The following is a 137,118-nucleotide window of genomic DNA, read 5'->3' as shown; positions in this document are numbered from 1 at the left end:
GCAGAAGCCCTGAGACACTTAGTCAGACATGATGCCCTTTATTGTCATTTTCATTTTTAAGAGTAGCAGAAGGAGTCTTGTTATTGGAAAATTATTTTCTCTGAATCTTGGGAAGGATGGCTGGCTTCAAAACAGTTTCTAAAGCACAAATTGGGGAACGATCTCATAATGCTCTTCTTTTTTCAGTTACAGCTGAGAATAGCATCTGTAGTAGTTAAATGAACATGAGTATTAATCAATTCAAATGATGTAACTTACCCAGACTATGTAACAATTACTATTTGAATTATGTTTTGCAAGTAGTGATATAGTTGGACTTCATCCCGAAATCCTGGCTGAAACCTGTATCTAATCCCAAGTGAAGTAATTTTGTATTCTCAGTTCGGCATGCAGCAGAACGGTAATCAGAGTTGTGGTAGCATCACTGAACTGCTTATAAGGCACTGGAATTTAATGAGTGTTAAATAAAAACAAAATAAATCCTTGTAGTCTTCTCCAAGGAGAAATTGCTCTATTTAATGAGACAGAAGGTAACACTTCAAAACCCAGGGCACCACCCAACTTTGCATGTTTGAGAGGGGGCAAGTGGGTTCTCTAGACAGTCACAGCCTCTCTCACACACAAGCAGTGTACTCGTGAGAAGAGGGAAGGCCAAGTGCTTGCTGAAATACTGGCAGGAAGGGTCTGCTCAGGGGCTTTTCTCATCTTTAACTTCATGATGCTACTGTATGTTTCTTCAAAGGAGCAAATAAGCAGCCTTGCCACACAAACATGAAGGTAAAGCATAGCAGAGTTACCAGTTCGAAATAGTTTACGACCTCACAATAATACAACAAAAGTCTAGTCAACAGCCCTCAAAACAGGATGAAGATATTCATCAAATTTGATGAGGCTCCTATTAATTAGTGTCGTCAAGTGGTAGTTACACTTTTGTTACTATTACCATTTTGAGATTTAACTAACAAACCTAATGGGGCTACTTCTGCAAGATGTTAATTAGATATGGCAATTCCACTTACCCATACGGCCTCGGCACACAACCATCACACATCAATATTTAATTTAATTACTGATGTTGTGGTGCAAGTCACATCTGATTTAAGAGATAAATATGCTTAATTAATAATGAGATAAAACACATACAGTATGTCACCTATTGTCATTTGAGCTTTATTAGGTATAGTTAAAAAAGACACACATGAACATCGGAGAGGCCATGACGTGGTGCTCTGTGTCTCTGCATGATCTTTGTCCTTCAAGTTACCTGAGCTCACACTGCTTTGTAAATATGATGAAGAAAGCTGCAAGTGTCCAGGGCACCAGTCTCCATAAAGACACACTTGTGTCTTGAGTAATTCATCATTTACTTCATTTTTTTTTGCATAATTAAAAAGCAAACATCCATCCTGGATTATATGGAGCATCTATAGAAATTCATTTTATCAGGTTTGATCACAGTAGTCATTTGTGTTGATATGTCATGGTACAGAGGTCAGGTGTGCAAGAATTCATTCTGCAGCAGCATGCTTTGGAAGTCAGCCTTCTTCCCATTGGCACTGGACATCCTCTATTCAGAGCTTCCTACAAGAGGCTGATGAGAACAGTGTACGTGATTGTTGTTACACAAGGTAGAGTTCTAGAAAGGTGTATGCAGAAAGATTGCTTACCACTTTGTAAAGCCTGGGGGGAGAAAAGGACAGACAGCCAGGCCTTGCAGCTGGTTATGATGATTGACCATATTAAAGCAGCTTCCAGGTGGGACAGATTCCTACTTCATAAGGGGCTTTATAACCTGGACTGTCAGACTTAGCCCCAAAGACTTACAGTTAAATTCGAGACAAATGAATAAACAAGTACCACACAACCAACCCACCAGATTTGCTGAAATAAAGGAAACTACTCCTGTTAATTTTTTTATGGAAGATCAAAGCCTTAGAGGGTCCTTCTCTCTTTGCAGTGTCCTTTGTAAGCCTGTGTTTCCAGGGGTTCACAAGCTAGCGTTAGAAGTCTGTGTGGGTTGAAACTTGCTACGCAAGATCTTTGGCTGGGGGCCATTTGGTTTGATGTGTTTGACAAAATTTTAAGAGCTCCTAAGTTAACTGTGCCAAACAAATACTTTCCTAGAGGCTGAGAAGGTTTTTGAAACTTCCTTCAGGGAAAATTCCCAGTTGGCAGAAAACCTATGAAAGCAAAAGCAACTCACAACATTTTAGCCTACTGAAACACATATTGCTCTCAGATCCATCTGAGGTCCTTTTTTCTATGTTGTATATAACTATTCTCATATTAATATGGAGAGTAATAGTACAGTGGGAACCTGTTGGGCCATCAGGAATGATTAGTGAAGGAGACCATCTCAGGATGGCCTGAGAACTCCTCTCAGAAACACAAAGAGCCAACCCACTCATCCAGAAGAAAACACATGGAAGAATGAGAGGGGAAGACTAATGCACAGATCATCAGCATGTTACTGCTAATAGGCAGAGAGAGTTGGAAGTGCCAGTGCTTGCAATTGAGGGAGACTCTTCTTCAAGGATTATAAAATAGGACTGCTGTTTTTCTCAGCTCCATAACCCAGTATTGTAGGTGGTCACCATGGCTGGCACTGTGATCTATTGGTATGATGGATGTATTGCAGAGTTTCCAAAGGGTGTGACTGAGATGTGGAATTCAGCCATGCTGAGCTCACACCTTCTGTCAGCTGCCAGAAGTGGGAGAGGCATCCTGGGACCTGTTCCCTTTAATTACACTCCCTGGTCTTGACAAGTAAATGCATCCAGAATCAGAGAATGGGGGATGGAGGAATTTGTGGAACCCATAGTTCCAGCAGCCAAGCCTAACACTGAGAAGTGTTCTGTTAGGAACACTTTCCTCATGAGACCAGCAGCCTGGGTGAGTAGCCAAGAAATGTATGGGAGATGAGAACTAATCCTCTTTGAGAAGAACCTGTAATTTTCCCCCAGGAGAGAATAGTGCTACAGCTGGAAGGACAGGTAAGAGCAGCACTGCCTCCAGCTCTGTCTGAGCATACTGCAAATCTACAGCTTGCACGGGAATGCTGGGGCCAACATCCCCATAATGTACAGGGCAGTGTGTGCTCACCTGGAGAGAGAGTGGAGGGATAACAGCATAACTCAAGGGATCGGCTTTCAGAGAATATGCAACACAGGTTATCCCAATACCATGGGTATGCCCTGGGCAGAGACAGGCTGTGGCAGTTGTTACCAGGATCAGCATAAAATTAAGCTCTCTTAATGGAGTTGCACAGGTTGAGGCTTTAGCAGTTATATTGATATGTGCTTAGCAGTTATATTGATATGTGAAACACAAGAGTCCTGCTCTACCTTCCTTACAGGGCTGCTTTGGCAAACATTAATTTCTTCCAGTTTTATATTGTCCTAAGGAAGTTTTCTTGGTTCTCCTGTGGCTGTGCAGGCTGTATGTGCCATGAAGTATACCCATGAGTTGAGTGGATTAGAAAACTGGCTGCCCCTTCATTGAGCCAAAGGTATGCAGGAAAGTATTAATATTCTTTGTCTCTTCTTTCCTCTTCTTCCTTCCAAATCCATACCTGTCCTCACTGGGGAACAGCTGAGCACTGTCTGGCCCAGACTGATGATTCCAGTGAGCACCTTTAATGCCTGTAGCACTCACATGTGTGAAATCCTCTGTCCCTTTCTGTAGAACATCCTCCTGTGCAGGGCCCGTGGCTGTCCCTTATGGCACAGCAGCAGCAGCTACTTAGCACAGGCAGCTGAAGTACTTCTCACCTGCCCATCCTGCCTGATTCTCCCAGGCTGGCTGTTGCCTGTGGGAGATGAACTCAGTCCTCCAGCTCTTCTTGCCATTCGTATGCTTCCTAGAGGCTTGCTTTTGTATTAAAGTGACTGAATCCAGTCTCAGGATTCAGAAAGGCAGCATGTCACTGGTGGTTACTAGTAGCAATTACTGCAAATTAAGATATACACCCAGATGACATCCAGCAAAATAGGCTGAAGCAGATTAAAGATTAAAACAGTCATTTGACAAGGAAATAATAGTCACCCTGTCCTTTCAGTACATAACTGTTTTTGTCTGCTGCACTTTAGAGTACCACCTGATATTCTCCCTGTTCTGGTCATTTATACTTGGATGTGTTTTTGAGAAGCCACGACTTATTTAGTCCCCCTTTCCTGTGAATGAGTAGTTTAAAAATGTTTCCTCCAATGTTCGTTATTTTGCACTTGTCTATACTAGTTAGGTAATGGAGTTGTGTTGCAGAAGACTCACAGCTGGATATGACAATCTGAACCAGATGTTCACACCCTAGGCCAGACACAGCTGTTTCTCTGTAGCTGACAAGGGATGTAGAACAAGTAAATGCAGAGGCAGCAAGCCTGAAAAAAATCTAAGGTAATCAGGCTGAATATGCCTGGAGTTTTAGGCCATCTGGAAGATTGCCAGAAGGCTATTTATTTTGATGTCTACACCTGCTGAATGGGAATGCTTTGTGTGAACTGAAAGCTTGAAGTAATACTGTCTCTCTCCCTTTTTCAGCACTCCACTCCCTCTAGGCAGTGTTGCTTGCTTGATAAATTGTGCTCTACAACTTAGGTTTGATTTAAAAGAAAACACGAAAATAAAAACAAAGAAAAAACAAAACAAAAAACCCTCCACCAAATCAAACCAAACCAAAACAACAAACAAAAAACCCCAAACCAGACAAAAACAAACCTAAAACTTATTTCCTGGCTACTGATGAGGGTAGAAGGAAAGCTCTGCAGCACTGGAGAATAGAAAGGGAACACAGTGTTTCAGACTGCCCCTTGGAGAGTTGTAGGCAGTGTAATGTGCTAGATGTGTTGTGAACCACTGGAATGATTTTCTTTGTCCCATTTATAGTGAATTGGGAGAGAAATTCCCACAAGCTTTTTTCCCTACTGTTGTGTGCACACTTGCCTTTCTGTGCTCGATGTAACAGATTGATCCCACAATGCCCCATCTGGCTCAGCCCTGCTGGCTGCAATCCTCTCCTCACCTGCCTTGCTGTCAACATGAAAGCTCCTGGGGCCTCCATTCTACAAAAAGTTTTGGTGTTGATGGTGGTAGCACGTTCCTACAGTTATGAATATTTGATTATGATAATTTCTCACGGTCAAGGGAGGATTTTTGGACAAACAAACCCAAGAGGATCAGAGATAGAAGGACCACTGTCTTAAAGTTGCTGACAGGGTAGAGATCTTTCAGAAGATGCTGGCTTCCCCAAGCCTCTGTGCTGCTGTAAGGAAATGAGAACATCTCACAGGTGAGAAAGCAGTTACCTTAAGGAGTGATGTCTAGTGCTGCAATAGTAAGGTTCTAAACACACAAAAATCTATCTTCTCTTGTGTTTGGTTTTTACCAATACTTTCCTGGTAATTGTACTGATACATTCAGTGTAATTTTCTGAGAAACCCTGTACTCTCACACTCTCCACAGCCATTAGCAGCATAGATTTTGCCACCTCCCCAGTGTGTGCTGAGCAGCAACCCTGCTGCTGTAGCTGACATGCAGCATATGCAGCTGCACTGGTGATGATTGTGCTCACTGCTGTCAGTGCAGCAAACAAGCATTTCCTTTTTTGCTCATGCATGTGGCAGTTCTTCAAATGTTATTACTGATCTATACTAGTTTTGGTGGGGATAGAGTTAATTTTCTTCACAGTAGCTCATATGGTACTGCCTTTTGCACTGAGATGAAAATAGTGCTGATAACACACTGATGTTTTAGTTATTGCCAAACATTGCTTACACAGCAGCAAGGCCTTTTCTGCCTCTCTGACTGCTCCTTCCCCATGAGGAGGATGGGGGTGAGGGTGGATAAGAAGCTGAGGGAGGACAAAGATGACCCCAGCTGACTAAAGAGATATTCCACAGCATATGACATCATATGGGGAAGAAGGAAGAAGGGGGGACATTCAAGGCAATGGTGCTTGTGTTCTCAAGTCACTGTTGGGTGTGCCAGAGCCCTGCTGTCCTGGGGATCACAAACACCTGCCTCACCCATGGGAAGTCAGGAATTAATTCCTTGGCTTGTTTTGTTTGCACACAGAGCTTTTGCTTTACCTCTTAAACTGTCTTTATCTCAACATATGAGTTTCCACACTTTTACTCTTCTGATTGTCTCCCCTGTCTCGCTGTGGGGAAGTGAGTGAGGGGCTGTGTGGTGCTGAGCTGCCTGCCAAGGCTGGGCCACAGCTTGTCCCAAAGCCAATGAGCAATTCAGTGAGCTGGCTGTAAATGCACCATAGTTCTCCCTCAATTTCCCCTTTGCAGAAGGATACAGTGGACATCCTAAAATTGTTTTAGAATACTTACTTCTTAACCTGACCCGGATAACTCTTATCACAGAATATTCTGAGTTAGAAGGGACCCAGAATGTGTGATGCTATGATGCTTTGCCAGAGGAAGAAGTTAAAGTTTTTCTTTGATTATTTGTTTGGTTTCCATTACCAGAGACATGAACCTACAGAGAGCACTCGAGCTGATACCTTTGAAGGACACGATATTTTAAAACAAATAAAAGATCTACTGTGTGTTATAAGCAATAATCAATAATTAAAAGCCTTGTTAAAACATTGCTGAAGAGTACTTCAGAAGAAAAGTAGTTATACTGCATTTCATGCTTAATTCAATGTCAATTAGCTGATTGTTAACTTCCCTCCAGCTAAATCTTGTTCAGCACAGAGAAGAGAAATCAAAAGCATTCTGGCTTTAACAAGCCTAGTGTTTCAATCATTCATCTCTGCCCGCAGGCTCAAAATCAATGTCAACAGACGTTTCATTGCAATTTTATCAGCCATTTCTGCATGTCACTGTTTTCTTGGCTGCCCTGATTGTCCCTGAAAACCATCTGTGGGAATCAGAATTCATCTTGAGCAGAAAACCAAACAGACCGCCTTTGCTCTTCCCTAGCTCCTGGTAGGTTCCCTTTCACCGAGATAACACGAGGGCTGCTGCCCGCCCCAGCTTCCCAAACGGCTCAGAGCGCTCCTGTGCCCTGGGAGAGCGGCGGGGGTCGGGGCGGCCCTTCAGCACCGCAGACAGCGCCGGGAGCAGCTCTACCCTGCCCTGCCCTGCCCTGCCCTGCCCTGCCCTGCCACGCCCTGCCCTGCCACGCCCTGCCACGCCCTGCCACGCCCTGCCCCTCATGGGGCTGGCACTGCAAAGCAGTTCCCCTCCTCAGCCTTCCTCCTCCTCCTCAACCCTCCTCTGCCTCAGCCAGCAGCCCAGTAGCCAACTTTGCACGCGCCGGAGTAGCTTTAAGGGTGTCCATGTCCCTTGAAACACGAAGGGATTGAGGGGCTCTCAGACACGAAAGATTTTCTACTTACATATGCTTGAATTGCCTCTAGACAATTGTGTCAAAAAATAACAGGTCAACACCTGAAATTTATGAGGTATCACAGACATTCCCATTTGCTTCGCAGTGACGTCACTAATTGTGAGATTCACTTCTGTGAAAAGTGTCAAGAACAAGAGCTGGGATAGTCTGCATTTGAATGCTAGTGGTGTTTGGGTCTTGTCTAGCTCCTACAGAACTTGTATTGATAACAGACTGCTTTCTACCTGAAACCAGGGTGTCTGATTGCTGCACTTACCCTGCAAGCAATGTACGATGGCATGTTACCCTCAGAAATTACACAGGAGTGGTGTTTCAGACTTCTTTGCTGTTTCCAGACCTGGTCCATGGTGCTTCAGGTTCAGCTCATGCTTTTGAAAGAACTGATTCACTTTTGGGGTCTGTGGCTTTCTGCCTACTTGCTTCAGGAACAGAGTGCACAAGTGCAGTGCCTGGTGAGAAAAGCGGACTCACCATCATTACCCTTAACAGACAAATTTGTTCTTCAGCTTGGACAAATGACTTTGTTAAATGATGTGATCTAAATGTCCTCACTAAGATTAAGAGAAATTTGGCGTCTGTCCAGGCAGCATATTGGCCACTGTTGTTACTGAGGTAAATGGGAGCCAAGCTAACAAAATTAAGGTTATTTTCCCAGCTCAGAGATATTTGCAAACACTGCCACAATGTCCACAGATCATATAAAAGTTGTGGAAGTTCAATAATTTTAATAATGATCAGGAGGCCCACTCTGTCATGTTGTTGTGGAGGTATCTACAGACATGCAAAATAAAAAACAGGTTTAGACAAGCTCACACTGTTTACCACTTGTGTCTGAAGAGCTGATCTTCTAACGGGTTCAAGCATAGTTGCTTCAATGGCTAACACTGAATTTCTGATCCCATTTTCACAATTTTGCTGCAGGTTTTATGACTACTTTTGTGATACTTCTGTTTCAACAGAAGTGGTTTTTCTCTTCATGAAACAATGATATTCACTAGATCATTTTACAAACATTCCTTCACTGGAATGGTGTTACACTTGATAGTTTTTCTCATATTTGTTTTCCAGTGTAGCATCTCAGTTCAAATTGTGACTGCATGTTCTTTGTCAGGAGCTGCTTCTGGCATTAATAGAATTTTGCAGAGCCAAGCACAATTCCAGAAACAGCTAAAAATCAAGGTTTTTTTCAAGAACTTATGGTAAGAAAAAGCTTGAAGTACAACAGTGCAATAAAAATTAACATCAAACTAGTCTAAAATTTAAAAATGTCTTGCTGTCATCAGTGCAGCCACCAGTTTGCTCTGAACCTGGTACTGCATGGGCACACATCTGTGGGCACACATCTCTGCCTTCATGTAGAGATATCAAAATGAGTATTTGTTTTTCTAGTATTAAAAAGACAGAACCAGTCCCTTGTGGAGAGGCATTCATGTGGCACTGACAAGAGCCATCCTCTCTTTTCAGGTTCTAAGAAGTGGTGCCTTCACAATGCAGGAAGGCAAGCCTTGTCTCCTAGGATCTTTTTGTCCTTTTTAGCCTAAATTAGCTGAGAATAAAGAAAAAAAAAACACTTCGGGAAAAATTCTGAGGGAAACAAAAAGAGGAGAGAAAAAAATCTTCATCTGAAAAAAACCAAACTTTTTAAAATAAAATAATATTCTCCTATTTAGATTTTTCAATTTTGGAGACTTTTAGGCTACAAAAAAGTGTCTTTTCCTATTAAGAAAATTGCCTTCACTTTCCTGCAATGAAGAAAGTTCTGTTTCTAATGATGGGAGAAGTTGAGTGTAGCTGCTGAGTAGCTGGAGTGGGGATCTGGCTATCAATGCATCACCAGCTAAATGTGATTTGAGATGCAGTTTGCTTTTCTATATCTCAGATCTCAGGGCTAAACCACAAACTGTACATGACACAACTAAATTAATATTTAAAAATAATTACTTGCAGCCTGAAGGTAAACAGAAAAAGGGTAAATAATTGATAGCACTGGGACTGCCACACTGTAACTCTGCTGAGCATTTATGATGTGCTGTGAAGGTTCAAAGGGATTGCTCGTCTACTGCCTCTGAAGGAGGGTTTTTGCTAATCATTCCAGGACTTGTTTTGTCAGCCAGCAATGTTTTCAGAGTTTGAAGCACCAGAATAGAATGCCAGCTTAATTTAGGTGAATCTGTAGTTTAATTTACTAACTTTCATTGCAAGATTTGCATTGTAAATGATAAGGTGATTTTCATACTTTTTTTTTTTTTTTAATCCCATCAACATCTAAAGGGAAATTTCATGTGGTCTGCTGCCAAGAACGTAGAATAACTTGCATTTAAGGAGTTCTTACATAACATGCCACCCTATGACGGTACCTGTCTGCAGAGCCTGGTGATGCCTGGATAGTTGGTAGCTCTTCACTTTTCAGTTGTAAATATCCCTCCTTTTACAGCCCAACATGAGAATAACCAGTGTTCAAAGTGACAGATGCCCATAAATAAAGGTCAATGATTTCAAATTGATTAATTTTCCAAAACTTCTTGCACTGATTATTATTATATGTGCTGCCTCCACACAGGACTTCACCGTTTTCTGGTGTTAAAGCAAAGGATGAGCAAATACCCAGGCAATATGTGTGGGGAGTCAATTGCTGCAGGTCTGCTGTGTAGTTAAATATGGTGCCACACACCTCTGTGGGGAAGGGATCAAAACTTCAAAAAGAGAACAAAACTGTCTGTCAGCAATGCCAGCTGGGCCGGCTGAGCCAACGACTCCCAAAGTGTTATTTGCAGCAGATATCTTAGTGTTGGGAATGAAATGTGGTTTCTTATCTTTGTGCCCACTCAGAGCTTCAGCAATGGCAACTCCTTTAACACTTTGTACTTCCTCACACTTTACTTTCATGGCTTGAAAATACAATCTAACCTTTTGTTTAGATTTTGAAAAAAAAAAAAAAAATCCATACTAAGGTGTCCAAGCATGAGGGTCATTTAAAGGCACGCAGTAATTCTTACACTCTGCTGAACAGTAGTGAGGCTTTCAGTGAAATCTGGGAGACTTTTTCCAGCTGATAGGCATCTGGAAGTGAACAGTAAGAATGACTAAATAGAAAACATGAAAACACGTGGAATCTTTGTCTCTGAAGATATGTAAAAAGAATATTGTCTATAGTTCAAGAGTACCTCAGTCCTGTCTCTCTTCCAGCCCTGTTAGTCCAGGTCTAAACAGTTGAGGCACAAAGAAGCTGAGCACTGAGTCTCGAGCAGAACATGCAGGTCTGTGTATATTGGATCCAAGCTCAGTGTTTATAGTAGGAAAGTGAGGTTGCCAGTTTTCATATTTTAAAACTGCTATGGCAGCATTTGGATAGTCCTGTATGTCCCAGCTCCACAGGTCCTCACTTACCTGAGAATCCCCATTGTCATTGATAAAAATAATACTATTTCTAGTCCTCATGGTTTCAGAAGGCGGCCTAGAATTAGATGACATATCACTGATATGCTTTCATTCCACCACTGCGGGGACAGGGAACTCCTGCTTTTTCATCCTTGGGGTTCCCAATGGAGGGAAAGGCAAAACAAAAAATAATAATAATAAAATCCTACTCTGAACTCCATTCCAACATTCAGGTCACCACCCTTCTCCTTTCTTCTCCACACCCAAGACCACACACTTGCACTTGCACCTCCAGGCACCATGTCTGCCTGCCAATGCAGGAGGTTACAATCTCATTTTAGTTCTGGTTATCTTTCAAAGAAAAATGTCCTAAAAGAAACCCCGAGAGCTCGGTGGTGCAGCCCCACCCCTGCCATGGAACATGGCCACACTGGCTGCTCACAGGCTGTGGAGAGAAGGGCTCTCTTGTCCTTGGGAAAGTAGCCAATGGCTTTTATAGGAAGAAGCAGTTGAAGGCAAAGTCATTGCTGTTAAAGCCTTTGCTGCTCTAAGGGAATGGGAGGCACTGAGACAGACTGGGGCATCTCTGGCCAGTACAAAATCACTGGGGAATTTCAATTCTTTTTTTCTCTGAAGTTATGTTAGCTACAGGAGTGTTTCAGAAGACCCAGGCCTTTGCTGTATTACCAGCTTGAGGAATAGGAAAATGGGTATTCTTTCTGGAACACTGATGTCTTCACTCCATTTTGCAGGATCAGTAACATTATTTTAGTTTAAAAATCCCTGGGAATATCTACTTGGCTGAACACTGCATTAGTTTATAAACTGGCATTTCTACAAACAGTGGATGGTTTTGCTAATGCGAATTTTGTTTGACTACGAAATTTCTGCCAGGGTAGTAACTTGGTGTATTATGAGGTTAGACCTATGGAAAGGACAGTAGAGAAAATAACTACTGAGTACTGATTGAATCAAAAACTAAAAGCCATCACATTAAAGGGAACTTGCCTTGGAAACATTTGGTCTTTCAGAGATGTGTGCCAGAAGCCCCAGTGAAGCTTCCCAGAGAATGCAGTAATACATGCAAAAAAGAGATTTTGCTAGTGAAATACCCCACTTGTGAACTGTTCATGGGTATAAAAAAAATGGATCTGAGGTCTTGCCACCTGAGTTCCCTTCCTCTCCCTCAGCAGGTTATCAGCACGAAAACAGGAAATGAATTGGACACCATTAATAAAACATGAAGCTTTCGTGTTCAGGTTCTGTGCTCTGTCGTTCAAGTGTAGAAGACACTGTGTGAGAAGGAAACAGAGGAGTCACATCCACAAGTTCATTTACTCTTTTTAACTACACAGCAAACTTTGGCTTAGACTTGGAACTAAACCATTCTTTTCTCCCCCTGAATTTATCTAAAAGCTTTTAAACCCTCATATAGAAATCCTGAGGAACTGTGAGTAGTCTTTCAGAACATAAACATTTTCCTAATAGATTTCAGCAATAATGACATATTGCCAACACTGTTTTTTTAACTCAGAAGTGTCTGTCACTGTGATGTAACATTTTAAACCTTGTTTTCCTGCATTTGCTTTTGGAGCTGTTTGTATAGCACAGATTTTTTTCACTGTAATGGATGTCCTTTTTTCACTACTCTCTTATGTTTGTGATTTTAGCAACATCCCAACCCTTGCTTTCTTTTGGGGGTTCATTTGCTAGAGGAGAATTTATGAGTCAACCGTCTCATCAAACTGTTGTTTTTCACCAAAAACAAATTATCAGCCTCAAAGAATAGAGGTCTATATGATGTAGACTGAAAGACACCCCCACCCCTCCACTGCCAGCACCGCCACCTTTTCTGTCTGTACTTTAAAATCACCTCATGAAAGCTTATGGTCCCAGCAGCAGTCCAAGGAAAAGAGCTTGCAAACTTGTTAGGAAAAAGTCATGGGAACAAAAGTAGAAGACCCGGTTCAGCCAGACAAAGAGGCCTTCTGCAGCTGTAATAAAGGCTTGGTTTGCTCTATGGGGGAGTTTAATTGCAAAATATTTAGCATAGGTGAATCATAAGGAGCCTAACTATAGGAAGAGGTTAACCACAGTTGTAGGAAAGATTCATCTGAGGCTACAATAAACAAGTTTTTGGTGGGAAGGAACAGAAGACTCTCCTCAGCTGTGGACTCCCGAAACTCAAAGGTCGAGTTGTGAGTCCAAAGCAGGAATTCTGCTCCTGACATTAGATAGTTCTTTTAGGAGGTAACTAAGTATGAGGTCAGGTGGAAAGATAAGATGTTTATTGCTAGTGGGAATTTTTATCAGGCTGCTGTGGCTGGGACCACCAGGTCATCTCCCATGGGAGACAATGCTTCACAGTAGGGCTTACCACAACCCTAAGTGTAACCTAGAGATTATTAGAACCTCCATATTTTTGAACAAACTACTATTTTCTCATTGTTAAATAAATATGGAAGCACTGCTTCCTAAATCCTGTCAGGAACAAGAGGCTCTGGCCTCAGAGATTTTAGGCCAGGTCCAAATTCCTTCATTTATTTCCGTGTAGTCTTCTAAATAACCTGTTTACCAGATGTGCCTCTTGCTTAATTACTGAAATGCAAAAGTAAGACCTCAAACTAGGGGGAGAAATCTGGACAGTGAGACAATCCACAATCAGCAAACTTACAAATTCAGTGTTATAGTTCAACTAAACATTCAATTAAACATTTTTCTTGGCTGCCATCTACAAGTTTGATGATAGGAAATTGGACTTGACTCATTACAATACAAAGGGGCAGTTTGGTAAATGCACATTCTCAGCCAAAATCATTAGTCCACAACCAGAGTAGAATTAGATTTTCGTTGAAGTTTTTGTTGCCACTTGGTTTACTTGTTTTTGTTGTCTGGCTCCATCCATAACAAGTGCAGCCAAGCTCTAATTCTCAACTGTTTGAAGTTATCCAGTCTCAGGAGAGATAGGCCAGACAGTTCATTGAAAAACATTCAAAGTATTAGTGAGATGGCTTCTAATTGTGCAGAAGGTTCTTTATTAACATTTCTATTTCAACACATATTTTGTTACTTGGGGTTTAGGTCATACAATTTGTTTTTCTACATTATTTCATTCATCCTATCCAGGAACTACCTTCTGATTGAAGTTGAGGTTACTGGAAATAGACATTATAAACATCTGTGATCAGTGGAGAATAATGCAGCTGAAGGCTGGCTGTTTGGGATCAGCTGAGTGGAAGTCTGAGTGATCATGATCAATTGAGTGGAAGTCTAACTGGATGTGTTCATGGAGAGATGTCTTGTATGATTGAGGGAATGTGAGACAGAGCATGATTTATGGAGAGTAATCAGTACTGGAGCTGGAACAGGAGTCACTTAGCTTAGATTAAAATACAACAGCACCTGGTGCTTGCTGCAAATGCATTTTTTCCTGGAAAAAGACAGTCGCCCATCTAGAATATTTTATAAATAACACATCTCTGCTCTTTTTTAAATATTAGTATGTTAAATGTCCAAACAATTCTTGCTGAAAATGATGCCTTGATTACATGAGAGGAGCCCCCTCATTTTCCCGGTCGAGGCACTGAGTCCCCAGGGCTATTTGGACATTAACTAGGGAGGGCTGGGATGGACCACTGGGTCCTGCCAGAGCCTCCGAGCCAGGCTCTTTGCTGCAGTCTTTCATGGCAACTTGCCTGCTAAAACTGCATCTGACTTCCAAGTATTTCCTGTGACTCTGTTTTTAGCCCTCTCCCATAAGAGTCTCTTATGCCAGTCATTTTTGATAGCTTTTCTTTCCTTACATCTAGCCTAAACTTTCCCTTCCCTAGCTCCAGGTCAGTGCTTCTCATGCTGGTGTTGTGTCTCCTGCCCCTCTCTCTCCTCATCCTGCTGCACATTCACATTAACTGCAAGGTAACTGGGGACCGATCCTGTCCCCCAAGTCTTTTTTTCTCCAGACTGTAGCTTAAATTCTACCCTCCTGCAGCAAAAGCCACTGAGATCTTCAGGTTTGGTCCTTTTGGGTCTGCACTTGCTGTTGTACCTAGTTCTCAGCACAAAGTTCTTTGATATTATAATGTTGTAATGGCAGGAGATCCTGGTTAAGCAAAACCGGAACCGGCCTTCCCTCCCTCCCTCAGGGGTTTCAGGTTATTAACAGGGCTTTGCTCAGCTGAGCAACAGGGTTCCATCAGGTCTCTGCCCACATTCCTGTCTTACAGCTTCACAATTCTCATACTCTTTTTAAAAAGCAGGAACAAGTCAGCTCATATGATCCCAGCAGATCCTCAGCCTGTCATGGCCACTGATCTTTTGAAGTTAGAGGCTCACAAAATCCTGCTGTCCATCTCTGCCCCCCAGGAGGAATGTGTCTGTGAACTAGATCCTCTGTGGGGTCACTTGGCACCCCACTAGTGGCATGGCACTGCCACCGTGAGCCTGGACCCTGCCTACCAGCCCCCCCGCCGTCTGTCTCTGGGAATTCTTTGCTCAGAGTTACCTGCTTTAAGCTCAGTATGCACCATTATATCAACTGTTTTATTGCAATAAAAATGAATTCTATCATCTGCAAAGGCAGCGTCTCAAGTGAAGGAGTCTTTTGGACTTGCATGGCACAACCTACTTTTAATAAGCCTGTTACACAGTAGATGTGAGACCTTATTCCCAGGTGTTTCACACTGTTTACTCCACTGTGTCATGTGGAATTGATACCGGGATTTGCAATCTCTTGTTTCTCCCTTTCCTGGTCATTCTCACAAGGAGCAAAGTTGCTTTATGTGCTCATTGCAAACCTTCCAAAACTCGTGCTGGAGTGTTCCCTGTGCTGGGAATCCTGCCAGAGCTTCATCCCCATCCTGTGCTCTTCTTCTTGGTATGTGCACTGCTCAAGTACATCAACAAAAGGCACCAGATCTGTGGCACTTCTCAGCCCTGTAGCAGGGACGGGAAGTGGCATTAGAACCAGACAAAGAGTTTGGTGCTTTAGAATCAGGTCTTGGTTTAAGATCTTTTTATTTGAAGGCCTCTGGCACTTTACAAGCCCTCCCCTGAGTTTTTCATCCTCTTTCAAGGTGCTGTAATAAACCTCCTTTTCAGCTGGCTCAGCTTGTAGTCTGTGGTGGGTCTCTTGCACTGAGCACAGGTGTGCCCTGAGACCTGGACTGAGCATCACCTGGCTTACCTGGTTCCCCTGGCAGAGGGGCTGCTGGCCTGTGCTGAGTGGATCTGGCAGCAGTGTCTGAAGGACTGAAAGTTTCATGTCCCAGATGCCACCTGCCACATGCCCTGCTCTGCTGGAGTTGTGCAGCACCAAGCCCTTGTGCCCAGTAAGCAAACTGGGTGGTGAGGCTCTGGAGTGCATAGGCTGGGTGCAGTCCAAGACTTCCACATCTGCAGCTGCAGCTGCAGCATAACCAAGAGAGGAAATCCAGGAGGCTGCACCTCCCTGCTCCACTTACAGCCTGGCCTCAGATGCCATCCTGGGGCCAGAGCCACGGGGTAACAGTCTGCCAGCACCAGGGAGAGGGCTGGGATCTGCTTTTTCTCTGTGCCTCAGGATTAGTTCACCACAGCCAAGTATGTCCAGATCCTACTCAGTGGCATCTGAGCCCAGCACCAGTCTGTGCTGAGGATGGTCTCTGCTGGGTGGCTCTTCCTACCAGGGGTGCCAGGGGCTCAGCAGGGCCCCCAGTCCCTGGGAGAATCTGTGAAGTAGAGCAATGATCAGAGCTCCTTAAAAATGTCTCCTTGGAGAGCTTCTACCTGCTGCAATAAAGAAGGTGCCCAACCACAGGAGAAAATGTTATTTCTTGTGTCTTGGTTTACCATATCTAGGACAGTGGCCTGCCAGGTAGTTACTTAGGCATAATTTCTGACACGAACTTGAGATATCTGGAACTGAAGGTCAGACTTCAGCATCTTCCACACAATCCCAGTGGCAGAAAGCATCTGAGGAATCCCACAGACTCACACCCAATTTTCAAGGCTAGCATTTCTCCCAGCATACACAGCCCTGCCCAGGAGGCTAGCAGGGCTATATTATCTGGAGTTTGAATCTGGACATGAGGAGGCAGGTGCTGGGGAAAACAGGTAGGCACATGAGCAGTCAAAGGCAAGAGCAAGCGTTTCAGGTCTGCACACTCAGCACACAGCACCCCATCCAAGCTGGGCTGGAGATGTTGAAGAAGGGAAACAGGGAACACCAAGGATGTGTTGCAGGGCTTCTGCCAGACTGAGCACAAGGCAACACCAGTGCCCATATGGGAGACAGGCATATGAGAGGTGGGGAAGAGAACTTCCAACAGTGAGATTCAAGGATCGAGAGGAAAAATACAGGGAAAAAACAAAGCATATTGGGCTGCAATTCCTGAAGCTGTGATGAGAGACCCTCTGCCCCCATAGTGGCAGACAAGGGAGCAGCAGCCCACCCCAGACAGGATGTCCCTGTGGGTGCCTGGCTGCAGCCGATGCCTGGAAAGCTGGACTGGGACTGGCACCCCCTGGGGCCTCTGCTTGTGTGTAAGTGTTCCTCTTCCAGATGGAGACTCAGCAAGGAGAAAGTTGATAGAATTTAAGTGGAAGATCTAAGGGCTGACCTGTGCTGGGAAGGGGCTTGGGCCATGGCCAGGAAATGTGAGGTGCACAGCAGGGGAGGTGATTCCTGTGCTGGGAGATACTGCCAGCACAAATCTCTTAATAGTCTTTCAGTCTCAGCAAGGCCTTAAAATCAATCAGAGGATTAACTAAGCAAAGCTGGTTTTGTGATACATGATCCAGCTTTGTGCAATTGGATCTAACGTTGCTCAGGCTCTCCCTGGTGATGGGGCTCACTCCTGTGCCACCCACAGCTGTGGGTCCGTGGAGGAGTGGCAGCAGCTGTGGGGAGCAGGGGAGACCTGGCCAGGGCAGCTGAAGGAGTGGGGTCCCACGACCATGGCACAACCTGCTCAGGAGCAGGGATGCCAGAGCATAGCAGTGCAGCAGGGCTTGTGCCAGTCCGTCCCTTCCCTCCCACCAGTGTCTCCTCTTAACTCAGCATTCTCCCTGCAGAAGCTCTCTGGAGACACCATGAGCCACCAATCCCTTCCCATGAGCTACCTTCTTGGTATGGCTTCTGTGACACTTTTTCCCAGGAACAGCTGTACATTGTGCTGCTGTCCCTTTTCTCTTACAGTGGTGGCTCCCTGACTCCAGGGCTGACCCTTCTCCTGCAATGTGCACTGGTAAGCCTCATCCACGGAGGACTGGTTTTAAGCTGCCACCAGTGAGGGAAATGACAAACTCCAAAACACAAACTCCAGCTCCTGGCAGATCAATACTTTAATTCATTTGATGAAAACAGCAGCAATCCACCCAGCTGACACCTGGGAGCCTCTGTTCTCAGCCAGGTGTAGGGCTGTTTGTGTAGCTTCTGACAAAGCAGTTTGCTTTCTCTCAGGCTGAAAGTTCCTGCTAGTAACAATGTGTGCATGAGAGTTCAGCCAGGCCCTGACAGGGCCTGCATCCCCCAAACATGCCGTGGATGCACAGCACTGGCTGATCTGGATGTTGCCACTGCAACATGAGTGCTAAGCACTCATAATGCCAAAGTGATGTGAGGAATCATGAAATATCCCCTCCAGAACACAGCAGTCTCGGTCTTCTGGCAAAATTTTCCTCTGTCCTTTTTTTGCAGACACTTCTGCAGTCTGTGGACAGGTTGGGTCGGTCCTGGTTCAATGTAACGTGAAGTGATCCCTGGCTGCCGGGTTCTCCTGCTCCCATAACCAGGCTGACTGCAGAGCCTCACAGCTGCTCACAGCCTGTCAGCCACAGGGAGCTCAGCTATGCAAATCTGCTGCAAGAAAATGAGATCTATAAATAATGGACACCTTGGGCCAGCACGTCGGTGGAGGTAATCCATTGCCTTGTTTGAAATGTATCCGGCTGTATTTCATGTTTCCATGTGAAAGTTACAAGGAATGAAAAGTACCCAGGACAAAGCCCAACCTGTACTCACCTTCTGACCTAAAAAAAAAGAGTGGAGGCAAAATGTTCCTTACCTGAAACTGGAACTAGTGTGCCAGGAAGCCATCCCTTGGACTCTGTGCTGAGGGGTGCTGCAAGAAACACTTCTGCTGCTTCTGCCTCCTTTGCAGTGCCTGCCCACCTCCCCACTTGGTTGTTCAGAAGAATGTGAGAAAGCTTATTGACACCATTTGCCCAGCAAAGGGCTAGTTTAGATCTTAACAAAACCCAAACTGTTCCTCAGTTTTGCTCCTTTAAATCTTTCCAAATGGAATTTATTTGCCCCACAGCAGTCTCAGCTCTTGGAAGGCACTTCCTTCCTGACTGCTGCTTTGGGTGGCCCAGTAGTCTTGTGAACACAGGCCACAGAAGTCCAGTTAAATTATTCAATTTTTTTTTTTCTCTTCTAGTTGATGAAGAATTTATATACCTGGAAAATATTCAGAAATGTGAATCAAGACTGATCTGGGGTATCAAAGAGCATCTATAGGAGGCACAGCTCCATGGACTGTAATTCCTCAGTGTGGGAAGATGTGACTGTGGGACAAAATGTGAGCAGTCTCTGGAATCATGAATAGCATGAAGTCACCCAGAGGTGACTTGTTCACTGGCTCTGGTTCTTCAAACAGAAGAAGGTGGCTCTTTGGACAATGTGCCATTTATCTGCAGAAATCTTCGCTGCAGAATGTTGTGCATGCTGAAGGTTTACATTAAAAAGAAAAAAAATGAAAGAACCTGGACAAAGTTGTAAAAGGGGAAAAATAAGCTAGAGGCTATTGAATAACAAACCTCACTTCTGTCATGGGAGATATCTCTCTGCAAGCTGTCAGGCCCTGGGAAAGTGTTCTGTAGAGGCATCGGTGCGAGCTTTGTGCTGTCCTGACAGTCCTCCCTGTGCCTCTGCTGCTGGACAGGGTATCTTTGCTCTCACCTCCTATGGGCATTTGATGTTATGTTCCTGTGCCTCTCCTCCTCCAAGATTTCCACCCCCATCACCTTTTTCTAAAACTCACAGATTTAGTGTTACAATTAAATTCTGCACTGAATATATTTTTGCTTTGAAAAGTGTCCAGACAATTCTTTCTGAAAGTGCCTTCTGGTTACCCATAGAGCATTCTAAGAAGGATGAGCCTTTAGATAGGCTGACAAGTCATATAAATAGTAAATACATGGTTCTGAGAATCGAAGTTTCCCTAGGAAGCCTGAATCTCTATTTTTGTGGTGGCTTGGTTATCAAAATAGATGATTTACATCTTATTAGGTATTTCCATCTGTCGATAGAAAAATGTTCTATTGCATAATGTTCCTTTTGCTCCTGCTTCAGTTCTCACCATTGCCAGAAATACTTTTGGGGCCCTAGACCAGCCTGTTTAAATAATCAGCTCAGAGCCAGTGGCACTTTGGGGTGCTCAGTGTGGTGGGTGAGCTTTGGTGGGTGCCTTGGCAGGAGCCTCTGCCCACGGGCCACTGTCAGCAGCGCTGGCTGTGCACCTCAAGGACATCCTCTGTCCTAGAGCTCCTGCCTCTTCTGAGAATTGCTTATTCCAAGCTTGGATGCAAATCTCAGCTGCTTCTTTTTCAGTATATGTAGGTTTGTTCACTTTTGGTCAAGCTTGACCAAAGGACAGAATCTGGATTTCCTGCGGTTTCCTGGAGTTGCTTTGCAGTGCAGTTGCCTGCAGATGTTTGACCTTGCAGACACCAGAGGAAAAGGATGGTGTCTGCAAACCCAAGTGCACTCCCACCTTGCTCTCCCCATGTTCCACTTGGCCATCTACATGTGGGCTGCTCTGCTTCTGGAGGGTGAACTGGAAAACAGCAGTGCCAATAGTAATCATTTGTTGATAGAAATTCACATTGCTAAAGAGCTCTGAGAACTTTAATTACTCACAAGTACCCCAGGGTGCACTGCTTCTAGCAGTCACTGGGAATAGATTATCCTTACATCTACAACAAAGAACCTGGAAACTGTATTCACAGGCAAGTAAAACAGAGAATATTTTAATGTATAAAACGAGGGGAGAGTGTTGACGTGAGTGAAGAGAGGAGGGAAATATTGGGCTCACTGCCTGATTCTTAATCCTTAAACTGCCTTACTATAGTATTGTGAAAGCAAGGAGGAATAAACCTAATACCACAGCTTCTTACCATCAAGAAACTATGTATTAATACAGTACTGCTAAGGTAATTAACCAAATCAGGCTTAGTCCAGTGCTGAAAGGGATGTCTTCCCCCAGGGATAAGCAGATGTCTCAATCTAATTATACAAGTTATTTAATCAGAACCAGAGGTCGGGTATCTAATGAAAATAGTACCTAGCATTGAGGGAAGCAGTTGCAGCTCTTGAAGCAATGCAAGCAGAGGGGATATACAAGCTTCCACACCAGGGCAGTTTTTGATGTTCTGCCTTATTACTGTATGTAACCTTAGGATCTCAGGATAGGAATTTGAAAGAAAAAAATTACTTGTGAAAAAAACACATTCTAGCAAAAGTCTGTTTCACTGCCTAGTATGGAAAGGAAATTTTCCTATAAATGTCATCAGTGCACCACCCACCCACAGTGCTGACACAGGAACAAACAGCTGTTTTGTCTGAGGCAGCTGATGGCTCTGTGTTACCATTCTGTGAGCCTTGCCTCACCCACGTAAGAGTTGTGACAGGTGCCTAAACCTGCCCGTAGTCCGATCTAGCTGACAGTGAGGGTGCAGTTGTGAACAGGGCAGGCTTGCAGGAAGGTGCTCACGGTGTTCTCACAAACAGGCAGAGCCCCTGAGCCAATGATTCTTGGGATATATAGGTGTCTGAAAAGGAAGGGGAGCATCATTCCCACTGGTGCTATCACCAGCACCGATGGAAAACAAGTCTTCTCTGTTGCTGTAAAGAATTTTGTTGATAAGGTTGTAAGAAATATTGACCCAAAAAAAGTGGGACTGGGAAAGAAAGTATTCAGAACAGTAGTCAGAGTGAAGAGATGACACATCGTTGCACCATGATTGGAGAGAAAGACCAGATCCTGAGGGCCTGTTGACTGCAGTGGGAGTTTGATGGCCTACAGTGCAGCTAAACAAAATACAAGAAATACAAGTTGTGGCACAGATCAGAGCTCAGATGAAACAGTCCTGTAACCAGTCTGAGAAGTGCTGGGCCCTCGCCAATGAGCTACTTGCAACACACGGCAACAAAGCAAAATTTGACTTTGAACTCTGCTATCCTAAATCCAGAGGACCAGTTGCATTTTCATATGCTGTATAAATAATATCACTTCTTTTATCACCTTGTACATATTCCACACCAAATACGCCAGCAATCTGCCTGTGAATAAAAAACTGCCTCTTGTGCAGAGTACGGGGAATTGTGACCTCGGAACCCATGCAAAGACATGTCTTTAGTGTTACACCAGGTGATGGCATTTAACTTGTTCTTATAACAAAGCAGGACCCACTCCTGCCTTGTCAACTGTGCAGAATAGTGGGACACAGACAACCTGCATTCAGTCCTCTGACTTCTTTGAAACACAAGTAGTTTATGTAAAGGAGATTGAGGAACAGTTCTTTTCTGAGATTTGCCCACTTGCCAGCCTTGTGGAGCTGTGACAGTCTCTGCTTGTGAAGATTTCTCTTCTATAAGAAAAACTGTAAGTGTGATACCTGTCATTTCAGATGTGATAATCTCTCTTTGAAAATTCAATTAACGAAAGTCCATTCAGCTTGAGAAGTGAATGGCTCAGGGTCTGTCTTTACAGGGAGCAGCAGAATGAAAGTTTGAGATCAGACAGGGGAGCGAGGTTTTGATAGTAACTGCAGAGTATGGCCACTGGGTCCATTGTTTCTGGGACCATCAGAAATCATTCTCTGCTGACTTTCTCTCCCTAAGGCAGGCGCTGATGGGGAAGATGGGCTGTGTTTGGAGGCACAGCCCTCCTGGCAGTGGCACTGAGTGTCGCCATGCTCCAGGCTGAAAGCAGACATGGAATTAATGTCTCTTCCCATCCAAGTCTGTGGAGAGCTTTTTACAGGCGTCAGTGGCAACAGGATCAGAGTAGAGTCTTAAGGCTCTTCCCCTGAAGCTTAGAGGAGTTTAATGGGAAAAAAAGCTAGAGTTGTAATTAATTGGCTTCTGCATCTCCTGCAGGAAAGAGTTAATGAAGGCAAAGCTTGTCTGGCCGAGAGGCTGGTACGGCTCCAGTAGAGCTGTGACTCACAGATGGAACATCCTGCCAAAGCACCAAACAGGCTCCTCGTCCTCAGCTCCTCCTGTCCCAACAGCAGTAGCATGAATTGGTTCAGCTGGTCCACGTCTGGAAAGGTTTGTCCCTTACAGCATCTGCTCTTCCCACTCAGTTCAATGCTGTTTGTTGGCACGAGGAAACATTGTCTGCCAGGTACGACCTTACACATCCTTCTGTGCTACGGGATTTCAATGGTGTGGACCCCTCATAAGTGCTCTTTATGGGACTGAAGGAAGTACAGGTTAATAGAACTATTTAAATTATTAAGGAAATTGCCAAAGGGAGGGCAGAAACCCAAAGGTTGCTGGGAAGCAACACACAAGGAGAAGTTACTGGGTGAGTTGGTCAAAGATGAGCCTTGGAACTGACCAGGTTTGATATTTTCATCATTGAGCTTGGCTCAAAAAGAGATGAAGAAATGAAAATTTTTGGTGGCATCATCATTACAAAGCAGGACACGCTTAGTGAGATGCTGTCCCAGGCATAATTCTCTACACCAGTTGCTCACCACTTCCCTTTCTCTCCAGAGAAAGGGATCAGCAGCATCACCTCTCTGCAGCTGAGTTCCAGGTCCCTGTTCCCAGTGTGAGAAGAGCCAGGCACGTGGGGTACTCGGTGTGCTGGAGCACAGGCAGGGAGAAGCAGAGTAGTCTAAAAGCTGGTGCCTGATTTCTGTTCTCCAGAAGCACATAATCACCTGAGAAGTGAATTTCATTAAAATGGATTTTTTTCCTCCCTTCTGAACTCGCCCTATGCCTCAGTTAACACAAAAGGACTGATGACATGTCACCAAAAGTGTAAGAACTATGACACAGTGACAGTGCAGGCAGAAGATAGGAAGGACTCTTGGTTTTGATATTGAGCCGAATTATGCCACTTTGAATCCATACTAGCAAAGCATAAATATATGGATTAGCACTAGTATAGCAGATCAAAGCCTGAGGTGGAGAATTTAAACAAAGTATAATTTGTAGTAACAACAAAATTACAGGAATTCATCCCTTCATCTCCCAGTCCTTGCACCTCAGCCTTGCCACAAAGAAAATTTCTCCCTATTCTTCTATATCTGTACATTTCTCAAAACATCCCAGTTTGGGAAGCCAACCTGGGAAGCATGACCTGTCAATATGGGAAGACCAGCTCTGTAACTGTGCATCATTAGAGTAATCAGTGTGCAGTGGGGTGAATAAAGGAACACACATGTCCTACACCAAATATGATTGGAAAATGTAAAAATGTAAAAATTAACCATTCTTTGTGCAATTCCCCTTTCTCAGTAGAAATCTGCTCTCTGCAGATTGCTCTGCTGGCTGCAGTCACTGCTCCCCAGCAGAGACTGGGAGGGACAAGCACGGGAGAGTTCCTGAGTCTGACCAGCTGTGGGTGTGGTGATTCCTGAGATCCCATTACTGCACTCCAGTAAAATAACGGCTGTTTCCTTCTCCGTGTTTGAATTGATATTACATTGACAAGATCAAGTGACACCACAGCCATAGAAACCTTTATCTGCCAAATGCATAATATTTCTTGCTGAACCCCAGCCAAACTCACCCCCAGGTCTTATCAGTTCTAAACTGGGTATTTATTCATGTGGTTGTTCTATGTAAAATGTAAAGATCCTCATGAAATGGAAACCTTAACCCAAAAGTTTCATCATTAAGGTGGAACTGAACTGGGAACACACAGAATGAAATTCCTGATCTTCTGTGTAATTTTGGGAAGAAATGCTCAATGCCTCGGGCAGCTGCTCAGTCCAGGGCTGAGCCCTCCTGTTATCCCTGACCTCACTCGGGGAATGAGTCTGGGTTTAAGGTGAAGAGTTTTTCTGCAGAGAGAGGAGAGAGTTCCCTGGGCTGAGGAGTCCAAAGCTCTTTGGAGGGAGGCGGGCAGGGATTGCCTCAGCCACCCCTGGCAGAGGGAGAAGGGGACACTGGACCCTGCCCGACCCCGGCAATCCAGAGAAATCCCATTTCTGCGCAGCGCCCGCAGCGCCCCCACAGCTGGACGGCAACACGGAACCTTTGGGATAGCATGAGCTTTGTGCACACGAATCTCCACAGAACTTCAATGCTGCCATTCACTGAGGGTAAACTCCATTTCTGTGCTTTTGTGTTCTCATTTATATTAGAAATGCTAATCAAAAAGTTTGAAGCAAAAGACACATACAGAGAATTCAGAATGTACAGGCAGCAAAGGCATTTCTCTGAGGTTGGAAATGAATTCTTCGGTATTTTCCCTTTCTTACTTTGAATCCAATATATATTTTACCCAACCACTAGAATTGCAAAACTGGGACTTCATGAGACAAGACCTGTAGCATTTTCATGGAATCACAGAATCATAGAATCAAACAGTTTGGAAAAGACCTCTGAGATCATCAAGTCCAACCCTTTTGTTCCTAAACAAGGCGCAGCTGCAAATACAGGGTAAAATTAAAGAAGGTAAGAAATCAGAACCCAAAATTTGCACTTCTGGATAATCAGCTTTTCAGAGATAGCTTATTTTCCACAGTGAAGAACAGCTTTTTTTAATTCAAACCCTTCAGCAACATTACCATGCTTGTTGCAGATCCATACCATGTCGTACTTCGACAGCAAAATGCCGCATCCATCACATGAGAATATCAGCAACTGTCCAGTCATCTTGAGTATGAATAAAATGCACAATCCACCGGTTCTGTGTCAGTTCAGCTGCTTTCTAAAGCTACTATGCACACCTCAAAACATGAGTACAGACTGCTTGTTTCATTATGGTACTTACTGGACATACAGGATGAACCAATATTGCACTTGTGAAAAAAGGCCAGGAGAGCCGGGAGGGACACGATGCAGAGAGACCCTGCGGTACCACGCACGTGCTCAGAATCATGTGGAGCCACTTGTAGAGATGGGCACGTGCATGTGTTCATGCCTGTGCACTTGCACAAACCCTGCTGGAGGTGGAGGAGGGTGAGGGGAGCTGGTGGGTTATCCCTGCTTCCTCCTGCGTGTGTTAATCCTGAAGGCTGTAGTGCGTGTTGGTGGATGTGTGTGTACATTTTACTTCCCTTTGTTTTGTTTGGTACTGTTAATCCCCTGGGGCGTATCTCTGAGCTGAAGAACTTTAGAGCTGATATAGCTTTTTAAAGTGGGGATTATGTAAATGCATATTATGGGGCTTTCATAAATAGGGATTATTTGTCAAATACATTTGAGGGCTTCCTTTGGAGCCATTAAGGTCTGTTGTGTAAACAGGAATTTAGTAACTGCCTAATCTAAATTTCATTGATTCAATAAAAGATCAGAACAGCATTTTTTGATTCATTTTGTTCTTGTGAGAGGATATTTCTGCACAATTTTCAAATAATTACAGGACTGTATATGACTAAAGCTAATCATAGTTAGCATACCTTGCACATCTGTATTAACTGTTCTCCATGATTCATTCTCTAGTTCTCTTCTCTAGTTTTATGGTTAAATTCACTGCTGTCCCAGCCATTAACTTGTTAACTGTCACTCACTAAATTAAGAATTCTGCAAGTTTAGATGAGCAAAGCAGAAATAAGATTTTACCAAAAGGTATAGCCATCCAAAAAGTTGTAAAAATTTATTATCTCTGCTCTAGTCCTAGATGAAGGACATTTAGACAAAATGCTAAAAATTCTGGAAAGTGCTGCCTCTCCTCAGGGCAGTTTCACACTTACAGGTAGAGTCTACTCTGAGAAGAATTGATTCTTGGCCTCCTTTCAGCTGATAGGTAATGCTGGTGTCTTTCCTTGCTGCAGAAATGGTGCAGACCTCCTGATCCAATGTTTGATCCCGTTGTTTCAACTGGTGTCTGGGACAGGCCTGGACACGAGCAGGAGCCGGTTCACTCAGTGTAGGAGACCCAGGTGTGATGCAGTTTCTCCGTGACTGGATGTCCTGACATGGCACAGTCCAGAGTCACAGACCATCCCCAAGGAGCAGCAACTCCTGTTCCCTGTTCCCTGCTCAGGGGAACAGCAGCAGCACAGCACTGCATTGCCAGCAGCCCCCTCACAGTGGCTCAGGCTCCGCTCCCCCCCATGCCAAGCCTCCTCCTTATTCCAGTCCTCCTGCCAGCCTCAGATCCAGCTGCATTAGGCAGGTTTTGATGCTGTCACAGTCACACAGAGAATGAATCATATTGAACATTGCCCATGGGGTTGTTTATTCCTTGAAGAGGGAATGGACTGCATGCCAATATCCCCGGTAAGGCATAATGAAGGAACCAGCTTTTGCTAGGAAACCGGGATGCCCTCCCACAGGGATTTGCTGGATGACACAGCTCTGAAAAAGCTATGTAAAAATAAGAATACATATAATAAAAAAAAAGGAAAGACACATTCAATATACTGTAATCCTGGCAGGGTGTTTCAAGCTGCACAACTCTTCAGTTCCAGACCTCAGTGGAGACAGGGACACCAGGAACACAAATATGCATGTCCAGCTTGTCAAGTTAGTGCTTATACAGGCATCTTAATCCTTCCTGTCCTCTTCACTTAGGGTCAGCCCCCTCCTTTGCTTTTACCTCCTTCATGTTGTTTAATAAAAGAGAGAACTTTGCCACCCAGCTCTCACTTCTGGAGTTGGGAGTTGCTGAGGAAGGTGTTGAATAGGAATGTCTCATCTTCCTCTGCTGTTTGCTGTTCCCAGTCTTTAAATTCTACTTTTATTAAGCAGAACAAGCCCAGAGCACAATCTATACAAAATGCCTTGGTTTACAAAGATCATTTGATCAAGTATAAACCACACTACTGTGTAAATGGTCTGTGATGGGGAGCTCAGTTATCACACACAATGTGTTTTCTCCATCGGTGACTTCTAAAATACATAAAACAGATGAAAGCTTGAAACACAATCCAGTCTTCAGTCTTTGCAAATTATTCATTCTATTAATGATTTACTGATTTACACATAGCTTATTTTGCATAAAGTTTGAGCTGGACACATTTATTCATTGTGACTCCCTTAAAATGGATATAAATATCAAAAGCAATTGGCTACCAAATATTTGAATATTATAGCACTGCATCATGGAGAGTTGACATGAATGACTCTAGGTCGGAAAAAATATACAGAAAATGCTTAACCAAGTATGATATTTTACAGCATGTCACTGAATCATCTGAAAGGGTTATATTCATTACAAACACATGCAGTGTGTGCAAAGGATTGCTCAGGAAAAAAATAAAGATAACATTATTCTCCTAATGAAATATGCTCCATGATCTATGGAACCCACCTCTCCTGCAAAGTCCACCCGCTTTCTAGGGCTGTATACCTGAAAAGAGACACTGGGTTCAGTGAAAGGAACCAATTACACATCTTTCCACAGCCAAAAATGCACATGTTCAATCCTAAACTTGTCCCCAAGGACAGTGCAAAGTCCAGCGCAAAGTCCAGCCTGCCAGCAGCAAGGTATATGGCTCTTGTGACTGGTCTTTCTGTGATTCAGCAACACAAGGCCCAGCAGCTCCCCAGGCCCCTGATGGGACGCCGAGCCCTCGCCGTGGACCAGCACTGATCCTGCAGCTGATCCGGTTTGGTCCTTGGCTGCTGAAGGGCAGGAGTGGTTCCTGCTGGGCTGGGTGTTGCCACCCACCCACTGCAAGCCTGGAGGAGGAGATGGAGTTTTCCAGCCCTGTGTGATCCCACCCGACCAGCCGCTCCAGGAGCTGGGTGAACCAGGAGAGGGGTCGGTGTGCACCAAATCAGTGATCACGGGGTGGGTGTAGGCAGGGCCTTCGCCCCACAGCACCAGGGGCACCACAGCCCACAGGGCCGTGGCTGCACCGGCACCAGGTGGGTAGTGCAGGCAGAGGTAGGCCCTGTGCTGCACACAAGCTAGTGTGGGGTGCTGCAGCATCCTGCTTGGTCCCCCCAAGCCCAGAAGCCAACACTGGCTCTTCTGTCTGCTCTCCCCATGGTCCCAGAGTGCAGGGCTGGAGTCTCCTGACTCCAAACTAGTGCTTTGGCACACCGAAAGGACAAAGTGCCTCCAGCATGGAGGGAAGGGATGTGGCACACCTTCTCACAAAACACCTTTCAGGAGGCTGCTGTTACTGTCCTTAACACTGCTGAGCCACCCTGCCCAGGCGGCGAGAGCGGAGGGCATCTGCATGTTGCCATTGACATGTTAGACTCGTACACATATTGATCTGATGGTTCATTGTTCACCCAAGCCCTTGGCAAAGGTCACCGTCTCTGCTCCCATTTTACAAATGGAGCACAGAGAGGAAGATTAATTTTTAGAAGTGATTAATGTTCCTGGTGCCCACCCTGATTCACTTTGGGCTTCAAGACCCAGACGAAGTCTGGAGCTGGCTTAATTAAGGCATCCCTTGCCTCTCTCCCAGCACTGCCAGACACGTCTGTTGCTTGTTGTCATTGTCTTTTCCCATTAATTCCTCCACCCTTTATCCTATGCCAACTCCCAAACCGGCTCAGAGACTTGTCTCTGAGGCAGCATCCAAGACCCACATTCCCGTGATGCCCAAACACTCTCAAACCCTCATTTCTTGGCCCTTGGTGCTCTATCCTAAGAAGCGTTTGAAGGAGCTTCCACATTCCCAGGGTCTAAGTTTACCAGAAGACTCAATCAGGGCTTTTAATGTCCCAAGTTGTTCCTGATTACTACTGCGTCGAGTGGCTAAGCGCCAGCGGCCGCCCCGCACGTCGGCTGCGGAAGGGCCACGTCCCGCCCTCCCCGCACCGCCCGGAGCCCCCGGGCCGAGGGTCCCGCGATCCCCCCGGGGCGAGGCGCTCGCGCGCGGCCCACGCGGCCGCTCGGCATGAATGAACCGCCCTCAGCCAATCGGCGGCCGCTGCGCCGCGGGGCTGCCCCGCCGAGCGCCCCCGCCGGCCGATGCCGCCGGCCAATGGCGGCGCGGAGCGCGGGGCGGTGCCCAATGGCGACGCGGCGCGGGCCACCCGCGGCGGCAGGCGGGCCAATGGGGCGGCGGGGGCGGGGCCGGCGCGCGGCGGCCCCGCGCCCCGGCGCGCGGCTCTAAAGCGCGGCGGTAAAGCCGGCGGGCGCACTCGCTATGGCCGCCGCCGCGCAGTACCTGCCGCGCTCCGCCGCGCTCATGCACCCCGACAGCGACCGCCTGCACCAGGGCACCACGTACCGCGAGGTGCAGAAGATGATGCACCACGAGTACCTGCAGGGGCTGGCCCCCGCCGCCGGGCACGCCGTCGGGCTGGCGCACCACCAGTGGCTGCCCAGCGCCGGCACGGACTGGGGCAGCGGCGGGGGCGGCGGGGGCGCGCACCTCCCGCCCGCCGAGCACGCCAAGGGCGGCCCGCCAGGGCCCCGCGAAGAGCTGTCCGCCGCCGCCTTCCACCACCGCCCGCATCTGGTGCCGCAGCCGGCGGCGGGCGGCGCGGCGGGCGGGTGGGCGCAGGGCGGCGCGCACCACCTGCCGCCCATGTCCCCGCCGTCGGGGCAGCCGCTGCTCTACGCGCAGCCCTACGCGGGCCTCAACGGGATGCTGGGCCCGCCGGCTCCCGCGCTGCACCACGGGCTGCGCGACCCGCTGGGCGCCGAGGAGGCGGGCGGGCACGAACTGGCGGCATCGCCGCCGCCGCTGGGTCCGCCCGAGCCGTCGGACGAGGACGCGCCCAGCTCCGACGACCTGGAGCAGTTCGCCAAGCAGTTCAAGCAGCGGCGGATCAAGCTGGGCTTCACGCAGGCCGACGTGGGGCTGGCGCTGGGCACCCTGTACGGGAACGTCTTCTCGCAGACCACGATCTGCCGGTTCGAGGCGCTGCAGCTGAGCTTCAAGAACATGTGCAAGCTGAAGCCGCTGCTCAACAAGTGGCTGGAGGAGACGGACTCCAGCACGGGCAGCCCCACCAACCTGGACAAGATCGCGGCGCAGGGTCGGAAGCGCAAGAAGCGGACGTCCATCGAGGTGGGCGTCAAGGGCGCCCTGGAGAACCACTTCCTCAAGTGCCCCAAGCCCTCGGCGCACGAGATCACCTCCCTGGCGGACTCCCTCCAGCTGGAGAAAGAGGTGGTGCGGGTCTGGTTCTGCAACCGGCGGCAGAAGGAGAAGCGGATGACGCCGGCCGGGGTCCCGCATCCCCCGATGGAGGACGTTTACGCACAGGCGGACACGTCGCCGCTACACCACGCGCTGCCCGGCGCCGTGCAGTGACTGCCCGGGCCCCCGCGGCCCCGACGGCGGCTCGGCGGGCGGCGGGGGACGCGCTTTAATTTATTCTCAGACTGGCCCGGCCGCCCGGTCCGCGCCCCGCGCTCTATTTATTCTCCCGCCGGAGCCGCCGCGGCCGCCGCAGCAGTAGCCAAAGGTTTGCGATCTCTAATTTATTCCCCTCCTCGCGCGGCCGGGGGGACGCTTCGACACCATTTCCCGGCCCGTCTCTATTTATTTCTAACCGTGCGCGGAGCTCGCACCCTCCCGTTGGTGGGTTCGGTCCGGTCCCATCCCCTTGGGTTTCGGTTTTTGTTTGTATCTCTATTGCAAAACCAATGTAGACTGCGAGGGTACGTTTCTATTTATGTTATAGTAAATATTTTATTACTTACATAAACCATTTACCCAGGAACCGGTCTCGTGTCGTCTTTGCAGGCTGCGCGCCCGGCCGGGAGCGGGGCGGCCGTCGGGGCCGGGGCCGGTGGCGTTGCCTTCGCGGGGCCCCGCCGAGCCCCCCGTGCCGCCCGCGGAGCCCCGTTCCCGAGGCCCCCGGTGTCCCCGGTGCCCCGGTTCGCACCAGCGGCGCTCGGCGGGGTTTGCCCGCCCGGTAACGCGCTTTGCGGAGCCGCTGCCTTGCGGGGATGCGCTCGTGCCCTGCACTGTCCGCGCACGTCCCGCGGTGTTTTAATGATCCGAAGGGAACTCTCCGCTGTTTGAGCGGAAAAGAGCCCGCACGTAACTTTCCTCCTGCGTGTCGCAGAGGTAATACATGCACACCGGTGTTGCTAAGTAGATTCCACTCAAACCGCACTCTCCGGTTGTCTGATGTCACCAACTTTCCCTTTCGTGTTTTCATGCCCGAATATTTTGCAGTTATGCCAAGGAAGGCTGAAAATTTAGTTTTTACATTATGAGTTCCTCGAAGAATGATCCTGCATCTCTACTTTAAACTTTCTCTTGCAGCATCAAGAAAAGTCGCATGTGGGGATTGTGTTTGCCTTTGCAGGTTCCTGGATTCCTGCGGCGTTTTGTCTGTTGGGAGAACTTTTGAAATATGGGCCCATACAGAGCTCTTGCACTGATGAAATACTTCATCGAAATCTGGTAGTAAAGGACCTAGTTCTTTCTTTTAGTTGGCAGAGAATTTTCCAATGTTCTCAGACACCTGGCACTTGATAGTTTCCCCCCTTAAATCAGTACAAAATATGTGCTGTGAAAACAGCAGCTTTAAAAGGGATTTTCTAGCAAAAGCAGTGCATCCTGAATAGCAATTCGTGTATACTTTTTTAATAGATATAAAAATTTATAACATTTCAAATGTAACTTACGCTTAAAAATTTATACTTAAAAATTCTTGTCTTCAATGTGGTTTGATTTTGTTGCATTTTGTGCCTTGGGTGAGGGGTGAATATTACTTGTCTAAGCAATGATGCATTTGCCATTGATAATGTTAAAACTTACTGCATTCTCAATGTCTCTTAAAATGTAGGTATTCTACATCAGCAAATATAGGACTATCAAATTCTTATTCAAAATTACAGTAAACTGATTTTTGAGATTTTAAAATAAAGTCACTTTGAGCGGTTATTTCATCAAGTACTCTGTAAAGAAATGTTTCACTTTATGGTACAAACAAGCTAGCAAACGCTGCAGGTTAGGATATTAATAACTTCCCGTGGCATGCAGAGCATAATAAGAAATCTCACTTAGAGGATTCAGTGTGTAGTGTGTGTTTTGTTAGCTTTTGTTACAGACTTAGCTTCCTTTTTTGTAATGAGACTGGTTTTTATAGAGGAGCACAGAATTTTGGGGCTGTTGTAGAGATCCTGAATTCAAAAAGTTTTGCTGTTTTTACTGAATATTTACTAATTTCCAAATAGCTGAGCAGATGTAGTAGCTTAGATGATACATTCCAGTCAAAAGGTAAAGGAGGAGGATGATTCAAGGGTTTGAGACAATGTATCATGATGGCATTTAAATTAATTTCCAACTCTGAAAATCTGTCTTTAGCTGTTCTCTTGTGTGTTCCCCACACATGTACTATTGTGTTTAGTGTTTGGTCATGCTGTAACTGCAGCCTTTGCTTAAGAATTTCTGTATAACAGCCAGGCTTTAAGGGAAGAAGAAACAAAATCATAAATTAACAACAGAGGGTTTTTTTGTTTGCTTGTTTCTTAAAGAAAACAAACTCTTGTTTGCACTGAATGGTTAATTGTGCTGCTTTTCTATACTAGGAGTCATTTCAGTAGCCTCTTCATTCTGAACTAACCTGAATGGCAAACAGGATTTATATCGATACTCAGAAGGGAAGGGTCAGTTTTCACATTGTGTTCTCCTAATGGATGAGATGTGCTGTGAGTGCTGGGGAGGACGAGCACCCTTGGGTTGTTCGGTGTGTCAGATTGTATAAGGCACTGGCAGCCCCACTGCATTAGCTCTTTCGTGCTGTTGAGCAGCAAAAATAAAATACTCTGTATATCTCATTTTTGCAGTGCCGCAGTGCTCAGCTGTTCTAAAAATCAAATGCCCCAAAGGTTTGCCTCTCTTAGAATAACTTGTTCGTTTTCCTGGTCAGGGATTAAATAGCAATTACTGGAGGGAGACTTTTTTTTTTCCCGCTGGTTGTTTCTCACTAAGGTGAAAGCGTGAGCTTATACTACTATTTCAGTACTAAAGCACAGGGAAGGTAGGACCGTGGTGTTGGTACATTAAAGACAAGCAGATGTACAAATGCTTACTTAACAATGCTCAAACAAAGTGAATAGTTAATATATAAAATAGGAAGTGTAGATAGGGAACAGGAGTTAAGCACATTGCCATTGTGAGAGGGGTTTAGGTCTGTGCTGATGGGAAATCCTTGCACTAATCCAGGAGCGCTCTGCTGCTGAGCAGTGCCTGGCCCCAGCAGATGCTCTTCAGAGCAGCTTTTGCTCTTGCATTCAGGTTGTGCTTAGTCCCATGGTGGCACTGAGCTCTACCCATTGCGGGGGGCAGGTGCTCCATCAGCAGGGGCTGGGGTGACCTGCTTGCCTTGCCCACAGTCCAGAGGAGCTGGTGCCTGGCTGCTGACCCAGAGCCCACATCTCAGGCTGGTGAAGAGAGCTGAGGTGATGAGCAAAAGGTCTCTGGCCAGGTGGGGCAGTTGGCACCAGGCAAACACATCCCTGGTATGGGCTTAGCCCTTCTGGGCTCACAGAAGGGCATAAGCCATGTTGTGCTACCCTTGCCTGGGCAGAGAGCCTGCCCATGTGCTCCAGGTGTGTGGGAGGGCAGCTGTGCTTCCCAAATACTGTCATCTTATAAATTGGTTATCAACAATTTTAAGACACTGCTGTTTTCTGTACAGCAGACAATATTCAGCAGGGTACCACTTTTTCCCTTTTATTTTTAAAAATGTGGACGGTTGCTGCTCAGCTTTCTTACGTGCTTAGGAAAAGATTGTGGTGTTCCAGTATCCAACTTCTTTCCAGATTTCTTCTCTTAGACTATTATTGCTGCCACTTGCAAGGGTGAGGAGTGCTTGCTGAGGTGACTACAGCACAGGACTTTGCCTGATGAGGCACAGTCACTCGTAATTATTGATGCTGTGTTCATCTTACACTTTCCACTGAATTTGGTCTCTTCTGCCTGCTGCCCAGCCAGAGCCTGATCCCATCACAGTGCCATGATGTGACTGTCCCCTAATGAGCTAAAGCAGCAGCTGAAATGCTGTGATCTCTTTACGTGAAAATTCGGAGCATCAGTATTAACACCGTGGACTCTTGTTCCCAATTCTTCCCACCCCTGCATGCTCTGTCTCCCAGAAGGAGAGATTTCAGCGCTGTCTGGTTAAGCAAATCTTTTAATTCTGTGCTAATGTTTCATATATTTTACTTTTATGCTGATTCTACCATTGGTCCCTTGGAGCTGGATCAGCTGCAAGACAGCTCAGAGCTGCCATTTCACAGGTACTAGAAGCAGGTTTGGATCCTGCCCCAGGGCAGAAGTCCACAACTCTGGAAGTGCTTCTCCTTAGCTGCCTCGTATTTTTCTTGCAGTTGAGTTGTTTGAAATGAGCACGTCCTGGCTGGTGACTCGGAGCTGGTGCTTGTGTGTGCTGAGGACGGGCACGTGGCTCCCATGGGCTCCTGCCCTGCCCTGTGTCTGCTGGGAGCAGACCAGCCCCAGGCAGGGGCAGGAGCAAGCTGAGGTGGGGTGGGAGGTGTTCTGGTTTTAAAATGCTATTAAATATCCATAGATGACAGTGTCTGGTCTCACTAAGATTGATATTGCTGCTCTGGGAGACCTGGCCCAACGTACTTTCCTGGAATGGGAAGCTCCAAAGAACAGATTTTCTTCAGGTGTACACTGGCAAGATGTCAGCTCTGAGCAGCGTCATCCCTGTTTTATGTGCATGTGCCTATAGAGGAAATGCACAGAGAAGTAGCCTGTTAAAGTCTCTCCTGTGAACCCCCACTGTGCATTGCTGAGCTGATTTATGTGTGTTCAGCTTCGCTCCCACTTGTGATTTGTTGTGAGTGTAGGTGTGCATGTGTGCACACACAGCTCTTGCATGGGCACAGCACTAGAGATATGGCCAACTGCACTGCCTTAGTGTTCTCCCGTGTTCTTCAAGGAAGCTCTGCCCCTGGAAGTTCCCCTGTTTTCAGTTTGAACTAACAAGACCCGGTGTCCATGCTGTGCGCGGGGATTACAAGGTTGCAGAGGCAGCAGTGTTAAAGCCTATGATGCTATACACAAGATCTAATGTGCATGTTAAATCCGACCTCGTGAATATTTCGTGTTCCTTGATATCACATTATTTTTGGTGTTGGGCAGATCAAGTGTTATTTCTTGTAAGCCTTGCAAAGATGTTCTGGTTACAAGGGTACCCTGGCTCATACACTGCTGAGAGTACTTGCTGCAAAGAAGAATGCTGTTCATGCCAAACTTCAAAAACATTTCTTTATTTTTCTCTTTCCCACCTTTCTTCTGGAGCATTCTACCTGATCGAGGCATCTGTGCAGCACCACCAGCACCTAGGCCCTGTTTCCTCCTGGACATTGGCTTCTCTCTGCAGGGGCAATCTGCTTTTTATCACTCTGCCAGATTCTCTAGGGCCAAAATGCTCAGCAGTCACTGCAGCCACAGAACAGTATTTCCTCCAGAATGTCTCCAAACTGGCTTTTCTGTCAGCGTGTTTAAGGAAGGGGGATGGCTCACTGAAGCCGTTCGGCTCTCTCTCAGGAGCTGCACTCCAAACAGCTGCGTCCTTCAAAGTAAATGAATGAACAAGTGCACAAAAATCTTCTTGCAAATGTCACATATATGTACAAGAGTTGCCAGGTCCTCCATGGAAATGCCTGCTCTGCACTGGGGGATCAGTAGAAGGTATGAGAGAGCCAATGGACAAATAGGCATCTTTTCATTTCACTGTCGTTTGTTGGGTTTGTTTGGGATTTTCAATTCTGTGGAAATTTGTCTTGTGTCTTTCATTACCAGGAGCTCACTGTGTAGTAGTACCTCTCACTCACACTAAAGGCTGTGCAACTTTGAGATTATACTGAATCATAAATTTGTAGCCAGACAAAATGCTGGGAAACTAATTTACACATTTGCAGGACTGGTTCTAAAGAGTCAGGCCATTACATCAGATATTTACATCATATCTTTATGTTTCAGGGTTCTTTTTAAATTGGAGAAGTTTTTTTCAGTCATGTTTGAAGCTAACCTGGTGACAGACAAATCAACAGAAGGGTGGGCAGTGAGGGAGCTACAGTACATGAGGGCAATTATCAGATGTGCTACAATGGAGACATTCCTCTAAAATGCTGTTGGAGCTTCTGGATTTTACTCCCAGGTCCCCTGTTCATTTTCTTGAGGTCTGTGAGAACTGTTTTGGATTTTTCCCCCAGTGTTTTTACTTCTCTTAAAGTGACGTCATAAATCTTTCCTTGAGTTGCAAGGGTTAATTTATGTGGATTGCTGAGGGACCTCAGCAAAAAGAGCTGCAGCAGTGTGAGATGCTGCTTGTGCACACAGTGAGGAATGCAGAGGGATTTCTCAATGTCTCTGGTGGAAAGAGCATTCCCTTGTGCTGAGCTCAGTGGTGTGGTGCAGGCAGAGCTGTGCTGCAGGAACTGAGAGCTGCTCCCCTGCTCCCCCCTCTCACTGCTCTATGTATGGGTATGTTCCTGGTCTGGGAAAAGTGCTCCTGACCCTGCTGCCCAGGGATGTGAAGAGCAGGACAGGCTGCTCTGTGTGTTGAGGATAAGTGCTGTGGAAGGCATCACCCACTGCTGGAGCTCTCTCTGGGAGCCGTGGATCTCCGCCGAGCGCAGCCGAGCCGTCCCTGCAGCTCCCGGCACTCGCAGCAGCACGGGGTTATTTTTACTGACGTGGCCTGTGGTGCAGATCTGGCAGAGCTGTCTGGAGGAGCACTGATGTGCTGAGATGGCTGGATATTGTCCCCTGCCCTCATCCCCGCCATGTGGGGGTCAGGGTGCAACTCTGAATTTCTCCTCTTCAGGTCCAAGGTCCATGTCCCTTATACCTTTGTGTCCGCTGCAGAGCTGGGAGTGCCAGGAGCTCATGAACACTCAGTGTTCAGGACAGTTTTCATCACGTCTTCTCCACGTGATATCCCTTGATATGGGCTCAGGTGTCAGAGCATTTGGGAGCAAAGGGATGAAAACTGCTGCCAAACCTGACCTCACTCTTGCATCCCTTGCCATCCCCCCCCCCAGTGCTCCCCTTGATGAGTCCAGGCCCGTGCTGTAGGGTCACAGAATGAGACCCTGAGCAGTTGGGCTCAGGGAGTGACTTTGATGTGACAGCTAAAAGCTGCCTGTCCCAGAGCACCGTGCAGTTCTCCACCTTCTGCCTGGGGTAGGGGCTGGCTTTGCTTCCAGGAGGGCTCTCTCCTTCCCCAACCCTGGCTTGAGGAGCAACCTCGCAGGCTAGCCCAGGCTTGCAGGTGTTGAGGACAGGAGCAGGTCAGTGTCATTAAGAGGGAGAGGATTGAATCGATACCTGGAGTGTTTGATATTCTGCCTAGTGGAACACTTGTTATGTCTTTAATTAGTATTTCTAAAAGCACTATGGAATGGAAAGCAAAAGGCAGAAATAAATAGCAAGGGGTGATCAATTGGGCATGAAACCCTTGTTATTGATCACCTTTAACCTCTGCTTAAACTAATGACAGAGCTACCATTTAACTGTCCCTAGGCACAAAGTGCATCAATTGTAAAAGTGCCACATAAATCATGATGGGCTGCGGCGCATCGCGAATGGCCCCTGGGGACAGCCTGCCTATGGGGAGGGCAGGGTCCTCCTGGGGCTGGGGGGGGGCACCACCAGGGCTGGGCTGGGCTGTGCTGCTGGGGCACCCTCTGAAGGTGTGCTCAGGTGAGCTGCTGCTCCCAGAACTGGTGTTTCACACAAAAAGTCTCTCAAGGGCAAAGCTGCATCACAGCTCTGAGGGCAGCACGGGGTGGTACAAATGACAATATTTCCCCTCCATGTCTCTTTCCCCATGGAGCTCAGAGAGGATTTATGCTATTAAATTGATGCCTGCTCCTGAACTCTGAGTACCCTGGCTGGGGCAGTGCCACTGACACTGGGTGAGTTTGCACAGACAGGACTGAGGTGAAACAATGAACCTGTCTCAGCAAGTGTTTGAAGCAGGAGGGATTGGGGAAGGAGTGACACAGGCACAGAAATGATCACCTTTTCCAATATGCCTTCAACTGGCTTCCTGACTCATCAGTTGTGCTGGAATTGCCCATTCTGGTTGTTATAGAGGTAAAAAACCCATAAAAATCAAGATGTACAATGGGCAACAGAGTGGAGTCAGCACAGCCTTTTGAGATAACAGCAATAATATTCATTAACATTCAATCTACAAATTATCCCTTGAAACCCCAGTCTGGAGATTTGCCAGTTTTCGACACACGACGATGTTGTCTGGTGTGTTTCCAGCACGGCAGCATTTCCAAGGCTGTGCTGGACATATGGCATCACAGAGCCATCAGCTGTACGTCCTACCATGCGCAGGGCAAGGGCTGTGCCTGCCTTTTCAGGGGAATGTTTATTTATCTTTAGGATGCTGCTTCTGCAAATGCAGTTCCCCAAAGAATTGGGAGGTAATCTTTTTCTTGATGTTCCCTACTCTTCATTTTGGTGAAAGCAGAGGGCTTTGGGGAAGCTTTCAAAAAGCTGTTTGTTTCCAGAGCTGTTAAGGAAATATTCTCACTGAGCCCTGGGGAGGGAAGTATAGGGAAAACCTCGGCATTTTGGAGGAGTCCCATTGAGCAGTGTGTCTGTCTGTTTACCCCTCTTGGAGTGCTCTCAGGGTCACTCCTGTGTCTGCGGGAACAAGGGAAAGGTCCCGTCTCGTCTGCTGGTGACCGGGCTGAGTGATGCTGAGCACATACTTGGCCTGTGCCTGGTATGGCTGTGCACATCCCTGGAGGATTTTCTCAGGAGCCCCTGGATTAATACACACTTTGCTTTTGTGCTGCCATTTGGAGGGTTTCTACCGAAATCTTCAAAATCATTTGGGTGTCTTCATCCATCAGCTGTTGGAAACATTATTGATAATACAATCATTCCTCCTCTGGTCACTCTGTTTCACTTTTTTTTTCTGCTGCCCATCCTGTAATTTGTCACTGCTGCTCCCCTGAAATGTTTAGAGATGATTGGAATCTCTCCAGGTGCAGCACGGGAGCATTGCAAAGGCAGCCCAGAGAGGGGAGTCCTCTGCATCCCTCACCACCCACACCTGCAGCTGTGGCATATGGCCACAGCTGAGGGACAGTCTGAAACAGCCCTGGGGAGACTGGGCAGGCTCGATGTCTCCTTAAGTTCTGGTCAGGACTGGGGCTCTGGTCTGTTCCAGGGGGCCCCCACTCTGGAGCGTCACCATTTTGGGTCTCTGAAGCACCTTGTCCCCTCAGCTCTGGGTACTTCATGGAGGCCTGGACAATATGTGGTTCCCCAGGCATGTCTGCTGACCCTGGCGACTGGGCTGCTGTGGGAGGAACTCCAGCTGTCATTGCCCCCATGGTCTCCAGGGATGAGGACTCCATCTCTGCCCTGGGCAGCCTGTGCCAAGGCTTGTATTGATACAGGCAGTGCTGCTGCTCCTTCATCAATGGAATAAGCCATTAGCTTTAGGGTGGTAGTTTGCTTCCACTCTCTAGGGGGTCCTAAGACCTGGGAATCTCAGAGCAGAGGGACGGTGAGTGCTGTCCCTCAGAACCCTCACTGGGCCCTGCTCTTGCCACGAAAGATTCACCCGGATGCTGGTGGTGGCCGCAGAGGACACCAGCGGCTGCTGGTCTGGCAGAGGGAGCATCTCAGTGTACAATAAAATCTTCTTTCATATCAGTCCAGAGGGGCAGAGCTCCCCACTGACAGCAGCTGCACTGAGAGCTTGGCATGGATTTGCATAGATGAAATGATTTCTCCTGCCATTCATTCAGTCTTTCTGTCTGCCAGCTTCCCTGCTCCTCTCTGGAATCTGGGGTCCACACAGGGAGCATTCAGCCGACCACAGCTCTTTACTGAGCATTGCTTTGCACAGATGTCCCCAAGCAATTCCATGAATTGTTGCTCTATAGACACCAAGCTGTTTGGGAAAACATTTCAGATAACTGTCCTACGCATTGGGGCGACTGAATTAATGGCATTTGAATGGTCAAAAAGATAGTGTGAATTGGAAACAATGCTGTCCCTGTCACAGTCGGCAGGAGAATTCCAGCTGGTATTTTCATTGTTAATGAGCAAGCACAGGGTGCTGTGTGGCCTCAGTACCTTGGAAGGGGCTGGAGAAATGCACAAACAAGCCTGTCACTTCCCCTTCTGGACTTTCCAAATGCCAGGGAAGGAATGCTTTTCAAACTGTCTTTCAGAGCTCCACAAGTGAGACACTGTACCTCGGCTGTGGGGAGGGAAGGAAAGGGACAGTGGTGATAGTTGCCCAGGTGTGTGTTGCCAGAGAACCATGATGTTCACCAAGTTCAGGAGCTCCCCCACTCTTGGGCACCAAGGTAACACCTCTGCCTGAGAATGCCCCCAAAGGTGGGAGCGAGCGGCTGGGGAGTCCCATGCAGTGGCAGGCACTGCTTCAAGAGGTGCTTGGCAGTCAGGAGAGCTTTGCTGCATTTGGGCTTGGCAGAGCACAGCCATCCCAACCATACATCATCCAGAGGAATGGGCACTTGGGTAACACATTAGAATAATACATCATTAGAGCACCGTTGCTATGGTAATATATTAGGGCAATACATCATTAGATACCTTCCATTGATGATGTATTACTCCAAACATGGCTCCTGCCAACACCAGCACAAGGGCCACAGGGGAAGTCTTGTCTTTTTGCAGAAATTCTACCCTTTCTCTAAAGAAAAAAATCCCAGCATAATGGCTTCATCGAGAAGACATTGGGCAGGGGCTGGCCCCTCTCTCCTGAGGCCCTTTACTGTGACTTGCTCCATGCTGAGCCTCGTGCTGTTTTCTGGGGACCCGTACCTGCATTTTAGTGCACGTGGGCAAAGGGACCTGCCAGTGCCTGCCAGGCAGAGGGACAGGATTGTCCCAGCCCTGCTGAGCTACAGGGGCTGAGGCATTCATGGGTGTCTCCTGCATGGAGGGCAAGACCCTCCGGCGAGGGGGCTGCTCTGGGTCTGTGCTGTGCATGCCCATCACACTGTGCTCTCACGCAGGGGCTGGGTCTGCATGGGGCTGAACCACACACCAAGGAAACTCGTCCTTTCCTGGTACCCAGGCAGCCAAACATGCTGGTGTCATGTGCTGGTGCCCAGGCTCATGGCAGAGGAGACAGATGGACCCAAAATGGAGCCCAGGGCAAGGGTGACTGCTGCTGCTCACCTTCCCATGAGCCGCATTGTGTGCTGTCAGCTGGGCTCAATTCCCTTGGAACACTTTTCCCATGCTCTTCCCCCCAGCCCTGAGGGACCCTAGCCCCAGCCTGGAATGACACCAAAAAATTGAGCCCAGGAGAGGTTCCAGCCAGCTGGGTCCTCAGCACCCCTGGGGTCTTTGCAGGGCTGCACTCTTTTCAGCTCAGCTAAATAAATTGCTTCAGAGAGCAGTTTGGGAAAGCAGGTTGCTTTCACTGCAAAGCATGCAGTGTGCATCAGATATAATTTGATTTTAATTAGTGGACAAGAAAGTAGCATAGTTAATAAAGTATGCACTGCCTTTTGCAGGGATGCCAGTGCTGAATGCCTGGAAGATGCAACTAAATCAGAAAGACCAGCACAAGGTGAGCTAAGGCTGACTGTGCCTGGGTGGTGGCATTGTAAACAGAGTACCAGGAGAGATCCCCAACTCCTGTGATGTCCCCTGGTCAGGATCACAGCAGAAAAGCAGTTTGTGGGCTCATGCTGTTATTTGGCGTGGAGATGCCCCAGAAACCTCAGTCAGTGTTGTGTGCCATCTGCATCCAGGGGCTTTTCAGCTGGCTGCTGAGGAAGCACTGGCTCCCCTGCCTGCTCTGAGCTCGAGCACTGGGAAAGGTGCAGGTGCCCATTGCTTCCCTCCCTGTCTTTTTCTTGTGCCTTAAGGGCTCTCAGTGCCTGCACCCTTTCCTTCATAGGGCACAGCTGTGACAGGCTTGCTCCTGGATCTTCCCATCTCCAGCACTGCTTAGGGGATGCAGGTTCACAAGCAGCCTTGGATGCAGCTGCTCATACACAGAAGCTTGTGTTTGGGTAGCAGGTCTTCTGGGCTCCATTCCCAGCAGTGTGGGCTCGTGGTTAGACCACTTAAGAGCCAGGCTGCCCCCACATCACCCTGCAGATACACACTTCCTTCCCCTGAAATCTCTGTGGGAGCAGAGTCTGCCCACTGAGGGCAGAGGGGCAAGAATAAGAGGTTGGTTGTGCAGACTTGAAGTATGATAAATAACATCCCCTGGAACTGCCCTGCTGCTGGTTCCCAGTCATCGTGACAGTCTGTGAGACAGTTTAGGAAAGCAAGCCTGTGTCTGCCCTTGATGCCAATGCTTTTAAGGGTTCAACGTGCTGCCCTGCTCCCAGGCACCATCTGCAGTGCTCTAAGCCAGGGCCGCTTTTAGCTTCTCAATCAATTGGATTCAATTAAGTAATAACATGAGCCTATGGGTAGAGCAGTGATTGCTTATCCCTTAATCAGCAAATTCTCCCCAGGTAGGGCAGAAGGGTTTGTGTCCCCTGGACGGAAGTTGGGGTGCAAGCCCCTGTGAGCCCTCTGCCACTGGGGCTCCCAGGAGAGGGGATGAGCTGAGGTGGGGCTGCCCAGCACTGCTGGCTCTGGCAGGAGCAGCCACCCTGGGAGGCTGAGGGACTGTTATTTAAAGCACTGTTTTCACTCTGTCGTCAGTGCCACATTCCCACCCTGACACATCTGGGAGCAAGTGTTTCAGGGAGGCTGTGGGCATCTTAGAGAAGCAGAACTGTCTCTGCCACTGTCCCCCTGCTCCATGGCCACAGGATGCACGGGGCACCTCGGCTCTCTGAGGCCAGACCTGGCTGTGAGGGATTTCAGACATCAATAAACATCACTGTCAAAAAGGACAGGAAAAGGTTATTTATCAGAAAACAGGCCAAAAAGTAGGATTGCAGCAGGGGTGACATGTGCTGCGGCCATGCTGCCAGGGCAGCATGTGGTGGCTCAGAGGAGTCAGAGCCAGCGCTGCATCCCCACACCACTGATCACCATGGCTCGTCTTGGCAGCCCCACGCTGTGCCTGGGGCCAGGCTGGTGCCACCAGCCATGGCAGCGGCCCGATGTTTCTCTCGCTTTCCCCGATGCAATTAGGACTCTGTAGGAGTGACAGTCTCCTCGGAGCAAGCCAGTCTTGGAGGGAGCTGAGGTTGCAGAGCGAGCGCAGCTGCCCTGTAGTGTTCCCCGATCGCTGGGCTCCCAGGCTCAGGGAGCTGTTGTCTCTGTGCAGAGACCAGGGGCTCTTTGTCTGCTGGGACTGCAGGAAACTCTCCGTGTGTGTGAGCGTGCATGTGTGTGACATGGGGGGGATTTGAGAACAGTGTTTTACAAAACAAGAACAGCTGAGATTATTAATTTTCAAGATAACACCAGCAAGAACACTGAGTAGCTGTTGAATTGTTGACCATTCTCTGGTGACTGTAGTAAAGATGTTCATGTGCCGTGTTCACCTGTGGCCTCGTGCTCTGCTGCCACGGGTGATGCACAGGCAGTCTTGGGGCTGTGTGTGGGACTGGCTGCAGCCTCGCTGCCCTCAGCTGGGCTGAGCCCGGCAGGCGGGGGGGGCAGGGTGCCCCGGTGCCACAGACCTGGGCTCAGGAGCGGCACAGGGGACAGGCACAGGACATCTGGTGGTACTCCTGGTGCCGGGGTTGTTCCTGGAGGAGCACATAACCCACTAAGGCCTCAGGGATGCCCTCAGCACATTCCTGGCACAGCTGGGAGGTTTTGCATCCTTCAGACCTGTCCTGACGCTACAGTTCAAGGTACAGCCCCAGTGCTCTACCCTCCCTCTCCCATCGCCTACCTCTGATTAGAGCCCTCAGAACAAACCTGCTAATGCCTTTCCCAAGCTCTCGCCCCCACACTTTTGCCATATAAATCACTATAATTAAAGCGTTTGGAAAATGCTTTGGGAGCCCAGACAAGCATCCCCACATGCTACACACCCAGCTCGGCAAGCCCGACTTCCTGCTGCACCCACCCTGCTGCCCCGGGCACTGCATCCCTTCCCTCCCAAAACACCCAGCAGGACAGGAGAGAGGACCGTTCCCAGGCTGTGCTCGCCCCGGGCTGCCTTCGGCTCAGCACCTGGCTGAGGCAGAGCACCGAGCAGAGAAGGGCCAGAGAGATGGGACGGGGCCCTTGCTGGCCCCTGGCACCACGAGGCAAGGCCTTCTGTGAGGGGAGACAAGGGTGCTGGGACTCCTGGGGGAATCACTGCTGTTCACACCTCTCTGTCACCAGCTCAGAGAACCAGTGCTCTCCCCTGGCTGCTGACACCTGGATGTAGAGAAACCCAGGGAGAAAGCCCCGTTGAGAGGGCATGGAGGGCACGGCACGCTCCACCTGCCACCGGCCCTTCTGCTAATCACAGGGGAATGATCCCCCAGACCAATCCACAGCCCCCTTCTCTCCAATGCAGAGGAGGCAGCGGAGGTGGGCCCTGGTGGAGCAGGCATGGCTGGTGGAGCCTGGGCAGGAGGGCAGGGCTGCTCCAGGGACTGGCAAAGCCTGCCAGGATGGTCACAGCTTTCCCCCCAAGCACAGCTCCAAGGGGTAGGAGCAGGTCGCATCCTGCCCTGAACCGAGGCATGAGGAGCCCAAGAGGTTTTGGGCCATCTGTTTAACTTGGAGCAGAACAGTCCTTCAGGAGCTGGTGCAAGCCACCACCTGGGGAAGAAAAGCCATATTTCAGGCCATGGGCAGCAGCATCCATCAGTGAGCCCCTGGAGTGAAGGTCAAAGCAATTATATGAGGAGACAAAGGCAAAAGCAAAGGGAAGGAGTGGAGCAGCAGGCAAGGAGACCAGAGCTGCCTGTGTGGGAGCAGTGCGGACAGGGAGTGGCTCTCAGGAGCCCCAGGGATATGGCCAACCAGACACAGTGGCCCAAGCAGGGCAGTTCCTGGCAAAGGGTAAGCTTCTCAGGACACTGGTGTCCGTGCACAGTGTGGCTCCTGATCTCACATCCCTGGATCCACCATCACCTGGTGGCCTGGCCCCCTCCTGGTCTTCCTCCAGTGACCCCCCCATGACCACTTTTGACAGCATTCCCAGGCCCCTCATCCCCAGTCTTAAGATCCACGGCTCTCTGCCTAATCTCCTCCAGCTGGTCCTCTGCCCATTTGTCTCCCTCTCTCCCACTGTGCTCAACTGGCACCAGCTGTGCCTTGTGCCAGGAATATTTGAGTCACCTGGACTTTCCTGTTCTGTTCCCAAGAGCCCCGCTGCTCCCCAGTGGCAGCGCTGCTGTCCCTGCCATGGCAGCCCACAGTGAGGGCACCTCCTGCCCAGCGCCACGGCCACTGCAGCTGGTCCAGGCTGGGGAGCCAAACACCGTGGCCTGTCCCCAGCGTTCAGCTCCAGAGAAAAGTGCCGGTTCCCCTCCACCTCTGTGCTGACTGGCAGTAGCTGGTGGCTGAGCTGCAGGCAGCACCTTCTGCCAAGTGGTTGCTGTCCCAGCTGTGCCAGATGATCACCCCAGTCCCTGCCCACCTGCACCAGGATGGCCATGCAGGGGCACTGCCACATCCCCTGCACCTTGGCGCTCTCCCTTTCCTTTCCCAGGCACCCAACAAGATCGAGACCCACACATGAGGGTCTGTGACTGTCCTTGAACAGTAGCCATTGGGGGCATTTCACAGGCTGACAAAGCCTGTTGCCATGGGAAGGCCTGTGGTTTGCTGCCACTTTTCGTTCCCCAGCAGGGATGGTTCAGCAGCCCTGCTCTCTGCGCAGAGCTCAGCCCCTCTCCCAGATCCTGTTCAGCATGTATTTTTCACCTTTTAATGAAAGCAGCTGAACTGTCTGAAGTTGCCTCTCAACTCTTCTCCGGGGGTTGGATTGCCAAGAAATGATTGACGCATTTAATAGAGGCAGTGGGTGCAGAGGAATTTGGCAGGAGCCCAGGCTCATGATACACTGCCGTTCCTGCTCAGGTTTTCTGAGCTCCTGCTCTCTCAGAACACGCTGTCCTATGCGAGAGTACTGCACTCTGGCTGGGCAGCTGTGAGCTCAGGAGTCCTGGGAACAGGGCAGGGTCTGAGCCGTGGGGATGGGGGGGGAAAGCTTGGGGCAGGGACTGACTGTGCAGGGGCTGTGCCACATAGCCCTGAGCACAAGCCAGGGAAGCTGAGCCTCTCTCAGTGCCTTTTTGGGCTTTCTACTGTTTTGAGCTGTAAGGGGTTTGTCCCCCCACTAGGGGTGAATATGTACAGCAGATACTTGCCTGGTTTTGCATATACACGCTCATGTGTGAATCTGCATATGAGGGTTTTTTTCTTACATTTCCTGGAGAGAAACCCCCTTGCCATGCATGGACTAGTTTGGGACCAGCCCACACAGATTGCATTCAGCACACATACCTGTGCTCCTAAACACACTTGCGTGCACACGTATGTGCTCACACACACCTGCAGGTGCTCACCCTGCTCCGTGTCCCACACCTTGAGTGCTGGCACGGACCCTGTGACACCCACATGCAATGCAGGTGTCAGTTGGAATGAACCCATCACTTGGCAGTAAGTAACAGTTGCTACAGCCTTTCCTTTGCACAAGAACACTGTGTCAGCCAACTCCAAGGTTTAGGCCAGCACAAACTGAAGGTTTTCCTCTCTGCAGCCTTCTGGGAGGTATCGGAGCGTGACCCTTGGCCATTTCCTAAGCTCACAGGAGTAGGGTTAGGAACAAAGGAACAAAGCTGCCTGTCAGTGCCTGACCACGGAGTCTGACCTCAGTTTAGCTTTGTCCCATTGAAAGACACCATGAAGGCAGTGCTAATATTACTAATATCTCTCCCTTGGGTATTTTCAGAGGGACACCCATTCCAGATATCCCTAGAGTGATTTCCAGGAGCATGCTAGATAATGGGTTTCTTGTGCATTCAGTGTGTACATTGCTCATCCCCTGGAGCTTCCCTTCTCCTGCGGATATAAAGGGCAATTTGTAGAGCTTACAAAGGCTTATGAAAATATTGTGAAAGGGTGACATAAGCACCTGAACAGAAAAGAATAGAAAATATTTGTCTCATTAAGCAGAGTCTTGTTTCCTCTTCCGTGTGTCTTCTTCCCATAGGAGGATAAGTCATTTATTATCATGTGTGGAAAGAAAAGCCTCACTCCTCGGAGGATGTGCTGGTTTCTGCGAAGCCGGCTCTGCTCTGAGGCGGGCGGGCTGGGAGCGAGCATGCCTGGTGCTCAGAGGCCTGGCACATTCCTTCAAATAACACCAAAAGAGCAGCATTATCTGAAAGCAGCACAGCCTGAGCCCCATTTGTGTGGCCACAGCCCGTGTGGGCTGGAACACAGCGCGGGCTATTAGCATGTAATGAACACAACAATTACTCTGTAAGGGGGAGAAAGGGTTAGGGCCAGGCAGAGTTTTAAGAATAAAGGCTTGTTTGGGAGAATTATTCACTAGGTCCCTGCTGTAGGTGGACGGCAGCAGATTAGAAGGAAACATTATCTCTCAGGGCAAGTTCAGAAGGACAAATGAAGCCAAACTGGCACGGGATGAGAGTCTCAATACATTATTCTCTTTGCTCTACAAATCTGTGAGAACAAAGTGCCCAGTGTAAATGCTTACCAGGGCCTTTTCTACCCCTGTAGGACCACAAAAGTTCAACATGAGACGGAGGGCCACGTGTTGGCTATTAGTCCACTACAAAGAGCGTTTGAGTTTAGAATTTAGAGTCTCATAAAAACATTATTGTCTGCATCCTGGACATTTGTTTGTTAGGGCAATACGGACTGAAAAAATGTGCCCATCTGCACAGCTGTGTGCCTCATCAGCTTTACCATGGCTGGCCCACCTCAGCGGCTACCTCAGGCCAGCCAACCCCCAGCCTGGCCTCACCCGAGGACAGTCCCTGAGCCTCAGCATCAGCACCAGTCCTGTCATGTCTGAAGGTGAAGAAGGATTGTTGCCCTAAAGAACATTTGGCCTGATGTGTTTTGTTGTGGCAGGAGGTTGCACCTTGCCCAGGGGCCTCTCACCCAACACAGAGTGAGGCACAGGTGCCCTGAAACCTCCATTGACATTTCTGGCTCTGCTCTATTCACATGTGTCTGTAGTTTATATGTTCTCCAGGTTTGAGGCAAGGAAGAAGTTTATGTCCAAGTGAAAATGCCAATGACCACAGAGGTCTTGACTTCCTCTGCCCCAGGGGTCACAATTTGTCTCTCAGGAATACCCAGGAATCTTTCCCCTCAGCGCTCCTCTGCCATCAGGAGGCCCTGGGCGGGGGGGAGCCTCCTTGCTAAGGCTGCTGTGGCTCAGCCTCCCCAGGACTGACATGCCAAAACCCAGCTAGAGCTGCTGAACTTGGCCTTGGCTCTCTGAGTGAAGTGCAGTGGATGGCAGCATGCAGGCAATCAGGACACAGGATCTGACAGTCCCTCCTGGACTTGCAGCCTGGAATAAACAAAATCATGGACAAGCATTCATGAGTACATCTATGACACTTCTGGGTTGTAAGCTGCTTGCTGCCTTCCTGGTTTAGAACAATTTTGACAAAAAGCATCCATATGATTTTGATATGGTTAAGCCCATGGCCAGGCTTTATAAGACACTTGGCAATCTGTGGGACAGTTTTTAGAAGCATTTTGTTTTGCATTTGGATTGTCTTCCAGCTAACAAGATGATCAGCTTCAGGGTGAGTCAGTACTGGGAGGAAGGTTTTAAGGACTTTTGCAGCAGGAGACGAGGGACTCGGCTGGGCCACCCCAGGTCTGTGGCTGCCCCAGGATGCTGCCAGGAGCTGCAGGCACAGACACAGTTCAGAGCAATCTGCATCCCCCTCAGATCTGTTTGTCCTCCCAGCCCCCCAAGACAGCTGGCCACTGCTTCCTCCAACTGCACAAGGAGCATGTGCTTTTAAAAGTCTAAAATAAAGGTGGAATATATTATCTATTCACAAAGTCATTGTAAATATTAAAGAGCCCATGAGGGGAAATGTCTCTGATGATGTCTTTTCAGGAGTGTGGGAGAAAAATCCATGCAAAGGCACTATTGAGGGATACGGTCAAAAGGCAAGCGATGCTTTGAACTTGTTCAAAGCCACAGGGTCAGCAGTCTTCCTGGGACTGCAGTGGGAAGCAGCTGCCCACCTCTCCTCAGAGTCAGCTAAAAGGTCATTTTAGCAAATCCACAATTTAAATAAAAGAAAGTAAATCCCAGAGAGAGCTATTTGAAAATGAAAGGCATCAAAGGTGAGATAGAGGTGCATGTCTGAGTGGCAGAGGGCCTGGAGAGCTCCAGCTTAGAGAGAGAGTATCTGTGCAGTGCAGGGAGAGGACACGTACCCCAGGTTCTTCTAAGCGGGGCACCACCAAGCACCTGCCCCAGCAGGGATGAAAAGGGAGCCCCATTCCCCTGTCCATGGGGCAGAGAGCAGCCTGGGCCCTGGGAGCCCCTCCTGCCCTGCTCCACCAGTGCACCCAGGCTGGGGAACTGCGTCCCTGCTGCCATGGCAGGTATCATGGCCAAGCAGAAAGAGGCATCTCTGGAGAGACCAAGACGTGGGAGAGAGTCATGGCTTTAGGGGACTCAACTCCTCTGCTCCCAAGCTGTCCCAGGAAAGGATAGCAGATCATTAAAAACTCTGAGGAGATACTCGGATTGGAAAGGAAAGCAAAGCAAAGCAAAGCAGCCCATGGTGTTATGTAATGCAGCTCTGTTGAAACAGTGCAGGAAAGTTGCCTTGTGCCAATAAATCAGGCAGCAGCCATGGAGAAGCAGATGTGAATCACACCTTGCTTCATATGCCCTGCAGTGTTTTCACTTATTGTTCCAGTTTTAAAGATTAATGGCACTCAGAGATGAGTATTATCTACGCTTCCATTTCATACTCGTTATCAGAAGAGCTTTTTTCAGCATAATTAACATGGATCAAATTTTCCAAGTGACGTGGCAGGCTTGCTGCTGTTCCTTGGCTGCTGAGGATGCCTGGGACATCCCACTGCCCCAGCTACCCACAGCACCCTGTAGCCTTTAAATATGGAGGGAGAAGGGGCACTACTGAGATGGCAGGTGCTGCAGCAGAGAAATGGGGATTCCCTGACCTGGACTGCCAGGAACCCTCCTGTTCTGCCACAGCAGAGTGCAGGGCTGTGAGGGTCTGACAGCCTCTCTGTTCCTAAATGGGAGAGGAGGAGGTTCTGACTGCAGTGGGTAGGCTGTGGGCAGGTGCTGCTGCTCACCAGCCCAGGCAGCAGCAGCCCCGAAGCCCCAGTGCTGGGGCACAGGCAGATCTCTGCTCTGAGCTGCTTCTTGTTATCTGGGCACTGGTGCCTGGTGCAGGAGATCAGGACATGGAGTATTTGATGCCTGGAGGAGTAATAGAGGTGGGTTCTCTGTACCAGGAGCCCAGCCTGGCTATGAGGCAGGAGGGCTGGGCAAGGGTGGAGGTGGAATGGGAGAGCTGGAGGAGGTGGTGGCTGTGGAAGGGGAACCTGCTGGCATCTTCCAGGGCTTATCCAGGACTGCCAGGGTGTGCGTGTGGCTCGTGCACATTGTGTGTGCTGTGTCCCTTGCAGGGCTCTGTGTGAGAGGTGCAATGGCCTGAGCTGGGGAGGGCTGTGTCTGCCTGCAGGGGGGCATTGGTGGGGAGTAGGTGGGCTGTGGTTTCTTGTGTGAGGCTGCCACTGGTCTGGAGAAGCCCAGGGAGCACAGTGCTGAGCTCCCTGCTACATCCAATCAATCCATGATCGTTTCTATCATGAAGATAAACTGGCCATTGTTGCCAAAAATAAATGTTAGTGTTCCAAATCCACACTTCAATAGCACCAGCTCATTAGAGATGCATATCATTTGGCTCCAGTCCCACACCTTCCAGCTCGTTATAAATATGCAGTTGCTGCTGGCTCTACCCCAATCATCTCTGCAATCAGAGCTTTTAATTAGGTTAATTAAATTGTATCAAACCTCGCAGGGACGCAGTTCACTGATGCTGATGAGGCAGCCAAAACAGACCTTAACTCTAGCTCTAATGAAGGCCCTGCTGCAGCTAATGACAATGCATAATAAATTAGTGCTTCCCTAGAAAGGTGCATCAGGGCTTGTGCTTTGGTAAATGATGATCTATATGCACTATCTCACTATTGCAGTCTCTAGGTCTGCCAAGCCAGGGACGTCCTGGGAATATGTTTCTCTAAGTAATGGGCTCCTGCCTGCTCGAAGCACTGCTGCTCACCTGGGTTCTCTCAAGGCGCTAACGGCTTCAGGTATAGAACTGTGAGACAGCAAAACAAATATTTGTTTCTTTCACCTTGCCCAGCACCGAGTCCACTCTTGATGCCTGGCATCTGCCAACAGAGGCAGCAGCAGATATTTATTTATTTAAAACCTTCTGTAACGGAATTTGGACAGGAACATTCTGTTTGAAGGGAACTGAATGGCTGTGTCCAAGCATCTGGCAGCAGGAATGGGGACAGTACCCTCTGCCCAGGCTTCAGATGTTTACAGCTCCCGCACTGATCCTCACTGGGTGGGGAAAAGTCCAGGTGGCCAAGGAGCCCATGGAACAGAGAGGTTTAGGGCAGCCATGCTGAGCAGCAATTAGTCATTCCTGATTTACATCCTGCTCTTTCAACTCCCTGCTGTGAAGCTGCTAAGGCTTGAGTGGAGGAACTCCATCACCCTTTTCTCCTTGGTGCCCTTGGGCAAGACACTTCAGCTGAACCTGACTGTAGGGTCCTAGTGACAGCAGGGCCCAGGCAGCCAGTCCTGCAGCTGGACACCACCACCCCCCTGGTGACCCCAGAACAGCAGCATCCGGAAGGTGAGTGGGAGCCGCTGGGCTCGTGTGAGTGGAAGATAACACGCAATGCAGCACCTGTGAGTGGTGAGATGGGTGGGATCAGAGCCTCTTCTGCTGAAAGAACAGGGCATGAGGGCCTCCAGAGACTCCGGGAGTCCTTCTGGCTGCCACAGCGCATGGCCATTGATGCAGCCCCTGCAATGGTTGTCCAGGAGGGCTTCTGAGCCTCCCTAGGCACGTCAGCTTCTGTTGCTGTGCCCCAGGGATCCCACTGTGCTCTCCAGCCTGGTTCAGGCTCGGAACATGAGGCCTACAGGAAACCACCTGAGAAGCCTAAGGGCTGGTGATGGTTCTCCTGCTAGTAAAATATATCATTGCAGCTGCCTAGAGATAATCCTGCAAGCGTTTTAATGTAGTCTGCTATTAACTTTTATAGACAGTCATTATCAATTGAGTTCTTCAGTTTGAACAAGGAATTACATGACATTATTATACAGCCCAATATCATTCTGAGTCACCTGAAACCTGAGCTGTGAATCTGTGGGGTATTTTGATATCTGTATGATATCTGTATCTTTCAAGCTGCAGGGAATCTCCTTGCTAGAGAACCTGTTGGTTCAGCTTTTGATGATATAATCAACACAAACAAAAAATAGCTGTGGGCAGTTTCTCGGGCCATCCCCATGAGGGCCCAGCTAGAGGATGGCAGATCCCATTGATGTCTCACTTCAAATCCTGCACTGTGGCCAAGTGGGCTGGGTGTTTGGTTCAGTTATAAGGTATTGGCTCTTTCCAGACCCTTGCAGAAACATTTCAGTGGTTTAGGATGAGGAAACCAAGCTAAAGGCTTTGGGAGTCAAACCAAGAGCAAGGTCTTTGAGAAGGTGTATTTTTTTCCTGGATGCCATTGGGAGCTCTGCAAGGCAGCAGGTGTGAATCAGCCCTGTCTGCTAAGGCAGAAGTTCAGAGATCAGCACCCACCAAATCTTTCACCATTGCAGGCAGGAGTAGGTAAAACATGTTTGTGCATGAGAGCAGGCACCTCCTCTCAGTCTGTTGTGGCCACAAGGTGATAAACTGCTCCACGGCCCATGGGATTTGTACCCAGGCTTTGGCAGTCAGGGTCTAGCAAGAAGCCTGCTCAGTGTGACACCGCAGACATAACAGTGCTCTGGTTTCCCTGTGTTAAGACATTCGTGGCTTCCCAGGGAAAAGTAACTTGGAGCAGGCACCATTTTTGCTCCCAATGGCCCATACAGTGAACACAAGGCTGTGTGTCCTGTTGGGAGCTCAGTGGACACCATTACCCCCGGGATGAGCAGGGTGGCCCTTGACCAGTGACTGCTCAAAGCCTCACAGCTGCCCACTGCATCCCACAGAACCTCACTCCCTACTGGAGAGACGCCTCTCTTCCAGGGATTGGGCAACTTGCGCCCATCCCAGCACTCGCTCTGAGTGGGGCAGAGGCTCATAAAGCACCTTTTGCATCAGGCAAACCCTGGGCATGGCCAGGCTGTTGCTTTTCGATCCCTGCCACAGTGATTCCTTCAGAGTCTCCCAGAGGAATTGCTGTTTTTCTCTCCCCTCCTTTCCAGTAACGCTCTGGATGCAGGTAAAATTACTCAAGGACAATGATCAAGTATTTATCCGTTTAAATCTCAGTCTCAAAGACATTTCCCTTCACAGACAGCAGCCGGTGCGGGGGGGACCCTGAGGTGCGCTTTAGAAGGACTAAAAGGTGCCGAAGCCCCGCGGGGGCTCGGGGGTCTCGGCGGGCCCGGCCCCGCTCCCCTCACACCGGGTCCCGCCGCGGGGCGTTGGCGCCCCCTGCTGGCCGAGCCCGACCAGCGCCTCCCGCCGTTCCCGGCGCTTTTCGCTTTTCCCGGGAAAAAGGCTCCAAGCGTTCGGCCCTTTGTGTGTTCCCGAGAGGAAGGACGAGGTGAACCGTTCTCCCCTGCGGGTGTTTGTTTTCCCTCCCCGATCAGCCGGCGGTTTACAGTCGTTACAGAACCTGCATGCTCTAGGTCCTGCAGAGTCCCTGGATGCTTCCCTGGGAAAATTCACCCCACGGTTCTTGCCAACTTGGAAATCTTTGCAATAGCAGGACTGTCTGAAGCTGCATTCAAGCACGTAAAAATATCACATTTCATCACTGAGAAGCTGGAAAAGCTCCGATGTGGGAAGGACCTAAGAAGTGCATCTTTTTCTTCTTACTCCCTTCCAGACCACGTGCTTATTGCTGGCAATGACAGCGGAGAGAGGCAAAAAAAGGAATGCTCACGCCGAGGCTCTCTGGCCATGCCTGGGCCACTCCAGGACACTCAGGATATGTCTGCACATCCCCTCCCCATCCCTGGCACTCCAGCTGGCACAAAGAAAACGCAGGGGGCAAACCCTTGTCCCACACTTGCTGCTGCAGTCTCTCCCTACACAGAATTTTGGTATTTTTTTGAACTGAGGCAACTCTGGATGCACAGCACAGGCACTGCCTGACTTCTGCACACAATGGAGTAGCGAGAGAACGAGAGGGATTGGGGAATATTGGGGGAGTGACTAGAGGGTGATTCACCTTTAACTCGCATGAAAAGACGGCTGAAAAAGCTGATCTGAACTCTCATGGGTTTGGACAGGTCGTGGTCACCCCCAGAGCTGATGCTGACAATCCCAAAGCGCCTTCCCTGTCCCTGGGCTGTGCCCAACCCACCTTCCCTGTGCTCCACTCCAACCTTGACTGGTCACAGATTGTTTATGGCGCATCTTGCCAGGACACTCAGACACCTCTCGTGGCTCACCACCATAAATACCAAGAGAACAAGCTCCGATTTATTAATCAGTTAAATATAACACATTATGGCTACCACAGGCCCACAGTAATTTGTTTGAACAAACTGCTGGGCTGCAGGGAAAAGCAGGCTGGCACCAGCCCTTCTGCAAGGGAGAAGCCTCCTCCTTTCTGAGCAAAGACTGTAACAATTATTTGATGGAATGGCTAACGCTTCCGCTGAAACTTGAATTTGTAAATAGCTGGACCAGTTGTTGTTTCTTTTTTCACCTTTACTTTATGAGTTTTGTCCTGGAAAAAAGAAAAAATATTTGCTGGCATGCAAGAAGAAAAACATCCCACCCACTCTCATATAAATCAGTCCCTGTCTGGGTCTGACCATTAATGAAAAATGGCCACTTTGCACTGTTTAGGAGGGAATTATAATTTCATCTGCTCTTTCCCCCTTCAGGCTGTCAGGCACAGTCTGGTTTGCTCAAAAGCACCAGTGAAAAGGAGTTTCCCATTGAGACAAGTAATTTTTGTGGTCATTTGGATTTTTAAGAGTTTCTTGTAACCTACAGAAATGCTTCCTTGCCTCTGACTCCTGAAAGTATTCATTTAGTGCTTGAGAAATTACTTGTGAGCACAATTTCACAGCTGAGTCTTTGTCCTTGCTCACAAGGTGAGACTTGGAGTAGCAGATATAATTTACTGGAATGCTTCATCTCCTTGCTTTTTCCATACTAAAAGAGGATTACTTATCTTTAGGAGTTCTCTGGAAATGTCACTATAAAACCAGAATGAAGAAACATATACAACACACACACATATATATATATACAATACCAGCCCCAATGACCTTAACAGAACAGATTTGCAGAATCAGAACCAAATCCCTCACCAGGAGATCTTTCCGTGTCTGGATTTTCTGTGTGATGACAAACATGGCCTTCTCTCTCTCGATGCGCTGCCTCAGGAGGTCATACTGGTTCTTCCTCTGCTGGGCTAGTTTCTGCAGAAAAAAAAAAACAAAACTGTTTTAAGACAGAGATGGTCTAAATCTTCTGAATTTCAATGTTGAGCACATGAGAACATTAAACTCCCTAATTAAAACCACTTTATCCACAGGAGGGGGAAAAAAATAAGGTCAGACCAGAGACCAATTCCTGAAGTGCTTAGAGACTGCAGAGGCCCCTCAAAATGCAACTTGTTGGGTCACGTTTGCCTAATGAGAGTGGATGGCTTTCCCAGCACAGAAATGGTATTACTGCAGGTGTGATTTAAGTAATTAAAGTCAGGAGAACAGATCCCAACATGCTTAAAATATGACTCAGACACTTAGAAGAGAAAACCTGTCAGTCTATGACTTGTCCAACTGCTTTAGTTACAAACCAAACTGAAACAGCTGGCAGGAGGAAAGGGAACACAGGGTGTTTGTTATCTGACATCTGAGTCAGAAAAAACAGGTTACAAATTTACCAGTTGGCAATTTTAAGACAACTATTTTTACCTTACACCAACTTATACTCAGAGACTGTCCAATAGATCTGAACTAACTGAACAGTATCTACAGCCTTAAAGCTGTGTAGCTACTTTCAGGACAAAACTGCTGTGATACTGTGATACAGTAGCAAAGCTGATTGCATAAGCAATGAATGCTGAAAAAAATCATGAAACAATTCAAATTAGGAAAAGGAGGAAGTGAGACTATAGCTTAAATGGCTTTAAGAAAGAAAGGGGGTAGACTAATCTCAAGTCACTTTGGGCTCCGAACCAAACTGAAAAATACCGTAAGATCAGAAACCCAGCAACAGAAATATCTGTGTTGGAATAAGCTTCTTCAAATACCTATTCAGGTGTACAAGGCTTTTGTGATGGTATGATGGAAGACTCAACAGTGGATGCTGAAAAAAAAATGACACTTAAAACTGCCTCATCAGACCCACACCACTCTGTTCCGGCCTGTATATCACAATTTGTGATATATAACCCACCATGGACTAGAATGCACTGAAAGAGTTCTCCTCGTCAGTCCAGATCTGACTGCAGGCTCCAGGCACTTGGTGATTAAGTGACATCCACTACTGCCTTGTGTCACCAACAAAAGTTTAAGACAACAGAACAATTTTGTTCTCCTCCACAACAGTGCAATGAATCCTCTGTAGTACTTTTTATATGAGATGTAAAACAAGAAGAGCTCTGTAATACAAACAGTGGCAGTACCTTTAGGTGGGCAGGATCAGTAGCTCCCTTTAGTGTCTCTCTCTGCAGCGTTGCAATGGTTGGTCGGTTGTACACTCTGTCTACGAGTTCGGGAACGGTGTCCAGCTGAGCGGCAATATCAAACTCCTGAACTACAAATAAAAGGAAAAAAAAATTAAGAATATACTCCCATGGACTCCTTTGCTCAGCAAAACTTCCATACATATCGCTACAGTCAGCTACAGGAGCCCCAGCAACATGACTCCTGCAGAACTGACATCTCAGCTAGTAACCGAAAGGGATTTCTAGAGCACCTGAATTCCTACTCCTGGGAAAAAAAAAAAAGTCTCTTTTTATGACAGCACACAATAACACGTGACAGAGCCAGCTCTCTGCCAGCCCCGTTCAAGCCTCACCTTCGCGCTCGGTGTCCACGAAGAAGAGGTGCCGGGCCGGGGCGCTTCCCGCCGCGTCCAGCAGGTGGAGCTCTGCCTTCAGCCGCTCGATTTTCTGCGGAAAACCCAAGTTGGGCCGAATTCGGAGCGAGTAAAATCACGTCTCCCCCGAGGACATTGCTGTCTGTTCCTCGAGGCTACACACACCTGAACTTCTCCTTCCTTTTTCATCTTTAAAAAACACATCTGATCTATATTTATGACACGTCTTCACGACCTTTCCAGGCAGAGGGTCACAGCGATTCCTGCTGTTTACCCAGCCAAAATTCACACATCCAACTGCAAAATGGAGCATTCTGTATGGCAAAAGGGAACGACTGCCATGTAACCAGCAGAAGAAGCATGAAGGCAAGTCCAAAGCTGGCTTGCTTTGATTTTTTATCTGCAGTGACAAGTTGATTCTGATTTGTACATCAACATCAGAGTACACAAGGTTTTCAGAAGAGGACCGTATTTCTGTGGATTGCCTGCCTACCATATTCCAACAACCCACTTGAGATTATTCTCCTCAACTGGGAGACCTTCTCACTCTCTATAATTTCCTGACAGAAGGGTGGGGCCAGGTGCAGGTCGGTCACTTCTCTCAGGTAACAAGTGACAGGACGAGAGTAAACGGCCTCAAGCTGTGCCAGGGAGGTTCAGGTTGGGTATTTTCAGGGAAAATTTCTACTCTGAAACGGTACAATAGTACTGTAGTACAGTAGTCAAGCAGTGTAACAGGCTGTCCAGGAAAACGGTGGAATCACCATCCCTGGAAGGGTTCAAAAATCATGTGGCTGTGGCAGCTGGGGACACAGGCTAGTGGTAACCACAGCAGTGCTGGGTGAACAGTTGGACCTGATGATCTGAAAGGGCTTTTTCAACCTCAGCAATTCTATGATTTCCTTACGAACATGTAAAGCAGGGGTACATGTTTAATGTGTGAAATTTACATAAAAATGATCATATTTTATAATAATGCAGGTGTCATTTTTGATATTCATCACACCTTTAGATTCTGTATCTAGGACTTCACTGACATTTCCATTGTCCTTTCCACTATTGTACAGATCAGGTTTCACTAAACAAACGCAATAACCAGCAACAACGACAAGAACAACACTGTAAAAAACAATTCTGAGGAAACTAGAAAACACCAAAAAGTGAGGTATTACCTTGGCTTCTGCCACTCTTTTCATTTCTACGTATTTAATATCCTGTGTCCTCATCAACTTCACCTGCTCTGGGGTCACTTCATCCTTTGGCTGCTTTATTACATGGACTCCATCCTACAACCAGACACATACAGCACTTACCGACAGCCCATCCACCCGGAGTGCACTGCTGAGGCCTGATAATAACAACAGCAGAACTTCTTTGTCCTTTGCCCCTCATTTTCTTCAAAGCCTTCCACAGGCACCAAACCAATTTTGCTAATTTACCTCCTAATTCATAAATTAAAATCAGAACAAGATAAGGGGGAAAATGTTCCTTAGAGCCAACAGAGCATTGAAGGCAGTGGAGCTTCTCACTTTGAGCTCTGCACGTATCATTTTGAAGTAGAACTCATCAGGGTTCTTGTCCAGAGCTTTCTTCTGCAGCGCTCTGAGAGCATTCTGCTTCTTGTGGTAGTCACTGGGGAGAAAAAAAACAGCAATCAGGAGTTGTTCAGCAGTTTCTCGGTGTTCACAGCCCCGGTGAGGGGCTGAGTCCTTCCCAGCGATGGTCCGAGCTCGGAGACAGCGCAGGGAACGGCTCGGGGCCCGGAGCGGCCGCACTCACTGCGCGCGGAGCCGGTAGTCCTTTTTCTTCTCCAGCAAGCCCAGCTTCGTCCGAGCGGCGGGCTACGGAGAGACGGGAGCGTGAGGGGGGCCGGGGAGCGTGAGGGGGGCCGGGGAGCGTGAGGGGGGCCGGGGAGCGTGAGGGGGCCGAGAGCGCGGGCGGCGCGCAGGGGCCCGGCCCGGCCCGGCGCACTGACCTGGGCCCGCTCGCGGTGCGGGCGCTGCCGCGCCTTGGCGGCTTTCCTGAAGGCGGCCGACATGGCTGCGGCGGCTCCGAGGGCCCGGCCCGGGGGTCGCTCCCGCTCTCAGGGCCGCGCGGGGACACGCGGGCCGCGCGCGCCGGAACGGGCGGGGCCTGGGCTCAGGGGCCGGAGGCGGCGCGCGCAGCCCCGCCAGGCGGCGCTGTCGCCATGGCGACGGCGGGAGCGAGCGCGCGCGGCCCCGAGCGCGGCCCCGCGGGGACCCCGCGCGGGCGGGTCCCGCCGCCCCCCAGAGCTCCCCAGGGCCCGGCCCGGCCCGTCGGCAGCGGGCGCTGCCCTCCCTCGGAGCTCCCGGTCCCGCCTACGGGAGGCGCCTCGGGACGGGGCTCATCCCGCTGCCGGGCGGGAGGGACCCCTCCGCTCGTCCCCGGTCGTGGCGAGGCATCGCCTCCCGCCGCCCCAGCGCCGTGCGGGGCGGGCACCGGCTGGGCCGCTCCCGGCCCCGCCCCGGGCCGGGCTCCGCCCTCGGGGCTGGGCGGCAGCGCGGAGTCGAGGCCAGCCGAGCCCAGCTTAGCCTGCCCATCGCCAGGGCGCAGGGAGCGGGACCGCGGCCCCGGGACAGCGACCAGGTGGGCCGGGGCAGGGCTGGGGCCGGGAGCGGGAGCCGCCGCCCGCTGTGGCCCCACAGGCCCGGGGGGGTCGGGCGGGGCTGCTCCGGGGGGCTGACGGAAAATCGCCGTGTCCCCCGTGCCGCCTGGGGTCGCGGCATCCCCCGGGAACGGTGGTGGTACCGGCACGGAGAGCTCCGCTCCGGGCTGCCCCGCTCACACCGACTTGCGAAAGGGAAAAACCAAAGTCTTCGGGCCATGCCCCTTTCCCAGATTGAAATTGAGAGCTTGAGGTGTTTTCTATGAAGAGAGCGCTGAGAGTTTACCCAACCAACAGACCCGGGAGTAAATTATAACCAAATGCTCAAACGTAGCACAGGAAAATTTTCAGCATATCCCTAGTGGTTGCTGTTTTTCCAGAGAATCTCAGGGTAGCTATGAGAAAAGACTGCTTTGTGTGTGTGTGTGTGTGTGTCTGTGTGTGTGTGTGTTAGACAAAGACTCGGAAGTCACAGTTTGGGTCTCGCATTAAAAAATAGCTCAGGATCTTTGGAAATTTTTTTTTTTTTTTGCTCAACACAGTTGTGTTTCAGATTGTGTTTTCTTACAGGTAACGTTTTTAACGTTCTCTTTATCCATTTCCAGTTCTAATCCTGTTGTTACATTAATCACTTTGACTCCTTCCTGAGAACTCTTGGAGATGTTGGATACATGTTCCAGTTAGCCTGGGTGAAGCGTGGTGGTGGGAATTTCTCTCCACAGACTCACAAATGGATGGCACATGCCGGGGTTACGTATCTTCACAGGGCAGGATTTGATACTGAGATCTCTGTGAATTTGCTACATTCACTGTTTCCCAGTTTTGAAAACCATAAAGAAATCTTTCCAAAGTGGAAAACCTATTCTAGGAGCAGAGGGAAGGGCAAAGCTCTGGTGGATGCAGCATCCTGCTGGCAGCACAGGCCTCTAGGGAAGAGTGCAGGGAGAATCCTTTTGCTTTTCTGACTCCTCTACCAAGCATTAGAAGTCTGTGGCTCTCCTAGCTGCCCAGGTGTTGAAGCTGCCACATTTCCCTAATGTCTTTTGCCAATTTGTGGTTTAACTTCTTGATAGGCAGGAAAGGGGAAGTCCGATACTTCTGTCTTATTTTTGTGCCATCCTTTTTCCTTTTCCTAGGATGCAGACCATATGGTTCTCTTGCTTTTCTTGCTGTCCACTTCTTTAGAGGCATAGAGTTGTCAGCTGTAGTTTCATTCTTACCCAGGTGAGTCTGTAATGTTGTACACTTTTAAGAATGGTGGTATAGCACAGGAGACAAAAATATAGGCAATATGGTTAGTTGTGGTCACTAATTATAGCGGATGCTGTACAGCAAAAGGTGTATTTTGGAATAAGAACTCCTTAAACCTGTTTGTAGGGAGTGGTGGGACACACCGGAGGCAGGGCGGAGTTCGGAAATAGCCAGAATTCCCTAGCAGGAAGCCCTGTGAACTGTGCCATGGTGCAGCCTTTGCTGGTCAATCATTTTCCCAGTGGTCTTCTTTTCTGGTTTTGGACCTAGCAGCTTTAAGGCCGAGGTGAACCCTTCACTGATGGAGCCAGAAAAAACTTCTCTGCAGGCAGGTGACCAAAATTCCCAGTGCACTGACTTTGGAAGCGCTGGATTCCGTTCACAGCCAGGGCTTGCTCTGTTGCTTGCCGGGTGAGGTCGGATGCTTTCTCCTGTGTTACTAATTGTGGCTGAGCTGGTGCTGTTACACGGCCACCTGGTGTTTGAAATGCCAGCAGGAAGATGGAACAAATTGATTACTCTCAGTGCTCAAAGTGATTCCTCCCCACCTTCCCTGAGAAAGGACTTCTATGATAATTGCCGCACTGATGCACAAGACTTTGTTAGTGGTCCACCGGGATCCTGGTTGATATCTGTGGGATTTTTGCTGCCCATAGGTTGCATGAGGCTGTGCTTGAAGAGCCCCAGTTGCAGTAATAGCCTCAGGACAGAGACAGGAGTTAAACCTTGTTGCTCTACTTCACTTCTGTGTGATAAAGAAGGGTTTACAGAAAACTGTGGGCTGGCTGGTCTCAATAAAAACCAAACCTCTTAACTGGACAAACAGCTTCATCATTCCTTGTAATTGCTCAAGTAAGAAACTGTTTCTCCTCCAGTGTTCAGTATTCAGTAGCCCTGGTTGGCATGGGCTGTTCTCAGAGTGCCCGGGTGCTCTGGCAGGAAGGTGCTGTTTGCAGTTTTGCTCGGAGTGCAAGCGGCTACACCTCATTCCTCAGGGGACTTGGGCAATTTCTGCTGAAATAGGTGTCATTTCTGTGGCCAAACTAGAAAAATTCAGAACTCGACAGTGTTTTGCTTCTGTGATGTCATCAAAATCAATTTAAATGTTTTACTCCATAAAAACAAACAAGGGGTGGACAGCTCTAACCCCAAATACCAGCTGTTTATAGGAAAGGGAGACTAGTTGTTAGGGGGCAGAGAAGCTTTACCAGTAGTATTTAATCTTCAGATCACTACCAAGAGTGTAGGGTCACTTTTGAAGTGAGTGTGCAGGCTGGGCAGTTGCAGGCAGAAGGGCCCAGCTGCACAGGCTGTGCTGGTTTTGTGGGTCCCATGGCTCTGGCTGCTCTCTGGAAGCTGCTGCCACAAGCACTGTCCTGCAGTCACTTGCCAGCGAGGAGGGGGCACTTCCCGCGAAGGCTGGGCTGTGGTTACTGAACTCTGTCCACTCAGAAGTGGTGGTAAGGAAAATGCTCCATTCTGTGGAGATGTAGTTGCTGAGAAAAGTCCTTGGTCTTTGTTTCGTCTCTTCCTTCCATTTTGTTCTGGTTTTGGCCAGGTGTGAAATACAATTGTCAGCAATTTACAGGGAGGGAGGAGTGTCAGTTTTCCTGTTGAAGAAAATATCAAGGGTCTGATTGTGAAAGGAAAGGGGAAATTGAAGAATGCCATATGGCTTTACCTTCCTGTATTTCACCCCAGAACTGCCTCTGCTGAGTGACCACGTTGTGTCTGTTGGTAGTTGCTAAATGGAGAACAGTTACAACAAATGATTCTGCCCTTACTCCCAGGGGCCCACGAAGAAGATAATATTACTCTGGGAAGAATCAGAAAGACATATCGTATCAGGGCTAAATTAATAGTTAATCAGGAGTATTTTAGAAATGTCTTGACACAGAATTGAAATAGCAATGGAATAGAAATCCTGAAATTTATGTTCTTCTAAGTGCAGTCTAACTTTGGCTTGATTTGGCCTGTGGTCATCTGACTGTTAACATTAACTCATTTCATTTTTTACTTGCCTCTGAATATATTACTGTAGATTGTCCCAGGCTTGCAAGCTGCAGAGTTCTTTAATGTGAAGTATTTTGAACTTCTCAAATACAAAAAAAATATTATTAAATCAGCAGCATGGATAAATGTTAATTCTGACCCCTCTGATTGGTGTAATTGCCCGAACAAGGGTTTGTTGATGTTTATGCCCAACCTGCCCGGTGTCAGCTCCGTTCAGGAGTATAAATTATCTTCCAGCACCAACCTGGTGCTGATGCCAAGGACATGATCTTGACTGCTTCCTAACTTAGCTTTGAATGTCTGAGCTGTGAGGAATGTGCTGTATCTAACCTGGAGCTCTTGGCAGCCACCAATGTCATTAATCCAGTGAGTGGAGAAGCCAGCGCAGGTGACTGGACAGCTGGAGCTGTTTTCTCTATACAAAAGGGGAAAAGGAACCTCTGAATAGCTCAAGGAAATGCTCAGTGTTGTTGGAACAGTCACAGATCTACTTCCCTAGTGCTTCCTTCAGCACATGTTACACTTGACCCTGCCAGCGCTACACGCCAATAGGAGTCAAGTCATTGTCCCCAGTGGCAGATTAAACTGCTTGGCCATTGTTGAGAGTCCAAGATTTTTCTCTCTCACCCTGCTTGGATGTGCAGCCAAAGTAAACATGAGCTAATAAAAACTGTAGAGATAACAGATGCAGACTAGTTATGGACTAACTGTAGCACAAAGATGTGCAAGTTTTGCTGGCAGCTTTTCTGCTTCAGTTTTGAAGCTCAATTACCTGAAAAAGAGGTGGTATGGATCAGGTATCACTTCCTTTCTATCGCAATAGGGGAGCTGTATTTATGTGTATCCTTGGAATAAGAAAGGCATCTGTTAGGCTGCTGAAGATCTAGTGCCTGCCTTGCAAGGTACTTCCTCACCCGAAAGCTGAAAGTGCTGTGGCAGTCCATGCAGCTTCAGAATACTCTCCTGTTTCCCTACAGTCCATTCCTTGTTGGCGATAAATGCGTTTTCAATTGACTTTTTCACTTACTCAGCACATCGCCTGTGAGGGCTATTGCTGTAAGGTAACACTGAGATCAACAGTCTGCTGGGGGGGTGGAAGGAGCTGAGATACCTACATGGCTCTTGGGAGTGCCTCAGTTTATGGTAAAGGGATTGGGAGAGGATCAAAAATCTTCCTGTGTGTGCAGCCACTGTGGAGTGACAGGGGTTGGATTGCCGCTGTATTCCTGTGATGCAGTGCTGTTGGACACTTGTGTTACAAAAGGTGCTGCAGTGAATAGCTGGAGAAGTCTCTTAATTATTCAGGAATAAAGCTGCTTTAAGTACCTATATGTTGCCAGCACACATAATTACTGTGTGTCTGGAGAGGGCTGACCCACTGAAGTCCTTCTGCAGTGGCTTTCTTTGCTTTCCCTTTCCTGGGGCCTTTGGCTCTGGAGGGACAGTGCAGTCCTGCACCCTGTCCTTCAACCCCTTCTGCAGTGGAATGGCCAGTGGTGTCCAAAAGGTTAGAGAGGAACTGAGGGCTGAGAGTGTGATATGGCATTAAAGGATTAATGGCTGCTGGGCAATAAACGATGTAGACAAGTCCAGATCTAGGAACAGCTTTTCCTCTTTCATCCCAAGCCAGTCATGGCTCATGCTGACAGCACACCTGGAAATGAGGTAACCGCATACTCTGCCCACATTGTTCAGATCTGCTGGGACTTGGGCACAGACACAGCATGTGTTTTCCCTGCTCCTGGGCAACCTTTGTTCTCCTGCAGCCAGGAAGTCTCACTGATGAGATGAGACAAGACAGGGTGCTTCTGTTCCTTTCTCAAGAAGAACTCTGCTAATCCACCTGTGGTGTGACTTCCCTGAGAAATTCCCTTTCCAGATGCAGAGATCTTGCTGCTATTGAAGTATGAGACAGAAACACTTCCAGTGCTGCCCGAACATGTTATTTAGGTCAGTTGCAAAGAAGATGGCAGTGTGAATCAGAGAGGGAGTTGGAAGAGAAGGAAAGTCATTAGACAGCACCTTGACATCCCCTGCCAGTGCGGGGGTTTTCTTTGCCAAGTTAGAGCACATATTCATTGTCTTGTGCTCTCAGGACACTCCTGGGACTGAGGAGCTGGACTGAGAATGAATGCAGAGGAAGCAGCCTGAATTTACCCGTTGCTCTGTAGAGACCTGTAGGCTAAAACAAATTATTTTTACACAGTAGAAAACATTGGGAACAACCTTAACTGATGAAGCAATTTGCCAGCTTTTAGCCTCAAGGTCCCTAGTCCCTCAGGACTTTCCAGCGTGATGGCTTGGGTCCATTTCCCAGAAAGATTCCTTTGGATATGTGCTGTTGGCAATACTCTAGCTCATTACTAGCCCTTTTATTTTTCCAAGCGCCAGCTCTCGTTAGCTTCGTTCTCACAGTATTGTTTTCTTTCTAGAAGAAGCTTTTGCTGGCTCTTCTAAACTATTGCATGGGAATTGCTTACTAGTTTAGATTTTTTTTTGGTTTGTTTTGACCCAAAGCTGTGCTTTGCTCCCCTCTGTAACACTGCCAACATAATTTCCAGTCTCTTTTAAGCATATGTTTTGCAATAATATCTAAACTCTTGGCTCCAAGTAACTGCCTTACAAAGAGATTAGTATCTTCTAACGAAGGAATTGAGAAGCAAGTAGTGAGAACAAAAGCAATATCTTCAGAGCCTGTAAGACTATCCTGACCTTTCCCAAAGGCCTCAGCCTGGCCCTCAGTGTCTAGCAGATGGCAGAAATCAGTGTGGACTTTGATTTGCAGAGGCCTTTGCCTCACCACCATGTTTGCAGGAAATGTGCTTGGCACATTGTGGCCATCTGGGCTTGACTGTACTATTCTGATAATCCCCAGGGAGCCTTCTGCAGCAAAGCTCATCCCTGATGGAAGTCCTCTTTGGCTGACCTTGCAGGAGGCTAGTATTAGCAGTGTGGATTTTTGAGATTTGACAGCAGTATTCCTCATAGGAAGAAAATGGGCTTGGGAAGTGCTTTGTTTTGGGTGGGAAGGAAGGTGCCACTCACCAAGTGTCCAGCTGGGCACCCAGGTGGTATTACACAAGGAGGTCAGTATTAGTGTTTTCTGAACTTCATGAGGAAGTGCTACAGGAATGCAAAGGCCATCAGAAAACCAACTGGAAAATTGCCTTTGCTTTAGATGGAAGAACCAGATGTAGGGAGGGTTGAACCTGGAGCCGAGTGACGAGCAGCTGCTTGTAGAGGAAGGCGAGAGTTGGGTGAGGGGGTCCTGACAGGAGCTGGAATCTTCATATGGATCTAAATGAAGGTCTGCTTTCGGAGGAACTGAGCTGGCTTTGCCAGAAATCAAAAGAATGGCTTGGTGCTCAGCATCCCTGGAACTGAGAGGCCAAGATACAGGCTGCCAAATTCAGAAACAAGGCAAGAACAAAACCAAACCCCCTCCCAGGCTCCATTCTGGGGCTGTAACTGCTCTGCCTCAGATGTTGAGCATTTCAGGTGTGGAAGGGTGTATCCCAGCTTGAGTGGCCAGTCCCATGGGCTGTGCTGTCCTTGAGGAGCAGGACATCTGCATGCCCCTTTGTACTGTGCATCTTGCAGCGTGTGCTTACAGACCTGTTTTCGCTTCTCAATCACACGCTCTGTGCTCTTGACGCACTCACATGAGCTGCTGAGCCTGTGACATCCATTTGTCTTCTGCTCCTTTCTGCCTGTCCCTGGCCAGCCCTAATGAAAAATCTCAACTCTTTTCTTGGCCTTTTGCACTCTACAGCTGTGTACTGGCTGGAGCTCACTGAAGGCTGCTTGTAAACTCCCAGGAGAGTTTGTGCACTGGTGCCACAGAGGCTCCTCTCCACATCTGTCCTGTTGCAGTTTGTCCCTGTGTTGCCCAGGCAGAAGGGACTCTCCTGCCTCTCGTGCCGTCCCGTCTCTGCTGGCCAGCGCTTGTCAGCCATGCTCTTGAGAAATCTTAGTGGAGACTTAGACCTGGCAGATGGAGGCTGTTACCTCATTCCACAAAAATGCTTTGTTATTGAGAAAATGGAAACTGTCTGAGGTTTGGGAGCCGAATAGAGTCATTGGTGTCTGTTTTAACCGCAGTTTGGTGGTGACTGCTCAGAGTTCCTCTCTCTGAGCATTCCCTTTTCCTACACCCATAATCTTCAAGCCATCGAAGAGCTGCAATGACTTAACTCATTAGCTGAGCAAATGCTGAATGCTGTTGCATACTCTGCAGAAACTGCTAAAACCTCAGCATCTTCCAGCAAAAGAAAAATGATGAGCCAAGAAATAACCCTTTGCAAACTGTTGGCCAGAGAAGTGATTCCTGTGGATACTAAGCCAAATTCAACCCTTTTTACAATCTCATCTGTGCCTCTTGTTTACTTGGCTTTAAAAAGCTGTATGAAGATTATGCAGGAACTTCTTGGAGAGAAAAGGCATGCTTGGAGACTTATGCCTTGTAATTCTTAAACACAGGTACCTGAACCCCAGTTCTGAAGAGAAATTTCTTTTCATCAGTGATTTTTAAAAGCAGTTTGCAGTCTTCAGAGTTGTGGATTTGGGAGTATAGGAGAAAGACTAAAGATAGGGATTGAAATATTTGCAAGATCGTTTTCATAATGCTGTGAATAATGACCTGGGTTAGTCCAGAAGAGCATTAACCTAAGTACAAGCCTTGTTTTAATTAACAGATATTTGTGTGCATTTGTGAAACTGGCATCTGATACCTCCTGTTGAGAACATTGCATGAGCATTATTCACCAGCACCCTAACAGAGCTGAGAGCAGCAGTGCTAGCTTTTTGGAAATAAAAGGAACACTTTATTGATGTATTTTTAAACTAATTAGTCTTGGTGGGCCAAATAAATGTCTTCCAGCTGCTACAGATGGTTTTCACATGACTAAATATTTTAGTGCATAGAAAAACCTAGAATACTGGAACCACAGGATATTAAGTATTTAATTATTACCCTGGAATGTAAATATGACCTTGATATTTTGAATTTGTTTGCCCAAATTTCAAGTGTTCTCTTAGAAATCCATCAAATAACACAATTCCGATCTTGTTATCTGTAAAGCAGAGTGACTACTCAGCATCTTCTCCAAGTTTATTTAAATATCAGAGTGGGTTTCAGTAACAGGAATTTGCTGAACTGGAGAAATAATCCCAGCTGCTTGAGGCAGAACCCAGAACTGGGGTTTGAGCTGTAATGGACTGGTTCCGTTCTAGGTCCCTGCTTTCAGTGGGTTTACAGTGTAACCATAAAAATCCTTTCCAGGCTGAGCTCTGCATCCTGAGGTCTTTGGGAGATTTTTTAATATAAAATGCAAATTGTAAAAACAATTAACATTTGATTTTCAGACTGTATATTACCAGGTTAGAGCCCATTCTGGCCATGTGTTGTTCCTGTAGCTGTAAAGCAACCTTATTTCTTGAATGGTCCAAGCCCACAAGATTTCCCTCACATATGTCAGAAGTAATTTCGGTTGTGGTCTGTGCAGCTGTAGGTTGTACACAACCAGTGTGTTTATTTGGTGCTGCTTGTGAAAAATGTCTTTTTAAGGTTCTTGTAATGAAACAAAAGAAATTGAATCACGTAAGATGTGGATCTGAAAGGCCTAACCTTCAGCATGGTTCAAAACAAAGATTCCTCTCTGAGATCCACACCTGATGGCACCATTCCTGGATATTGCTCAAGATGGGAAGATGACAAAAAAAGAACAGCGGGAAAAAACGTGGGTCCTGAACTGCCCCTGAGTGCAAGGACTGCTTTTGTCAGCATTGTGAGCCCAGGTGCCAGCCTAAACTGCTGACCTCTGCCAGGCTTTTGACATCACCTCACAACCCTTATTTAAGGAAAACGTGGCTTTTTCCTTTCTTAAAAACTAACCCATTTTGAACTGGTATGTAACTCTGATGCTGCCCTACTCCAATTCCACCTGCCAGCTCAGCCTGCTCACTGCTAAAGCCCCAAGTTTAAATAGCAGGAGCAGCTACCAAAGGCATGGTGTGGGTCAAGAGATCTGGAGTCTGGATTAGCTGTACTTTGTAACAGCACAGCACTGTATCTGTCTGTTAGAGAGTTGGAAGGGACCTTAAAGACCATGTCCCCAGCTTCCTTCTCTTCCTCCCTTCTTCCCTGCTTCTCCCAGAGTTTGGGTTATGCAGTCTCCAGACACACGTGTGTAACACGCATTCGTTGGGGTCACAGGTTCCACTGACAAGGATATGTGCTGCATCTTGGAAGAAGAAAGACGGGACTTGGATCTTGGTTCCATTTTTAGTTCTGCAGGCCTTGCCTTGTGCCAGAACCCTCTGAGGTGCAAATCCCAGCAGAGAGATAACATTACTCCCTGCTCTGCAGGTATTATGAGGGTAAATAATGTTTTTGCTGGTGACAGCTGTTAGGGAACTGAGGAAGCCACAATCTGATGAGAGGTGCAGGATGTCAGCTCTGTGGAAACTAAACACTCTTGCACTGATAAAATAAGCTTTCAGGTCCGTGACGGCTTTGAGTTTTAATTTTAGAAGACACAGAGCAGAACTTTGAGTAAGAATGGAAGAGGGCAATGAAGAGATCTTGAATAACTGGGCCCCAAGTAGATCACCCTGTTTGAGTCACGCCGACCCTTTCCCCTGGAAATCCAGAGTTCTGCTGCTCACCTCGTTAGCACCTGACTTAGTAAGTTCATAAGCTTTTCACTTTCTGTTAGGAATGTTCCCTTCTTTTGATTTCTGTCATCATGACATTGAGCAATAGAAAGGATTTGGAAGTGAAATATGTCTACACAAAATTGGAATTGGAATTCTTATGTCTCTTATGAAAATTTAAAGTAATTTGTATTGCAGGTGTCCGATTTCCAGTCACAAGTAATGACATTTAAACCCCTGTAGGAAATGCAATCCCTGTGCTGATGTCACCCTCAGTTTATGACGTGACTGCTTTTGTTCCTGGGCAAGCACTTGAGTCTTTTGCTAGTGAAATGTTGATTTACTCCTGAGAATCTCTGGCTGGTGGCACCTGCTGTATCTGACGGTGGGGTGGAGGGCTGGGGGAGCCCCCCTGGCAGAAGGCTGCTCCATTGCCTTCAGCAATGCAAGGTAACACAACTGCTCTGATCTTTTGTCTCAGGGGATTTGCCAGTTTGGGACAAAGAGACTGTAAATGGAGAAGGTTTGTTATGATCAATTAGAGAACAGAGGGAGAGTTTGGGGGGCACTGGTGATGTTTCCTTGCAGTGAAGCCCCTGATCCTCCAGCTGCCTGAGCACACAGCTTTGGGCAGTCTTTCCCTCGAGTCAAGTGCAGGTTGCTGCTGCTCCTGTCGCTGAACCGAGTGGAGCAACTTCCCTGCATTGCTTCATATCTGCTGCTTTAGGGGCTGAGACAGAAGCTCTTTGTGGTCTTTACCTGAAAGTCGCTGAGAAAGGAGCCTCTGTTAGTGAAAATTCTGGCCATTCGGTTCCTTTTCAACCTGTGAGAGATGTGTTTCATGTAGGTTTCCTTGGAAATCTCAGATTGGAATGAGAGAATGACGCTCTGTAAAGGAGCCACAGACCTGGATCGGGGCTCTCTGATATTGTTACTTCTGTTCAGGTGGGGCTTTTTTTTCTGTAAAGGAACAGTTTTTCCTCTCTTTCTGAGTTTTTAAGCACAGTCAGTCCGTGTGTTTTCCATGTGTGTCAGCAGCAGCTCTAGTTCTGAGACAGACATGTCCAGGGGGTAGGGGCATGAATGTTGGAAACTCCATGTGTAGCTGCGTGATATAAAGGCATTCATACATTTTGTGAGCATTTGTGCCTCTTAAAATAGCTGTTTCCACGTGATCTTTTGGATGTGGCACAGTTTTCCCTTTCATTGGTGCCACCAAAGACTGTCTCTGCACAACACAAACAGCAGCACATGTTGCATCTTGCAGATTTCTTTTTAGTACTTGCAAGGAGTTATTTCTTAGAGATTTTATGTGAAATATGTGACAATTGCAGCTGATGGCATCTATTATTTAAATTGTGCAGTACTTAAGAGTAATTTTGAAAGGTACCAGTGTGACTGGTTTGAAGATAACCAGCCCTGTATTGTGAAAGTAAATGACACCTGCTGACCAGATCACCTGGCAGAGAAGTCTTCAGCCACAGAAGGAAACTTGTTCCCTTCAGTGCTGGCAAGGCAGTGGTTAGAAGAAGAGGTTCCCTTCTCAACCGTCCCATCTGTCCCCATTCTGCAATTTCCTGTCCTGGCGAGGGCTCGGCTGTGCTGCCCTTGAGAGAGGGCTGTCTTGTTTCTTGAGGATTGCAGCTGGCACACACAGCATCTCCCGGGCAACAAATGATCCTAGTTTTTGTTTCAGAGCACCTTCAAGCCGTTCCCGGGGTGGTAACATGAGACAGTTTGTCTTTGCCAGGATTCAGCCCTTCCCCAAATTTAGAAGCTGCTCACAGGCTGCAGGCTGTGGGGCTGGCATTGCCTCTGCTTGCAAGGGACACGGGCAGCTGTAAAAAGAACTTTATAGGGAGATTGTCCTTATTCCTTGGGCAAAGAGCCAGCGCAGGTGGAGAGGCCCACAGTTAGTGATCGGACTGTGGGAGAGAGTGTGTGCACATGAGTGTCACTGCAGAGTCTCCTGTCACCTTCCTGGCTTTCTCTTCCCTCTGCTGATTTCTGAGAGCCTCGAAAGGCACAAAACTGCCAGGGCTTCAATGCACGTTACCTCTCTCCATCAGTAGATCTGCTTATATGCAGGAAACCCAACTGCAAATGCTCATGTTTGGGAGAAAAAGAATCAAATCGGAAAAGGGAATATTTTGACCAAATTTGGTGAAAACATCCACTTTGCCCTTTAAGTAATAGGCATGCATTAAATAAAGCATGTCTGGGTTATGTGTCTTTTCCTGCTACTGGAAGTCAAAGTTGCTTTGTTTATTGAAAAAAAAGCTGAAGCTGAGCAGAGCCTTAATAAGCAAAAGAGCTTTCAGGCTTGCTGGGGAGACAGGGAATAAGGGACTGGGCTCAGACCATGCAGGTTGGTTTTCAGCATGTGAGCACAAAACATGCTCACTGGGACTGCATCCACTGCTTGAGGCAGCCCCTTGATTGCTTTTGTGGGCAAAACAGAGGTATAATCTCATAAGTACCTTTTATTCAGAACTACAAAAGCTTTGTAAACACATAATTTAAGTTTGCATCTATCACCTCAGAAATAAGAATGGCTTCATCCTCAGTTTAAAAAGCAGCTGCCTCTAGGGGAAGGAAAAGTGCAAACTGCAGCATAAGGCTTGAGTTGTGAGAGAAAGAGTGGAATTACATTATTTTGCAGTGATATCTGCACTGAGATGCACAGGCCCCAAGAACTGGCAACTGGAGCAGTCAGATTATTTTTTTCTGCATATAGGCTGTGATGTCTGTTTGAATTGCAAAATTCTTGTGTGCTGAGCAGATCCAAGATGAAGGTACATTGGCCTCAGTGTGCAGTTAGTCATTTCCTGTCACGCTTTCATGTTTGAATTCTGGTGTACTGAGTATGACCTTTATTTCATGGGGCAAAGAGATTTTTAATTACTATTGCCAGAGTACTGGGTTTGTGCAGTTGGATAAGCAGTGAGGCATTATATGGCTGTGGGTTACATGGACATAAACCAATTCAGTCCAAAATTAAACTTTCAGTGCTAGATTATAAATGCTCACAACATGCTTGTTGAGCACAGTTGCACACCTGTTCCTTGCTCCTTTTTAAGAACTAACAAGAGCAGCCTTCTCCCTGGACTGCAGCTCTCACTCCTCTGATCACGCTGAAGCTCCTGTGATCAGTCACACTGGGCTGGGGAGAAGTTTCTGATGTGTTCCTGTGTTGCTCCTCTGCTCTTGGGCTTTCTCCATCAGTTAATGGTGTGTTTGAATGTGACGGGTCCAAACTGCCCAAATGGTTTCAGTTCCTGACTTCCTGTTGAGTGCACAGAATTTGCTTACTTTGTACTCATTTTGAATAAGATTAACAACTGATCTCTTGAGCAAACATTCCAGTTTAATGTCAGCAGAATGACACAGACTGCCTGCTCTGAGTGTCCCCAGATAGCTCTGCTGCTGTTAGCTGCACCTCTGAAGGGCCAGGATTTTGTTTAGAACCTGAAATAGTTTATTAACCCTTGCAGATGTTTAGTAATAAATTTTTAACTCTTAAATCATTCCCTCCTTTCTTCCTGGGCAGGGTTTTAATTTTATGGTTTTGTAGTAGGGACTCTTCAGCTTCTTTTTCTGACCCTGGCAGAATTAACTTTCCCTAAAGAAAGTTCAGAGCCAGGACTGAATTGTCTCTTGGGCTTCTGCCTGTGCTGCCAGGACCTCGAGTCCAGCCTGGCAGTGGCTGTGCCCGGCACCACGGCTGTTTGCCATTGCTCACCTTGGCCCAGGTGTGGTGTCTGTGTCACAGCTGTGCAAACAGGGCAGGGCTTCCTGCAGGCACCTCCAGGCTGGCTGGGGGCTGGCAGCAGGGGAGACTTCCTTGGTTTGAGGGTAAAATCAGACATTTGTGGGACAGGTGTGCTTTTGGCACTTACCCTTTATCTGTATGCAGAGCTGTCAGGAGGAGTCTGTGTGATGTGGTTTTGCTCTTTGGATGGGGCACCTCAGAGATCTGAACAATGGGAAACTCTCGTTTTGTCATTCTAAGACTATATTAAAATCATGCAACAATTCAGGTCTTGTGGTTTGTCAGCTGCTTTAACAGATTCTGCTACTTCTTCCAAAATTGTGGGCATTTTCAGGAAGCTGCCTACTTAGCTGAGCAAGGGTGCCTCTGACAGCACTTATTTCATTTCAAATGCATGGTGTTTCCTTACAGCAGTGCCAGCTGTTTTGCTCAATCCGTTGCAGAGCCCAGAACAGCCTGTGACTGCTCTGGGCAGGAGGGTGTCCTGCCCGTGCTTGGGGAAGTGCCTGTGGTGCAGCTTGCTCAGCAGAGCTTGGTGTATGCACATCTGTAAACTCAACATCCCAGTGGTGCAGGAGGAGGCTGTGGCCCCTACACTCATCTGGTTCACTTATCTCCTGCCTTCAAGGCTGACTTTAAGAACCAGATTTTCCCTGTGTGTTCGAGAAATGACCTGCAGCATCCTCTGGTTGTTCTGCTGATGGGGAAGCTGCCATGTGAGGCCTGTGGCTGTGCTTATGGTCCCTGCAAGGACTCTGCTCCTCACCACGCCAGAGCCCCCCTTCATACTTGAGATTTCAGAGCTGTCCTGGGGGAGGCTGAGGCTGGAAGGCAGCTCGGAGGCGAGAGCTGAGGGCAGGAAGTGACTCAGTGGTGCTTGGAGCAGGCGGGTGAAGACTTGATGCAACACAGCTCCCAAGGGTGCCCTGTGCAGGCTGGGTCACTCTGAAGGAACACTGGGCAGCTCTGCCCAGCTGCCTCCAGCTCTCCTCTAACAGCACCGGAGATGGTCTTCCACCTGCACCAGGTATGGAGCAGTGCTGGTGGGTCTGGGAGCAGAGCAACAGGGTACAGACAGGCAGCAGCATGAGGAGGTACAGCAAAACACCCACAGCACCCCAGAGAGCTGGCCCCCCAGCCCCCAAGAGTGCCAGAACATGCAGTGACCCTGTGCAGGAGAGGTGTCAGGAAACACAGAATGAAAACGCTCCCAGCGTAATGGAGGGGCTGGAGCTGTTCCTCAGAACAAGCAGCTGGTTTCCCTTTTAGGGTCGGCAGCAGGCAGAAACAATTTCATGCAGATTCCAGGACCCATAAAGGTTCTGGAAAGGCAACAGGAATAAAAAGTGTTCTTCTCCTCTGCTGACCTTGGAGCGCTTTGAGGACTGTCTTCCAAAGCCGTGTCCCTGAACGGTTTCATCCTTACATGGGGAATACTCTCCTGCCCCAGCAAGGCTGTGCTTTTTCCTCTGCATGTCTGTTTAGGTGTGAACTGCAACTGCTTGTAGCTGTGCTCAGGCAGCCCCAGGGAGGTGAGAATAGGCAGGGACCTGACAGACAGTCAAAAGCAGGTTTATTCCTGTGTCTTGGAAAGATTAAGTGTTTCCCTAGGAATAGCCTAATGGGTTGCTCTAGGATGACTCTATGGAGCAGCTGGTTGCGACCTGACACAAACAACAACCTGGTGTGAAGTTACACGAGGGTAGAGATTCACCACACACGCATGACTCTGCACTGAAGGAGTTGGTTGTATCAGGAACCATCTGAAAAGGCCGGGTAAACTCTTCAGTGATTGTGTGGAGCAGAAGGCTGGGCTCTGGACTGTCTGTACTGCCTCCTTTGCAAAACAAATCCCCGGTTTACCAGCACTAAAATTAATGTAATGATCTCCTGGGGCTCTTGCTAAGCCTCAGCCATCGGCTATGGACTAGGGTGTCATTTGGGTGCATGTCACTCTCTAATTAGAAAGTGGACTTTGATGTGTGTCCTTGACAAATTGCTGACCTTTCCCATACATGAGGCTATTCTGAGCTCTGCTTCAGACTGATCAGATTTGCATCCTGGAGCACTTTGAATGTTGTTTGTGAGTGGAGCTCTTGTTCCCAAAGCTGTTTGTTCATGGGCACAGGAGAGGAACTGAACTTTCTTTGCTCCATGAGCACAGCTATATCTGTCAGAGAGTAAGAGTAGGCAGCTGGCAGGCATATATCTGTGTTTATTTTTGCCCTCCAACAGCCAGCAAGACAGCTGAGGAATACCCCACATGCAGTTCCACCATCCCTGTGTACAAGGGACCTGCTTCAGCAGACCTCATCCCCCAGGACCACAGCCATCTGGCAATGGCCAAACACTATTTGCAACTGCAAACTCATCATTTTAGGGCAGCACCTTGGTTAGCATTTGAAGGCGTTCCTGACATCAGCCCAGCGTGCAGCTGATGTTTACAGGGTGGTGCAGGATGAGCACATGTTCCTTGGCACTACAGCGACAAGCTGTATTGTACCTTCTACATCTGAGCCTCTGTTAAAGGGGTTTTTAATGCATTTTAAAACTCCACGTCTTCCCTTCACGAATGGAAGCAACTTCCAGGTTCCTTGTTACAATCACAGTAAGAATTGCGGGCTTTTGTACTGTTTCTTTTCCTTCATTTCTTTTGTGCCCCCTTCCTCTTCCCGGTGCGCTGAATCTTGCAGTGCCACATCCGCAGGGGCAAAGATGCTGCATTTGCTTTGGCGCTGCCCAGGGCTTTGACACCCCTGCCCAGCACCGCATGTGAGGCCAGAACAAAGGGAGCAAACAGCTTATCTAATACAAATAACCCTGAGCAAACTTCCTGGGCCTGTTCTTGTTCTGTGGAAAAGGCAGCGCAAAGTCTGCTCCCATATGTGCTCACCGCAGCCTTGGCCACATGAGGCTGCTGGGCCTGGCTTTGCTGCAGCCTGGGCATCTGCCAGCCCAGCCCTCTCCTGGGGCAGCCTGGGGAGCAGCACTCAGCTCCTAGCATGCAGCAGGCATATGGAGACTTTGTGGAGAAACTACTCAGAGTGGAGGCAAGCCCAATCTACTGCTTTAGGGTCCTCTTCGTTCTCAGAGGGTTTATGTTTTCTTCCTCTTCTGACAGTGTCAGGGTCAGGGCAGCAGTGCTCAGAAAGCTGAGTCCCTGTCACTGGGAAAACCCCAGCCTTCTCCATTCAGGTTGCTTTTCCTTCCATTGTTTTTTCTGATGTCCTCTGAGCCCGTATGACAGGACCACAGAGCTAAAGCACAGCCCATTGAGCAAACATGGAAGCTGCCTGCACTGGCGGTGCCACAGCTCCTAGGGCAGGAGTGGCCCTTTTATTAAAGACACACCTTGGAAAGTTTCCTTCACCAGGGCTGGGAGGAGGAGGAGGAGGGTTGGGAATTTCATTTTGTTCTTTGCCAGAGAGAAAGGTCCCGGGTGGCTTCAGGGAGCGAAGGCAAGTGGAATGGGAGAGGAGGCAGCAGTGGGTGAGAAGCGGCCAGGAGCTGGCGGGGGGGGCATGGGAGCTGCTGCCTGGTTAGGGGAGCACCTCATGGGGTGCCCCAGAGGGAAGGGACAGTAGGGGAGCCAGCCCGGGCTGGGAGCAGAGCTGGGGCAGCAGGTCCAGTTCAGCATCCTAGCACCCATCTGGCTTTGCTGTGCAAACCACCGTGTGCCTGCCTCGCCTCCAGTAATAGAGTGGACATTGCCTTGTTCTGCAGGCAGCACGTGGGGCTGCCAGTCGGGGCTCTGGGGAGGTTTGGTGGCCTCAGCCCATGCCGCTCACAGGGACCCTCCACAGAGCTGGTCCCACAGCCACGTGTGCTGGTGGGCACTGAGCGGGCAGTGTCCGGGCAGCAGCTGGGAACCAGTGTCTGAAAAGGGACTTTGTTCCCCCTCAGTTGGTCACGTAGCCATGTGGGAACACTGGATTTATTCTCCGGCAGTGCTATCGGCACATACCAGGATTGACAACAGCTGGGAGCTGTGTGGCTTGACCAAGAATAGCCCTAGGGAGCTCAGGGCTGTGAGTCAGAGCTGTCTGGATCGGCTCCTGCCCTGGAGGCTGCCTCCCAGCCTATGGCCAGGGAGCCTGTGGGGAAGGGGAACGGGGGCTGACAGGGAGCTCCCTGCCCCTTAAATGCTGATCTGCAGATGGAGCCATAATTGCTCTTTCTGAAGTGGGTGGGTTCATGAAGAACACTGCAGTGTGGGGTGCTCTGCAGCTGATGGCTCAGATGTAATTCCATAGGCTTGTCTACACTTGACAGCAACCTGGGTTAAAGAAGGCTGTGATTTTGCAAGTAGAAAACTCCATATTTAGGAATAACCAGGTTAAACAGGAGGAAGGTACTGTTGTTCTGGAGTTAGTGCTCCAAAGAAAGCAAAACAGTTCCACAAACCTGTTGTCTGTGAGGGAGACAAGGGGCAGGGAGAGATGTCTGGTCGCTTGCATGCAAAGCCCCAACAGCTCTATTGCTTGTGGAACATGCACCTGCCCTGACAGCTTCTCCCTGGGGAGTGTTTGTAGCTGGAGCTGGTTTGCTGGGATGAGGCTCTATAGCCAGGCACAGTGTGGGGTGCCTGATTCCTGCTTCCCTGCGGAGCAGCTGCTTTAAAGCTCTGGAGAAGTTCCAGGGTTTGAGCTGCTGGCAGCTCCTCAGGGAGAGCTTGCAGCCCCTGGAAGGAATCCTGGCATGAGCCATGCTGGAGACTGAGCGTGGCTTTCTGAAGGGCAGCTGGGCAGACAGATCTCCCTCAGAGTGCCTGGCTCTCTGACGTGGCAGTGGACATGCACCCACATGGCATGTGCATGATCTTGGTTTTGATGCCTTTCAAAACTTTTCATGCAAAAAATTTCTCCCTTTTGCTCCTTATTTACACTTTGCTTCCCAGGATAACAGTGAGGAGCTCAGCTGTGTGCTGACATGTTCAGGTTTTCTGAGCGGTGCTGAAGTGCTTCAGCTGTGAAGTATAAACCTGAGACAAGGCTCATTGCAGGCCCTGATGTCTGCAGCTCTTTGGGAAGTTTATGCAGCCCCAGAGCAGGAGCACAGTGCAAGTCTGTGCCCTTTCCTGACGGTGGCTGTTGGCTCAGTGCAGGGACTCGCGGTCCTTGCCCTCTGGAGGTGGCAGGGTGGCACAGGGACATCTCAGGCAGTGTAAGCCGATACTGACCCACACCTGCCCTGATCTCAGCAGGTGAAGGAGGCCCTCAGGCCGGCACCATGACAGAGTGCTTTGACTGTGACAACTGCAAGGAGTCCTTGTATGGACGCAAGTACATCCAGATGGACAATGGCCCGTACTGCATCCCATGCTATGACGCCCACTTTGCCAACACCTGCGATGAGTGCAAAGAGCTGATTGGCCACGACTGCAGGGTGAGTACAGGGTCCCCAGCCAAGCAGATCGGTTCCCAGGGCTATTGGTCCCCTCCTCACCCCGCTGTGCTCCCAGGAGCTGTACTACGAGGATCGCCATTACCACGAGCACTGCTTCCGCTGCTTCCGCTGCGACCGCTCCCTGGCTGACGAGCCGTTCACCTGCCAGGGCGAGGAGCTGCTCTGCAACGACTGCTACTGCAGCGAGTTCTCCTCCAAATGCATTGCCTGCGAGAAGACTGTCATGCCAGGTAGGAGTGGGCAAACTCGAGCGCTGCAGTCCCTTCCTGGTCCCTTGGTGTCGGCTGCGGCTGCAGGTCCAGCACAAGAGCAGTGAGGAAGAGAGCTAAATCTCTGCTCTCCTGCCTTCCTGTTACTGCACACAGAGGGCTGGGCCCTTTGATTGTCCAGCAAGACAGCAGGATTCGAAGCTGCAATCGCCACAGCAGTCCCATCTCTGCTACCCTTTCTCATGGGAAAGTGAATGGGGGAGGAGATAACTAAGGGTTTCCTGGGCATTTTCTGCTGTGTGCTGACAAGAAGGAATGACTGAAGGTGCATGAGCGTCTCTGGAGATGGCCTGAAGCAAAGGCACGTGTCTTTGCTTGGCCATTCTGGCACCATCTTCAGATGTGGGTTACATCAGGCATTTCTGCCATGGCCTGTGTGCAGGTGCGGGTGTTCCCACAGCCCTCCCTTGTAGCTGGGGTGTGGGCCCAGGGCCCCCCTCTCCAGCTGCCCGTGGTTCTGAACTGCCATGGTGAGGGCAGGCACAGAGCCAGGTGTCCTGGACCACCTTTCAGCCTGCCCAGCCCTCCGTGTCCCCCGCGTGTGTGCGTGCTGCTCCTTCTGTCACTGCAGGGCTCTCTCTGCAGGGTCGCGTAAGCTGGAGTACAACGGACAGACCTGGCACGAGCATTGCTTCATATGCAGCAGCTGCCAGCAGCCCATTGGGTCACGGTCCTTCATCCCAGACAAGAAGGATTATTACTGTGTGCCCTGTTACGAGAGCAAGTTCGCTCCTCGTTGCACTCGTTGCAAAAAGGTACGTATAGCCTGACAGCCCGGAGCCCCAGTTCTGATCCAGGGACAGGGAACTCCCCACTCCTGCCTGAGCCCCACCAGAGGAGGGTTCAGGTGCCAGCACCCCAGTTGGGCTGTTTCTCTGTGCCTGTGTGTCACCAGCATGCAATCTTTCCTGCAGACCCTGACCAAGGGAGGAGTGACCTACCGGGACGAGCCCTGGCACAAGGAGTGCTTTGTCTGCACAGGCTGCAAGACCCCCTTGGCTGGGCAGCAATTCACCTCCCAGGACGACAACCCGTACTGCATCAAGTGCTTTGGGAACCTCTATGCCAAGAAGTGCAGTGCCTGCTCAAAGCCCATCACAGGTGAGCAGAGCAGCTCTCTGAGGAACCCCCATGAGGGGGGAGCTCTTTGTTGCAGTGCTCCTGGGGCCACTTGTTTCCCTTCGTCTGCATCTTTCAAAGTGGTGAGCTCTGTCCCATTGGAGGAATTCCCTCTGCCCACAGGTAAAGGCTCCCAAAGTGACCCCTCAAAGCACTATCTCATGCCTCTAGCTTGCCTTGTTTGATATTGGTTGCCATGTCCTGTGGAAAGATTGCTCACAGATCAGGAAAGCCAGGGACTTCCAGCCATAGCTGGAGCAGCACCTGGTGCAGGGAAGTCTGGACCTGCCATAACTGCCTAAGGCAGGGGAAGTAGAGGATCCTCTCCTGCAGAACCCCTTAAGAGAGTCTGGCCTCATTCCTGCCCTTCTCCACTTGACCTTCCCCCTTGTAACTCCCAGTCTGTTGCTTCTGGGAAGGCAGGAGAAGCCATGAATCAGCTGGTGACTCAGAGGATGATTCTGGCTGCAGGCAGGTCCCAAGCACCCACTTCCCCTCTGGTCCTTATCAGTTTGTCGCAGTCCTGGGCAGAAGAGGGTCACAGCCCACCAGTCCAGCCGCTGCCAGCAGAGGAGGGAAGCTCCTGAGGAGCCTCTGCAGGAGCCTGGGCCTGGGCTGGTGGCAGGAGGACTCTTCCCAGCTTTCCAGTAGCATTGTCCTGCGTCCACTGCGGTGGTGCAGATCCACTCTCTGCTCCTCCCAGGTGATTCTGGTCCAAATGTCTCAACCCTGTAAAGTCTGCTGTGAAATGATTTTGGTGTTCTTCCCCACACCAAGAGTGGAGATTTGCATTTCAGATGTATTTGGTCCTGGGGGGTGTTTGGGTGCCATCACCAGCACTGTGTGTGAAGACCTGACCCAGAGATGAACAGGCCAGGGCTCAGTCTGTGGGGAAAGCTTGGCCCAGTTTCCCCAGGGGCTCTGACACTGCTCTCTTTGTCCCTCCTGCAGGCTTTGGTGGCGGCAAATATGTCTCCTTTGAGGACCGTCACTGGCACCACAACTGCTTCAACTGTGCCCGCTGCAGCACCTCGCTGGTGGGGAAGGGCTTCATCCCTGACAAAGATGAGATCCTGTGCCGCGACTGCAGCAGTGACCTATGAGTCTCCAAGGACACCGCGGGGCAGGGCTTCCTCTGTTCTTCAGGGCCTCTGTGCCAGATCCCCCAGCAGCATTTCAGGGGCCAGGCACAAGGCACAGGAGATTGGGGCTTGGCCCCGAACCGCGGTGTGTTCAGGGGACTCCTGTGCCCCCTCCCTGAAGGCTAGAGTACGCTATGCTATGGCTCTGTGCAGAGTCAAAGCTAAATAAAATTGAAAAAGGAGCTTCAATACCCCCCATTATTTACTCTTTCTTTTTGCTTCCAGTCTGACCAGGCACGAGCTGAGCCCAGGGCCCCAGCTGAGTAAAGGGCAGCTTCTGTACTGGGCTGCTGGATCTGCACGCTGGCAGCATGTCTTTTCCCCCCATCACGGTGCAGACTTCCCTCTTTTCCCCACGTGGTTCTCTCTGTGTGACATGAGGCAGTGGCTGCAGGGCTGTGCAGCTCAGCTGTGCTGGGTTAAGGCTGTAACCACCACCACCATATGCATGGCTGACCTGGGCATGAAGGGTCCTCTGCTCCGTTTGGGAGGACTGGGGATGCCAGGCTGGAGTGTTGCCAGGAGAAGAGCATGTTTGTCCTGCCAGATGGGATCCACCTGTGGAATTCTATAACACCTCACCGTTTGCAGGCAAGACCCTTTGCTCAGCATCTCTGTAGAGGTGCTCTCTCAGCTGTGAATGAGGAGCTCGAGTTGCTCATAGGTACAGGGTGTTCGGCCCACCCTCACCTCCCTGCCCCTTTCCCATCCACCTGTGCCATGACCTCCCATGGCTGCAGTGGCTGAGCTGGAGCTGGGGCTGTTGGCCTGCTGCTGCTCCCCTGAGACGTGCCTGACTGAGCCCCTGAGAAGGGTGTGCTGAAGGCTGAGAGCACTGAGGGCTTTATTCTTGCTCTATCCTTCTCATGGGGATTCATGGCATGGGCACTGGTGTACGGAGCCCAGCTGCCTGTGGCACTGGGAACACCAGAGACCTTTGTTAATTCAGGGAGGGGAGTGTTGCCCACAGGCTGTGGCTGTTTTTGGGAGCTTCTGGGAGTGCTAGGAGGGAGGGTCTGTGGGAGCACAGGGCTGCAGCATGGAGGGCAGCCGAGGGGGCAGTGGAGTGCCCACAACCTGCTCCTGCCAGGGCTGCCTGTGTCCCCCTGCAGTGGGCAGGGAGTGGAGGCTCCCCCTGGCCACACTCACTGTGTCCCAAATGAGAAGCAAAGCAAAGGTGGCACCTGAGGGGGTCTTTGCATAGCCCAGGTCCCTGTGCTGGCCCTAACTGTGCAAAATAGGATGTCTTGAGCCATCCTTGCCCAATGACTGAGCTGGCCCTGGGCCCCACTCAGGCCCTTCTGCAGTAGGATGCCCATGCCTGCCTTGTCTCTACATCCTTCTGCTTCTGTCTTACTGGGGCACTTACACTGACCCTGCTTTCCTGCTTATCAGCCATGTGCTTTTCTGAAAGCCTGTTCTTGTGGGGTTTTTCCCTTTTGTACGCATTTGTCATGAATATCTGTCATTTTGTACCCAACTACAGGATGAAGGGGCTAGCCCCCCACCCAGGCTTCACTTAGGAACAGAAAATGTTATGCATGTTGAAGTGTTATTAACTTTGTATTCAGATCCTTGTTGAACCCTTGGAAGCTTTAATGCCAGTAAATTGGAGTTTGTGTGTTTGCTATTCTGAGGAGCTTGGAGCTGTCTCCAGAAGGAATTGCCTTAAATCTCAACCGCCTTTGTATTTCCTACAGCTTTATACAATAAACTGTTTTAGTGACACTTGCTCTCTCAAACAGCAGGCACAGGGCAGAGCACTGTCTGAGTTGGTGCTGGGCTCTGCTCAGCCTTGTCTTGCCCCAAGTCCCATCCTGGGGACAGCCAACCTCCGCAGTGCTCGTGCCTCTCTTCCCAAACCTCAGCCCAGCATCAGTTGTACCAGTCCCGTGGTTATGGCAGAGAACAGCAGCTCCCTCCTCCTGCCGTGGGGCTGCGGTGGGTTCCTGGGGCTGGGGCTGCTTGTCTGTCTGCGCCTGCTGTCTGTTCAGGCAGGCAGTTCTACAGGACAGGCCCTAGCAGGACTTGGGCACTGCTTGATGCCTCAGTGCCCCCGGGCTGGATCCCTTGGGTACCGCCCGTGTCCCTTCGTGCAGAGGAGCCTCCCTGCCCTGTGGTGGGCACAGCCCTGGAACGTCGCTGGAGCCTTCAGCAGGGTGTCCGTGGTCCCTCCTGGCAGCCCTCCCTGAAACACTGTGTGCTTGTTACTTGCATTTATCAGCCCAGGAGCCATTTATTCCCTAACATATGAAACTATTTTCCACAGATTCCTGTACATTTACTAACAGCTGCCATGGCTTCCCCTGAGCTCGCCTGCCCTGTTCCCCAGCGCCCTGGTCGGGCCCCCTGCGCGTGGACAGGACGGGCACGGCCGTGGGGCTCTGCGTGGGCCTGTGGCACTGGCACATTCCTGGCTGCCTCAAAGGCTCCCGCTCTGGCAGCTGACGGAGTTTTTCAAGCAGGGTTTTTGTTGCTGTTCCTGCCCTGTGACCCACGCTGGGCTTTGGTGCTGCTGCGGGGCCTCAGAGGGTGAGTGAGCAGCCCCAGCCCGAGGTTCCCGGCTGAGCCCTCCAGCGGCAGCAGCACAGCCCGGGGTTCCTGCAGCGCCCTTTCCAGGGATTAACCACAAAAGGTTTCTGTACAAAGGGCCCCCGGGCTCCTCTTTCAGTCAGCCTCCAGAGCCTCACGTTTTTAGCCAAAAAAGGAAATGACCCAGCTGCACACAGCACTGGAACATCTGGATTTTATCCCTGTCATGAATGGGTCATGGCTGTGCACAGCCCAGCGCCTGATTTACAGGAGGGGGAGGGTGATGTCATGCACAAACATCCCCCGAGACTCCCGAGTGCAGGTCTGAAACAGTCGTGGAAATTTTATGAAGCACAAGGAGCAGTGCGAGGGGGGTTGGGCTGGGGCTGCTGCGCCGGGGAGGGAGGAGTGGAGGAGCTGCTGGGGGTGCAGGGGCAGTACTGGGGGTGCAAGGCAGTACTGGGGGTGCAGGGCAGCACTTGGGGCACAGGGCAGCACTTGGGGCACAGGGCAGTACTGGGGGTGCAGGGTGGCAGTGGGGATGCAGAAAGAGGCCCCAGCGTTCACCAAATGTGTCCGAGCTGTGCTCTCCTGCACCACCATTGCAGGTCAGCCCCTACGGAGAGAACCAGGTCCAAGCCACCACCTGGGGGTCCTGTGCAGGACCAAGGACTTTGATGACCCTTGTGGGTCCCTTCCAGCTTGGGATATTCTGTGATTCCATGTATTCCAGCTCCCAGCCCCTGCGGTTGCCCCAGGATGGAATGGCACCTCGTGGACCAACCCTCTCCCACTTCCTCCCAGGTGTGCTGCCATTCTTGGGAAGAGGAGGAGGAGGAGGAGGAGGAAGGCCACACGGGGGTTATCCCACCTTGACCCTCCCGATGCCAGCAGCCCAAAATAAGGAGGTCATGTGGCTGGATGGGGTATAACTGGATTTCAACTCCTTCCCTTTCCAGGGATGAAGTTTCATGCAAAGGGAAATGGAAGAACACCACGTTCAGAATCTTATCTCTGTTTTTTATTTTTAGACAGGCATTCATGAGGAAGCCGTGATCTACTTTGGGGCAGCTTGTAGTGAAAGGGGGTAATTAAAGACGGTATTATTACTGCAACATCATCTTCTCAGTGAAGGATCATCTTTGTCTGTCATTAATTAAGACAAATTTTGTTGTTGTTGCTTTTGGCTTAAAGTAATTTATCGCCCACGGCAGAAAAATATTAATAATTTATTGGCGAGTTAAAATTTAATTACAGCTTTGCATTTGGCAAAATGTGGGCACAGCGTGCGGTCCCGCGGCGAACCTGCGGCCTGACGGGGGCACCGGGGGGCGCCGCGGCCGGAACCTTCGCGCGGGGCGCGCGCGGGGCCGGAGCCTTCGCGGGAGGCGCCGCGGCCGGAACCTTCGCGCGGGGCGCCGCGGCCAGAACCTTCGCGCCGGAGCCTTCCGGCGGGCACACACGGGCCGCGCGAGGGCCTTCCGGCGTCGGCGGCGCGGGGCGGCGGCGCGATGGAGACGATCCTGGAGCAGCAGCGGCGCTACCACGAGGAGCGGGAGCGGCTCATGGACGTCATGGTGAAGGAGATGCTCACTAAGAAGTCCACGGTGCGCCCGGGGGAGGCCCCGCGGGGAGGGGGGCGGTGGCCGCCCGGGACCGCGCTCACCGCCCGCTTCTCCCCCGCTCACCGCCCCTCTCTGCCCGCAGCTCCGCGACCAGATCAACTCGGACCACCGGACCCGGGCCATGCAGGACGTGAGTGCAAACGGGAGCGGGGGCGGGCCGGGCCCCCGGCGCCTTGCGGAGCCCGCCCAGGTAACGGGCCCTGCGGCGCTCGGGGCTTTCCCTTTGTCCCGCAGAGGTACATGGAGGTGAGCGGCAACCTGCGGGACCTGTACGACGACAAGGACGGGTGAGTGTGCCCGGGGGCCCTCGTGTGCCTGAGCGTGTCCTGCCGGTGAGGAAATTGGGCGTCCTTTAAGTCCGTGTAAACAGCTGAGGAGTAACGCAGGAATCGGGATCTGGGGACTCAACGTAGGGCAGACTCCGAGTGCCCACGGGACGGTTTGTTACTCCCGCGTTTCGTGTCGTGGGGAGGCTGTGGCTGCCCCGGGGCTCTGTCAGGGGCTGCAACGGGGCAGGGGAACATGGCCCTAAGCCTCTGAGCTGGGTGGGCTGGGAAGTCCCACGGGAGTAGGAGGTTTGCAGTCAGATACTGCAGCACAGCCCTGGACCAAGGCTGTGTCAGTGTCACCTCGTTTTCCCTGCCCCTGTCTCTGAACTCGTAGCCTGCGGAAGGAAGAGCTCAGTGCCATTTCTGGGCCAAATGAATTTGCGGAGTTTTACAACAGATTGAAGCAAATTAAGGAATTTCACCGGAAGCACCCAAATGAGGTGAGTAATTACCTCCTCCATAGCAACAGGTGAGCTGGGGTCTGTTGGGCCTCATCCCTGCAGGAAACAGACCTTTCGTTTTCTCCAGTTTAATTGCCTTAACACACAGGTCCTGGGAGCACCCAGCTGTCACCAGCTGCTCAGGACCAGGCAGTGTGTGAGGGGCAGCAGTGCTGGTCACTCACAGTGTTCCCTGCAGCTGGCCTGGGGTTGGGGCTCACTTTTGTCATGCTAGATAAAGACACACCTTTGTGCAGGACAGCTGAAGAAGTGCTTTGGGTTCCCTTTGTGTTCGCAGTTTCATTGTTTACCACCTCCTGTGTTTTATACTAGTTGTTCTGGGACAGGAGCTGAAGTAAATCACTGTGTGACGTGTGTCTGCCCCTGCAGATCTGTGTTCCCATGTCAGTGGAGTTTGAGGAGCTGCTGAAGGCCAGAGACAACCCGAGTGAAGAAGCTCAGAGTAAGTGTGTAGTTTGCTCGAGCTCTGGCATTATCTAATGGGTTGTTTGATCTGTTTTGCACATTTCAGGGCCCCGTCTCCCTTTTATGAAACGACTTCTGAAATTGTTCTTCTCTCATTTCAGTTCTTCTGAACTGCAGTCCCTGGAACGTTCCCCAGTGGTGCTGTTGCTCCTGAGGAACGTTCTGGTGCTTGCACAGAGCAGCAATTGGGGCTGATCAATGAGTGTCCAGGGAATTGTATTGCCTTCCTTAAACATAAACGAGTTCACAGCTAATCCTTTTCCAGTTCTAAAGCAGTTGCATAATAAGTAGGAAATATTAAGCTCATAATAAAGTTCTTAATGATCTTTCCTACAGATCTGGTGGAGTTCACAGATGAGGAAGGGTACGGACGATACTTGGATCTGCATGATTGTTATCTCAAGTACATTAACCTGAAATCGTCAGAGGTGAGTGCCTGCTGTGTCTGGGCACCTCCAGTGCTCGGTGTGGCAGGGTCTAGGGATCCCCAGGCCCTGCACGGGCTGGAGATGCTCTGTTCTGGAACCTGGATGTTAATTTGGGTGTGTATGAACTCTGACTCAGGTTTTCTTTTCTTAGAAATTGGATTATATCACTTACTTATCCACATTTGACCAACTCTTTGATATTCCTAAGGAGAGAAAAAATGCTGAATATAAAAGGTGAGCCTGTTTGCCTGCTTCCTTTATGGCAGTTGGTGAGAAGGAATTTGCTTCTGAAGTGTTCAGCTGCTGAGATTATGATTAACTCCCATAAATAGTGTCCCTGAGCTCAACTGTGTGTCTGAGCCCCAGGCAAAGACAGTGCAGCAGAGATGTGGAGAGCCTCATTCTGCTCTGAGGAAGGGCCTGCCTGTACCCTCCTAACTGCTGTGCCCAGAAATCCTGTGTGGAAAACTGTCCTGACCTCAGTCACCTCCCTCTGCAGCGCTAGAGAGTAGTGACTAGTCCAAAGATATGGGTAGTGAATTACCTATGCTTGTGCTTCCCCTGCCAGGTACCTTGAAATGCTCCTGGAGTACCTGCAGGATTACACAGATCGAGTGAAACCGTTACTGGACCAGAATGAACTTTTTGGGAAAATTCAGACGGAGTTTGAGAAAAAGTGGGAGAACGGCACGTTCCCAGGCTGGCCGGTGAGCAGCCTGAGCCTGGGAGATGTTCTGTGGTTTTGAGGGGTTCCTGTGAGTCATTTTGTAAAGTCATTGGTGGGGGTGACCCTGACCCGATTGCAGCTCTGTGTCACCAGGCTGCAGGGTGGTGCTGACCTGAATTTGAAACCCAGCACAACTGGTTTGAAATGAACCTTTCAGATTGGCATGTGTTGCGTCTTTACTACTGTTCCATTTTCAGTTTAGTAAGGGGATTTTTCTCTGTGAAATGAACTGTTTTTCTTGAGGTTAAAATGTTCTATGGCCTGAAGCCTTGTGGGATGTCATGCAGCTCTTGCATGTGGTTTTCTTGGTAGAAAGAGACCAGCAGTGCCCTCACCCACGCCGGCGCCCACCTGGACCTCTCAGCCTTCTCCTCCTGGGAGGTGCGTTTCCAGTGTTCTGCATTTACTACCACATTTGGAGCAGGTGGAAGCTCAGTCATTTGGTTTCTTTGCATAATTTTAGTACTTTCCTCCCTGGATCTGTGCTTTCTGGGTAAAATTTCGATGATACTGATGATTTAACTTCTCCAGTTGGGGGATGTAGCTTGAAAGACCTGGTTAGATTTGTCACATTCCTCATTTTCCAGTGAGGAGGGGTGCACCCTTGACAGTCCTTTCTTGAATACTTTTCATCAGGCTTTTTTCTTCTTTAATGAGCTAAAATGGGCTACATCCATATTTTATGTGTTGAACAGATCATCTCTTACAGTGGTTTATTTAACTGAACAGGAATTGGCCTCCTTGGGACTGGACAGGTTAAAATCAGCTTTGCTGGCCCTGGGGCTGAAGTGTGGCGGGTAAGGTGCAATCTTTGTAAAGTTCCTTTAAGTTTTTGAGGTCTTCCTGTCTCACATTCCTTTCTGGGATACTTGTTTGGTCATCTCTGGTGTACTAGAATTACCTTAGTGATGTTTGAAAGGTAAAACATTAGGAACCAAGCAGCGGGTTCTGGGATCTGCTGCTCTGACCAGGTCCTATACTGGAGTCTCTGATACAGAAGCCTTTGGCTTGAGGAAGGAAGGCAAAGATAATAGGAATCTTGTGATCTCATAAAAGCTACGTTTAGAATTTTGTTGCATGAATTCAAATAGTTCTCGGGAAATGTAAAACTGTGGTCTGGACTGATCCCCTCCCTGCTTCTCTCTAGGACTCTGGAGGAACGTGCTCAGAGGCTTTTTAGCACTAAAGGCAAATCCTTGGAAGCACTTGATCCTTCCTTGTTTGCTAAGAATCCAAAGACAAAAGGAAGCAAAAGGTGAGTTCTTAGAGATCATTCTGAGGCTGGTGGTGTCCTCTCCTCTTGGATGAGGAGTGTTCTATAGTGGCCACTCTTGTGTAGTTGTTACAGAGAGATTAGAAGCTTTTCATGTCGGACCAAATAGTGCTGAACCAAATGGAAGATATCAGAGCTGAACTTGTGAATTGCATAAAGTTACTCTATTTATTTCTAGAGACACTGAAAGAAATAAAGATCTGGCGTTCCTGGAAGCTCAGATTTATGAGTATGTAGAAGTTCTTGGGGTAAGGATTTTATTTTTTCTTTGAGCTTTTTATTTCAGAGCTGTTAAATAGTGACTGGAAGGTCATCCACATCTTTACCCAGTGCTTTCATAGACAGCACCACATCAGTGTGGTGCATCACATCTATTTTGTGCCTAAGTCACATGGTATTGCAAATCTTTACTTGTTCTGCCTTGCTGCCTGCCTTTGGTGTGGGGGGATTGTTTTTCAGCAGAGTGGCTGCGGCTGCTGCCTGTCACCTCGGAAGTGCTAACAGTGGTACAAGGTTTTTGTTTATGGCAAGTAGGAAATGTCAGGGTACTAAAAACTGAAGTTGTTTGGCGAGTAAGGTGGGAGTTCTGTGCTTCATACTGGTCTTCCATTCCCTCCCTCTGTACACTGAGAAAGTTTGCCCCGACTTTGTTGCTGTCACAGTGTGTGGACAATGCCTTCTCTTCTCCAGGAACAGAGACACCTCACCCATGAGAATGTGCAGCGTAAGCAGGCACGGACCGGGGAGGAGAGGGAGGAGGAGGAGGAAGAGCAGATCAGTGAGAGTGAGAGTGAAGATGAAGAAAATGAAATCATTTATAACCCTAAAAATCTGCCTCTTGGTTGGGATGGCAAGGTAACCGAGACCGTCAGGCCTAGAGAAGTGGGAGGGGTCACTGACTCCACGCTGCTCCCCCGTTTGAGCTGCTTTGCCACATGACCTAATCCTTGTGTATCCTCATCCTCTTGTCTCCTCGCTTGCAGCCCATCCCGTACTGGTTGTATAAACTCCATGGTTTAAACATCAACTACAACTGTGAGATCTGTGGTAACTACACCTACCGAGGGCCCAAGGCGTTCCAGCGGCACTTTGCAGTAAGTGACGTTCGCTGCAGGAACAGCCCTGCTGGGTTCATACAGTCCTTGTAATGAGTCACTTGGGAGTCCCTGGGGTCCCCAGCTAGCAATTCTGCCCCTTCTGACAGGGGGTCAGGGCCATGCAGTGGGATCCATAGGTTGTGTAGGGCACACTGAGATCTCTCTGCTGATGCTGAACAGTCCCTGCTCATTTGAACACCGTTTCGAGTGCCCAGGTCTGATGGGTGCAGGGTGCCTGTTGATGGCTGCTGTTGTGTCACTGTCTACAGTACAGGAAAAAAATACTTCTGTAGAAGCTTTTAGGACTGGTAGATTTGTACTTTGGTAGGATTTGTTGCACCCTGTTCAGGTGTTAATGTCTTTGTGGTCTTTGGTGTTGTGGAGGACGTGTCATTCCCTCTCATGCTGACCTCTCATCTCTTCCCCCCCACCAGGAGTGGCGACATGCCCATGGGATGCGGTGCCTGGGCATCCCCAACACGGCACACTTTGCCAACGTCACACAGATTGAGGATGCAGTCTCATGTAAGTAGTGATGGCAGAACAGGGAACATGTGAGAGAACACCACCTTTTCTGAAGGGGTGGGTTTGGACATTGGTCTCATATCCCATCCTGAACTATCTCTTTAAAGCCTTGTTTGCTGCAGTTCTGTGCCTTTCTGTAACCACAGGGGAGTTATAACTTTGTAATGGATGTTAGGTACATTCCGGGACTGCTGAAGTGTTTTAGAAGAAGGGGGGAAAAAAAAGCTCATGTGTATTTTACTGGATTAAAAACAAGTACCTTGAGGGAAATGGCATCATATCCTGTTTGACTTTGTGTTTGCAGTGTGGGCAAAGCTGAAACAGCAGAAGGCTTCAGAGAGGTGGCAGCCCGATACAGAGGTGAGCAGTGAGAGCTGTTCAGTGCCTCCAGTCCCGTGTCCGTGGGACCCTCCCATTCCTGTGTGGGAGCACTGTCCTTGCTTATACTGATGCCTTTTCCTAAGCTTCTGTCCCAAGTCATTTTTCAACAGTGTGCAGGGCAACAGTGGGAAATACAGTCTGTAATGACTCCAGCTCTGGATGAGCTTTCTGCCAGGACCTGCTGGCAGATCTGTTGCCTGTCTTTCTGCACGGAGGTTCTGGCAGGGTGCTCATGTGTAGTGGCTTCTGCTGGAGCTACAATTCAAAGGCTGTACCCAGTGTCTCTAAACTGTTGGTTCCGTTCCAGGAGGAATATGAAGATTCCAGCGGGAACGTTGTGAATAAAAAGACCTATGAAGACCTGAAGCGCCAAGGGTTGCTGTAGCTGTGCCCAGGTGAAGGATCCCACACCTGCGCAGTGAGTGGATGTGGCAGCAGCTCTGACTTCCTCAGTTTCTGGATTTTGTATGTGCATGAATATAGATTAAAATGATACTTACTTTATAGAGTCACTTTCTAGTAAGCCCCTTGTGAAAAGCAGACTTGTGACATTGTTTTATATTCAAAAATACCTTGAAAAATAAACTCATTTTAATTTAGGAAGTACCGAGAGACTTGTCTCCTTTCGTATGGTGGAAAGAAGAGGTTTTATTACGTGTTTAAAATGCTTTTTACACAGTTAGAGCTGTCAGAAACAATTCTTTCTTTCACTCCCACTCTGATGGAAATGTTTATGGTGAGGGTTGACTCTGTGAAGCACATGGACTTGGACACTGTGTGCCAACAGGTAATGGTACTGGTCTAGATCTGGCTGTGAGCGTGTGGTTTTCTTTGGGCTCCTTTGCAAAACAAACTCACCTGGCTTAAGGGCTGCTTTTACCTTGGGTCTGTCTCCCTGGGGAGCTTTGGCCACTGTGTTTTTTCAGGGAATCACCAAGTGAGCTGGGTCAGCTTGGGCTGTGGGGACAGTGCATGGTGGTTTCTCTGATGCTGCTGCTGGCTTGAAGGGCCAGGTAGGTTCTTGTGCAGATCCTTCTGTGGTGCAGGAGGATGGAGATGGGAACAGATGATGCATTTAGAGGTGACTGCTGTGACTTCAGCACCCTTGGCCCCCAGTGCTGTGCTTGGAGATGCCTGTACATACCCCACAGATTCGTGCTGCCTTGGGAATTGCAGGTCCATCGTGCAGAGGCCACACGTGTCACATGTGACAGTGGCAGTCCTTGTGCTGCCCAGCCCCTCTGGTGCAGTGGTGGCTCATGTGACATCTCCAGCCTCATAAGCCCTTTCTCTGTTGCTGTGCAGGGCCATTTGCGTCTCTGCTGCTGTGGAGCCGCAGGGGACACTTCCCCTGGGTGGTGGCTGGCAGGGGTGGGGCTGGGCTGCGGGGCCAGTGCCACAGCACCTGCTCAGAGGTTCTCCAGTGCTGGCAGCAGCTGCAGGTGCAGGAACAGGCAGACAGGTGAGTCAATGCCATGGGCTCTTCTTCCCCGGGGGAGGGTTGTTCTGGGATGAGGCCGTGTCAGGTGGGTTCCCTGTTGGTTCCTTGCTGCCCTGGCACTAGGCTGGAGTGGCGCTGGGCTCAGTAGGGATGTCTACGGCTGGTCTGAGTGGTGGCTGCCCTGGTTTGGAAGGTGAGAGGCACCAGCTGTCAGTGTCTTCCACGTCACTCTGAGCGAACAGCCTCGGAGGTCTCTGCACAAGCTTTGGCCACAGGTTCTGGGGGAATGGTGACTCAGCCTAGATCATAAAACAGGAGGGGAGTGTTACAGTTCTTGGAGAACTTGGCTTTGGAGCCTGTTTGGATTCAAATCTGCTGTTTCCTTAGAGAAACAGGTAAAGATTTGGAATGAAAGTAGAGAAAATAGAATGGAGAGCTGGGCCACATCTTCGCTTGAAGCAGCATCAGCAAACTTGTGTGGTGGCAGGTGTCACTGTGTCACCCTGCACCCTGCTCCCGCAGCTGCCTACAGGTCTGTGCTGCCTGCGAGGCCCAGGGAGGGTTGTTGCCACACCAACAGCACACGCAGCTCCCCAGGGCTCCTGTTCCCCGGCAGCGGCCTCAGTGAGTTTGGGGAATCTCTCAGGAGGGAGCAACTGGGGCTGAGCCCTGGAGGTGGAGCCCAGAGCTGTGCTGGGGTGTCTGCCCCGCACCTCGGGGGCAGCTCTGACCGTGTCCTCCTGCCAGGTCCGGGTGCAGCCGCGGTGGATGACGATGGCCGGTCGCCGATGGCTCGTCCCGCCCGTTCAAGGTAACAGGGGCTCTGGTGCAGCACCGAGAGTGTGTCCATCCCCCATCCTGGGTCTGTCCCTGCCCCAGCTGTTGGGGCTGTGCCAGAGGCCTCCCTGGGACAAGGGGTGGCCACTGGCCCCCTGGGGCTCTGGGAGGGTGGGGAGTATCCCTGCTCACCTGTTTCAAGGCTGCCTTGCTGCTGGGGAGGCTCTTTGGGCTGTAGAGCGGGCAGCAGATGTGGTGGTCTCAGCCATCCCCACTCCATTCCAGGCCTGTTGCTCTGCATCTTGGCTCTGCACATCCGTCTCCAGGACTCTCTTGCCCCAGCAGGTGAGCTCTGTACTCAAGGGAAATCTGTGGGCCTGTGGGAAGTGGGGCAAAGGCAGTGTGGTGCAATGGGGACTGTGCCTCTCACCTCCAAGCTGTGTTCTGTAGGACAGACCTGCACTGAGGAACCTTTCCTTGAGGTTTTGCCCCTGGAAAAGCCTGTTCTTCCCAGGCAGCATGGCTGGAAGGGGGAGAGAGGCTATTGTAACATCTGTCCATAGTGCTTTTGCAGGGGGCTGCTGACTCTGACCTGGTTCTTGAGCTGCCCGGTTGGTAGCTGCAAACAGCCTCTGTTTGGGACATCCTGTCACTGACTGCCATCCACCTCCCAGCCACAGCTGGACAAATGCTTCCCACGGGTCCATGCTGTGGCTCAGGATGGGACACTGGGCTTGCTGAGGGTGTTTTTCCTTGTTTCCTTCACTAAAGGGGAACTTTGTGTCTTTCAGAGCACAACACAGTTGCCAACAGCACCGTGGTGGCTGCCAAGAATGCCTTGTGGTATGCTGCGGCCACCAAGAACGCCTCAGTGGTGACTACAGCTGTCAAGAACACCACCAAGGATGCCGTACTGGTGGCCACCACCAAGGATGCCACAGTGGTGGCCACCACCAAGGATGCCATACTGGTGGCCACCAAAAATGCCAGAGCAATGGTCACCAAGAATGCTGTAGTGGTGGCTACCACCAAGAATGCCTCAGAGGTGGCCACCAAGAACGCCTCAGTGGTGACCACGGCTGTCAAGAACACCACCAAGGATGCCGTACTGGTGGCCACCAAGAATGCCAGAGCAGTGGCCACCAAGAATGCTGCAGTGGTGGCGGCCACCAAGAATGCCTCAGAGGTGACCACAGCTGTCAAGAACACCACCAAGGATGCCGCAGTGGTGGCCACCACTAAGGATGCCGTACCAGTGGCCCCCAAGAATACCAGAGTGGTGGCCACCAAGAATGCTGCAGTGGTGGCCACCACCAAAGATGCCGCAGTGGTGGCCACCAAGAATGCTGCAGTGGTGGCTGCCACCAAGAATGCCTCAGAGGTGGCCACCAAGAATGCCCTGGTGGTGGCCACTGCCAGCAACACCTCGGTGGCTTCCACTGGCAATGCCTCAGTGGCCACCAACACCTCTGTGAATGGTGCACGAGAGACAATGGTGAGGAAAGTACTGGAAAGAGGGGCATTTCTGGGCCATTGCAGCCCTACAGACAGTGTCTCTTGCCCAGCTGGTCTGTCGTGACAGCCAGAGTGCCACAGGAGCATCTCCTGGGGAGGAAGGGGAGCACTATGGGCAGATGGGGGTGGCCCCTCCAGACAGTGAGGCTGTGCTTGGGGACAGCCCGTGGTGCTGTGCAAGGAGGCTTTGCTACATGGTGACACCCTGGTGTGTTCTCCCTCCAGCTCACCTGCCAGAGCTTTCAGTGCTCCGGGGAGAGGTGTTACCAGGATGAAGCCCATTCCAACAGAACAGTCACCTGCCACAATGAGACTTACTGTGAGGTATGGCAATGCAGGGGGGCTGCAATAGGGAAACCTCTCCCTTTCTTTATCTCAGCAATCCACAGTGCTCTTTTAAGTCTGCCTCCATCTCCTGTTTCCCTTCTTTCTCTGGCAATCTGTCAGTTATTTCTGCTCCTTTGTAATGGCACCTCTTCACACTCATTTTATCCTTTGACTCTGCTGTTGTAGCTTTATCGTTTCTCCAGCACAAACTACACAGCCGGGTGCAGCAGCAGGTGTGGTGTGGGGCTGTGCAGGACCAACGGCAGCGAGAGCAGGCAGCAATGTGCCCTGGAGTGCTGTGCCACCCCGCTGTGCCTGCAGCTCAACGCCAGCGCCTACGGTAACAGCCGAGCTTTGCTCTGCGGCACAGGAGGGGCACGGGTGGGCAGAGCCCATTGCAGAGGGGCTGTGGCTACATCGCCATGTCTCTTCTGCCCTGGGGCTCGCTCTGTCCTTCGAGCTGGGTGAGGGACAGAGTGGTCCCACCAGCTCTGGCCACAGCATGAGCTGCACTGGGGAATCTGTCCCTGTGTTGCTGTGGAGGGCCCTGTGTGGGCTGTGTGCTGGGTACAGCCTCACAGGGCTCCTTGTGTGTCTGCAGGTGACCTGTCACCCACCACTGCTCCACCCAGGACCACCAACACCACCCACCGACCTCCCCCCCAAAACGTAGGTACTACCTGGGCAGAGGCTGCTGCAGCTCCTGGGGCTCTCTGGGGGCTGCGGCTGCTGGGACAGCTGAGCTCCCACCTGAGCAGGAAACAGGGAAAGGTCCCTCCTACATCTGCTTTATGAGGTCAAAATCTGCCTCTGGAAGGGGAACAAATCCTAAACGGGCATTGGAAGTAAAGAGTCTGTAAGGAGCCCTGTCCATCGGGCCTTATCCCCAGCCCAGCACTTGCATCAGCTCAGGCAGTTTGACTTGATTGCATGGCTGAGCCTTCCTGCAACTGCAGGGAGAGCACAGGACCCACTGAACTCTGCAGCCCTTTCCTGAGTCTAGTGGAGGGGAAAGTGCTTATCTTTGCAGAGCCCTGTTAAGAGGAAGGAAAAGGAGGCTTGAAACGTTTGCTCCGCTAGTGTTTCAGTAGTTTCCTTTGGTTTCAGATGGGCCACTGATAGTCTCTTTTTTCTCTGGATCTAAAATGCCTGATACAGCACAAATAATGAAGAACAGAGGGGGGTGGGAGAGGAGCCCTCAGGAGCGAAGGGCTGACTGAAATGCAGTGAGAGTCTGATGGATATATGGTGTCTCCCCTGGTCCTCTGTCGTAGGGGAAAGTGTGCACAGCATTCTCCTGCCACGGGGATGGGTGTTTCAAAGGCAGGAAGACCGTTGCTAGGTGCATCTTGGGGCAGGACTTCTGTGAGGTAAGGCCTGGGGCTGCAGAGCAGGACAGCCCCAGATCTGCCATTGTGTTCCTGTAATGTGAGTGCCAAAGGCTTGACATGACCCCTAGGCTAATGTGTCTCTCTTCCCTCCAGATGAAGAGGACGGGCTTGAATTACATGGCAGGATGTAGCAAAGCCTGCAAGGCTGCCAAACCAGTCTGTGCCAGTGGGATGAAGGCTGCCTGTTACCAGGAATGCTGCCCAGCCACCCCAAAAGCCAGCTGTCTGAAACTGGATGGCAAAATTCATGTCAATACCGCTGGGCAGGTGACGCTGGCCCCACTCTTGAAGGTCATGGCATGTGGTGTGGTCCTTCTCCTGAATTACAGGGCCTTCACTTCCCTCCAGGGGTAGGCCACAGTCGGGATGCTCCACAGCCTGCCCTCCTGCAGCAGAGCTCCACAGCACTCAGTAGGATCCTGTTGCTCTCTGACTTCAGCCAAGGCCACTATCAAACACTCTCTGTCACATCCCTGTTGTACTCAGAAAGCTACAGGAGGGATTCTGCCCTGCCCTGCCCAAATCCTGTAGGCCTGAGAGACCCACAAACTTATTGTGGATCCTGAGAGCCATGCAGTGTGTGCCTCCGTGCTGCTGGAATGAGGGACCAGGAACGAGGTGTTAGGCCTCCTTAAAAATCAGAAAATTCTGCCTTGACTGAAGGCACAGGGGCTCCTCTAGTCATTGACCTGCTTGTGGTGCAGCCTCCCTGGACCCCCTGTGACCTGTTTAGTTCTGAGCAGTTTAGTTCTGAATTGCCTCTTGCCTGGGTGGGTAAAAGGGTAACTCCATGTTTTGTCTCCAAGTCCTAGGCAGGAAAATGGGATTACTCTAAAAGTGTCTCATATTTTAGATGATCCTGTTTCACATCTGTGGTTTCTGTTGCTAAAGGCAGAGCCCAGATGTGAGCCTGTGACATGAATGCCCCCAGTGCTTCCCCAGCCTGTTCTTCCAGCACACAGAGCTGGTGCAGAGCTGGTTGGGCAGAATTCCCGGGAGTCAAGGTGCTCCCAGTTGTGCACACGTGCACGGTGCTGTCGCCTGCAACCGCTCTCCTCTGCTGCCGCTGGCTCCTTAGAGAAAAGATTGCAAAATATTAAAGTCTGTGTATCGGCCCTCTGGTCTGTGCTGGTGTTTTGAGTGTGGCTGAGCATGGTGTGACCTGTGGGAGGGCAGGAGGGCTGGGCTGGGCAGTTTGGGCCCTCGGGAGCCTTGTGTGCTCTCCCAGCAGGAAGGCTCTGCACTGCCAGCCCTCATCGAGCACTGCCAGCCCTCATCGAGCACTGCCAGCCCTGACGGGCACTGCCAGCCCTGACGGGCACTGCCAGCCCTGACGTGGTGCTGCTGCCCGAGCAGCGGTGGAAGCGGATGTGGGGCTGGATGGAAAATGCCTCACTGTACCACAGCTGGCCCTTCCTACGTTACAGCCCCTGTTCTGGTGTGGCAAAACCACAGGGCGTGTTTTTAGTTTGTTTCAGGCCACAGTGCCAGTGTACCCATGGCAACTGAAAACAGTCTGAAAACTAGGGTTCTTCTGTCTCAAAAACATCCCCCAGCACCCTCTTTCTTGGAAGGTTTGGTGTTTACAGCAGCTATTTCAGACTGTTCTCTTGTCCATTATGGACAGCTGCAGAGCTGTCACTGATAAAGACCACTTGGATTTTCTGTCTCTGGACCTACATCCCTTATGTCTGTGCAAGGAGCTGATTTAGGCCAAGCTCTGTCTACAGTACAAAAGACTGATGACATTTTACAGCATCTGCTCCCACACTCTGTACTAATTTATTTGCATAATAACCCGGCAGCTTAGAAGTTGGCTCCTGAGCTGGACTGTCTTGAAATTCAACAAAAAGTAATTCAAGCTGCTACTTAAAAAAGGGCACCTCGGGATTTTCCTTGGAAATTAACTTTTTCCACGTCTGCCAATCCCAGAGCTTCCTCCTCTCCCTCTCCCCGTCCTGCCGGGAGGGGCAGCCGCAGGCCGTGCCTGTCCCGCCGTTCGCATCCCCCGTGCCCGTCGGGCCCGGCCGCGACCCCTCCCGCCCCGTTATTTCCGGCGGCTCCGAGCGCCGCCCGCGGCCGGTCCCAGCGCGGAGCGATAACGGAGCGGCCCCGGCCCCGGCTGGGGGGAGTCCGGGGGCGCCGTGTCGTGTCGTGTCGCACCGTGTCGTGTCGTGTCGCACCGTGTCGTGTCGCGTCGTGTCGCGACAGCTGCACTGAGCGCGCAGCCGCCGCCGCGGGAGCCGCCGGGTCCCGGCCCCGGGGAGCGCCGTCCGCGCTGCCGGCACGGAGATGGACCAGTCGGTCGCCATCCAGGAGAGCCTGGCGGGGGGCGAGACCTGCCGGATCGTATCCTTTGACGGGCCCCGGTGGCGCGGAGCCGTGCGGGGCGGGGGGGGCCCTCTCCCTGCTCCCTTCGGTTTGTCGCCGCCGCCCTCTGGCGCTGTCCCCGCTCCCTGCCGCTGTCCTGCCGTTCCTTGACCCGCGGCCGCAGGCGGTGCAGGGCCTCCTGTCTGCGGGGGAGAGCGCGGAGAGCCGGCTGCTGGGCCTGGTGGAGCACCGCGGGCAGCACGCGTGGGTACCGGAGCGGGGCGGGCGGGGGGAACATCCGAGAGACGCGGGAGCTCTGGGGGTCCCTCACGAGCCTCGGGAGCCGCCTGAGAACCCCCTCCCATCCCAAGGGCTTTCCACCCGGGGGCAGACCCGTAGGGTAGCGGTTTGAAGGCATGATGCCTTGATGTTACGGGTGGTCAGTAAGAAACCCCAGGCCCATGAGCTGCTCTGCTCTGCTCTGCCAGTAATGTGAACACGTTATTTAAGTGATGGGGTGAGCAGGCGGGTGGTACGTGGTTGAGAAGTTACTTTGGGGTTTGCATGAGGCTGTGCTAGCAGGTGCTGCTGGTGGGATGGGGTCTGTGAGTGCCTGCAGACATGCCAGAACTGAGGAGTCTTTGCCTCCCTGTCGGCTCCGTGCTTGCAGGATCTACGTGTACACTCACCGTCGGATGGCCATCACAGCTGAGGATGTCTGGCTGGAGAGAGTAATCCCCATCACAGATGGGTTTGCAGTGGAAGAAGGTACTGACACACTGTGGTGGCTCAGTGGCCACCTCCAAAGAAGAGGATGGAGGGGTTTGGAGTCCATACTTTGTTGTTCTACTTCCTTAAGTTTGGAATCTATTCTGCCTTCACATTTCTTCTTTAGTTTGTAATCTCTGGTGACACTTGTGTCACATGGCATTGCTGGCAGGGCTGTTCAAGGTTCAGAGCACCCGTGTCCCACCGGGCCCCAGCCACGGCCCCTGCCTGGCAGGTTTGCTCTGCTGGCTCTGTTCCTGCCAGGAGTGTTTGGGGTTGGAGGAACTTGCTGAGCTCCCTGACCTCAAAGTATCAGCACAGTCTGCAAATCTGTTGCTTAGCTTTCAACTGAACTTTGTTTTACTTTTGCAGTTGTACTTGACAGTGACCGTCACATCATTGGTGAGTTCTGTGCTTGTTTTTAGTGCCTGTGTTACAGGCACTCTGGGCCCTGTGCCAGCTGCAAACAGTGAGCCAGGACTGGGGGCTCTTGTCCTGGGGGGGCTTGCCAGGGTGGGGATTCATGTCCTGCTCCTCTTGGGGCACTTGCCGTGCTGTTGGCCACGGTTACTTAGTGCTAACAAGCATTGTCAGCCCTATTCAACCAAGGGAATTTTTCCAAACACTTTTAAACTGCTGCTGGAAGATTAATTATTGTCACTGAACAAGCAGAATAAAAATTATTATAAATGGTTGTCTTTATATTTTTAAATGGCATTCTCATGTCAAATGTTGGAAAGGAACATGATAAGGCGTCATGGGGAGATGTTGCGGAAGGCTGCATGCACGTGTGCATCCACCAGTGTAGAGTGGAGAAACGCTCGGTTTCTGAAGTCTTGGCAGCACGACCCACAGGAGCTCTTTCTCCTGATGTCCTCAGGCTCTGACGTGACTGTCCAGATGAGCTCAGCAGAGGACCGGCTGACCGTGCGGCTGCCCTTCGGCTCCCACACGCGCACGTTCCTGCAGGAGCTCAGCAGGTGCAGCCCAGGTACGAGCTCTGCGGGTGCGGCTGGGACGGGGGAGGGTCCGGGGGGGCAGGAATGTTGCGTTTGCTCGTCTCCTCCGTGTGCGGGAGCAGCGTTGGCCTCCCTGTGCGGAGCCTCGCTCAGCGCTCACCCCTTCCCCGTGACGATTCCCCACCGTCGGACGGCTCGGCAGCGACGGTCGGTGTTTTTTTGCGGGCAGAGGCGGGTGCTCTGTGCCGAGCCGAACGGGCTCCCGGGGGCGGGCCGGGGCGGGCCGGGGCGGGCGCTGGGGCCGGGCCGGGGCCGAGCTAAGGGCCGGCGGCGCCGAGCTGCGGCGATGTCCGCGGGCGGGCGGCCCCGCCGAGGTGAGCGCGGGGACCCGCCGGGGCGGGCGGGGGGGCCGCGCTGCCCCGCCGGCGTCTGTCCGGGGCGGCGGGACGGGGCCGGGGCGGGAGGCGGAGGGGCAGCGCCAGGCTCGCTGCCCCCGGGGCAGGTCAGTTCCGCCGCGGGCAGCGGGCGCGGAGCCGCCGCCGAGGCTCCGGCGGATTCGCGACCCGGTTCCTGTGCCCGGCTCGGTTCCGCCGGTGGGGACGGGCCGCGCCGGCCCCGCCGCGCCCGGGGCCCTTTCCCGCTTTGCAGAGTGCACGTGTGAGGAGATTCCCAGCTAAAGCAATTCCTGGAAGTCAGTGTGGGATTCAAAACCTGAGTGTTGCCGTGTCTGCTGTGTGCTGCTTCGTTTAGGCTGGGTACCTCTCGCTGCATGAAGACTAATTTAATTCTCCCCTTTGGACACTAAGCATGGATCCTGCCTTATCCAGGAGATATGATACATTTTCTTGCTGTAAAGCAGTATACTATAATGTCACTGCACATTCTTAACAGGAACGCCTTTATTACTGCTTAAATTTCATTTAACTGCAAATCCTGTCCAACTGAGACCTGCTGTAACCTCTGCACATAGCTCTGCATTTCTGTGCTCAGTTCAGTTATTGAACAAAGTCATTATTCCACTTCAGAGTGCTACCCTCTGAAGATACCTCTGTCTACAGCAATCTGTGGCTAGACACACTTTTATTTAAAGGAAATAGCCCTTTTCCAAGGCTAATCTCTTTCTTAGGAGAATCCTACCTAAAGCTGATTTCCACCCATGAGGTTAGAATGGAAGGTGTCATATGTGACTGTGATCTTTGGATCACGTAGCAGGTGTGTCAGCAGCAGGCTCACACATCTTTCCATTCTGCACTAATGCCTTCTGCATGCTGCTGAGTGGCATCGTCCCATGTGGGTAATAAGGCCTGGGATTCTGCTCTGTTCCTGGCACAAAAGTAACCATTGTCCACTGAGTTGAAAGTTCAGGTTGGTTCCTGTCACTCTCAAGGGACGTTTCATGGTCGTTATGGGGAGAGCTTGCAGAGGTTCAGGGAGCACTGACTGAGAGCTCAAGGCCCATGGAGAAAACGCTGTGTCCCAGCTCCCCAGGCCCACACTCCCCAGGGCATCTCCGTGTGCTCCTGGTCAATGCAGCGTGACTTGGGCTGCGTGATCTGCAGCGAGGCTTGAGTCATGTGCTCTTCTGCATCAAGCTCTGATAAATCCTCTTACACGGTCTATTCTCAGAGGGTTCTTGGGCAGGAGAGGTTTTTCAGGCTGAGAACTTGGCCACCTCTTGCTAGCTGGTTTATGTCCTGAGAGCCTGCGTGAAGTACTGCAAGTTCTATTTCTGGTTTGCGCTTTTGTCCTGCAGAATGTTCTATGACAGCAATAACATCTTAAATTTTTCTGGGTTGTGCTTTGAAGGAGAAGCTCAGCTGAATGCCTAGAATCTGACAATCTTAACAATTTCTACATCACCATTAGATTTGTGTGCTAAGGAGCATGATCTTGAGATTGCTGTTTGTGCATCTTAAACGCAGAGACTCACCTCTAGAATCCTCTTTGTTATTTTGTCACTTGTAGGAGCAGAATGTTGTAACCGAAACAAAACGCTGAAAGACTGGTCAGATTTTGCTAAGGTAGTGTGATGTGGTTCATGTCACACCTGTGGTGAGTTAGATTTGTGTGGTAGCAGCCCCGTTACTGTTTTAGGAGTGCGCAGTTTGCATTAAGGCAGATGTTTCTGCTGAGGTTCAGTGGGTCCATGGGGTGACTGTACTGCCCAGCCTCAAGGGGGGAGATGCCTGTGCCTTGCTGGGTATTTGCAGACAGGTAGAAACCCTTTAAAGGGTACTGTGATGTTTGTTTGTTTGTTTGTTTGTTTGTTTCCCCTTTTTATTCTTTGCTTTGTACTTCCTGTCTTGCTTCAGAAAGGAAAAATCTGTTATTAACATACATTTTTCAGATTCTCAGGGTAAAGCCCTGGATTTTGTGCTGCTAAATTCTGCTTTGGCTTAGCTGTGTAAGGGAGAGCCAGCAGCAAGCACTCCCATAGCAGGCAGCAGTTCTGATGCTCTCTGTGGCTTCTGTGAGTTCTTCCTCTGCAAGGGAAGCTGCATCATCACAGAACAGTTGGGTCAAAGAAAGCTAAGACTCTCAGATAACTGAAAGAGAAACTGCAGGGCTCTTTGTTTTTCCACACAAATCTAAATTATATTCTGCCCACAGATTTTTGCCAGTGTTTGTATAATCGTGTTGATAAACTGAAGAACACTTTGTGTTTAAAGTGAAACTTTGTGGGTTTTTTTTTCCAGAAGTGGTTGGCTCTGAAGGTATCAAACAGAATGGAAAAAAGGCTGCATTCAGTGAGAGCTGCAGCCACACCACCACCGACAGAAGCTCTCCCAGGTAGGAGGTCTTGCGTGGTGTGCAGCTGAAGGGAGCTGTGCACATCAGCTCTTTGTGCAAGGTCGAGTGAGGAGTGATGGTGGAGGCCACATTTCTGTACCGGTTTAGCTGTGCCTCCCTCCTCAGAGGGTCTCTGTGTAGGGCCAGCGGGTGAACTCTGCACCCCCACATTGCAATTGTGTAGCTGCATTACCAGTTCCATCAGCTGTGGTGGGTCAGTGCACAGAGGAGGGGAGTCTAGAGTGGAAGTTGGCAACTTTTTGAGATGAGAATCTGCAGATTTAAGAGAGAAAAAAGTTCAGCATAAGCATGCTGTCAAAACGTTAGTGGAAATTTCATCCCAGTCCCTCAGAGACAGCCCTGCTAGTCCCCTACTTGGGCATACTTTGGCTGTTGAGTGGGACAGGACCTGCTGGCATTGCTTGTTTTAAATTCAGAGAACTTTGGCTTAGGGCCATTGTGTCTCATAGATACACTCTTAGTTACAGTTTCATTTTCCAGTTCCCAGGACTTTGTGGACCCTGCTTCATATCCTTCAGAGTCTGTCTGTGTGCTGTCCTTGGCACTGGTGTGCAGGTTCTGACCTTAAATTTATGCTGTCCACTTGCTGGTGGGAACTCCCAAGCTGTGGCATTATTGTTGTTGCAAAAGGAGTTTCAGAGCCAGGAGACACAAAGTCAAACCACCTCTACCTCCACCCACTCTGGGCAGAGCTGGAAGTTTTCCACAGAAGGCTTTTTATACAAACACTGTTCTTCATTCTCCAGCTGAGGTCAGAAGGGCTGAGCAGAGGCACCAGGAAATGAGATTTCCATCTCCTTGCTACAATAAGCAGGGAAAGTGTACAGGTTTTGTATCAGTATCCAAGTGTCAGTAAGGCCTGCTCTGCATTGACAGGCTGAACCAGAATAGTGAAAACCATTTGTTATTTCAGTTAGTTAAACTGGTTTCCTCTCGAAATCTGAACCTTGCTAAGAAATGCTCATTTCAGTCTTATCGGCTTATCCCAAACATTATCTGTCTTTAGTGAACAGACAGAAAAATGTGAATCAAGGTCTCAGTGGCAGAAATAAGTTAGTTAAGGTGTGTGGATAGCCTGGGCTTCATCTGCAGTTTTGCTTTCATTTGCAGGCAAAACAAACTCAAGTTTGAAGTGAGAACTGAGCAAGTCCGGCCTTCCCACCTCATGGCTTCGAACAAGGCCTCGATCATATCAGAACCAAAGTTTGGAATAAGAGATACTATTGTTAAATCTCAGCTTGCACAAATGGAGGATTCCTACACGCACATCCAGAGCTACAGGTAATGATCATTCCTGAGAAGAATTTATTTTTGTGGGTTGTAAGTTAGCACAGTCTGTCAGAATAACTCATGTCCGTTATTTCATCCTGTGTCCCCGCAAACAGGAAACTCTGTACAAGAGTATGATCCATACTTTCCAGAATAGTTTTCTTTCCTCGTTTGCGCATTAGCAGAGCAGAATTTCATTCATGTCTTTGTCAAGGCTTGCCTCAGGGTTCTTGTGGAGAAAATGGCCTTCTAGAAATCACTTTTTTCTGTGCTTATTTCAGACAGTGTCTGGAAATGCATCAGCTCTGTGCACTTCAGCCTTCTCCCTCTCCACTTCTGTCCACTATTTATCCATGTAATTGTTCCAATAAGCTCATAAGAAAGATCTTGGATAAAATATATAAATAGGACCAAAACATTACTGTGTTTGAAATTGTTTTATGCATCTCATTTCAAACTGCTACTGCACAGCTCCAGTCTTATTTTTACTTTTTTCTTTAATACTGTGTATCTGTGTATACAATGTGTGTCCTTCTGTAAAACGTGTCTGTAAAGATGCTGCTGTTGTTAAATCATTTTAGGGATTTAAACTTTGTCACATTTTCTTCATTTCCCCTGGAAATATGTTAGTTCTAGGTACCCATAAGTACTTGGCTGATAGCAGTGGTGTTCCCTGTGCTCTGCAGTTTGTGGGTCTGGGATTCAGTCACTGTCTTTTCAGGGTTTTTGTCGGGACATACAATGTGAACGGTCAGTCGCCCACGGAGAGCCTCCAGCCCTGGCTGAGCTGTGATGCTGAGCCTCCAGACATTTACTGCGTGGGGTGAGTGTCTCTCCCTGGCCCGTTCTCCCAAACCTGGGCTGTGCTGGTGGATCTGTCACAGAGAGGAGTTCTGCCAGGACACCACAGGGATGTTGGCACTGCTGTGGTGCATTGCACAGCTCCAGGGCGGGTGTGTGCACAGCCAGAAAGGGCTGTTGGTCTGGTAGGGTTTGGCCTCTCAGTGTTACAAAATCCTTAGTGCTATTTGATGTAATACGACAGTAATTAAGCTTTACATTTAACATACCTCTACAATCAGCATAACTGAATTGGAGTTTTCAGTTATAAATTGAGTGTAAATTGATTTAGTTCTTTCCCAGAGGAGAGGGCTGGAGAGTTATAAACAAGTGCATGCATCCATGAGTTCCTTCCTCTAACACAGTTTCCAGGAGCTTGATCTGACTAAAGAAGCCTTCTTTTTCAATGACACACCGAAGGAAGAAGAATGGTTTAAAGCTGTAACTGATAGTCTTCACCCAGATACCAAATATGCAAAGGTAAATGTGGCTTTTGGGGAGGTTTGAGTGTGGACTCATTTTCCACTTGGGCCTCTTTTCCCTTTCCTCTCTCTCATTCTCAATGGCTGTGTCTTCCAGAGGCTCATGGTCTGCAGGCTCTGCAGGTGCCATAGGCAGTGTTGTTGTGCAGGTGCTGAGGCAGGGGCAGGACACAGACCAGAGCCAGGCTTATGTGGCTTCCCCACATAAAGGGAGCTCCTGCTGTCTTGGGGGAGGAGAACAGGGAATTCCGTAGCTTCTTCCATGTCTGTCTCCACAATGCATGGTGGAATGAGTTGTGAAGGTATTTTGGGAGGAATACTGCTTGTTTTGGCTCCTGCTCCTTAGATCTGCTTCCTCTCTTATCTCTGCTGTTGAAGGGAAGCTCCTTTCATGGACTTATCCTTGTGCTGAGACTCCTGCTTTGGGCTTTAACTTCCTGTACTGGGATATTGCTCCCTGACCCCTTCCTGGGCTGTGCTGCTGGGGGCCTGTGTCCTGGGATCCCAGCTGGTGCATCGAATGAACCTGGAACTCTCTTCTTGGTGACCCATGTTATGGATGGGGAGCAATGTGCCTTTTCTCAGCAAACCTCTTCCAGCATTTAATGGACTAGGGTCTGTCTTTCAGGTGAAGCTTGTGCGGCTGGTGGGAATTATGCTCCTCTTGTACGTGAAGGCAGACCTTGCTTTGAACATCTCTGAGGTGGAAATTGAGACTGTGGGGACTGGAATCATGGGGAGGATGGTAAGAATGGCAACTGTGCACAAGAGGGGGTGAGATTTGGAAGAGCCCCTCTCCTTAGATGCCATGGTTGTACCTCCAGCTAAAGGCTGTGGCTGCCTTTAGAAGCAGATAACCCTATCCCTGTGCCAGCTCAGGGAACTGTGAGAGGGAATTGCCATGTGCTTGCCAGTGCTCAAAGCAGTAATCACTGATTGGCATTTTCAGCCTTTTCCTTCCTCTGGAATTAAACAGCCTGTCTCAAAGTCTTCTGGCTGTGCACTGCCAGTAACTCATTTGTGGATTCATCTGCAGTGTAGAAGCTTCTGACCAGTGTCTTTGTCTTTCAGGGTAACAAAGGTGGTGTTGCCATCAGGTTTAAGTTCCATAACACCAGCGTGTGCATTGTGAATTCTCACCTCGCAGCTCACACGGAGGAATATGAGCGGAGGAACCAGGACTTCAAAGACATCTGCTCTCGAATGCAGTTCTGCCAGTCGGACCCAAATCTGCCCCCTCTCACTATTGGCAAACATGAGTATGCTTCCCATCTGGCTTTGGGAATCATGGCACGTGGCAAGGGAGCACCTTGTGAACGTGCTGGGGTTGAGGAGGGGTCCCCAGTGACCTGAATGTCAGCTGGAAGGGCCAGAAATGCTTTACCTGGTTTAGAGAGTGCTCACCCTCACAGTTCTGACAGGCTGCTTGTTGCCTTATGCTCTCCCAGGCCTTGTTTTATTCTCAAGCATGGAGTGGGAATGGGGCAGTAATCAGCATTGACTTCCCCAACTGTGGAATGGTAATAGCACCAGTTATTAAGGGGTAGTGACAAACATATAGAACAGTAATTAAAAATGGCAAAGGTAGAAAATGTAGTTTCTCTTTGAAGTGCTCACTCTTCTTGTCTCTGGTGAGAGCAGCTGCAGCACCCAGGGGGTTGTGGTGGGGAGAGCCCATGGAGCTGCCACCCATGGCCGGGCCCCAGGGGAGCCTCAGGTCTCTCTGCACATTCTGGGATATGCTCTCTCTCAGTGTGATCCTGTGGCTGGGGGACCTCAACTATCGGCTGGAGGAACTGGATGTGGCACAAGTGAAGCAGCTCATAGAGGAGAAAGCATTTCCAGAGCTTTGCCAGTACGACCAGGTACTGCTGTCTCACCTGCCTGCACACGGTGCTGAGGGTGCTCAGTACAAACTGCACGACTCCTTGGCCTCCCTTTTAGCACATGTGGGAGTTGTGCTTGAGCTTGCCTAAAATGAAACTTTTTTCTTTTCTTCTTTCATAGCTGAAGAGGCAAATGAAGGCAAATGCAGCCTTTGAAGGCTTCACAGAGGGAGAGATCTCTTTCCAGCCAACATACAAGTATGATGCTGGCTGTGATGACTGGGACACAAGGTACAGTGATCGCCTCAGATGTGATGCCACCAATGGCTGGTGTTACCTCTGAAGGAATTAAAAACAAGGCTAAAAAAAATTGCAGGATCTCTTATTTGCTTATCTCTGCTGTACCTGCTTAGGTGAGACCAGCCAGGGTTGACATGGAGTGTTTGTGCTGTTCTCTAAATGCATGTGAGAACCACAGTTCCCATAATGCTCTGTTCACAGAGCAGCTCACCTGCTGCTACCAAACCAGGAACTTCAGCTGCAAGTGCAGAAATGAAATCTGTGCAGCAGCCAGTGAAAAAAATAAATACAAACTTTAAACATAGAGCCTGAATTCTTATTTTTCATGGCTCTTATGGTCAAAAATATCTGAGTATTGCTTTGTATGTTAATTGTATTTTGCACTTTTGAAGGAGGAGGAAGTAAAGCATGAGCTAGAGATACCTCATAGTAGACAATCAGTTTTTATATCTACTCAAAGAAACTGTTAAAAATACCACTTTGATAGAGAATGAGCTCCAGGCCATGGCAGAAAACCCTGAGTCTCTGGAGAGCAGTGTTACTGCACCTGAACTGTGCCTGGAAACTGTGATCTTCCCCTCTGTTTCAGTGAGAAGTGTCGTGTTCCAGCGTGGTGTGATCGGATCCTCTGGAAAGGGCAGAACATTACCCAGCTGAGCTATCGCAGCCACATGGCCCTGAAGCTCAGTGACCACAAGCCAGTCAGCTCCGTGTTCGATATTGGGGTAAGGAAGTAACTCTGCTGACCTTGTCCTCTGTGTGGGGAGGGAGGTTCTCCTGCTGATTTCCCTCTCCTGCTTTTATGGCACCCCTAGAGAACAATGGCTTGAAAGGTGGGCTGGCTCAGATACAGAGATGGGATTGTTGGTCATAGTAAGCAAGGGCTGTAACTGATATTCAAGTTAAGCAGGACAATGCCTGAATATCTGTCAGTGTTCTTTGAGAACACAGTAGTGTGTTGTCAAACCTTTTTTTTTTTTTCTGAGACTTAGAAAAAGGCTGATCTGATACTGACTGAGTGGCTCTTGTTAGTTATGGCAAGGTCCTTTACTGTTGGATCTTGAGAAGATCTTGGGGCATTACTGCTCCAAGTGGCTCTGCCCATTACGTGGGTTTTATACTCTTGTGCTAGAATCAAACCACTTCCCATGTTTCCAGCTGTGTCCCAGCTGTCCTGCAGAGGCACAGCAGATGCCAGCTGGTGTGGTGTATGTCCTTTTCAGGTGAAGGTTGTGAATGAGGAGCTCTATCGAAAAGCCTTTGAGGAAATAGTCCGCTCCCTGGATAAGCTGGAGAACGCCAACATTCCCTCGGTGACGCTGTCCCGCAGAGAGGTGGGGCATGGCCATGTGCCAGCACTCCCTGAAGGAACTGAGCAACCCCAGACCCCAGCAGCAGAAGATGGATTCTAGAGCCTGGGGTCTGGTTCCAAAAACTAGAATATTTTGACTTCCAGCTTCTCTGTGTTTACAAGCCCTAGGAATCTTTGTTCCTGTTTAGATGCTGGTAAATTGTGATCACAGCCCAAGGCTGAAAGGCAGGCTGTGTCACTCCTGAGGTGGGGAGAGAGAAAGTAAAAGGGTAGTTTGTGACCCTTGCTCTGACTTGTTCTTTGAAACGTAAAATGTAAAATCTGAAGGATTTGGAGAAGGTCAAAGACCAGCATTTTCTTTGCGTGTTGGGGACTATAAAGATGAGCCCAGGATACATTTGAGGCTACAGCTACCTCACTCTCAATTTCATATTTGAGGGGAGCATTTGGCGATCCTCTGGAGTCCTGGAAGAGATGGGATGTGGAAGCAAAGGGTTAATGTGGGTGTCTTGCTGCTTAATGATTAAACCATGGGACAAGAATTGCTGCTGGGGCTTGGCAAGGTGAAATGGCTGATGATGTTGACTGACATTTGTTTCTAGATCCATTTTGAGGATGTTAAATACATGCAGCTGCAGGTAGAGAGGTTTACAATCCACAATGGCCAAGTGCCCTGCCAGTTCGAATTCATCAGCAAACCAGACGAGGAAACCTACTGCAAGGAGTGGCTGATTGCTAATCCCAGTAAGGGCTTCCTGCTTTCAGGTGAGCTCCTCTTTGTTCGCCTCATGTTAATGAGTTGATATTGTCCACTTCTGGCTTAGTTCTCTCTGCTCTTCTGAGAGTGCTGTGCCTGTTGACAGGCTGTTGGTTTAATACCGGTTGTAACTGAGTCTGGGTTTTTTATCATCTTCTGGCAGATGCTGAGATCACAGTTGAGCTGGAAGTGTTTGTTAATAAATCAACGGCTACTTGCTTAAACTCTGGAGAGGAAAAACTTGAAGATATCTTGGTCTTACATCTTAACAGGGGGAAGGATTATTTTCTGTCTGTAACAGGCAATTATTTGCCGAGTTGCTTTGGGTCTCCCATCCATACTCTGTGTTACATGAGGGAACCGATCCAGGACATGTCAGCAGAATCCATTCGGAGACTTGTGAGTTAAAGACAAAATTCCTTTCCAAACCCACAAGAGCCATTGAAACTGAGGCCTGTTTATTGTTATTAACAAGTTTCAATTCTCAGGTATAAGCTTTGTGAAGTCTTTTTACTGAGCTGAATAAGAACTTGCCTAGCTGTGTGTTTGTCTCCCCTCCCCACAATGCCTTCCCTCAGACCCTGATGCCACTAGAGAAGAGTGATGATCCTGATCCTGCTCAAGCTGAAAAGCCTATGGACATCCCAAAAGAGCTGTGGATGATGGTGGATCACTTGTATCGCAATGCTTCCCAACAGGTTGGCAGTGTTTGTACTGGAAACACAAAATGAGCTGCTTGGGTTTTTTGAGTTTTGAAGAAGATATTGGTAATAGCAATCACTGTGAGTTGGGGGTGTTTGGCCAAAGGCCGTTTGGTGCTGGTGCCTGTGCTCTGTGTGTGCAGGTATCAGCAGAGTCCTCCTGCACTGCCCTCACTGCAGTGCCACAGCCTTACTAGAGCTGCTCTTGGTGAAACTTGTGTGATAACCACCAATTTGGAGAGGTTTTTCAGGCAGATTATAAGGATGCTCTATTTACCCAAAACCCTTCTATTTTCCTTGGACTGACCAAGGGTTGTCTTTGCAGGAGGACCTGTTTCAGCAGCCAGGCCTCAGATCCGAGTTTGAGCAGATCCGAGACTGTTTGGACAAGGGAATGCACGATACCTTCCGTATCCTTTTGGGTGATGCCCGGGCAGGCTCACTGTGCTGCACTGGTCAAAGCTGAGAGAGGTTTTTAAATTGCTGTCTCTCCCCTGGGGTAGCTGAGCTCTGCAGTTCCTGTGGCTCCAGAAGCCTCCACTGGGTCCTTGTGATGCTGATAAATTTCACAAGGGTCCAACAGCAGCAGCTCCCCATGTGGAGTCCAGGGCATTAACCCAAAGCTGGGAGCAGTAGGAGGAGGTTGGGGAGACCTAAGCAAAGGTTCATGTTTCAGCAGAAATAGGACCAGCCTAGATCCTGCTGTGCTTGCCTCTTCCTTAACCATGTTTGAATCAGTGGGCAGCAACCACTCAGTGGCAGAAGCCCTGCTGCTGTTCCTGGAGAGCCTGCCTGAGCCAGTCATCTGCTCCAGGTTCTACAGCACCTGCCTGGAGAGTGCCAGCAGCTACTGGCTGAGCAGCCAGGTATGGCCAGCTTCCCTGTGGGACTGGATCAGATTCTGGAAGGAGGGGAGGCAAACTGGCCTCTGTCACACCACTCACAGGGTTTTACTCTCAGTAACTCAGTCATCTGGTCATAGAAAGGATCTGGAACTGGTGCTTCTGGGTTATGAAGAGCTGTTGGCACTTGCAGAGGGGGGTGTTGGGAGTAGGTAAAGCTGGAAGCCGTTGCTGTGTCTGCAGTATAAATGTTGGGATTTTCCCTCCTCAGATTATCTCTAGCCTGCCAGTGTGCCATAAAAATGTATTTGAATATCTGATGGCATTTCTACGAGAACTACTGAAAAATTCGGGGAAAAACCACCTGGATGTGAATATTCTTGGTAAGGCAATCACAATAACCTCTCTGTTCAGAAGGGTGATAGAACATTTCCCCCCTGAGTGCAGTCGTGGTCTACACTGCTTTGAAGCTTCGAATAGTCGATAGAAAAAACCAGGAACCTAGAAAAGCGGGGAAGTGACCCAGAGGCATGGGGGGCCGTGAGCTTTGTCCCAGCCCAGGCGCTGTACCCTGAGGTTGGTGGGATGGCCACTGATGTCCTGCTGCTCTCACTGTGCCTCTGTGTGGCTTTGCCCTGCAGCCAGTGTGTTTGGGGGCCTGTTACTGCGCCCTCCCCCCGGACATCCCACCCCTGACATAGCCGAGAAGAGGAAAGCCCAGCAGTTCATCCGCCAGTTCCTCGAGAGAGAAGACAATTCACCGTGAATTCCAGATGCAGCCAATCTGGATTTTTAGATATCGAATTACTGTAAAAATATTTTTTGTACATTATACCGGCTTTTTGGTTTTTTGGATATCACAGTATTTTATACTATCTGTTGCTTTTGAAGGCACAGGTCAGGCTGTTTGACACCTGATTATGCTGTAAAGTATATAAAATTTCTAAATAAGCTGTATGTAGACAAGCAAAAAATATAAAAGCTGATATTTACACTGTATTTTATTTAACTTGTTTGAAACCTCGGGATTTTTAAGCCCTCGCTATTTAAATAAAACGCTCTGGAGCCGTTTCGCGTTGTGGGCCGTGACTCGCGTCCCGCTCCCAGGTGGCGCCGCGCCGTGCCCGCCACCTTCCCATGAGCCCCTGCGGCGGGCGCGGCGCTCCCGGTGGGCGGCGCGCGGCCGGAAGCGGAAGTGAGCGGCGCGATCATGGTGCCGCTGGGGCGGGGAGGGAGCGGCCGCCGGCGCCCGGTGAGCGGGGGGGAACCGAGGGGAACCGAATCGACCGGGGCGCAGGGGCCCAGGCGGGGCACGGGAGCGGCTCTGCGCGCGGCCGGGCCTGGCGGGGGCAGCGCCGCGCTGGGGCGGGCCCGCGGCGCTCAGGCCGACCCGGCCCCGCCGCCACCGCCCGCCCCGGGGCTGCGCCCGCGAGCGGAGCCGGGCCCGGGCCGGCGGAGCCGCCTGACCCCCCGCCCGTCCTTGCGTTGCAGATGAGCCGTTGTGGCCGGAGCTCCCGGTAGCGCGGAGAGAGGCGCGGAGCCATGGGCGAGAACAGCCCCGAGGGCAACGTCATCTACTATGAGGTGGAGGAGGACGACCTGGCCCAGGATGACAATATGATGAGGTTTGCTGACAAAAACGGGCTGGTGTCCTCCTCCTCCGGGACGGTCTATGACAGGACAACTGTGCTCATCGAGCAGGACCACAGCGTGCTGGAGGAGGAGGAGGATGAAGGACAGTGTGGTGATCACTTGCCTTTTTTACCAGAGGGTCACGAAGAAGGATTTCACTTAATAGCAGATCATGAAGGAATGTCCCAGGGTTATGTGCAACACATTATTTCTCCAGATCAGATTCATCTAACAATAAATCCTGGGTCGACTCCCATGCCCAGGAACATCGAAGGAGCAACCCTCACTCTGCAATCTGAATGCCCAGAAACCAAGCTCAAGGAAGTGAGTAGCTAAGTGTGATCTGGGATTCGTGCTTCCTGTCAGGGGTTTTCACCTGGTGACCTAAAGGGTTTGAAAAGGTGTTTTTCCAGAGCTGTTTGCCTGGGGACAGGCAGAGTTCTGCTTGTTCTCCAAGGTTTTTGTGTAGTGGAGTGAATTGCCCTCCACTAAATCTGCTCTATGTGCTGGGCAGAACCATGTCCCAGCAGAGCTGCCAAGGCTGTCCCTTTTCCCTCTGACTCCACCTGGGAACCTGCCAGGAGGCACCACCGTGTGACACTGGATGGCAGGAGGGTGTGGCACTGACACAAGTCAGTGGTGTGATTTTAGTGATCTTCTGGTTTTCTTCTGGTTGGGTCATTGTTCTGTGAGTTCAGAGGTAACTGAAATACTCTGAGCTCTGTTAATCTGGGGTTGGCCACATTCTCCAGAGAAGCACATCCAGGTCACAGTTAAGGGCCAGGCCATTGGTGGGAGCTGGAGTACCAAACTTGAGATGCCAAACTTTAAATTGCTTGCAGTTTTATTTTGTCACTCACTGGGAAACTGAGAGAGGAGAATAAGGGAAGCTTTAAGCTACCATCTGTTGTATTTTGAAAGTTCGGGTCAGTGTACACAGTTAAAAGGGAGTTTACTCTTAATTCTGTTTTCCTGATGAATTTTCCCTGCACGCACAGTGGTGAGGGCTTCTCCTGGGGTTCTTGCAAAGCAAAGTTGACTGTGACACCAGCATAGGGACAGCTTTGTGCTCCTTTTTTGGCCCTTCTGAGTTAGGCAAGGGCTGATGTGTCCAAATATTTGTACCACTGTCAGTGATAGCAGCATTGTGTAACCAACACTGAGAGTGAGAGAGCTGCAGCACCGAGCCCTGGCAGTGCCCCTGAGCCCTGGCAGTGCCCCTGAGCCCTGGCAGTGCCCCTGAGCCCTGGCAGTGCCCCTGAGCCCTGGCTGTGCCGAGAGCTGCAGCACCGAGCCCTGGCAGTGCCCCTGAGCCCTGGCAGTGCCCCTGAGCCCTGGCTGTGCCCCCTGAGCCCTGGCAGTGCCCCTGAGCCCTGGCAGTGCCCACTGAGCCCTGGCTGTGCCCACTGAGCCCTGGCAGTGCCCCCTGAGCCCTGGCTGTGCCCCTGAGCCCTGGCTGTGCCCCCTGAGCCCTGGCTGTGCCCCCTGAGCCCTGGCAGTGCCCCCTGAGCCCTGGCAGTGCCCCCTGAGCCCTGGCAGTGCCCCCTGAGCCCTGGCAGTGCCCCCTGAGCCCTGGCTGTGCCCCTGAGCCCTGGCTGTGCCCCTGAGCCCTGGCTGTGCCCCTGAGCCCTGGCTGTGCCCACTGAGTGATTCCCATCAGCCCGGAGCCACCGTTACCGTGGTGAGGAAATGGGGCTGGCCGGGGTCAGCTCTGCAGCTGGGGAACTTGTGGACTGAGGCATGTTCAGCAAGCCCGTTTGAGTCTCCTTTGGTCAGTTATCCATGTCAGCAGCTGCTGCAGCTGCTCAAGTGTTTCACTTTCTCTGTCTGTCATGTCGGTACTTTCTCTCCTCTCTGTGGAACCCAGAGCAGGGAGTGGCAACTAAACAGGGTCAATGGCTGCATGTGCAATTAAATTGACTTCTTTTTGTTTTATTGTACATCTCTCACTGTAATTCTGTTGCTAAGAACAGATGAGATTACAGTTTTGTATTTCAAATTCATTAACTCTTTTTCAGTGATGACACAGAAAAATCAGCCATTTAGGGGGAATGTTGTAAGCTTGGGAGGAGCTAAAGGCAAACTGAGCAGTTAATGTAGACTTTGGTCAAGGGTGTCAGGTTCCCCTACTACTTTTGGGTATTGCACAAGTTCCTGTTTCTGAGGTAAATGCTGGATTATGGCTCTTCAGCGTCCCCTGTGCCCCTGGCAGAGGCAGCAGCTCACTGTCCCTGGCCAAAAGCCGCAGCCTTTGGCCTTGAAGCACCTGGTCCCTGTCTTGCTGTCTAGGGCTTGGCCTGTGCTGCCTTGTTTGTTTGCTGTTGTGCCTGGGTGCTGAGACAGCCTGGAGCTCTTGCTGGTGCACCTGCGAGGCTTTCAAACCAGTCTCTGATGATTTTGGATGTATAATAAGTGCTTATTTGATGTGCTACTGTGAGAAGAGAATTAAATGCTTCACGTGCTTCACAGAAAGGTTTGTTTTGCTCAGAATGTGGGATAATGTACCCCTCCTCATCCAATACCACATGCTTTCTGACCTTGGTGTGTTACTGGTCTGGGCTCCCGTGTTGTGGCTGACTCAGCACAACCAAACTTCCTAATTGTCTTGTAACTGTGCTGTAGTGCTTGGGCATTTATGGGTAACTTCTTCCTGATTTAAACTATAAATTAAGGGCCAGTCGCTTTACAATGAAATTTTTGTTTCCTTCTCTGTATGGTGCATCTAAAGGTGCTGAGTGACCAGATGAAAACGCAAAGGGATAAATTCCCCACTTCCCCTGGCAGGCAGGAGCTCAGCCATGCCCAGGACAGCAGGGCTCTGGCATGCCTAATGGAGACTCAGGAGCACAAAATGTCCCCCCTTCCCTCTCCTTCCCCAGCTCCATGTACTGAGCATGACATCACGTGGTCTGGGATATTCCTGGAACAGTTGGGGTCAGCTGTCCCGGCTGTGTCCCCTCCTCACTCCCTGTGCACCCCTAGCCCCTTGCTGGCAGGGCAGAATGAGAAGCACTGAGAAAAAAAATCCATCTCTGTGTTATCAGCCCTGTGTTCAGCACAAATCCAGAACATGCCCCATACTGTGAAGAAAATTAACTCCACCCCAGCCAAACGCAGCACATTACAGTATTTCTGTGCCTTGTGTAATGGTCCTTTGTATGTCCCACCTGCTTTAACATTCTCCAAATATGAAGGTTTTATTGAGGGAAGGTTAAGGTGGATACCAGCCTGTTGTAGGAGCAACAAGAGACCACAGATTGAGATACATGAAAGATTGCTCAGCTTTATAAAGGGGTCCTGCTAACAGTTTTGTCTCCTACAAAACCACTTGGAAGTAACTGGGAAACTATTCCTCTTTATTTTTGGAGAGTTGTCTAGAACCCAAATTATGCCTAGTGCGACTTGCTAAGTCCTTTCTTGGGCTCCTCAGTCACTTTTAGATGTTGAGGTTTCTGAATTGCAACAGTCAAATTGGTCTGATAGTCAATGGTGAGGATAAATTTATTCAGGCAGATCAGGTGACATATTCCTTCCGCTTCACAAGAGAGGATGAGGTTTCATTAGGTGTTACCACTTGCACGCTGGAAGCTTCTACATGGTCCCTTGTGCCTGTTGCAGAAGGGGGGAAGGTACCAAATCTAGTTCAATATGAAACTGTCCTGGGAATCTCGATGGCTGGCTGGGAAATCTGTGACACCAATCTTTGGGTGAAAAGCACCTGGTTTGATCTGGTGCACTTCAGGCACTCACTGTTTCAGTGACCCCAGAAAGGAAGAGCATAGCTCAATGAGGTCTGTTTTTGGAATAAATTGAAGCAATAAATGGACTGGTGGTTAGACCATGAGAGACGGTGAAAACTGTGTTTCTCATTCAAGGCGCTGATGGGAATCCAGCACACAGGGCAGTGGTTTTGAGGGTTGTGACAGTGCATTTTCCCTTGTCTCCATTCTCCACAAATAAGTAGCTCTGCTGGGAACACCTGAGTGAAATTGCAGGGGCTACAGGGGGTAGTGGGCAGGTTTGATAGCCCCTGAATGTCCTTTCCAACTATTTTATCAGATTTTTAGCTAGAAACCTTTTGAATTCTGTTTTTCCTTTTTCCCCTTCTGTTAGATTCCTGTTCTGCAGGGCCAGCTGCTTTCCTGTGTGCCACTCCTTCCTCACAGAGTGCAGCAGAAACGTTGTTATCTGGGAATTAAACAGCAATAAATTTTTTTTCCTGGGCTTTGGGGTCAAAATCTGTTGCGTTGTCTTTGATGTCTGACTGCAATTCTACCCTGTCTGGGTTTGAGAAATGATTAAAAATTATTAAGCAATGCAGCGTTTTGTCCTCAGGTGAAGCGCTACCAGTGCACCTTTGAGGGCTGTCCCCGCACCTACAGCACCGCCGGCAACCTGCGCACGCACCAGAAAACCCACCGCGGGGAGTACACCTTCGTGTGCAACCAGGAGGGCTGTGGCAAGGCCTTCCTCACCTCCTACAGCCTCAAGATCCACGTTCGAGTGCACACCAAGGAGAAGCCATTCGAGTGTGACGTGCAGGGCTGTGAGAAGGCGTTCAACACACTGTACAGGTGAGAGGGTGTTCAACACTGTACAGGTGAGAGGGTGTTCAATGTGGTACCGGTGAGAGGGTGTTCAACACTGTACAGAGGAGGGGGTGTTCAGCATGGTACAGGTGAGAGGGTGTTCAACACACGGTACAGGTGGGAAGGCTCTGGCGAGTTCTCTCGTAGGTGTGACTGTTGCTGTTCCGCAAGTTGCATCTACTTTGTGTTCGTGTCTAAGTACAATTGTTTTGCTTCTTCCAGGTACAGGTATGAATATAAACCCTTCAAATAAGGCAATGTTGTCCCAAGAGTGGGATGGCAGAACTGTGGTGGCATGCTTAGCTTCTTTATATTCCAGTAGCATTGAGGATGGTGCATGAACACAAGGGATTCTCAGACTTGCTGGAGGACTTTGGAACTGACAGCAGTCACTTTCATGAGCTCGTTACCTTCTGCTCAGGATATGTTAAGCCTTTGATCCTGTCCTGTACATTTGAAGGAATGGCTTGCTTGCCTCAGGCCAGGGCTGTCTCATCCTAGCAGTCCTAAGAGGGATTATTTTGGCATGTTTTTTAGGTTGAAAGCACATCAAAGGCTTCACACAGGGAAAACATTTAACTGTGAATCAGAAGGCTGCAGCAAATACTTCACAACGCACAGTGACCTGAGGAAGCACATTCGAACACACACAGGAGAAAAGCCATTTCGGTGAGTTACTGGGTAGCAATTCTGGCTTCTTTGGGCCAAAAGGCAGCTGTTAGTGCTCTGAATGGAAAGGTGTTCTCATGAGACATGAGTGAGGGTGGCTGGCTGGCACTGGAGCATGTTTATTCTTGAGCTCCCACAACTGCCTGTGGGTGCAGAGACTGTCCTAAAAGATGAGAGTAGTTAAGGTATTTTTTTAAATGTAAAATATTGTGTGCCACAATGAGCATCTTTTGAAACACATTGCTGCACTCTGCTGTGATGCAATGTGTGTGTATTCCGTGAGGAGGCCTCCCAAATGCTGACTTCATACTTGGATTTTAAAGTCCTGCTCAGAGCCCTGCTACGGTCTGTGTGGCATGCACAGCAGCTGCTGGGAGCTACTTGGTTGCTAACACAACTTAGCTTTGGGCCTGCTTTTCAGAGTCCTGGGACTATGCAAAACATGATCTAAGGTTGTAGCTAATGCATCAAAGCAGGCTGATGCTGACTCTCCTGTGATGCCTCATTCAGGTGTGAGCATGATGGCTGTGGGAAGGCTTTTGCTGCAAGCCACCACCTCAAAACACATGTTAGGACACATACTGGTAAGTCCTAAGGGTTTTATTTATTTTCTTTAATTGACCTCATTCAGTTTATACTAACACTAATCCTAATATGAATTTGTAGTTATATATAATATGGGGATGACACCAAGTGAGTGACTCAGGTGACATGGATAAGGGAGGGGATGGCATCCAGGGGGACCTTTGCAGGCTGGAGGAGTGTGCCCATGTGAACCTCACAAGTTTAAGAAGGCAAAGTGCAAACTCCTACACCTGTGTCAGGCCAATCCAAATATTCAGTTTCTGCAGTTATATTTATGCTTGGCAGGTCTTGAGTTTAATGAAGGTGTTTCACAAATGTGTCAGTAATGATGCATAACAAACGTTGTGTTGTGTGTCAGTTCTCATGGTGAAATGGAAGCCTTCACCTCCAGAAATGCTGAATGCATGAAGGTGCATTAAACATCATGTTTGTGTGAAATATGATTGCTCTCCTGGGTGCTATAAAAATGTGTGTCTGATAGGATGTTTGTAAGTCTGTTAAATGTGTTTTGTGCTGCCTGTAGGGGAGAAACCCTTCTTCTGTCCCAGCAATGGTTGTGAGAAGACTTTCAGTACCCAGTACAGTCTCAAGAGTCACATGAAAGGTCATGAGAAGGGACATACCTATAATGCACTTCCCAATAACAACGTGTCTGAGGTTGGTAGCACTTCTGCCTAGTGCTTTTCTGTTAGGTGGATATAAACCATATCTTGGGGAAGACATCATTTGGTCTGCAGTTTGTTCCAAAGTTATAACATTTAAGACTGGGGTTTTCAAAGGGAATTGTAAGTACTCACTTTGCCATGTGTGCCCGTGGGCAGCTGTATCCATCAGCCTGCTCTCCTTGTGTGTGCTTTGGTTGGAATCAGTACTGTGGGATAAGCGTGTGAAGCAGAACAGATACTAACTGTGAAGGTTTAATTTTTTTATTTTCTATAGGCCGATTTGTTCCCGTGTTAATTTAAAATTCTAGGTTATATGACTTTTTGGAAGTAATGTGACAGAGATGTTAAGAATCCTTGATAACTACTAAATATCCTTTGTTTAGAAATCTTGCTCCTTTGGTTTTAGAACTGAGTCCTGGTTTCCCATATAGGTAAAAGAATTCTATGTAGGCAGAGTTGTTTGGACTCTAAGAAATAATTTAAAATGTTTCTGACATTATTCTCTTAATACGTAATTCAAATTAGTTTTTTCTTTTTCACAGGATACAAGCCACTCACTTTGTCTGAGTGATTTAAGCCTCATATCAACAGATTCAGAATTGCGGGAGAACTCTAATCCAGTGAGTTACTGTCCTGGAGTTGCCTCATCCTCATTTGAGTTTTGCTTTTTTCCTCCAGAATGTGCAGTGCTTAGTTCAACCTGCTGTTGAAGGCTCTGCATCTGATTTTACCATAATAATGTTCTTGCTTCTTGATAACTGTTCACTGGGCTGAAGTTTTACACAGGGGAAAATTAAATGCGCGTCATTTTGCGGGAGCAGGGTGCAGCTCTTGTACATGTACTGTTCCTCGAGCTGTGTGGGTGACTAGAACTGCATAGTCCAGGATGCAGTCTAAGTTGAGCTACTTTTTTCCTGCTCCAGAAAAGGTTCCACAAGCAGCCAAGAACAAATTAATGCCTGTTTCTGACTGAGTACTACAAGAAATAAGGGTTAAACTAAGTGTGGATGCAGAGGAATATATTTTACTTTTGAAGGAGTTCATTTATTTTTGTAAAGATTTATTCACTAAGTTGGTAAATTTGATTATGGGTAATAAAAACTAGATGTCGTTTTACAGCAGGTAAGTAAAATATGTTACCTTACCTGAAGGTGGCTGGTTCACTGGAGAAGTGTTTCTGACATGCACACGCTGCTTGACTGGGGTTGGGAGGCCTGAGATATAACATGGTCTGATGTCTTCCTCTTTTGTGTTCTATTTGGCAGACACATGGACAGGACCTCAGCACAATCTCACCAGCAAGCATCTTTGAGTCTATGTTTCAGAGCCCAGACCACACTGCAAATCAGGATGACTCTCAGCAGACAGGTACCAGTTGTATCTGCACTGCTGTAAGAGAAAAATTTTTGACAGCTCTGCGTGCATGTACTGAATTCAGCATTTCAGACTGAAGCTTAGTGTAACTCTAAGAAGCAAAAAGAACTTTAACTTCAGTATTGAAATTTGTTAGTGTTGGGTGCACAGTGTGCAGACCACATGGCACTCAGTGACAGGGGAGGTCACCAGCATGTTGTCCTGCAGTGCTGGCATTGGAGCTCTCAAACTGCCACACCAGCCTGTTTTCAAGGTTCTCTCTTGGCGTCGCTTCACCACCAGGCTGATACAGAGCTTTTCAGAGAGAGCTGATGAGGCTGTCAGGCTGTGTGTAGGGCTCACTGGTACCGGTGCTTGAACTGACACATCCTGACAGCTTTCACTGTCTAGGGTTGCTTTTGAGCACTAGTCTGAAGATGGGAACATGGTAATGCATTATTTGGCAAAAATCCATCAATTAGCTGATAAGTTCATTGAAAAAGCTGTTTATTCAGACCTTATGAGAACTGATGTATTTGTATTTTTTCTCTTTCTTGGCAGCTGCCTTGATTGAAGGGTTTAACGGCGACACGGACGCGGTTGCTGCGGTCCCGCCCCCGGCAGGAGACGCGGCGTCGCTGTCCCTCCCCCTGGTCCTGCAGCTCGGCCTCTCCGAGCCCGCGCAGTCAGCACTGCAAGCCTCAGCAGCACCTGCTGCTCCCTCCTCCATAGCACCCAGCTCACAGCCTGCATTTGGGAATCCTGCAACTGTTTTACAATCCCCAGAAGTGCCTGTTCCTCACAGCACACAGTTTGCAGCCAGTCACCAAGACTTCCTGCAGCACACCCAGCCGCCGCCGCAGCCCATCGTACAGGGACTGTCAGTGGTTGCTGGGGCTCCTGCCCCGACAGCCCCGAGTGCCGCTGAGCCCCTGCCAGCTGTGGTTCAGACTGTGCCTGTGGGTGCCAACCCCGTTCTGACCAGTAACCCCACTATAACCATTACTCCTTCTCCGAGCACCGCCATTCTGCAGTCTAGCATTGTCATGGGAGAGCAGAACTTACAATGGATCCTGAATGGTGCCACTGGTTCCCCACAAAGCCAAGAACAAATGGTCAGTACATCCAGCACAGCTTTGGAACAGCTGGAACCATCCCTCCTAGAGCCCTTGCTTTTGAAAAGGGAGGAGGTCAAACCTATAACTCTAAGATAAACCCCAGGATGCAGTGTTGTATAATGCTTGTCATGTTAACGTGTAGAAACATGTCACCAGTACAGCCCCTGGAACAGACAGAGAAACAAATAGAGCACAGAGAAACCCAGGGTGCAGAAAAACCTTTCTTTCTTCTTTCCCCCAGTATTGGGTTTCTGCTGGCAGGTATCAGCTTGGTTTATCCAGGACAGGGCAACACCCAATCTGAGGATGTATGGGAGACTTAATCAGTTATTTTTGACACATAAAAATGCAAAAGACTCTGTAAAGGTTGTCTTTAGGCATTTTGTAATCTCTGTCTTTGCCTAATTTACCCTGATAAAGATAATGAAATTTTTTTTTTTGAAAAGAGAATATTTCTGGTTCTCCAGTAACTCTGGATAGCTGAGACTTCAAGGGTTTTGTCTTTGACAATACTGGTGTCACTTCAGGCTCTCAGGTGCAGGTGGACTCGAGTGGCTGCAAGTACAGCAGTATTTAAGAATTCAGTCAGTCAGTTGTCAAAACCCACAAGCTGTGTTAGCAAGCACATAGTGCAGGAGATGTTACTCCCCAACTTTAGGATTACTGAGACAGTACTTTGGGATAGCCAGAACCTAGCCCAGTTCTCCTGTGTGTTCTCTTTGGAATATGTGTAAAGCTGTTTAGAATTTGATCAATAGAAATTTGATTGGAGTCGATTCACAGATTTTTCTTGTTTTTCTTTTTTTTCCCTTAAAGCCACAAGTTCCAAAAGTAGTAGAAAAGGTGTTTTTTACCACTGCATTACCAGTAGCTGGCAACACAGGTAAGCATGACACTGAGGTAATTTAACAAAGCTGCTTTGTCTCCCTGCTGTGAAAGTATGTAGTTCCATTGTGTTTTGTCTTTGTTTCACCTTCAGGAAACCCTGTTCAGCAGATTGGTCTCAGCGTTCCTGTCATTATTATAAAGCAGGAGGAGGCCTGCCAGTGCCAGTGTGCCTGCCGAGACTCTGCCAAGGACAAAGCCACTGCCACTGTTAAGAAGGAATGTTCCTCACCTGATTCAAAAGCTTTGGAGCAGCCAGCACCCCAGCTGCAGCCTCAGACCTTTCCTTCCTCCTCCGCTCCTCCTTCCTGTGGGCAGAGCAGTCAGATAGTTAACCCTTCAGACTCCCAGACTGAAACATTAAGTGCCATGGATGTATCGGACTTCCTGTCCCTCCAGAGCCCTGAAACCCCGTCTAATATAATTCCAATTGAAGCACTACTACAGGGTGAGGAAGAAATTGGTTTGAATAGCAGCTTCTCTAAGTGAAGATGTTCCAGATTTTCCTTTGCACCTGGAGGATAAAACCCTTCTCCTTAGAAGCAGAAACTGAAGGATTGATTCTTATTCCTTCCTCATTGGAAGTTTTGTGGCTTATTTCTGCTTCACAGGTGGCATCTTAGTCACATCCCAGGTACATCCACCTTCGAGATTCTATCTAAGAAAAAAAAGGTAAAAAAAAAGAAAAAGAAAGAAAAATCTAAGTTATATATGAACTATTTTGGCTGCACTGTCTGTCACTTTTGCTTGTCATATGTGAACACAGAAGATTACTCGTGTGCAAAAACATTTTAAAAAGGAAAAGGGGGGTTAGTTTGTCTCCAATTGCACATCACTTATGTTTGGGATTAAGGTACTGGCAGCAAGTGGGTCTTTGTTACAACCTCTTGGGTCTATAATTTTCTCCTGTCTCTCATGTCTATACTAACCATGCACTAAAGGGGAGCCCAGGAAAGGAGGCTGCTGGGGGAGGAAATGGCATTGCTGTGGGAGAGGATTTATCTGCAATGTGATTGGAATGCAGTTGTCACATCCCTGATGGGGAGCTGGTGCCTGGGTTTGCTGTACTAATGCTGTTACTAAAGCCTGCAGGAGCTTCAGGGGAGTTTATTTTGGCAGGGCACAAGTACCTTGTTCCCCTGTTAGATCTGTTCAGTTAATCCATTAGGACTCAAGAGTGTTGCAGACACCGTGTCACACACGGCAGCGCGGTCGGAGCTGCTGCTGCCTCCGGCTCCGGAGTCTGTTTTCTGTGCCTGTCTTCGAAGGGTGCAGTGAGTCCCAGGTGTGGTCAGGTTGGTGCCTGCTGCTCTTTTGATTTCTTTGGTTCTGTTCAGCAACAAGTCATCGTCCTAACCCCAGGACTGTTGAATCAGAAGCACGGTGCCTTTGCTGGTTACTCTCATATTTTGTGAAGAACAACTCTAGGAAAATTTTTAGAAAGATTCAACATAAATTAATTTTTAATTCAGTGAGTCTGTCCTCCAGCTGTCCATAAATGCTTCCTTTTTTTCTGGTGAGCTATATAATTTCTGCCTGACTCTGTCTCCAGCCTACTGCAATGCCAGCTTTTTCTGCAATGGGGCTATTTCTTGACTAAAAGATGTTACGCAACAGAGTAGTTTTTCATATCAAACTGAGAGTCTATATTCTAACCTACTCAGGGTAAATCAAATCCAAACCCCCCCTTCCACCAAAAGCCTGTAATGTTGCAATAAATGCAGTCTCATTCTAAATGGTTTATTTATGCTGCATTATTTTAAAAGATGTTATTTTATAGTGTTTCATCCATCTTTCTGGCTTTGGCTGTCAGTCTTCTTGTGTTAAAGGAAAGAATATTAAATAGTTTTTATTCAGTTTACAGTGTTGTTGTTAGTGAGATACAAAGATAATGACTGTAAGCCAATTAGTGGGGAGTGTCCCTGCACTCAACTTAGGAATGCAAACTGTGGTGGATAGAGGTGTTTCACTCTTTGTGTTTGATCAGAGCTGCTCTCTGTACCTGTGTGGGAGAACCCTGTGAGTGCTGCCGGGTGATCAGCAGGTGTTTATCTCCTCTGTGTAGCCTGAGGACACCACTGTCACCGCTGAGGTGGGACAGTGGCTTCAGCACATCCCTTGGGAATGTGCTGCCCCAGCATGGGTGGAAAGGGGCTGAAGGGCACTTTCCTCTCTTGGACAACTTGCTTCCAGTCCAGTGCAGAAGGGTGAAGCCGTGTCCCGTGAGGGTGAGCAGCTGTGCCAGGAGTGCTTCCTGGCCAGGACGTGCCATGTGGCTGTGCTAGGGCAGAGCTCGGTGTTGGCAATCACAGGGACAAACTCGGGGGCACCAGATGCACTGGTGGTGTTTTCTCTGGAGGTGTGGCAGTGCTCTGCAGGGCTCTCACTCTGGGTCCTGCAGCAACAAGGGTTTTATCCATGAAACACAGGTTAACAAAGCATTTTGTGTTTTGTTCCTGTAATGGCAATCTCTGGAGGGCAGCAAGGCGTAGGCCCCTTTGCTTTTCTCCTTCGTTTTGTGCTGCAGTTGGGTTGCAGGTAGCAAGAACTGCTTTGAACACAAAAAAAAGTAGTCCCAAGCCTGCATGGCTGGGACTTTCCTCGCAGGGATGAGTCTCCTGCCAGCTCTCGTGCACAGAGCTCCACTTGGGAGGGGGGTGAGGAGCGCCTGAAGCTGTGTAGGGGTCCCTCTGGTGCCCCTCACTGTGGCCTCATGCCTCTCCTTTGGCATAGTGCAGCAGTGGTGTTCGAAGATGAGTGGGTATGGGATGAGTGTGCCTGTGGGAGACTGCTGATGCCGGAGTGTGGAGATTCCCCTGGAGTTGTGGGGTTTTCTCTGATGGGGACAAGTGTCCCAGATGTGGCCTGCACTGTGACAGCTGGCTGATTTAGCAACCTCTTCTGAGCCTTTGCAGCCTTCAGGGTGGCGTTTTTACTTTTGCTACTTATGACTTAGTCCACCTAAAACACTCTTGGTTGGACCAGAGAGCATCTTCAGGAACTCTTTTGTGACAGAAATGAGTAGAAGAAACTACCAAAGTCTCTGAACTGGGAAACTCAATGTGGAGCTGCAGTGATGAGCAGCAGTGTCTGGGGTCAGTGTCTGCTGTTTGTCTTCACAGCTACTGTTTTCTTTTGGTATGTTCCAGGAAAAGCACTGTGTCCTGCTGACTCTTTGGTGCATTGGGTTTGCCCTCTTTTAGGTGCACCTCTTTAGGTGCCCTCTTTTAGGTTTGCACCTCTTTTAGGTGCATCAGGCAGGCTGTAATTCAGGTGGAACTGGTTAGAGATTGTACTGAGGCAGGAGCGTGTGATTCTGTGAGTGCACGGGCTGTGCACCCGCCCAGCTGTGTTGTACAGGTGTGTGCTTTTGTTGTTTCTCATTGGTCTGCTTTCCAGAGTGTTGGTGTGGCGTGTGTCTGAGATGTTTTCACATTTGCATTATCTCCAGCACTGTGTGATCAGACGTTTTCTCCGGGGCGTTGGTGTTGTGCTGGGACGGGAGGAGATCCAAGGGCAGCTGCAGCAAAGCCCTGAGATTCCACAAGGCCAGAAAATTTCATGTCTTCCCCTTTCTGCCCCAGCATGTAGCATATTCACAATAACATGGTTAATAAAGGGGAAAGTTTCTGCCCTTGCAGATTTGGTGAGATGTTGGATTCCAAGAAAGGGGCGCGTCCCATTAATAAGCCAGAGCCTCCCGGAACAGCGTGCCCACCTCTGCAAAATCTGCATGAACCCCTTCAATTGTCAGTCAGAGAGCAAAACTGCACTGCTCTAGGTCACCTGTGTTAAAGGTTTTGTGCTAGTGGGGATTTACTTGGTCACACACAATTTCTAGGTGGGTGCAGAAGCTTAAACATGTAGAGGGGCTCAAGTTACCAGCGTTGGTAGCTCTGATCGCCAAGCAGGAACTTGGGTGAGCAGACTTGGCGTGCAGCTGAAAGCTGGAGAAGTTGCTTTTCATGCTTGTAGGTGGTGGAGAGATGGAAAATCAGCACTGATTGAATGCTGGTACTGAATTACATTGAACAAAGTACGAGTTGGGCACTTGTGTAAGGCTGAGTGTGCCCAGGAAGACTAGTTTGCAGAACCTCATACTGGTATCTAAAATGCACTTTAGGTTATTTTATCTTTAACCCAATTGCTGCAATTTCTTTTGTATATACTTTCACAAAGTTTATTTTTGCTCTGAGTAAAAGTTAACAGGGGTGTGCAAAGATGAGCACTTAACTTGGTGCAATACCTGTAGCTAAAGATTCTTGTCCCATGTGGTCTGTGTGTGTCTGTCTGACAGAACAGGTGTGGTTGGTGCCGTGCTGCCCTTCCCCCATGCCCCAGACAAATTATGCATCGTTAGTAAACGTCCAATCTATGCAAATACCCCACTGAGAGCACTGTGCTTCATCAGCCTTTTCTCTCACGCTTTCTGGGGGCTGCTTGTCACTCCTGTTGGACACACTGTGTCCCTCGCTGTGTCCTTCCTCCCCTGTCCTCGGTTTGCCACCCACGTGGGAACACAAGTGACAAGCTGCTCTCAAACAGGCATGTTGCACCTTTGAAATTTGTCTTCAAGATGGTTTCTGATGTCCTGTTACTGCCTTATTCCTGGGGGTGGCATGGCCACAGCCATCCACAACATTGTCCTTGACCTGCAGCAATGCTGTGAGCTGTTCACAGCACTCCTGCTCCAGGATAACCCGGGCTGGGAGCCAGAGCCAGCGACCAGCCCGTCGGTGTGGAGCGTGGGGGAAGCTGAGCTGAGGGTGGTTGTCCTCAGGTGATTGGGGATGAGCAGCTGTCCCTGGCTTGGTTCCTGAGCTGAGGCAGCCAGGGCAGTGGGGCAGAGCAGACGGGACCTGGTGTCACATTCTCGCCTCTGCTTCTGGCCGGGAGACTCCGGGCAAGGCACGGAACCTGCCTGTGAAATGAGGACAAGGGAGTCGTCTCTGTGAAATGATTTGAGATCTGTGGGTGAAAACTTCTTGGCATGAGTGATCTGAGCTAGCTGGGCAGAACTGCTGGAGTCAGTTTGGACTGTAAGACAAAGAAGAAGAGCATGTCTTTAATAAACCCTATAAATTTCTGATTGCAGAGTTTTTAATTGTACACTACTTTTTCCGTAACATATTTTGGAAGCAATGTCAAGTTTTTATAAATGTTATCTGTAGTCGATACTCATGGACAGGGCTGAACTTTTAACTTTTTTGTGTCTTGTCTTGGGTTCTGTCACATGTTCTAGAAGTTGGATTCTGTGTCTGCACTGAGAAATGCAAATTAAACTGGATATTTATGTAGTAGTGTACATAGTCTGAGTGTGTGTGTTCTTGGAACTAGTTGAAAACCCCACCCTGCGCTGTGGTGGTGTGCAAGCTGGCCAAAATTTGGTTCATTATGCAGTGTACACTTTCTCAAATAAATGCAGTTTCTACTTTTTCTGAAAATTTTGAGATTTTTTTTTTTCACATAACTTTTTTCAGCAGACTTGAGGGTGTGTTTGCAGTGCTGTAGTTGCAGTTGCTGGTGTTCCTGGTTTGTGACTCTTGTCCTCCCACTGCTCAGGCTGACCCTGCTTTGTTCTGCCTCCCCTGACCCAGTGCTGGCAAAACCCAGCCTGGTTCCACCCCGGGGCCTTGGAGGTGGCTGAACTAAACCCCACTTTCTCAAGAATGTGTGTAATGTAATAAAGGAATTTATTTAACTCTGAAACATGGGAACAAACGTGCTTACATTGAGCAATGTGAAGATGTTAGTTACAGGTACAGTACTTCCAAAGGAAGAGCATCTCCAAAACCCAAAAAAGAGTAAATATGAATTTGTATTTTTTGAAGAATGTGAAATAATGGTGTTTGCTTAATTGCTCATTTTGTATGAAGTTAATATTGTACTTTGAAATATCTGCAAAGAAGTGGAAATTAACCTTTTTGGAATTGAAAGCAATATTAATACTAATGGAATCCTAATTAAATGCTTATTTAAATACTGTGTTATAATAGTTTTTCCTGAGAGTATTCTGTGGGAGATGAGTGTGAGCATCCTGCCCTGCCCTCTTTGGAAGACATGGGGGATGTGGAATTCCAACCCTAAAAGGCAGCGTTTGCCTTTACAGCCTCCTCCCTCTCCCAGCACTGGCCTTCACCAGCTTCCCCCTCTCCGGTGCTCTGGGGTTCTGGTGGGAATTGGGTCCCACCCCACCCTCCAGCCTGGTCCCCGGAGCTGGTTCCTCCTCAGGTTGTGCTTCTCTGGCTCCGGGATGTCGCTGTCGGCAGGGACCGAACAGCTGCCACAGACCGGCACAGGGTTTGTGCCTCTGCAGCCCCTCGAGCGTGGGCTCCGGCCGGTCCCGAGCGCGGGCACACGGGGCGATACAGACCAGGCCCGTCCCGCCTTATCTCAAAGCGTACATTTAATGCGATGAGGCACCAGCAAAGCGACACCGACCGAGCTCCAGGGCTGCGGCGGTGCCGCCTTTACCAGTCCCTGGGCTCCCCCGGCCCCGCCCGGGCACTCCCGGAGCCCCAGGCCGAGCAAAGCCCTCGGTCCCTCGGCGAGGCCTCGATCTCCCGGGGCTCTTCAGGGCCCTGCGGCCCCCGGGCCCGGGCCGGGGCCCAGCGCCGCCCGGAGCGCGGTCATCGCCGCCGTCAGCTCCTCGCAGGCGGCGATGCGGGACCGCAGCTGCCGCTGCCGCAGCTCCAGCAGCTCCCGCAGCCTCCGCGGCTCCTCCGGAACCTGCGGCGGGAACACGGCGGCGGACGGCGGTCACGGCACCCCCGGCCCCCCCGCTCTGCCCCGGTCCCCCCGTCACCCCCAGTCCCCTCCGCACCCGCCGCTCTCCCGCCGCCTCCGTCCCGCCCGCGCGCGGCTCCCGCTGCCCGCCGGTGGCCATGGGAGCGCCGGGCCCGCCCCGCCCCGGCTCTTGCGTTGTCTCCCGGCGCCGCGCTCGGAAGTGCCCGCATGGCGCGGGCGGCGCTGGCGCTGGCGCGGGCGGCGGAGGGAGCGGCGGGGCCGGGGCTGGGCCGGGCTCGCCTGGTGCCGCTGCCGCCCGGCGGCGCGGCCGGGCCCGACCCGCACGGTGCGCGCGGGGAACCGGCCGAGGGAGGCGGCTGGGCCGGCGGGGAGCGGGGAAAGCGGGGGAGGCCGGGCCGGGCCGGGCCGGGCCGGGCTGGGGGAGCGGAGGCCCCGCGCGGCGGCGGCGGGGGCCGGGTCGCTCCGCTGACCCCCCGGTGTCGCGCAGGCTGGAGGGAGGCGGTGGCGGCCGCGGCCGGCGCGCTGCAGGCGGGCGGGCTGGTGGCGGTGCCCACGGACACGGTGTACGGCGTGGCCTGCCTGGCCCAGGACTCGGCCGCCGTGCGCAGCATCTACAGCCTGAAGGGGCGGAACGGCGCGAAGCCGCTCGCCATCTGCCTCGGGGACGTGGAGCGGCTCTACAGGTGCGCGGGGCCCGCGGGGTCCGGAGCCCCCGGTCGGTGCCGAGCCCCGTGCGCGGGGCGGGGCTGCCCCGAGAGCCCGGCGGGGAGCGGCCGCCTCTGCCCGCGGAGCGCCGTGGAAGGGAGGGAAGGGCCGTGCCGGAGCTGCCCCAGCCCCGCCGTGCGCGCCCTGACTCCGCTGCCTCTGGCCCTGCAGGTACTGCCACGTGAACGTGCCGGACGAGCTGCTGCGGGACCTGCTCCCAGGACCGGTGACGCTGGTCCTGCAGCGTTCAGAAGAACTGAATAAAGACTTGAATCCTTTCACATCAGTAGGTCTTGGCTACAGGATGGATCTCGAGGCTTGGGGGGCAGTGGGCTGCTTTCGTTCTACCTGCTTATACTGCTGTTCTGTTTGTCCTTACCCATCTCCAAAGCTGGCCCCTGTGCTGGTCCTGCTCCCCAGGACTGACGTAGACATGGCATAACTCAGCGTTAGGGCCTGACTTAGATCTTGTGTTATTGCTGGTTCAGCAGGTGTAAAAGTATCAATTCTCTAGAGCATCAGCTTTAAGCCAAGAGGGCTTCAGGCAATGCGAAATTAAAACCAGTTTCTGTGTGTAAAACCCTTGTCTCCTTCCCTGCAGCTGGTTGGTGTTCGTATTCCAGACCACTCCTTCATGAGGGACCTGGCACGTGCCTGCTCGGGACCACTGGCTTTGACAAGCGCCAACATCAGCTCCCAGGGCAGCACCCTGACCGTGTCGGTGAGGCTCCTCTGCCCCTCAGGGACCTCACTGGGGCACTGACAGAGCCCCAGGCTCTCTCACAGTTGAACTCAGCTTTAGCAATAAACCAAGGGTTGATCTGTTATTATTTTTTTTTTTTTAAATGATACTCACAAAGCACTGTCAGGACTGTTACCCACAGCTCTCTTGCAGGAATTCCAGGACCTGTGGCCTCAGTTGTCCTTGATCATTGATGGAGGCCCCATAGGAGACATCTGGAGCTCAGAGTGTCGCTTGGGATCAACTGTGGTTGACTTATCTGTGTCAGGGAAGTTCTCCATCATCCGTCCTGGTTGGTGAGCACTGCTGGGTCTTTTTCTGTGCTTCAAATGAAATGAAGCTTTTGGGTGAGGGTGGGTCATGCTTTACTTTGTTTCCTACGGCTGTTCCACCTTCCTGTTAATGTTGTTTAACTTAATTACCAGCACACTCAGAAATCCTAAAAAGCTTTCCAAATTCCCCTTTCTCACAGCTTCTGTGTGAAACTCTAGTAGTTTCTGGAGTTCATGTTCTGTTTGATTCTAAGTGCAGTCCCGTGTCTCACTGATCTTCCCCAGAAATGCAGTTTAATCCTGCAAACCTTTTGTTTTGACAGTTCTGGTTCTCCCCACAGTGCACTGACACCCACAGTTGAAATCCTGAGGCAGAAGTATGGCTTGGTACCGGAATCTTCCTAACCCTTGGGACTGGGAGCTGATGGAGCTGGGCACCATGTGCCTGTGCACTCAGAAGTGGGTGTTTGTGGCCTTGTTTAATAAGGTCGATGGGTTATGTCAAAGTAAATAAACAGAAGATTTAAAAAAATAATTAAAAATTCCTTTTGAGCTCTTTGTGCTGCTGTACCATTCCCAAATGTCTGTTCTGTTGTCCTGATTAGGCCTTGTGAATACAATGATTGGAATGTTGGACTGATGGGGTGGGGAAGGCCCTGTCTGCCCCACCCTCCCCGAGTGCTCATTCCATGTTTGTAGTCATTGCATCTGCACTGTAAGGAAAGCAAACGTGGAATGGAGGGGTTTGGAGCTTTCAGGGCGTTACAGCTGTGATGTTCTCTGGTTGCTTTTCTCTGTTCTAAGTGTGATCAAAAGCTACAACTGAGATGAAACTTCTAATGCTTCTGAAAATTCACAATATTCAGGTAACCTGGAGCTGCTCAGAACAACCTGGTTCTTCCTAATGCAGAGAATGAAATGAAATGAACTCTTGGCACGATGATCTTCCTTTGTTTAAATGTGGAATTCCCTCTCTTGAGTTTGCCCTGAAACAGTGCTAAGCTGAAGTAAACAAGGAATGGATGAAAGTGTGTGCTGGTATTTATTAGTCATTGAAAAGTCATTGGGAAGCAAGGAGCAGGCAGTGTGGGGTGTGGAGCCGGGATCCTGTACTGGGGCTCCACCTGGGTCCCCAGTGCTGCCCATCTGGGATGGTTTTTCCCAGTGTCTGAGGGCCATGGAGGGGTTTTGTGTCATTGTTGTTCATGAGCAGCTGTCTCGGGTGCTGCTGATGGACATGTACTGCACACAGAGCTGACCCCAAAGTCATCTCTTCACTCTAATTCCCTGTCTGGACCTTCTGCTGTAAAATCCCTGAAGCACCAGGCTGGGTGAGGTACTGTTGTCTGCAGAACATGTGCTTGAGGGGTCTCTGGGTGCTTCCACTTCTCTGCACCTCTGCTCTTACCTTTCCCAATCAGTTATTCCGTGGGCTGTAGGGTCTGAGAGGAACAAGAGGGGTCACTTCCTTTTCCCTGCAGAGGATCCTCTGCCCTGTCTGCCTGTCCCTGCAGCGTTGACAGCACGATGGGGGTATTGGTCCCCCAGATGAGGCACAGCCCTGAGGCAGAGCAGCCTTGCCTGAACAGGGCTGGCTCTGGGGTCTGCTCCAAGGTGCCTGAAGCAGCATCTCTGCCACAACTTGGTGTGACCTTTGCGAGCAGCCTTGGTGGGCAGAAAACTGGGCAAACATGTCAGCATCTGGGCTGGTGCTCAGGGCTCATTCCCTGCTGCTCATGTTCAGTGTCCCTGCAAGTGACAGCTTTATTTGTGCCACCAGCATTGAGGATGAGCTACACATCAGGCATGGGTGAATGGGCTGGTGCCCCCATTCCCCTGCAGGAACTGCAGACACTATAAATTTCCTCTTTCCTCTGACTTCTGGCTGTCTGCAGGATGCTGTGCTGTCAGCGTGATGTGCTTGGCACCAGCTGAAGTGACCAGCTTGTGTGTCAGTGTCAGGGTATGTCAGCACCTCTGGAATGTGCCAGCATGGAGCAAACCTGGGCTTTGTTGCTTATTTGGGTGTTTTTGGTACTTCCCAGCCTGGGACCCTGCTGCTACACCCAGTGACTGTGAGGATGTGGTGCCAGGAGCCACAGGGCACGTGGTGGTGCTGAGTCACTAGGACACAGTGAGCTGTCTGCAGGGACACAGGTGAAAATACACCCCTGCTGGGACATGGGGATCCGGTGCAGCTTCTGCTGGAGTGGGGAGGTGGCTTTGGAGATCTGGAAGGTGGAACTATAAACACCTTCATAAACAAATTCACAGACCAGGGTGACCCTTGTGTTTGCAACCCTTGTGGAAATCACATTGGCATGAGCACTCAGAACAGGAGATACATGGCTTGCATTTTAATTAGCACTTGCCCTCCAGATAAAAATGCATCTCTAGAACCTCGTTAGCAGAGCCAGTTCAAATTCATGGAGTGATGGTTCAAACGAACAACACCAGGCCAGTGCCTGGGCCAGGGTTGGTACTGGAGGTGAAGCTGCTCAGTGTCTGACCCTTTCCAACCCCGTTGAAGCCATGGGGATTCTGCTGTCTGAGGAGTCCGAGAGCCCCAGCCAGGGACAGGTTTTCCTCCATCACTGCAAACAGAGATCTGTGATGCCACTGCTACTGCCCTCGTTCTGCTTCCTAATACAGCAAAAACCAGACTTGGGCTAATTAAGCTGGAAACACAACATTGCAATTTGCAGCTGATTAAATCTTTCAAACAATATTTATGTTAATCTCCTCCTGAATTATTTTCTTGTAATGCCTTGACTAGGAGATAGTCCACTGCGTGGGGAGATGCTTCCAGATGGAGCCCAGCCTGCCCTGCCAGATGCTGGGAGCTCAGTGAGGGTTTTCACTCACTGTGGTTACAGCAGGAGAGATGATCTTGTCTGTCTGGGCCAGGTCTGCACCCAGATACTGAGCTGCAATTCTTGGTTTTGCTGCAGGAGTGAATCTGTGGCAGGAGAGGGCTGTGAAACACCACGTAGGAAGGCACATCCTCGGACAGCTCTTGGCTGGGGTGGTTCTGTCTCTGCTGCACCTCCCCACCAGGGCTTTGCTGTCACACAAGGAGGCTGTTGTGAAATGCTCCTTTGTGTTTATCCCTGGAAATTATAGGGACCTATCGCAAAAACTCAGTTTCCTTCTGCATGCTGTGCATGCATACCCACTTACACTGTCCTCCAGCCCTTCTTCCAGCTCCAGAGTTGGCAGAATGCCTGGCAAATTTCCACAGGATGCTGATTTAAGGAATTAGTCTATAGAAGTGTAGATGATAGAGACAGAAGGGACCTTGAGGCCATCTGGAGAGTCTGCTTCCCCAGACAGCATCCCCTCTCCCATGTCACCCCAGGCACATTTGTCAGATTTGCTCACAGCTCCCTTTTCTGGAGGAAATTCTGCCTGGCTGCTCTTTATCTTTTTCCCCTTTTCTAGTTCCTTAAAAAAATATTTATTTGGACTGGAATATTTCAGGGGTTTAAAGGCAACATGGTCTGTGTACACCCACGTCTTCTCTGTTTATTCCCTTTTTCAGAAAGGCTGGGGTTTACCCTCCCTGGTCTTGACACCTTGGGGGTGGCATCAGGGAGTCCCTGGGGAGGGGACTCTGGGCAGTGCAGGCTGAGGTGGGACAGGGGTGTGAGGGGTGTCACTGCTGCTGGAGCTGGGAACAGCCCCTGCATGCAGGGAGGAGAGCTCCGGAGGTCGAGGGATTTTCATGGTGGAATTGTTGAATTAACTATTACTTTAATTTTAATCAAATTAGATGCTCTTTTCTTGTTTTGTTTTGTTTTTAATTTCACCAGCAAATGATTCTCCATAATTATTTCTGGCTGAGCCTGCTGATTCACTTGCTGCTGCTGCAGGACAGAGCATTCAGTTGCAGTCTGAGCCACACGCTGGGTTCCAGGAGCTGCCCTGCAGGAAAGGCACTCCTGGCCCTGGGACAGGGAAAGCACTGGACCAGTGCTTGCAATGAAACTATTAATTTTTATTGATGAGCCTGCTCTCCCTGGGGTCTGGGTTGATGCTCCCCATTAACTCTGCCCACAGTGGCTGGGAGTGTCCTGGTTGCAGCTCTGTCAGGTGTAAGTTCTTTATTACTCCATGATGTGAATTGTCATCAGCCACAGCTTGTTTGGATGAGATTTCTGGGGAACCAGGAGCTCCTAAGCCTGTGGGAGCTGCCTGCCTGACGTGAGCAGAGGAGAATTTTCAGGCTTTTCTCCTTGGTGTATAGTCATATACACCAAGCTGACAGGCTTCCTGAAGTTTGGAGAGAGCACTTTCATGCCTCCAGGTGTCTGAAGGCAAAAGACATGGTGAGTCCACAGGGATCTGGGGTTTTAATCATGAAACATTACCTTTTAAAACCTACAGTGTGAGCAGGACAGTTGGTTTCATTATTCTGAGCATGTTT

General features: G+C 49.7%; 8 protein-coding genes across 15 annotated transcripts; 7 read left to right on the top strand and 1 right to left on the bottom strand.

The window, feature by feature from the left end:
• Nucleotides 1-30,021: 30,021 nt before the first annotated feature.
• POU3F1 (POU class 3 homeobox 1) lies at nt 30,022-49,678 on the top strand. The gene is made up of 3 exons (XM_032710071.1): nt 30,022-31,291; nt 42,351-42,406; nt 49,477-49,678. The coding sequence occupies exon 1, from the start codon at nt 30,022-30,024 to the stop codon at nt 31,135-31,137; it is 1,116 nt and encodes a 371-aa protein (XP_032565962.1). The 3' UTR covers nt 31,138-31,291; nt 42,351-42,406; nt 49,477-49,678.
• Nucleotides 49,679-55,392: 5,714 nt separating this feature from the next.
• Nucleotides 55,393-60,117, bottom strand: UTP11 (UTP11 small subunit processome component). Its single transcript, XM_032710039.1, has 8 exons — nt 59,983-60,117; nt 59,787-59,848; nt 59,537-59,639; nt 59,180-59,293; nt 57,987-58,080; nt 57,592-57,722; nt 56,270-56,380; nt 55,393-55,677 (listed from the first exon to the last, which is right to left on the bottom strand). The coding sequence occupies exons 1-8, from the start codon at nt 60,043-60,045 to the stop codon at nt 55,594-55,596; spliced, it is 762 nt and encodes a 253-aa protein (XP_032565930.1). The 5' UTR covers nt 60,046-60,117; the 3' UTR covers nt 55,393-55,593.
• Nucleotides 60,118-60,483: 366 nt separating this feature from the next.
• FHL3 (four and a half LIM domains 3) lies at nt 60,484-83,987 on the top strand. 6 transcript variants are annotated; one of them, XM_032710035.1, is made up of 6 exons: nt 60,484-60,614; nt 79,524-79,708; nt 79,785-79,959; nt 80,584-80,753; nt 80,913-81,099; nt 82,069-83,987. In XM_032710035.1, exons 2-6 carry the CDS (start codon nt 79,553-79,555, stop codon nt 82,218-82,220), a joined length of 840 nt encoding a protein of 279 aa, XP_032565926.1. In that variant the 5' UTR covers nt 60,484-60,614; nt 79,524-79,552; the 3' UTR covers nt 82,221-83,987. The 6 variants fall into 6 exon arrangements, with proteins under 6 accessions (XP_032565926.1, XP_032565927.1, XP_032565929.1 ...); XM_032710036.1 differs by having other exon boundaries at nt 60,494-60,614; nt 79,527-79,708; XM_032710038.1 differs by lacking the exon at nt 60,484-60,614 and adding an exon at nt 61,839-61,857 and having other exon boundaries at nt 79,527-79,708.
• Nucleotides 83,988-86,232: 2,245 nt separating this feature from the next.
• SF3A3 (splicing factor 3a subunit 3) lies at nt 86,233-92,705 on the top strand. The gene is made up of 17 exons (XM_032710188.1): nt 86,233-86,398; nt 86,499-86,546; nt 86,651-86,703; nt 87,080-87,185; nt 87,576-87,648; nt 88,008-88,099; nt 88,251-88,333; nt 88,668-88,806; nt 89,139-89,207; nt 89,556-89,623; nt 89,974-90,081; nt 90,278-90,347; nt 90,790-90,954; nt 91,083-91,193; nt 91,631-91,721; nt 92,026-92,081; nt 92,410-92,705. Exons 1-17 carry the CDS (start codon nt 86,303-86,305, stop codon nt 92,485-92,487), a joined length of 1,506 nt encoding a protein of 501 aa, XP_032566079.1. The 5' UTR covers nt 86,233-86,302; the 3' UTR covers nt 92,488-92,705.
• An 848-nt stretch (nt 92,706-93,553) lies between these two features.
• Nucleotides 93,554-98,663, top strand: LOC116798150. The gene is made up of 11 exons (XM_032710322.1): nt 93,554-93,564; nt 94,291-94,354; nt 94,606-94,665; nt 95,112-95,389; nt 95,507-95,815; nt 96,061-96,159; nt 96,349-96,502; nt 96,764-96,831; nt 97,437-97,532; nt 97,647-97,802; nt 97,902-98,663. Exons 2-11 carry the CDS (start codon nt 94,312-94,314, stop codon nt 97,905-97,907), a joined length of 1,269 nt encoding a protein of 422 aa, XP_032566213.1. The 5' UTR covers nt 93,554-93,564; nt 94,291-94,311; the 3' UTR covers nt 97,908-98,663.
• A 977-nt stretch (nt 98,664-99,640) lies between these two features.
• Nucleotides 99,641-113,729, top strand: INPP5B (inositol polyphosphate-5-phosphatase B). 3 transcript variants are annotated; one of them, XM_032710134.1, is made up of 22 exons: nt 99,641-99,902; nt 100,048-100,127; nt 100,534-100,631; nt 101,004-101,033; nt 101,512-101,622; nt 104,287-104,380; nt 105,512-105,682; nt 106,392-106,493; nt 106,876-106,990; nt 107,621-107,737; nt 108,064-108,251; nt 108,746-108,857; nt 109,000-109,109; nt 109,708-109,843; nt 110,342-110,452; nt 111,033-111,195; nt 111,351-111,586; nt 111,766-111,885; nt 112,214-112,298; nt 112,627-112,754; nt 113,002-113,113; nt 113,372-113,729. In XM_032710134.1, the coding sequence occupies exons 1-22, from the start codon at nt 99,846-99,848 to the stop codon at nt 113,494-113,496; spliced, it is 2,601 nt and encodes an 866-aa protein (XP_032566025.1). In that variant the 5' UTR covers nt 99,641-99,845; the 3' UTR covers nt 113,497-113,729. The 3 variants fall into 3 exon arrangements, with proteins under 3 accessions (XP_032566025.1, XP_032566026.1, XP_032566027.1); XM_032710135.1 differs by lacking the exons at nt 99,641-99,902; nt 100,048-100,127; nt 100,534-100,631; nt 101,004-101,033; nt 101,512-101,622 and adding an exon at nt 101,901-101,964; XM_032710136.1 differs by lacking the exons at nt 99,641-99,902; nt 100,048-100,127; nt 100,534-100,631; nt 101,004-101,033; nt 101,512-101,622 and adding an exon at nt 103,541-103,611.
• A 162-nt stretch (nt 113,730-113,891) lies between these two features.
• Nucleotides 113,892-129,781, top strand: MTF1 (metal regulatory transcription factor 1). The gene is made up of 12 exons (XM_032709998.1): nt 113,892-113,982; nt 114,222-114,686; nt 118,698-118,936; nt 119,489-119,620; nt 120,131-120,204; nt 120,729-120,862; nt 121,413-121,490; nt 122,136-122,238; nt 122,785-123,338; nt 124,158-124,224; nt 124,321-127,429; nt 127,475-129,781. Exons 2-11 carry the CDS (start codon nt 114,273-114,275, stop codon nt 124,713-124,715), a joined length of 2,190 nt encoding a protein of 729 aa, XP_032565889.1. The 5' UTR covers nt 113,892-113,982; nt 114,222-114,272; the 3' UTR covers nt 124,716-127,429; nt 127,475-129,781.
• Nucleotides 129,782-131,180: 1,399 nt separating this feature from the next.
• Nucleotides 131,181-133,720, top strand: YRDC (yrdC N6-threonylcarbamoyltransferase domain containing). Its single transcript, XM_032710320.1, has 6 exons — nt 131,181-131,298; nt 131,461-131,656; nt 131,850-131,964; nt 132,280-132,399; nt 132,574-132,716; nt 133,034-133,720. The coding sequence occupies exons 1-6, from the start codon at nt 131,181-131,183 to the stop codon at nt 133,095-133,097; spliced, it is 756 nt and encodes a 251-aa protein (XP_032566211.1). The 3' UTR covers nt 133,098-133,720.
• Nucleotides 133,721-137,118: the final 3,398 nt, after the last annotated feature.

Source organism: Chiroxiphia lanceolata, chromosome 24 (genome assembly GCF_009829145.1).
Source record: "Chiroxiphia lanceolata isolate bChiLan1 chromosome 24, bChiLan1.pri, whole genome shotgun sequence".
Classification (NCBI taxonomy): Eukaryota; Metazoa; Chordata; class Aves; order Passeriformes; family Pipridae; genus Chiroxiphia; species Chiroxiphia lanceolata.
Note: the sequence above shows the minus strand (reverse complement) of the source record. Positions and strands in the feature narration are given on the sequence as shown.

Bases quoted from the DNA above. Each gene is read 5' to 3' on its own strand.
- MTF1 (XM_032709998.1), top strand. From the start codon at position 114,273: ATGGGCGAGAACAGCCCCGAGGGCAACGTCATCTACTATGAGGTGGAG. The intron at 119,621-120,130 runs GTGAGTTACTGG...TGCCTCATTCAG, and splicing joins ACAGGAGAAAAGCCATTTCG to GTGTGAGCATGATGGCTGTG. The intron at 124,225-124,320 runs GTAAGCATGACA...TTTCACCTTCAG, and splicing joins ACCAGTAGCTGGCAACACAG to GAAACCCTGTTCAGCAGATT.
- LOC116798150 (XM_032710322.1), top strand. From the start codon at position 94,312: ATGACGATGGCCGGTCGCCGATGGCTCGTCCCGCCCGTTCAAG. The intron at 95,390-95,506 runs GTGACCACGGCT...AATGCCTCAGAG, and splicing joins CCACCAAGAACGCCTCAGTG to GTGACCACAGCTGTCAAGAA. The intron at 97,533-97,646 runs GTAAGGCCTGGG...TCTTCCCTCCAG, and splicing joins TGGGGCAGGACTTCTGTGAG to ATGAAGAGGACGGGCTTGAA.
- FHL3 (XM_032710032.1), top strand. The intron at 79,960-80,583 runs GTAGGAGTGGGC...CTCTCTCTGCAG, and splicing joins CGAGAAGACTGTCATGCCAG to GGTCGCGTAAGCTGGAGTAC. The intron at 80,754-80,912 runs GTACGTATAGCC...TCTTTCCTGCAG, and splicing joins GTTGCACTCGTTGCAAAAAG to ACCCTGACCAAGGGAGGAGT.
- POU3F1 (XM_032710071.1), top strand. From the start codon at position 30,022: ATGGCCGCCGCCGCGCAGTACCTGCCGCGCTCCGCCGCGCTCATGCAC.
- UTP11 (XM_032710039.1), bottom strand. From the start codon at position 60,045: ATGTCGGCCGCCTTCAGGAAAGCCGCCAAGGCGCGGCAGCGCCCGCAC. The intron at 59,294-59,536 runs GTGAGAAGCTCC...GTCTGGTTGTAG, and splicing joins TGATACGTGCAGAGCTCAAA to GATGGAGTCCATGTAATAAA. The intron at 55,678-56,269 runs GTGAGGGATTTG...TCTTTTTTCCAG, and splicing joins AGACACGGAAAGATCTCCTG to GACAAAACTCATAAAGTAAA.
- YRDC (XM_032710320.1), top strand. From the start codon at position 131,181: ATGGCGCGGGCGGCGCTGGCGCTGGCGCGGGCGGCGGAGGGAGCGGCG. The intron at 131,657-131,849 runs GTGCGCGGGGCC...CTGGCCCTGCAG, and splicing joins GACGTGGAGCGGCTCTACAG to GTACTGCCACGTGAACGTGC. The intron at 132,400-132,573 runs GTGAGGCTCCTC...GCTCTCTTGCAG, and splicing joins GCAGCACCCTGACCGTGTCG to GAATTCCAGGACCTGTGGCC.
- INPP5B (XM_032710134.1), top strand. From the start codon at position 99,846: ATGGACCAGTCGGTCGCCATCCAGGAGAGCCTGGCGGGGGGCGAGACC. The intron at 110,453-111,032 runs GTGGGGCATGGC...ATTTGTTTCTAG, and splicing joins TGACGCTGTCCCGCAGAGAG to ATCCATTTTGAGGATGTTAA. The intron at 111,587-111,765 runs GTGAGTTAAAGA...GCCTTCCCTCAG, and splicing joins CAGAATCCATTCGGAGACTT to ACCCTGATGCCACTAGAGAA.
- SF3A3 (XM_032710188.1), top strand. From the start codon at position 86,303: ATGGAGACGATCCTGGAGCAGCAGCGGCGCTACCACGAGGAGCGGGAG. The intron at 89,624-89,973 runs GTAAGGTGCAAT...GCTTCTCTCTAG, and splicing joins CTGGGGCTGAAGTGTGGCGG to GACTCTGGAGGAACGTGCTC. The intron at 90,082-90,277 runs GTGAGTTCTTAG...ATTTATTTCTAG, and splicing joins AAGACAAAAGGAAGCAAAAG to AGACACTGAAAGAAATAAAG.